This window comes from Pomacea canaliculata, linkage group LG8, assembly GCF_003073045.1.
Source record: "Pomacea canaliculata isolate SZHN2017 linkage group LG8, ASM307304v1, whole genome shotgun sequence".
NCBI lineage: Eukaryota > Metazoa > Mollusca > Gastropoda > Architaenioglossa > Ampullariidae > Pomacea > Pomacea canaliculata.
In genome coordinates, this window is record NC_037597.1 from 14245875 (window position 1) to 14370782 (window position 124908).

At 40.0% G+C, this 124908-nt stretch overlaps 9 protein-coding genes across 13 annotated transcripts; 4 read left to right on the plus strand and 5 right to left on the minus strand.

Moving 5' to 3' along the window:
• Nucleotides 1-11820: 11820 nt before the first annotated feature.
• On the minus strand, nt 11821-17970 carry LOC112571033 (putative leucine-rich repeat-containing protein DDB_G0290503). Its single transcript, XM_025249818.1, has 5 exons — nt 17682-17970; nt 14444-14608; nt 13499-13639; nt 12909-13076; nt 11821-12338 (listed from the first exon to the last, which is right to left on the minus strand). The coding sequence occupies exons 2-5, from the start codon at nt 14597-14599 to the stop codon at nt 11997-11999; spliced, it is 807 nt and encodes a 268-aa protein (XP_025105603.1). The 5' UTR covers nt 14600-14608; nt 17682-17970; the 3' UTR covers nt 11821-11996.
• Nucleotides 17971-21732: 3762 nt separating this feature from the next.
• On the minus strand, nt 21733-33903 carry LOC112571066 (HHIP-like protein 1). Of its 3 annotated transcripts, none has more exons than XM_025249867.1 (10): nt 33750-33903; nt 29957-30288; nt 29594-29802; nt 28852-28937; nt 28441-28643; nt 26733-26870; nt 26272-26407; nt 25212-25351; nt 24466-24547; nt 21733-24200 (listed from the first exon to the last, which is right to left on the minus strand). In XM_025249867.1, exons 2-10 carry the CDS (start codon nt 30267-30269, stop codon nt 24104-24106), a joined length of 1404 nt encoding a protein of 467 aa, XP_025105652.1. In that variant the 5' UTR covers nt 30270-30288; nt 33750-33903; the 3' UTR covers nt 21733-24103. The 3 variants fall into 3 exon arrangements, with proteins under 3 accessions (XP_025105652.1, XP_025105649.1, XP_025105651.1); XM_025249864.1 differs by lacking the exon at nt 33750-33903 and adding an exon at nt 32958-33039; XM_025249866.1 differs by lacking the exon at nt 33750-33903 and adding an exon at nt 32509-32722.
• Nucleotides 33904-40091: 6188 nt separating this feature from the next.
• LOC112571254 (HHIP-like protein 2) lies at nt 40092-45580 on the minus strand. The gene is made up of 8 exons (XM_025250128.1): nt 44372-45580; nt 43770-43855; nt 43167-43342; nt 42763-42906; nt 42518-42647; nt 41946-42085; nt 40536-40617; nt 40092-40160 (listed from the first exon to the last, which is right to left on the minus strand). Exons 1-8 carry the CDS (start codon nt 45377-45379, stop codon nt 40127-40129), a joined length of 1800 nt encoding a protein of 599 aa, XP_025105913.1. The 5' UTR covers nt 45380-45580; the 3' UTR covers nt 40092-40126.
• A 1857-nt stretch (nt 45581-47437) lies between these two features.
• LOC112571057 (serine/arginine repetitive matrix protein 1-like) lies at nt 47438-53051 on the minus strand. The gene is made up of 2 exons (XM_025249852.1): nt 52857-53051; nt 47438-51339 (listed from the first exon to the last, which is right to left on the minus strand). Exon 2 carries the CDS (start codon nt 51311-51313, stop codon nt 49085-49087), a length of 2229 nt encoding a protein of 742 aa, XP_025105637.1. The 5' UTR covers nt 51314-51339; nt 52857-53051; the 3' UTR covers nt 47438-49084.
• An 880-nt stretch (nt 53052-53931) lies between these two features.
• Nucleotides 53932-67745, plus strand: LOC112571174 (transmembrane protein 196-like). Its single transcript, XM_025249993.1, has 5 exons — nt 53932-54517; nt 60648-60734; nt 61092-61265; nt 64593-64649; nt 65621-67745. The coding sequence occupies exons 3-5, from the start codon at nt 61113-61115 to the stop codon at nt 65954-65956; spliced, it is 546 nt and encodes a 181-aa protein (XP_025105778.1). The 5' UTR covers nt 53932-54517; nt 60648-60734; nt 61092-61112; the 3' UTR covers nt 65957-67745.
• Nucleotides 67746-71956: 4211 nt separating this feature from the next.
• On the plus strand, nt 71957-78723 carry LOC112569889 (ras-related protein Rab-1A). Its single transcript, XM_025247943.1, has 7 exons — nt 71957-72114; nt 73384-73456; nt 73726-73773; nt 74048-74095; nt 75474-75569; nt 75966-76097; nt 76588-78723. The coding sequence occupies exons 1-7, from the start codon at nt 72092-72094 to the stop codon at nt 76783-76785; spliced, it is 618 nt and encodes a 205-aa protein (XP_025103728.1). The 5' UTR covers nt 71957-72091; the 3' UTR covers nt 76786-78723.
• LOC112569887 lies at nt 78027-97210 on the minus strand. 2 transcript variants are annotated; one of them, XM_025247941.1, is made up of 20 exons: nt 96953-97210; nt 95624-95828; nt 95220-95383; nt 94781-95078; nt 93726-93799; nt 93414-93467; nt 93067-93181; nt 92629-92807; nt 90979-91203; nt 90406-90614; nt 89187-89327; nt 88758-88898; nt 88241-88463; nt 87647-87845; nt 86871-87038; nt 84927-85000; nt 84373-84430; nt 81803-81999; nt 80433-80649; nt 78027-80192 (listed from the first exon to the last, which is right to left on the minus strand). In XM_025247941.1, exons 1-20 carry the CDS (start codon nt 97112-97114, stop codon nt 80053-80055), a joined length of 3243 nt encoding a protein of 1080 aa, XP_025103726.1. In that variant the 5' UTR covers nt 97115-97210; the 3' UTR covers nt 78027-80052. The 2 variants fall into 2 exon arrangements, with proteins under 2 accessions (XP_025103726.1, XP_025103725.1); XM_025247940.1 differs by having other exon boundaries at nt 84307-84430.
• A 35-nt stretch (nt 97211-97245) lies between these two features.
• LOC112569888 (DNA polymerase alpha subunit B-like) lies at nt 97246-109489 on the plus strand. The gene is made up of 18 exons (XM_025247942.1): nt 97246-97421; nt 99032-99156; nt 100258-100334; nt 101034-101100; nt 101319-101440; nt 101742-101935; nt 102629-102717; nt 103267-103422; nt 103747-103809; nt 104062-104107; nt 104563-104684; nt 105024-105062; nt 105362-105435; nt 106570-106669; nt 106876-106982; nt 107162-107224; nt 107695-107818; nt 108672-109489. The coding sequence occupies exons 1-18, from the start codon at nt 97256-97258 to the stop codon at nt 108819-108821; spliced, it is 1884 nt and encodes a 627-aa protein (XP_025103727.1). The 5' UTR covers nt 97246-97255; the 3' UTR covers nt 108822-109489.
• A 790-nt stretch (nt 109490-110279) lies between these two features.
• On the plus strand, nt 110280-115563 carry LOC112571188 (DNA repair protein RAD51 homolog 1). Of its 2 annotated transcripts, none has more exons than XM_025250020.1 (10): nt 110280-110321; nt 111271-111374; nt 111533-111670; nt 112227-112344; nt 112539-112630; nt 112887-112981; nt 113170-113283; nt 113636-113765; nt 114399-114520; nt 114801-115563. In XM_025250020.1, the coding sequence occupies exons 2-10, from the start codon at nt 111288-111290 to the stop codon at nt 114922-114924; spliced, it is 1020 nt and encodes a 339-aa protein (XP_025105805.1). In that variant the 5' UTR covers nt 110280-110321; nt 111271-111287; the 3' UTR covers nt 114925-115563. The 2 variants fall into 2 exon arrangements, with proteins under 2 accessions (XP_025105805.1, XP_025105804.1); XM_025250019.1 differs by lacking the exon at nt 110280-110321 and adding an exon at nt 110911-111014 and having other exon boundaries at nt 114801-115561.
• The last annotated feature ends 9345 nt before the right edge of the window (nt 115564-124908 follow it).

Genomic DNA, 124908 nt, shown 5'->3' on the forward strand with positions numbered 1-124908 from the left:
CTGTAATTTGGCACCATATTTCCCCCGTGAGTGCATGCATGTGTGAGCTTACCAGTTATGCCGGATTTATAAAGAAATTCAGTGCAGAGGCACACCTGTCTGACCTGTGACTGTACCCGACGCTCGCCAATCTTCTTCCACCACCATCCCACCCTCCAAAAAAAAAAAAAAAAAAAAAAATAAGACCCAACCCAGAGTAAATCATTTTATTTACGAACTTTAAAATTTTGCTAATGCATTTCTGTATTTTTTGTATCTTTTGGCAAAAGTGTTTGTGCGAGCATCCTTCGCACTGTATCTCTTTGCCGTTACTCACTAAAGTTCAGAATTTTTTTTTTATTGATGCCATTATATGATGCCAGACATATTAACTGGCTTTCACGTCTGATGACAGGAATGCAGACTTGATGCCTGCAACGACAAAGCACCTGGGGATTTTATTTTTGGAACTAAGCAGTTTATGTTGTTTTTATTTAGATAGTATGAGGAGTGTATATATGAGAGTGACAGAGATTTCTGTTTCAATTCAACACGCACACACTCGTGTACAAATCAGTGAAATCATAACAAAAAAGTAACATATAGTTGATTACATTGAAAGGATAGACAGTCCATATTATCTGAATGAAGATAAAACTACCAATAAAAATTTTTGTATAAATATACGAGTAATTTGTCATTGAAGCGAACCGCTATCTTTAAAAGCAAAAATAATTTTTTCCGAATCCAGAACGCAGTTCTCCCTCTTACGCGACACAACCAGCACAAGTGTACTTTGACCTATGTTGGGCAAGTCGTGGAATGATAAGCGAGTTTATATACATGTACGTGTTAGTGAAAGCAAAGAGAAACCCAATTCGTTTATTACGGGACTCGTTCATGGGGATCTTCTTCAGACTACACAGATGAGTGGTGGAGGGGGAGAGAAGGAATGAGGCGACTGGGTGTTACGCTCGAAACTGGACCAAATATATCCGGAAGACTGGCCCACAGGCTATCCGACGATTATAAATGCAAGCAAAATAATTAACTTTATCAAGCCTTGCATAAAAAAAAACCTGACCATCAGTTTGGCGGTTTGCCATTATGAAGGGGGCATGATCCATCCTCCTAGAAACAAAACGAAAAAACGCGCAAAACCCTTGGGTAAAATAGTGCATGACAGAGATGAAGGAAATGTATGAGGCAGTAGGGGGAGGAGTTGTTGGGGCTGGAGCTGTCATTATTTGCAAGCTCTCCCCATCCTACCCTACACAGACGATAGACCTCCTTACATCTTTCTCCGAAGAAATTAGTCATTCACCAGGCGAATTAAAATTCGCACCATCGCCGTCAACGTGGGCAAAGCCGTGGTTTGGGCAGAAGCAGCAGGTGAGCGCAGCGCGCAGTTTCACCTTCGCGCCCCCCTTCCCATGCTCCCCCATCCTACCCCACACACTCCCCTCCCAGCCAGCTGTCCCCCCTGTCACGTGATTTCCTGCATCTCCTCGAGAAGCTCTCCAGCCGCAGAGCAGACGCACTCTTGTTCCACCCCCCACTCCTCCTGTTCCACCCTCCAGTTTTCCTTCGTTAGGTTTGGTGATGCAGGAGGATAACGAGTAAAGGCGCTAATAACAACATTTTATACAGGCTACCTCCACAGAAATTCCTGCTTTACAAACCTTGCACACAAAGCCGGTCCTTGTATCCTGGTAAACACGCGGTGTTGACATTATTCTGTTTAAAGATCTCGGACATAAACACGGAAAAGGTGTTTAAAAAGCGTTGTTATTTGAGGAGGATGTTACACTTATCTAATGATCACGGCACGCCGATGGAACAAGAAGAAATGTGTGAAAAATATTTGAAGAAATGTGTTCAGAAATGTTTCCAGAACACGTTGCAGTGCTCGTGACATTGATGTGGAAAAGTCTTTGGCAAACCAAGATTTGAACTCTGAGCGTTGGTTTGAGAGGGGGGACTGGAAGGGTGCATACAAACGACCAGAATGAAGAAGAAGAATGAAGCCGGGTGACCCGAATGCCAGGTCAAAGTTAACCAGTTAAACAGAAATATTGATTGTACAAACAAGCGTGATAGTTTCAATATGCACGGTTTCCGCGACAAGATATGAGAGGATTTGCAGACTCCACTGGTGATGGATAATTAAGAGACACCTGTCCTCCAGGCAAATCGGAGTGTATCCCTCATCATTTCGCAAGAAAGAGATCAGGAAGAAGGTCTTGATGGCTGAACGGTGTCCACGGAAGAAGTTCACTACATCAAGGCGTTGTGATTACATCAGGTGTCACAGAATGGTTCAGTCAATATTTTAATTATCTTAAGCTATCATAATCGTATGATTCTTTTATAGGTTATACGATGTTAGTACAAAGACAGTTCGTACAAAGTACAAAGACAGCCTAAACATGCCACAGATATTTCTACCGAGTACCTGTCGATACAACGTCCTCCTCCTTAAAGTCTGCTACACCGATTCTTTTTTGTTTGTTTGTTTGTTTGTTTGTTTGTTTGTTTGTTTGTTTGTTTGTTTGTTTGTTTGTTTGTTTAATTCGTCCATAACTTATTCCATAACCATTTTAATAAATCAATTAATCATTTCACATGCTTTCGTATGCTATAATTCAGCAAAATTCTTTTAAGTGGAACAGTCAACCAAACCATCCGACCTTAAAAGATACATGTACCGATTTTTTTTTTTTTTTCAAAACGGTCATCGGGTCAAGAGCGCTTCTGTGCACAGAGGGGTCGGTATCAGGGATCAGTAAATAATCAACGCTTGTTGTCGTGGTCTTCAATGTTACGTCGATGCTGCAGACGTGTAAAGTGCCCGGATGTGGGAGGTATGGTCTGTCTCTGCCATATCGAATTTTCGGACGTCGTTTTGTTCCCTCGGCGTTGAAGAGTCGTCTTTGTCTCTGACCTTGCATCATAGAGATCGATGAAATTCACCTTTACCGGAGTAAGCCTGTCATAACTTTCCAATTAAACCTGCAGTGTTTCAGTTGCGCTGGCAAATTGCCATCGATCGCGTTACGGTTAGACTCCAGCAGACGTCGTCTGGACACAACAGCGCCAGGACCCGGCGCTTCATTTCCTATGCTTCCGATCCCGTGTTGAATGTAGAAACACTCATCTCTTAGAGTGGGTAGCGAGCATCCAGCTGTCTGGCTGTCTCTGTTCATCTGTATGTCGGTTAGTCCTTCAGGGGTCGGGTTGGTCAGTCAGGGTCGGGTTGGTCAGTCGTGGTCGAGTTGGTCAGCCGGTAGTGGGTTGCCTTCATTCCTCTCGCTCGTTCTCTGTTCTACTCATAAAGGACTTCACCTTTCTCTCCCCTTCTGGGATATTCCTGTTGACTGTCTGCAGAAAATTATATGGTAGTTTCCTTCTAATCATGCGCTGGTCTGTTTGGGTAGTAGACAATAAAATATTTCAGAAGTCGCGAGCAAGATTTAAGAAAAGACCATTCAACAGTAAACCACACTTTTACTTTCTTTGTTTTGGCCGAACGATAGCTCATTCGTCAAAAAAATATTACATGTTGAATTCACAGACCAGAAAAGCTTTTGAATTGTTATCTAAAAGAAAATTGTGGGATGTTTTTGGAAAAAATAGTATTTGAAGAGAGATGCTAGCTGCAATACAAAGTATGCATCCGCTAGTAAAAGCCGGGGTTAGGTGAGGCCAAGGTGGGACTGATTTTTGTTTCTATTCTTTCTCCCCTATATCTCTTTTTGTGTATATCCATCTCGTTATCTATCTATTCATCTATCTAGCTAGATAGCTGTATCTGCGCACGTATTTCTCTTTGTTATTTCCTGTATACTATCTTAAGAGGTCGTCTAAAGTCTAAAAGATTCTTTCTGTCCTTGCTCTTATCCATTCTCTCAATACCTGAGAGGATTAAAGAATTAAGTATCTTTTATCTCTTTTAAAATTTCTCCCATTCTCCCTTTCTCTACTCTTTTTCCCTCTTAGGATCGGTAGACAAAAGGTAGCTGCATCAAGCAACTTTTGAGCACTTGCACAACTTATGAATCGCATATTTGCAATTTTTTTTCTTCCATCCACCCATGCACCCACACACACACTCTTCCATAGAGGTATAAAGTTCCAACATGAAATTTTAAAAGGCGAAAGACATCAAAAGATGCATCAGAAAACACGTATTTAAGGCTTCCCTAATTACTGAATGTATTGGCAAGTCATCGTCTTGGCCACCCCATTATTCTCAATTCACAACAGTGTTCGTGACGTCACCTACGGACTGCCTGCTGGCGAGATAAGAATAGCTCGCTATTTCAGTCAGGCGACGGTAACCCAACACGTGAAGCAAGCTCTCTGCTGAAGTGTCCCGCCGGAAATGACGTCAGCCGCCATCAAAAGGCTAATCAAGTTCACTTAGCGTCAACCGCCATGGCTTAGCGTTATCGTCAGCGCACCCGAGAAGTTTGAACAAGGTGGATGAGGACATCGGGGTGGATGTGGTGGCGATGGTGATGGTGATGGCGGGGAGGAGGGAAAAGCAGGTTCTTACCCCGTTTACAGGTTTCTCCTTCTCGTCAGACAGGTGGTCCCTTCCAAGAGTTTGGCAGATTAGGCTAGCTGATTGCGTCGAGGATACTCTTTTGGAAAACAGGAAGACGGTTCATCTTTGAAGATTCTTAAAAAGGATGTGACCAATCTGGCTCTTGGGTGACGGCTGACAAACTTTCTTCTGGTAATCCAGTTTCACAGAGTTGGTCTACATCGATGCTACAATAAAACAAAAAGTTGGCCGGTTCAGAAGTAAGCTTTAAAACAAACTCTCAAGATCTTCATAATTTGTTCACAAGAATACATTTCTTACTTATTTTTTTTATTTTTATCTCCCTTCCCACACATGACAAACGTATCCATGCTTTTCCCGCCAAACTACTCCAGTCACTGTCATCTCAAATCAAGTCAGTCGGTGAACTACAATGGAGAAATTGAGCGCTTTTGTATTACGTAAGAAACTGTCTTTAAATATGTTCATTTATCTACGTCATATACGAGTCTGGTACAAGAAAAGAATTCAACTGCTGTATTCGAACACGTGACATTCTTATGTTATACAAAAGAGCTTGATGTAGATGATCACACTATTACCTACTTGCATCGTTCATTAATACATTTGTGTATACATAAATAAACAGATGTATACTATGAAAAAGCATAAATACGTACAGAACGGCGCTATGTTGTTGTCCGTTGCCCAAGACGTCATCAGGCATGTTCATGGGATGCGCTGACGTCAGCGACGGCGACTGACGTATGCATGTGGTCTTGGCATTGAGCTAGTGGGCTCGCCGCATTCTTGGCGAGAAACCCCCGAGAACCGGCGGTGGGTTCTTTTGCGCATCGATTAACACCGCGGCAGTCGTGGCGCCATGTCGAGGTACATGTAGTCTTCGAAACATCGGCGGCTGTGACATCAAGCGCCGGCATGTGCAGTCCAAAGGGCAGGGGCGTGGCGGTTGTGCTTCTGCATCTCGGATTCCAAACCGCCAGGCTTTAATCTTTCGCCTTCCATTCCTCACTGCCTGCACATCCGTATCAAGCAACGTCACACGGGCACTGCCTAACCTTTGGTCCCTTACCAGTTAACCCTACCTCCTGCTCTCTCTCTCTTCACCCCCTCTTCCTCCTATCTCTCTCTTTGTGCAGTCGGTTTAAATATTTCTAGACTCGAAACATAATGTGATGGCAAGGCTGGATGTTTAAAGTCTCACCCGAGGGCAAAGTTGTTTTCAGGGCACAAGGGACACTGCATGATACTTGCTATACCTCCCTTTTTACCTAGACTAAGAGAGAAAGGTAAGAATATCTTTTCCAAGTGATATACAACGATAGTCTTAGTAACTATGTTTAGTTCACAAAATAAGCAAAGAAGTATCCCAGAGAAAATCTCTGTGGGTGCAGAAGGGACAATATACACATTGCATTGTTCATCGTAAAGAAGTAATAATAACAACAACAACAACAACAACAACAAGAGGCTTTCGTCCATCGCGAGTTTCACCCGTGGCAAGAGGTCGCAGACTATAACGCATCGTCACAAGAGTACACTGGCTGTTATGGCAAAGCTTCATCCTCATGTTCTAGGCCTTCAGTGTTTGTCTTAAAGTTAATCCTAATAATAAAGTTTTCCCGCATTTGCTTTTTTTAAAAAAAAAAAGACCTGGATGTATTCATATGTTAAACTAGCAACAACTGCGTGGCTCAATAAAATCAAGCAACTTGGCGAGCACAGTCTTGTGTTTTCTTCCAGCTGGTCTTTAAAGAGGGATGGAGGAGTGGGGTGAGATGGGGTTGGAAAGACGGAAGAGAGATGGTTTCACCGCATCACACACACGCGCGCGCGCATGTAGATGGGTGAGTAAGTCGAGTGTCCATCGATCAGACGCTGTCCATGTATCATTCATGTCTTGCCCGCGGCCTCAACACAAGGTGCCCTGGCACCTGGGACCGTCTTGGGGACTGGGTGGTGGGGCTGTGGGGCAGAGTGGGGCCCTGGCTAATTCTTTACATAACGGGCTTGCAGTTCTGCAAGTGGCACAGAAATGCCACGACCCGGGGGACCGCTGTACACAACCACCGCTGTCCGATATGTCGGAGCTTGGTGCACTGTCACTTCTGTTTTTGAATTGGGTTACTTGTCAATGTAGCACTTTGTCCTCAGAGAATGATATGTTACAATATTGGTATTATTTTGTTATCTAGCTCTTTCACGTCCACGTCTTCTCTAGCCACCAGGAACTACTGGCGCCCTTCTCTTTCTATTGAGTTTGTCTTCACTGCATGGCGACCGTCAAGTTTCTTTATTTCTCTTCTTGTTCACTAAGACACAAAGACGAACATCCTGGTTAGTTTGATGTTTATGCTTCTTCTTTTCTGTTCCTCTTTGCCTGACGTTTACTCTCTTTCTTTTGCTGGTTACTTTTATTTCTCTCTCCTCCCTCTCTCTCACTCTTTCTCTCACACCCTGGATTCTCTCCCTTTTTGTATTTGTCTGCGGTGTGGAGGATGAATGGCGTGCATGCTCAGTGACAATGACAATGGTAATGCTTTATTCATCCTTGCGGAAATTAAACGCCATCAGAAATCGCCATTTCAACACAGTGTCAATCAAATCTCCACTCCACCCCGTGAGAGTGAGAGAGGGAGAGAAAGAAAAACAGAGATGCGCGCAATATTCTCTTCTCAATCTATAGGTACCCAACAACATAATTGGTGCACTTGTCTGAACTATGGATCGAATTCACTCATCTTCAAGACAGTACCGATACAGTCTGCTTGCACTGGCCTACTGAAATCGTTTGTTCACAACCCACTGATCATAAATTCACACACTGCTCATTACAATGTTTTTACTCGGGCTATCGAGCCGTCTTAACACATCGAATATGTGACGATGTTTGGCAAAGTCTCTGGCAAAGCTTCATGTAAACATTTAGTCAACATTGTCACATGTTCGACAAAGTAACAATTTCGACGATACTGCTGACGCGGGAAAAAGTAGCAGATTTTGAGGTATTTCTTTGGCCCACCAACAGCAGCAGCAGCAGCAGCAGCAGCAGCAACAACAACAACAACAACAACAACAACAAATTGTTTTCTATTTGATTCTTACAACACCGATTAACAATTAACAAGCCAAAATCTCTTCATCACTTTCTTCTTCGGCAATGTGTGCCATCAGAGGGGGTGGATGGGGTGGATGGGGCGGAAATGTCTGGGGGAAGAAAACAAGACCGTCTGTCGTACAGAATGGATTTAAAATTAAAAAGTTTTAAGCCTCTTGTCTAGGTTTCCGGATTTACTTTTTTTCCAGGACTCAGTCGAACAGACATGAGTGTGGCATTTTCCTTCTTAGTGGCGTTCCTTAAATATTGACTTTACTCTCACTTCGCCATTGTGCCCCCGTCGAGAGGCTGTAACTAAAAGTGGGTTCTTTGCTAATTCAGCAGCGTGCTGCCGAAAATAACTCGTCAAAACATGCTCCGTTAGTCAAGCGTCGCTATTTATGGCTCTTTCTCATGGCAGAAAGAAAAGAAAAAAAAAACGAACATGATAGACATATGTTAGTCTGTGTGTGTGCGCTCGCCCACGTGCATAAATAGGTATCCCATTACCAGTATCTACACACAGCTTTGTACATGCATGCCCGCAAGTCAAGCGGACAGACAGCTCACAAAGTATTCGCATCGAAGGAAAACACAATTTGGCGATGATTCAACGATGTAAGAAAGCATTGTGATTGTGAGGCTTCGCGGCCATGTGTCAGATTCTGGCAAAATGGTTCAACGGAGCCAGTGCACCCGACTGGGTGGAAGACGCAGTATGAGCATGGACGTGTACAGGTGGACTGCTGTCTGTCTGCCAAGACCAACGCTTAGCCTCTTGCGAAGTTCTCCGCTGTTAGTCTCGGCGAGCCGTAACAAAGAATGGGACTAAACCGGAAGCTTTGTCGTCTAATGCCTCGTTTTAGTAGTTAACTGGAAAAAAAATCGTCTGCCAGCAGTCCAGTTATACAAGTTCGTGTTATAAGGGAGGACAACAACGGCAGAGGGGGTTTGGAACTTCCTTCTCCTGGCCACCGAGGAGTGAAGGAGCGAACATGAGCTGGCAGCCCCACGTATCTGACAGATTTAGGAGAAGGCTTCAACCTGCTGGCTATCTAACCCTGACTGAATTGAAATATAGTTACAAATTCTGCTAACGATGTCGTAATCTCGCAGCCAGAAAGCTATCGGAGAGACACAACACTCGGCTGCAATGTTCCGGAGAGATTATTAGCTAGAAGGGAATTCTTTCTCAGCCTCGTGTGATGACGTGTCTTTTATTTTTTCTTATTGAGTTGTCTACCAGCGAGGACCTGTCACAGTTCCTCGATCTTTATAATTCATAGGAGAGAACGTGTAGTCAGGAAAGGTATTTTGAGCATTGTATTGTTTGACTGGAGCGCAGGTTAGGACTTGTAGGGTGTTCATGAACCCTGTTAAGGGTGTTTGAGAAACTGAACAATTGAGTCCACTGGTGAAGATTGAAATGTTTTATATTTTTAAGGCAAACTTACATAAAAAGAAAATAACACACACACACACACCACAAATTTATAATTTCAGATACACATGCAAACACACACATGCATGTACGCACACAAAATAATATTTCAATAAACGCGCGCGCGCATTCACACACATACACATACATATGCAAGGTTTATTGGCACGCACGCACACAAACGAACATATACACAAATCTATTCAAATTTTTCCTTGGCTTTGTCCATCACAACCGAAACAAAACCTCTCTAGAGACTGAATGAACGGCGAGTAGAAATGTGATACCGCTTTGCTCGGGACTTCTTGTCAGACAACAATTTACCAAAATCGCATTTTGAAATATTAGACAGTATGCAGGTTGTAAAGAGCGGACTTTCACAGTCTACTGACAGGAGAATTTAGAAACAAAATACTTTGAGCTTAGCACATATGTTCACTCCTGAATGTCAGAAAGCATGCTAAAATGCCAGTAAGATACAATCGAAATCAATAGAACAATGTACATCACAAAACAACTGTTCATCAAGTGATTTCTTAAAATGTCAGATGTCTACTCAACATGTCTGCGTGCACGAAAGCCGGAGACAAAGCACGTTTTAAAGTACTTTAAACAGTTAAATTGTAATCTTATCTGCAGCAGAAAATATTTCATGATATCATGCTCTACCTCTGGTTGGTATTTTTTTTCACTTTTGACAGACTTTACGACAGCAGACAAAACATGTGCCAGTCTCCCCCTCCCAGCTTCCCTCTCTCCACCACAACGGATTCCACCCCAACCCCATGACGGTAATTGTTCTAATCCTGGCTACAAATGCAAGAACAAGAAGGACAGAAAAAAGTCTGGTCATAAAATGCTTCGATTCGAATAAAATGGCTGATCCTGCTATTGATTTGCCGTGCGGTGGTGCACTCAAAAGGTGATTTCCACAAAGCTTAGAAGAGAACTAGAACAAGCTTGCGAGCAGACTAGGAGGGTCTTTGCACGAAAATCTTAAAAAAATTTTCAAGAGTTCTACTTATTTGCTCAGTCTTACAGTCTGTCTCAAATACTGCGTGCAGCCTGATGGTCGGATGTGTATTCTCCAGACTAGTTACCTAACGCAGGCAACGTTCTAATATACGCAGGCAACGTTCTAATATACGCAGGCAACGTTCTAACATACGCAGGCAACGTTCTAATATACGCAGGCAACGTTCTAACATACGCAGGCAACGTTCTAATATACGCAGGCAACGTTCTAACATACGCAGGCAACGTTCTAATATACGCAGGCAACATTCTAACATACGCAGGCAACGTTCTAACATACGCAGGCAACGTTCTAATATACGCAGGCAACGTTCTAATATACGCTCGGGAAACGAGGTTTTAAAGTCTGTCATCTTCCTTTCAACGGCGCTAAGACTTTTTATTTATTTGTCCACTGTAAGGTTAACTCTGGATCTTGATTCGATGAAATCATCGATCAACAAGCAGATATATATCTGAAACAGCAGACATTAACAGTGAAATCGCGAACACCATCTTGCGATAGGTCTTCAAACACAAGCACGGTGACCTGACCCTACCATTGCTTCCGGGGGTCGAGCGGCGGGATTGACAGAGCTGAGAAGTCAACTGCTGTAAATCTAATGGCACCGTCTATGAAGCCGACATTAAGGAAAGAAAATCATGATAATGTATCGACTGACACCATGTAGTGGAATCGATTCCCTCAAGCTGACATGTTAAATCAAGCCCTCAAACAGTAATTATGCTTTGTTCAAACCCCTTGTTCCAAGCCACGTGGATTTTTCTTCAGGTGTGCTGCTTTCTTGGAGTCCATAACCGATTTGTTTGAACTCATAGCTAGGACCAGCAAAATTCTAGTTTCGGGTTCAATGCTCTGATTCAGAGGCAGGCATTTAATGCTTTTGTCTGTCTACAGCTGTATAAATCTTCTCTTTTCCTTCTTCTCTAATTCATTTTCAAATTTATTAAAAATTCTCCCTGCAAAGCCATGTTTAGCGAGCAAATAGGCACGCGCCAAGAAAGATAAGGTTGCGCTGCAAACCTGCAGTGAGCTGAATATTTCTAATTAACCGGTGAATAGCTTTTGTTTGCTTGGTTTTTAAACCGGATCTGCTGATGGTTTTGACTGATTTATAGAAACCGTCCCAAAGCTTTCGGGCATACCACGTGTCACGGAAGATTAATACATGTAAAACTAATTAATGGTTCATTAATAGTTAGGAAATATAGATAACGATGCTGAAAGTGCCTTTGGAATAGAATTTGGCAAAAATTACAGAACACCACCCATTGGCTGGTTGTCTCTCTTTCCCCCATCCTAGTCTATACATGTAAGATAAATAGTGTGTATGTGAGAACCTTGTCCTTTGGAATGTAGCTTGATTGTGTATATTTAGATGCAGATGTGTATACATATATAAAAATATACATTTGTCTATAGATTGGTTTTCAACATTATGTTTTGTATTGCAAATATGATTGTCCCCATGTCATAATGACCATGAATCATTTGCATTAACTATGTCATGTCATGTCTCTCTCTCGTCTCATGTTTCTCTGACTCGATCCTCAACAATTACACCAACGCCATACCGCCGCCAGCTTGCTTGTCGCAGGAAGAAAGTCTTCGATGTTCACTCCAGTCTTTTAGTTCTTTATCTTAAAACACATCACACCAACCAGGAAAGCCTAAAAGAAAACTACATAATTTTTTTACGACTGGCATTACTGGCAATGCTCCACATTTGGAAGAAAAGACGAGCACATTTGCTTCACATCATCTTTCTTGTCAGAGGTAACATCATTATGCTCCTGTCTAGTAAGACAGCAAGAGAAAAAAATATATATAAACATAAAAGAAAAAAGAAACATCAAAAGCAGAACACAGGCTGTTATTTTGGTGGAAAATTCATTGCTTGCCCTCCTCTGTTGCTCTGATTCTGCATGGAAGCAGGAATAGCAATCGGTGGAAGTCCCAGAGAAGCTAATGGTTGGCGTGGACTGGGTTTTTCGGGGGTCGTGGACGAGGTCGGCAAGGTGCCGGCGACGAGTGCTGCAAAATTTTGCTGCAGCTGCTGCAGGCCGGTCTCCAGGCTGTTGACCCTGGTGTGCGTCTGGTTGAGTTCGCGCTGCACGTCGCTCAGTTGCCGCTCCAGCTTCCCGATCTTCTTGATGCGATCGTTCAGCTTGTTCTCCAGCTCCCCGACCAGCTGCTGCAGCTTCTTGTTCTCGTTCTGCAGAGGGAAAGAGAAGAGGGCCTGTCATTTCTAGGGATGGAGAGACAGAACACATATTTTATGGACTGAGAACAGAGATAACAATCGAGAGAGAAGTGATGGAGATAAGGAGCATCCTTCTGATGAGAAAGGGGGAGAGAATACAAGAACACGTCAGTTCTAGAGAACAGATGTCTGTTCTAGAGTAAAAGTGCATCAAAACATCAGAGGCAAGCACAACCGACCAAACATCAGCTGTTGGAATGAAACTATCTTTCTTGTGCCCCCATACAAAGGACTTTCTCAAACATGAAACATGAAACTCAGATTTTACCGCTCTTCCATAAATATGGTACCAGATCCATCGACGAAGCAAAAAATGTCTGTACATAATTTTTTTAATTCCCATTCGTGCATTTCCCCTTAATGTTTATGACTGTGTGTTTAGCAGCCTTACAACAACTTAATTAATGGTGGAGAGGATGTGTACAAAGTGTAAAGAAAGATAACTCCAGGGACTGTGGGTATGATTTCACGCAAAGAAGAGTGGTGGAGGCTGAAGACAAGAGACTAAACCGGAAGTGATACCTCTAGTCGGTCAATTTTATGTCTGTCTGCAGTGGACTGGTTGGTCAGTGTCTCCACTTTCTTCTGCGTGTCCTGCAACTCTTTGTTTCGCGTCTCCAGGGTAACCATGGCTTCCTGCAGCTGTTTGCGCAGCTCTGCAATCTCCTGTCGAGACTGTTCCAGCTCTTTCTGCAGGTGAAAAAAACAAACAAAAAAACAAGATAAAACAAGAAGAAAGAGATCCGTAGTGTAATGGATTTCCTTGCAACTAACGGGCAGCGCACATCTTAACGCTTTCATCTATCGGAGTCTCACCTTTCCTTACCGGATCTCACTCTGCCTCCCATCATACCCCATTATCTAATGTGGGAGGTTGGCAAGTTGGTTATGAACTATCCAGTTTTCTGATGTGCAGATTTTATTGTCTTTGTTTCTTGCGGACAAGGGGGTATTATAGAATCTGCTAATGAGTAATGAAGACAGGACTACATTGTATCACTCGTGTATGTGCCAATCCTACAGTCCATAGTTCCATCCCTAAGTTCGCATTTTCTTGAAGAATCTGAAGCTACTTCATTTATGCGCAGGCAGACATTCACACATTTGCATACCTTCTGCTGCTGTCGCTTTTCGGAGTCCATCCTCTGCAGTCCGATGAGGTTCTCGAGCTCCTCCAACCGCAGCTCCATGTCCTCCACCTTCCGCAACAGACCTTGCACGTCCGGTGCCCGCACTGCATGCTTCCACAGAGTCTGTGCACACACCACAACACAGCAACAAATACCCATGACAATCCTGAACAAATCATCTAGCAAGATTTCTGTCAGAATTCTTTGACATTTACTTTTCATATGTTGTTTATATCTGTCCTATGCTACTACCGCTGTAGTCCTAGTTCACAGTAGAATGCTTTGGCAATAAAGCTGATTTGATTTATTTAATTTAATTTCTTTCTTTCTTCTCCTCCTCACCTTTTTCTTCTTTTTATATCTTCTTCGCTGTTCTTTCTTCGAGTATTTTCTGTATCAATAAATCGCTTTTTTCATAGGTCACAATAATGCTCAGTAAATATTGCGGAGTTGCATGTTTTTCTGCATGACCAGCGGGGTAGAGAAGAAATGAAGGGAAACCATGGCTAATGGCGCTCAGACAGGAAAATCAATTTTAAAAGTCAAAGTAACATTATTCTCCCACGCTGTAAGCTGCGGCTGCCAGATATCTTAATGTCTCATGTGTCTTGCTGAACCATCTCACTCAAGCAATCTTTTTGAAAAAAAAAAGTTGAAAGGAAAGCACAGAAAAATTCCTTAATATTTACAATGTGACCACTGTTGTTTACAAACTTACAATCATACAACAATGTTGTCCAAAATAGCTTCTCCTCCCTCTCTCTCTCTCTCACTCTATCTTTCTCTCTTCTGTCTGCCTCCATAGCTAAGAAAGCACTTGTCTACTAAACTCTTGTGAATGTGAAATGTGTGTACAGAAAGGTGTGTCATCACGTGATTGATATGTACACAAGTACTAACTCCTCCACCCCCTCCAACAACCCCTACCTTTGCATCTGTGTCGTCGCTGTCGCTGTCCAACGCCCGCCGCTTGGGCTGCTGACCACGTGACTTGTTGGACATGGTGGGGTTATGGGTCATCGCTATGGGGCTAGCTCCGTCGGAGGAAGAGCGGCGGGTGATGTCAGGTAGTCCGTGCAGCATGGAAAAAACCTGTGTTCAGAAACAAAAATCAAGAGCATCAGACTCGAATATGAAATAATGGACACATTACTTTTATCTATGTAAACAGTGAAACAGAAATAAATTGGAGCTGTTACTGATGGCGAGAAAACAGGAAAGCATCTCTGTGGAAAGTGTAAACAATGGTCTTCTAGCTTTTGATAACAAGGCGATGGCACAATGTATGTGTTAGCCTGATGAGACTGCGAGTAGTCCTGTGGTCACTACATTCAATCTTGACAAGAAAGATCGTGTGACAGATTGATGGATAGATTAGAAGAAGGAAAAAAAAAAAAAAGAAAACTACACCAATAAACTTGGTGGGCGCAAGGGACAGTTTCCCATTTTCTCATTACACGAGATTCTAACCTTTAACATTTTCATTTAACTCCCAGAAATCGTTTTTGATAGGATTGATGATGTAGGATCCACTTCATCCACTTTCTCAAATGTATCCGGGAACAATGTCACTTAACATAGTCATGGCCTGTCACTCGTGTGTAAAATTAAATTAAAATATAAATGCATATCAAAGTAGTATTTCTGCTGGTGGCGGCAATTTTTTCCTAATACATCTAGCTAAGGCAGAATCATAAAATATTTATTACTTAGCTGTCCCTTTTTTATTTGTGTGTGTGTGAGAGCGAACGCTAATCAAAGTGAGTTCAGCTCACTCGCTCAGGTTCCACTTAGCTCCCCAGTGAACGCCAGTTGATTGCTGACAACCATGGACAACATTAACAGATCTTTGTTGCATCTGATTATTTTACATAATTAAATTAGTTGTTATTTTGGGGTCATTGTCCATTTAGCGGAGGTTATTCTATATCACTAGGGGAGAGGGGTATCCGTTGATATATGTTAATTGTTTGGCTTTGTCAGCGTGTGTGGTGTCTAGATACGTTTGCGCCTTTGTTGCATTATAATGTTTATAGATATATATAGATATATTGCATTGTGTTATAGGTAACATCATTTCAAGACAAGCTTTCAAAAAACACTAAAGACATCTATTTGAGTAATATCTTAACAAGATAATTTATTCCACTGCTTTCACTTGATGTGCTATCCTGATGGTGTTTATGTGTGTGTGTGTGCATGTTAGACGTATAAATTGTACAAATTAGCATTAGTTTAATTAAAATTAGCTTTTTGTGTACAATAGTTATTAATGAAAAGCTTATCATTTTATTTTTCTTGTCAAGTAAAATAACACACCGACCACATTAGGTGAGTCGGGTCTACCCTTGACAAGAACACAGCGCTCAAGAAATACTCCATTGCTACACCAGTCATAAGTGATTCACTGAACAGTGGTTGTTGGCATATCTTTATGTTAGGTTTGCAGAGTTTGCTATCCTCTATAATCCACTTGAAAAGACTTTTTACTTAGACGTCTCTCCCACCCGGTCTACCTTGAAAGCAATTATCTCTTTGTCCCTCAGCTACTGTGTCAGCACGTGACGTCAGCATAAGTTAAATCAACCCTCGGTTTACTCGAGCTCTAACCCCAACAACACAGCCCTCCGCTCCTCTTATCGCCGCTAGTCATAGAGGTCAAAGGTGAACAGTTTTGAATCCTTCACAAAAAAACCGTTAGTTTGACCGTTTAAAATCACCAGGATGTCAGATCAGTTGTTGCCTTTAATCCTAGCAGCTGTTGCGGGCTAGGGACTGTCACAACGACTTAAACCACTGCAACCTGTCGGGGGATGACGTCATGTCTTCGGTCGTTAGTTGAGAGGAAAATGTTGACAACGACCTAACTGTCGAGTGTGTCTGCAAGAGAGTACCTGGGGGGACTGGGGAAGGGAGGAGGGGGAGTTGAGAGCTACACTAATGCGGGGCATGAAGACTAAACTCCTCATACTTTATGCACACTGCTGCTGAGAGCTTTTCCCCCGAGACAGACGGGTACAGGTGTGCTGTGCGGGTAGGCTCGTGCACTGCGAATGTCACAGGTGTTTCTGCAAGGTCTGAGCGATGTCAGGTTGATTGATCTGCACCCGCTGACCACCTTTGACTTCGTGCCGTTTGCTTTTTGATAACCACGTGACCCAATCACCGTTCTGCTCGTACGCCATTTTGTCGTCTGCTTTCTATTTGGGAAAGCAGAGTTCGCTTCTTCTGTTACTAAGCTTTGTTTTTCTTTGTTGTTGCGACACAGTGCAAGACACGAACACTTATTTTTAGGACTAATTTGTTAGCACCGTATCTCCTTGTGGAGGAAAAGCGACATTTAGTTTGATCTAACGGTTATTAAAGTGCTGACAAAGAGAACCAAGTGATGTCAGATACAATTGTCTGTCCACCTGGTTATTGTCTGTAAAACATAATCTTTATTTGTCGGATAATCATTCTATCATTTAGCTGTTTATCTACAAAATATTGTGAAGCTGTTTTACTCTTTTTTTCCCCTGTAGGTCTGCTTTCCCCCCGGTCTGTCAGTTTGAACTTTGAAAGTGAATAACTTTGAAGCTATATCATGATTGTTGTTGAATCTGCAGGTAACTAGAACCGTATTCAGCTTCGGTAAACTTGATACTGAATTCCGCTTCATGAAACAGTGGGCCGGCATTATTTCCTGAAAACAACCGTCTAACCCTGTCGTTCTAATCAAAGTAATAGCAAACACTAAGGGTATCCTTTTTTAAAAAAAAAAAAAAAATCTGCGCCCTAAACACAATAAACTACGGTTTGCTGCGTGGGGTTAGGCAGAGAAGTTTATGGCTGCCAGTGTTATCAAAATCTGTCTCCTGTTGTGACAGATGGTGGAAAACGAGCACAGGACCCCGTAAATATTCGAAATACAGATAAATATTTTGAAACATGAAGTCTTCGGGTACATGGAGGATCCTGGAGAAGCTCAGAATTTTCTGTTTTATGGTCGAACAGTGGAGGTCACTTCCGGCTTCAGGTAAAAAGGATCTGGCAGTGCTAAGAAATGTTGGAAGATTCAAATACACACGTCCTTGATTTTACATTGGGTCAGATAATATTTTGTTCCTTTTGTTTGTTTGTTTGTCTGTCTGTCCGTCTCAGGTGAATGTCTAAGAATGCTTACCTGTCAACGAGTCGCGAGACCTTTCACCGAGGGCGGCATACGAGAGACTCTGCTGCTGTGAGTGAGCGCTTGGCTTGTGGTCTTGGGTCGAGTCTTCGTCCGTAATCTACTATTGTGCTAGGGGCCACCTCGTACAGCAACAAATTTCTATGTGGTACTTGCTTGCTCCCCCCTAGACCCGATATACCACAGTGCCCTACCAACAGTAGCCTGGTCACGTGTCACCCCGACTACCTGCCTACCCGCCTTCCCCCTCTCCCAACACCACCGTTTCTTTTTCTGGTTCTGCCTAACACTCGTGATCTCTCTTGACCTTAGTTCAAGACTTGCAGCGTTTTCTTTCTTTCTGTTTTTTTTTTTTTTTTTTGCTCCCAATTATTTAATAAGAATCGTGTGTTGGAAAGTCCGGTTTCGGGGATAATAACTTAGAAGTAGCAATGTTGTTTGTAATTTATAGACGGACGGGTGCCACACTGAAGGACAGTTTAACTGCGAACTCGGGCTAATCCTTTACAATGCTCCGCAACTGTACTATAGACTGTAAATATTATAATTAAGCAATCATAGGTGCGCTCATGAAAGAGAAGGGAACAGGCAGACAGACACACTGGCAGTCGTAAGGAAAACAAAGACAGGGGCAAAGATATCAAAGATACGGGTTGCTTGAACCAATCAAAGAGACTGAGAGATTGATGGAATATTTGAGACAGACTGAGAAACACAGAGGCTCTGGTCAGATTAAGACAACGCAAACTAAACATTTTGCAGGTGATCAAGGTAAGTTTATCCCAGTTATTGCCCGGGAATTTGACAAACGGGAACTAGTGACAGATAATGGACTATTAGGGTATTACCTGCACACCTTCCTGGAGGTCTTTGGCTCAAATTGTCTTCACGGACTTGCGCAAAGGCTGTAGTAATACACTATAAATATCCCGGGGCTGACACTAGTGTCACAAGGCTAAAACACGGAGATACGTCATGGAGACTAATGTAGATAGGAACACCCGGGGTGGATGACAGATATGCTCATCTCCTATCCTGCGTAGTGTTTCTCGTTATTTTACGGAAATTCCAGATCCAGAGAACACTTCAAAGCATGCAACGAAACCGGTCTCCCTTTGTCTTCCTCTATTGTTACATTATTTCTTCACCTGAGAAGTAACAGAACTAGTCTAGAAATTTTGACCTTTTCTCAGAAAATAAGAACAGTTTGAATAGTAGGTAGCGTCTGTTTTTGTTTTGTTTTGTTTTGTTTTTTTGTTGTTTTGTTTTTGTTTTTGTTTTTTCTTTGTTGTTGTTGTTTTTGTTTGTTTGTTTGTTTTTTATTTCTTTTTTTTTTTGTTTTGTTTGTTTTTACTTTTGTTTTTTTTTCTTCTTCTTCTTCTTCTTCTTTTTTTTGTATTAGTTTGACAATCTATAAACACTTCTCTTCGCACCCAAAACCACGAGACACAGAATAGCTATCACATTTCTTTTTCATCCTTGACTCCCACAAGGTTGCAGGTCATCCGTCATTGCAAAATCAATGTCATTCATCTCTCCTGTAAATAATCCAACAGTGTGTTATTTTACCTTGTTTGAAGTACCAACACACACACACACACACACACACACACACACACACACACACACACACACACACACACACACACACACACACACACACACACACACACTTTTTTGGTTGCAAATTTACCCAAATTAAAATTATTAAGTTCAGGGTGGTTTGACAAATGACATAGTCTAGCGCCGCCTTAGTTCTCAGGTGGTAAACAAATATTTCTCATTTCGCGGAACTAAACACGTGTTATTAGAATAGTTGAGCAAAATCGACAGGCAGGCTACCAGAGCAAATGAGTTTCAACAGCTGCTCGTTCAACAATCCCTCCCTACCCTATCACCACTCCTTTTTACTGCATTTCCTGGAGGGCATCAACTAAGGACAGGTCTGGTTTGTGTCTGGATATGTTTATTGCTGATTACAGGCTCCATTCCGTGGAACTAACTATACAATATTCGGTTCCTAAACAATCGGCACACAACACTTTCCTTTGAGGCCTAATTTATGGCTAAATTAAAGCCACAATATAAAAAGGATCATACAGAATGTAAACAGCCAATTTTCAGTGCAGGAGAGTAGGATTGCCTTAAGCCCCCTTCAGACGATGCGAGTCAGTGGACAAAAGATTCTCTGGTAGAAAAGAACTTAAACCTGTCACTTGTTAACAATAAGTTTGTCTAAACTTGTCATAGTCGGATGAAGTTCTAATCACAAATACAAGGAGATGTTATAGGACAAACCTCTGTGACAATAAAAAGCTAGATAGTCCGTTTCATCCGCTCATAAAGTCGGGGTGTGTGAGATGAGCCTCACAGAGGCAGGTTTAAGTGGAGAAGCTTTCTGTTTTTTAGGCTTACCTCTAGAGATCAATCAAATATTTGTCCATAGTTGCAAAGGCACAGTATGTGACAGTGGCATGACTCCAGACTGCAGTGGCATAACCGAATTAGCGACACACATGACACCACAGACTAAGTGCTGTACCCCATAGAGTTCTCAATATACATTAATCAGTAACAAATGCGTGTCATAAATGTGATAATTGCAGCTCGCAAACACTCACACTAACTTTATTGCAATCAGAAAAAATACACCGAAATAACAGCATTCCTGTGTTGGTATCGATTAGAAACTGTCATATAAAAATAAAATAACAGGACATAATTTAGTTACTTGTATAGCTGTCATGAGAAAATAATAAAGAATAATATGAAGGCAAAAGTTATATATAACTGTACAGGAATCAATAACAAAACAGGACTTAATATAAAAGTATACAGTATTTTAAGGCATCAAATGAACTAGAATTATTGTAGCTAATTATATCATTGCAGACAATTAATATTTATGCCTTGTGTGTGTCTGTTGATGACGAGGGTTTAGTTTCTACTCGCTTCAACGCGTTTCATTGTAAGCCCTCTTGCTACCAGGGTGGGAGGTGAGTGGAGAACTCAAGGGTATCCACTTACCCAGTTACCCCACAGGGATTTACGGCTAACAGACTATACTGTTTAAGAATTTCAGCAATTCCAGGTCCGCCCATCCTTCCTTCATGCAATGACAAGGCGATTATCTGCTGTCTTTCTTGTTTTACAGAAAACCTTCGCCCGTCTTTCTTTCTTTCTCCCTCTAATGCTCTTTAATCATCCAGTGCTTGTTACAACATTAGCAACATGTAGTTAACAATCACAATTATTAAAGTAAAGGAAATTACTATCTCTGCTTCTCTCTGTCTGTCTGTCTGTTTCTTTGTCTCTAGTTTTGTTTTTTGTTTTTGATATGCTGTCTCTATTTTTGTTACTTTGTTTCTATATCTCTCTCTCTTTCAGTTTTGTTGTCTGTATCTTACTCTATCTATATTTCCCAGTCTTTGTCTATTTCTTCTGTTTCTTTCTCTCTTCTTCTCTGTTGCTCTCATTTTTGGACAAAATGTCAACCCGTGGATGTGTATCACCCCGTGTCTGCTCGTGTGCACCGATGCGTATTCTTTGACATTATATTTGTAGCAGCTCGTTATTCTGTGTTTAGTAGGAACTTCTATTATGTAATTCATAGTACTTTTATTATAAAAGTTTTTTATTATGTTTATTATGTTTATTTATGTTTTAAGTTTTATTATGTTTAATAGTGCTTGCTATTCTGTATTTTATTATCATCGTCGTCGTCGTCATCATCATCATCATTTGATTAGCTTCATTATCGTAGAACAATTCTCTCTCTTCTCCTGCTGTTATGTCTTGCGAAATTTCTCTCTATCAACCCTATATCTTCCATTCCTCCCACATCCGCGATTCCATTAATACCTCTTAGCCAGTGTCTTATTAATTGTTTCAGTTCCTTTCAGTGATACTCTAGTACACTGAAATTTGAAAACAGAATCCAAAGCTCTGGAGTTTTGGTGAATAAGGGCGTGCTTGAAAGAGTCAAATAAAGCACAAGAGATAAGATAATTAAAATCAAATTCAAAGAAATACCGGTCATCACGGGGTAAAGTGATTTTATTTCCAATTTTCCATACAGAATAATATAATCAAATTTTCTCATCACAACAGGGGCGAGATCCTTAACATTGTTCTCAACAACACAATCTGCCAGTCTTCCCGTTCGATGTTTCCCGGACTATTTTAATCTGAACATCTATTTTTCTGTTAATTAACCTATACTATTTTGAAATATCAGAAGAATGTTCAAGAATGAAAGTCGCAGAGATTTTTTTATAGAATGTGCATTTGATTTTCTTTTTCAACAACACATAATGAAAGAATTCATATGGGCATTCGATGCCTTGATTTCTGAGAGAGTTAGTGTTTTTTAAATCCATCTTAACTCGCAAGCTGGGTGGATTAAATGTTAAAGCATTACAAGGCAATATCAGTCATGAACATGCAAGGACACAGCGGAAGTGACATCACGTGATGGTATGCGCCTGCCATACAACCGGACATACATTACAATGGACATTACCTGGCTAACCAAGGTTCCTGTATTTGCATGTCATGGCCTGTAGTTAGCCTCGTCAACATTTTGTTTTTAAATGACACTGGGGGATGGTCCAACACTCAGGGTTTAGGTTCGTTTTCCTCCTGCTCAATTTTTCATGACGGTTCAAATCAAGACTTTCAGGTAAGAAAGTTTTTCATTTTAAAAGGGTTAATTCAAAAAAAAAATACAGTTTGGTTCATAATAAAGCCTGGTGGCACTTGCTGCCCCACACCGACCCCACCCTGATGCACTCACCGACCTTCACTCCGTTCACAGAACACGTGTATTATTATTATTGAGGTTATCATGAAGCAGGAAGCCAGTGACGGCCCCGACCTGATCTTGACATTTGTCATGCACAGGTAATGTAGGTAGGTATAAACTGTACACTACACCTGTTCGCACTTCAGCTGCTGTCTCTGGGGATATCTACATACTCACCCCCTGGGTATTTGGGGTAGGGGAGAACATTATTTACAAACGGCTTATTCTATTTCACACGGTGTTTTTATTGCCAAAGATCGTCTTACCTTTCTTCCTGATCTCAGTTCTGCTAACTTTGCTGCTGACGTTTGCAGACGACACCGTTGTGAAAACGGCCGTTGCTTACGTCACCACCTGCTTGTGACTACCTTTCCGAAAATACAGGTAAGCGGGGATGTGGGGAGGGGGTGAGTGTTGAAACTAATTGATATTTTATCCGAACTAGCAACAAAGGATTTGTCTCTGAAAGCAGCCGGTCTTGATAATAACACCTGCAGAGAAAGAGTTTACCTGAGACGAGTTCTCCAAGACAGCCGATCCTGAGCTCGTGTGACGAGCATTTAAACATTGCATTATACAGCCGCGCGCCAAAAATGCCAGGTGTTATTTCGTTGAAAAAAATTCTATAATGTAAATGTTTTGTTAAGACTTTGCGTCACATATATAAACAGGGCGATGTGTGTTTTGGTGATACCTGCTGCAATGTCTTAGCGATTTTTGCCAGAGCTTGTCTCTGGTGTGTTTGGTGGTATTGTAACACGGACTTGATTAACCGAGTTTTATTTTCTAAAGTTACAGGATAATATAAGATTGTAAGTGACTAGCCATGTTCTGCAGCTCGCAGTTCACACCACCACCCTTCTCTCCTTCTCTCATTCGTTCTACCCCACTACCCCATTCCCCACCCCGAGTTTGTCGGTGTCTCTAGCGGCAACAAGCGGTATCCTGTCTCTTGAACTAATAAAGCCAGAGAGGGAGAGAGAGAGGGACGTGGTGTCCATTGATCACCCGATGAAAGCTCGCATTCCCGCGCAGTAATCATCGATCACGTGGCTTGTGCCGGAAAGTGAAGGTCGATGAAACATACATACCGTGGCCGCATGTCAGCAAAGTGTTCTAGAAAGCGGAGGATCAAAAGAACTGTTATTTATTTATTTTTTATTTTTTCATTTTTTGGACTTGGGAGAACAGAATGAGAGAGCTGCTTGATGTGGCGGCTACCTGTTCAAACAGGTGGGTTTTCTACAGGTGACTGAAGTAGTGTGATATCATTCTGATATCCGCCCTTACTGTCAGCTTCCGCTTCAAAGTTATAAAACGATTGATGTAGTAGAATGCAGGTCAGCATTGGTGGAATGGAGACAAAGGAAGGGTAAAGGTGAGAGAGGGGAAATGGTTGGAAAGGAGAGAGGTGAGGAAATGAGGATTGTCGTCCTTGTTTAACGAGGGAGAGAAGGAAATCCCAAAATGAAATCACGAAGTGAGCATTTTAGTTACAGTATTCCGTAGAGACCTAACTTTCATTAATTATTAAAAATAAAACTATATTTCTGGCTTTCTAAAGTTACATTCTCTAAAGTGTATTGCAAGGCAGTTATAGATGTTACAATAATCACCATTTAGATATTAACAGAACCAAACTTAATAGGAGCAACTTAACAGAAAGTGATGACTTGCAGCCTTTGCACGAGACCTGCTTCTGTGCGTTTCTGAAAACAATAAACAATCTATTGATCAATGATTGCTTCATTGTGAATCATATCATCATCATATTATTAACCCATCATTTAGCTAATAAATTAAGCTAATAGGATTGCAGACCTCCAAATGAGTATGATTCTCTGTGTGTGCACGTGCATACACACTGCTTGTATATATATATAAAATCATTAAGGATGTGCTGTTTCGACAGAATGAGCATTGTACCCTGTAGGATATTATTTTGGACAGAATAATTACAGAATGAGCATTTACCCTGTAGGTGCCACCACACGAAAAAGTCCACCTCTCGCCTGCAGCACGGAGAACTCTGATGTCGACATGACAAACAGTTCTCCTGAAAGCAGACAGTACAGAGACATGAGCCTCAGAAATATTATATAATAATCTTTCGAATACACTAACCGTGCAAAAAAAGACAGTCGGCAACATGCATTAACAGCGGCTTTGAGGAAACCAGACAATGACAATAACAGCCTGCAAGTCAAAGCTCCACTGGCTTCAGAGAAATGAGTGGGGAGGGAAGGGAAGGGGAAGGTACATTTTGAAAGAAGCTTACATTGAAACTTTCCAAGACACATAGAAACTTTTAAATCAAAACTTTCATAAAAACTTACACCGAAACAATCACACAAGCAATGTCATATTTCGTCTTATGATGATATTACAAACGTCCAATATCAAATGAAAATGAAAATTCCTGAAGTACAAGGACTAGTAATGTGCAGAATCAGTATACATGTTAGTATTGTCTTCTACTAGACACGTATTATAGAGAAATGGAAGCAAGTGAAGTGAAACAAGAGGAAAACTAATGCAATTATATAAAAAATATGTCTTTTGCTCATTAAAAAATATATCGTTTTAACAGCGATCACAAGGAAACTATGTGACTGGTTCTTTTGACACCGAGGACCTTTATGAGGTGAGTTATGAATTCTCTCCACTTGGCACCCATTTCTACCTCTTCCCCATCCCTCCTTCACCCTTCCCTCACTGACCGTGCGCGTCCTGCCCGAAGGACAGCAGGTAGGGAAGCTTGTCGTCACGAGCGTCGCACGGGCACCAGTCACGTGAGCACTGCGGCCAGTCTGTGCTGCTCCACGTGGTGTTGGGCAGCTGCACCAGGTACGCGATTTTCCTGCAATGTTATTATTAGAAACTGACAATAATATAGTATATCTCGCCACACACCTCATCCAAATCGTTCAATCAAACGTTTGACCAAGTTTAGTCCCTTTTTTTTATTACCTCGATGAACGAGGGTGTAAAAACAATTTATTATTATTATTATTGCCTACTTTCTTAAAAAAAGGAAGATCAAACGTTCGTCCATGTTTGTCACATCCAAAGAGCCTTGTGGTTGAAAGTGCCGACATGAGTAAGAGCGAGAGATGAGGACTCACGTTGTCCTTTGAACTGGGTCAGAGGGAAGGAATTAATTTTGTCTTTCTTCTTCCTTGTGTCCTGTCTTTTTTGTGACGGTTGGACTATCGCTAGAGAGGTGGACAAATTACGTCTGCTCACAGCCATTTTTTTTTTTTCTCTCTCCTCCACACTTCTGCTGTAGACACCAACATGGCCGGAGGATTTACTTCCCTTGAACTGGACCAAAGCGAAGTCATTCATCTTTGTTTTCTTTCTTGTTTATTTTTGTTGCTTCCAGTTGATTATTTTTGCGTTGTTTTTTTTTTCTAGAAGAGAGGGTGGTGTGGCATGGTTGTACCCAGCTCCCTCATTTTTTTCCCACTTGCTTCATTCTGTTTTTTCTCTCCGTGGAATGATGAATAATTTCTGGTCTGGTTTCGTTTCAGGACTTAAATTTTTTACCAGCTCAGAAAACGACAGCTGTGTTCGTCCGACTGCTTCTTTATTTTTTTTCCCCCACCTCTTATTTTTCTTTCCTTATCCTTTCGTATTGTTCTCCTTCCACACACTTACTTCATTTGTTCATTATTTATTTATTATTATTTATTTTTTATTATTATTAATTTGTAATAGATACAAAGAAAAAAACTCTAATTGTTCATATCAATCCTACAAAAGAAAGGCTATTTTTACCCTGTAACAGCATCTCCATACACATAAGCGCCATACAGTCCGGTGAAGTTGCCTCCTCTGTACACGTATCCTCCAACAACAGCGCTACCCCATTCAGACGAGTGCGGGTAGGTGTATATAGGCAAGCCTTCGTTTGCTGCAAATAAAGCGAACTCAATGAGAGAGAATAAGTGTAAATAGGCAGGGATTCTTTCTCTGCAAATTAACTCAAATCGATAAAATAAAAGTTAAAGATGATGTTCTAATAAGAAATCATCAATTCATTTTCGTAAAGCACGTCAGAGTTTAATAAGATGACAAACGATGCACTACTTGAAGAAATAGAAGACATTGGTTAGAGCAGTGGTGTTCAAAGCTGGAGGTGCAACACATATCGGTTCGAAACCCGTATGGCGCAAGGTACTTTCCCCATGGGAATGTTCGCTAGCATGACCCCGCACGTGACCTGGAATGCATCTTACCAATGGCGCTGCACTGCTGGCTGTGATGACAACGGCGGCCCTCTTTGATGTTCCAGCCATAGTTCTTGCCGCTCTCAATGATGTTAATCTCCTCAAACTGGTCGGTCCCAGTGTCCCCGCAGAATATCCTGCCTGTCCCTGCAAGTAATGTCCTGGTCAGTGTGTACAGCGAGACACAAAACATAATCTAGACATGGGGGTCGGTCCAGAGTTGTCAAATGTGTGCATCTGTCTCTAACCTGCTCTGATCCAGTGTCATGAAATCTTTATGTCTATTGCCTATTGTCCCTACTACCCTCCTATTCATAATGGTTGTACTTGACCTCCAGGTATAACGGCCGGAGACCTTTCCTTGATAAAGTTGGAGTTCTTTCCATTTATCTCTGTTTCTTCTCCTATCCACGACTGTTGGAATAACGTGTATCAGGGCTTCTGCTTACGCAGAAAATTGCGTACAGTACGCATTAAAAGTTCGGAGGACCCCTTCAATTGTCGTCAATGGGGTCCCCTTCAAAAATGGGCGAAGAACAGGGACCCCTTAAAAATCTGAAGAGGGGGTCCATGGGACCCCAAAGAATTTAGCCTTAGCAGAAGCCCTGGTGTATATATATATTACCTCACTCACTCTATTTAGGTTTCCTCCTCGACTACAGAGTCCCCTGATCAAATGTCCACTTAGAATGTTAGTGAGTAATAATTGCTTGATATTTTTTCTTTGCTTTCCAGAATCGCTGTTTTTACCGTTTTGTATCGCTAAGTAGTACTTTTTTTATAAACTTGTTTAAAATAAATTACAATAATTGCTGGAGAAATATATGGAACACTATGGCTATAGTACTGGTGTTCAAAGCCGGAGGTGCAAACAGGTCGGATCGCGATACCCGGGTGACCCCATCCATTCCTCACATACTTTCACAGTAGCAGTAGTGGTACTAGACGAGGGGAATTTTTGTGAAGAGGGGAGGGGTAGGCTGCGGGAGTTCTAACAATTTTTTGTGTAAAGTAATGTCATCTCCCATTTCTCTTATTTATTTATTTACTGGTGTTCTACCTCCCTCTACTCCCTTGAAACAGCCTAACAGCCCATATTGTAAGCAGCCGTTGTCACATTGGAGAAAGTCTATGTTCCTAAGGGAGGTAATGGAGTTGTTTCCCTTTGACCATCTTTGCCATGTGGAGTACGGTAATGGCGGCAGATATACAAAGATGACGAGCAGAGATGAACACAGAATTGTTCACCATGTTAGATATGTTGGACTTGTTTTACGAGACATAATCAGGTTAACAGACACTGATAATTCTAAACTGAAAGAAGAAACCTGTTCTGATGCTGTCAAGCTGCTGATGATGTCAAGAATAGAAAGTAAGATGAAGATTCTGAGTCTCTAAGAACCGATCATCCTGTCAAACATTTACTACTGTCAAAAATCCTACAGTCACTAAGAACTGTCGAACTTTTACTCCTAGTTCTTCAACCAAATATTTCGGAATTGTTCAGAAATGTCCAACGTTCACTGCCTGCACCTTATTCAAAGATCCGAGAGACGCGAAGAAGTTGCAAACAGTCACCGACAGTAAAGATTCCAGTCACTAAAACTATTAACACTTGATTTTTCTTACTTTGTCCAAAGATAACCACTAATAACTAGCCATCCTTTGCTACTTGGTTTTTATTCAAAGATTGCACAGTTGCTAGGAGCTGACCAACCTTCACGCAAGTTGAGTGTGTCCAAACTGCATCGCCAGGGGTTGCGGAGACCAAAAGCAAAAATCTCTTGCCTGGAGTCGTTGTCTCCGTGGAACGGGTTCTCCACTGGGCTTTTGTAGGGGAAAGCACTGGCCGAGTCTTCATCAAACTCGAAGCTTTGCTGATTGACGTTGATCCTCAGAACTTTGCCGTTGAAAGACAACCTGTGTAAACACAGACACGCATGGCACGGTGACTCTTGACCTCCTCTTGCCACTCGCTCGCGCGCATGTGCACACTTAGCGATTTGTGTCCATGCACACATTTATGTTTTGTTTTCTCATGCGAACATATGCCTATACAAACATTTCATGTGAGTCTTTGTGTGTCTGTGTGTCTGTCCGTGTGTCTGTCGGTCTGTCTGTCACTCACTTGTTCTGGGCGTTCCCCTCTAGATCGTCGTCTCCTGTACCATCACCTGTGAAGATATAGAGGAAGCTGTCGTTTCCAAACAACAACTGCAACACAAACAGAACACGCGACTGTTTGTTACCCTGTTGTCGAAAATACACACTTTTTTGGTCTTTGTGATTATTGTTCGTTCATAGGGCCGTGGGGTCGTTGTAAATCTGCAAAATGGGTTGTTTTTTTTTTTTTCAAAAGATGCGGTTCTGTTAAATGCATGGCAGCAATATGGTTTCCAGTTCTCTACTTCTTTTGCATCAACTGCAGTACTTGGGCTCTCTGCTTTATTTGTGTGTGCGCGCGTGCGTGTGTGTTTATGTCTGCGTGGGTTTGTCATTGTAAAGTGCGGTGAGCCTACTTCGGCCAGGGTACGGCACTCAACAAACTTCATCATCATCGTCGTCGTCGTTGTTGTCATCATCATCGTCGTCGTCATCATCAGGGGACAAAGCTGAAGATGTTGATCTGTCAAATAATTCTGTTCAGCCTAGCCATTGTTGCTGTCGTTGTTGCGATCCTACAGTTGTTGGCGCTGTTGACCTTTGTTGCTGTTGTTTAAGTATATCTTATGTACCACCGTTAACCTCTACCCTGGTTTTGATTTTGTCAGTGCTCGTCTCTACTGCATCGGCTCCTACTCCGTCTCTGTCAGTCTTCTATTAACTTTGAAAAGATAATAAAAATAGTTTTAGACTTAATGGCATCATACCTGGCCTCCATTTCCTTTACGAAAGGGCTGGCGTACGCGTAGGAGGAAGCGCTCGGAAGAGCTGTCCACCACATCATTGTAGGCGAGGAACTCGCTGACGTAAGCATAATCGTTGACATGGTAACCGGACATGTCACGGATATAGTAGGCAAAGACTCGCCCGACAGGACTTCTGGTGTAGCTGGGATGAAGGACCACACTTAGCAGTCCTGCGGACAAAATCAGAAAGCAGGACTGCATGGTCTACTTGGTCAGAACTGTTATGTTAGCAAACCCTAGGGCGCTCCATCCACCATTTTTTTATTGTTTTTTTTTTTTTCTTTGTTGTGAAAAATCACTATTGTGTCTTCCGGCTTTCCTTACCTCTTTCTTCGCCCACGTCTTCCGAGGTTTTCACGCGGTCACGAATGTCCATGAAGAGTTGTCCCTCCTGGTTCTCATCTTCTTCCATGAACAAACGAACGTGTCCTTTCTGCTCCACCACCAGGGTGCGTAGCGAGCCGTCCCGCTTGAACTGAATCATCTCGACAGGGTTAAAGAGACTGCCGATGACTTTCTTCAGACAGTAGCAGGACGAGGAACTCTCCTGTCCGGCCGCCAGAGGGAAACGAGAAAAAATCACCATCAGCATGACACCCACCGCCGAAGCGCCATTCAGTCGCCAGTTCCGTTCCATCGTGACCCCGCGACCGGTGCTGAGTGAAAATAATAATTGCACTGAGATCAGTGACTCAGAGTATTTTATATTCTAGTAAACAAACAAACAAGGCAGGTCAGCCAAAGAAGCACGCCCAGCAATATGTAACAGCTGACAATGTAGTCAGGATCGATTTGTGGAGAGGGAGGACGTATCAGGGCAGAGAAATCGTGTGGTCTGGTCCTGCCAAGGCAACCCCATTTTCGAAATTCAGTAAATCTTTCAGATTTTTACATAGCAACATAAATGTAAATCATTAAAATAAGGTAAATGTTGAGGAGCACGCAAAGATAGTCCATTACAGGATAGAGAGGACACAGACGAGGGACATGACAGTAAATATGCTTCTCGTCGCGTGTCCCGATGTCTGGCATACAATCATCTTGGCATAGTCTGCGCATGCGCATAAAGACAGAGTTCATTATCACGCTGTATGTCATCTGCACAACAAAACAAGCCGCGGACAGCAACTCATTTGTGCATGGCGATCAGGTTTCGCTGGTAATGGGAAAGGAATAGATGAGAGCAAACGAGACACAAACAGGTTTAAAAGGTATATCATGTGTACAATAAAAGAAGCTGTGGACACAAATTCACAAGCGGACTAGGTTTCTCTAGCAGTGAAGAGACTAGGTAAGGACATCAGGTCACGTGACACCTGCGGCCTGTCTGCCTGTATTCCTGTGACTCAGAGAACAGTCTGTTCCAGACAGCCTGGAAGTGTACACGTTGCAAAAGTTTTAGCACACTGTGAGTAAATTAAAGGTACTAAATATAGTAGTCTAATCTTTCAATTGATAATTGTGTACTACCCGATAATGATGTTGTAAGCATTTAAATGTCCCCTTGGCAGAGAAAAAGGTTCCCCGTCCCTGGTCGAGACTAAGGTCTCGTCTAGTTACCCGCCGAAATGTCAGCCTGACCTCTTGGGAGGGAGAATGTACAAGAACATGAATTCGCCAAGAAACCAGTTACTGCTACACCGGTCATGAAGCAAATTATTGTTATACCGGTCATCGACTAGTTCTGAAGAATGTTCCTTCACTGTGGGTCACAGGATTTATCAATCTATCACCTTCTTTGTCTGCGCTCTGCTGGTACCTGAGTCCACAGGGACATCCACACAGCGATGAGGTCAAGCCATCGTCATGACTACTAACCAAAAAAATGTATAATCAAAGAAAGTGGGGGTGGAAGAAGAAAGAGGTCAAATGGAAGAGGACGACAAGAAATTTTCTGTTCCAGAAGGTTCTTGAGAATGCTGGCTAATTCATCAGGCAGCCGCCTGAAGCCAACTCTCCAAGCTTGAAGAAGCGGAAGACGTTGTCGCGGGCAACTGTTGACATGCGCGTAAACCCAGGCTGGGGTCTGGTCGCCTAGGTGACAAGGCTTCGTGGGCGAGGGAAAGACAAGAGAGGTGCTAACGATTGCAGGAATGCATGAAGGATGGGTATTGGGGCTGAGATTTCCTCAACGGCGTGTGCGGGGAAGCTAAAGAGTGGTTGACGAGTTGGTAAAAATAAAGTTATGATAATCAGCATCAGTTTCTTTTAAAAGGTGTTTGTAAGATGGAAACATTTTTCGGAAGAAAAATTTCTTACCTGTTTTATAAATAAATGCAAATTCGTTCGTGGTTATTTAATTCCTGACCATTATCTGAAATTCTTTCTTTTTGTAATAATGTCAGCCAGTCAGGATTTGTTCATCTTAGTCTTCTTGTTGGGCAGTATTGATATCATATTTCCCAGCCAGCTATTAGTATACACCCCTGGTTTTTTACCATAATTTTGAGTAACATTATACACGTGTGTACGTGGGTGTAGGGGGCGGGAGAGAAATGAAACTGTTAATAACGAGGGGCTTTGTTCACACTTGATTAATAAGCTTGTGCATTGTGTCCAGGAACGGCCCCAGTGGTAACAGGTGTCATCAGAAAAGCCCAGATTATCTGAAGTAATAACGATCTGAGGGTTATGTTCAGGACGAGATTGTAAGTCATTACCAATGGGTAAAAGCGAAAATAAAAGAAATAGTCATTTTTTCCATAGCTACGACGCACTGTCCAGCCACTAACCCCCACCCAATATCATGTTACTTTACCCCAAGGGATCGTTGCCACTGATTTAAACTACTGGGGTAAGCAACTTCCGTGGAGCCTGGACGCCATAACTACAAAGAAAAGATGCTTGAAATTGATTTACCCTGGACAACGACTTACCTGCGCTTCATGAATACGGTCCCCACGTGACTTTTTACAATGCACAGTTATACACTGAAAAGGAATGGCTGCACATTGTTTAGGCCAGTCTTGTGGTGACGTGGCAATCAAAGGCGGCAATAGTGACACCACCAGATGCCCGAATCGCAAGAAGTCCTACCACTGGAGATAAACCTTTTAGTGAAACACTCGTATGAACGTATACATGCATTTGATTTCTGTCCTTGCAAATCTGTGATACTGTCCCACCGCCTGCCGCATAACTCACCGCGCCGCGTGCCGCGCCGCGTACCGCGCCGCTTACCGCACCTTCCTCCACACAGCCTGCCGCATAGCTACAAACTTAAAAATGTCTCTGACGATCATTTGTGCTTAATTATATTCCTGTTTCATTATTAACGGATGGCGGCTGTCTGGAGAATATTCTAGGAGAAATGTTAGCATCAGACCTTCGTGCAGCGGAGCCGCGTACGTGTGTCGCCGCGCGTGTGTCGCCGCCAAACGATGAAGCCACCTGCGGCAACATGTTCGTCCTCGTAGCAGTTACAGTAAATAACTGCGGCAACGCAATGGCAATCAAGAGATAAAATCAAAAGCTCCCAACATGGGTCGCAATTTAATAACTGGTTTCTCTCCCACACCTGACACCCACTCCTCCCTCTCCTCCCGCTCCGATACCAAAAACAAACCTGCAAACTGTAATAAAGCAGAACACTTTGAACTGCAAGCGGAATAACGAAGAGCTGCGTGCTGTCGCTCATAGAACTACTCAGACAACAGGTAATGAAGTGTTTCCAATAAACGAACAATGCTTCGGTACAATGTTATTTTTTGGTCGGAAGCAAGGCAATTATTTATAGTTTTGTTTCATCGATACTTTAACATTACTGAGAGTTTTAGATGCTGAAGTATCAAAACTAGATGATGATGATGAGGAGGAGGAGGAGAAGGAGGAGGTGGATGAAAAGGAGGAGGAGAAATGTTGACATCAATAAACAAAGTGGCATCAGGACTAAAGACCATGTCGACTGTGGTCCTCCATGATCACCTAAAGCTGACCTTAGCTCACTCTGCCATCACTGACACTTCAGCCTCGTGTTTTAAGCCTCTTAGAAAAATAATCCGAATATGTCACAAATAATCGTGAAAGAAGAAAAAGACTGTAAAAGTGTGGACGACTTATTTCTCTAATGTACACAATCAGCTTGTGAAGTAACAATTTAAATAAAAACTGTACTTACACAAACCCCGAGTATGTTCCTTAAAGTTCTGAAGACAGTCAAGCGAGCAAAAGATTTATGAAATGTGAATTCGGAGACGCAGGCAGACGGGTGAACAGCTTAGGTCTTCCAGGGTCTGGAATTCAATCGATGTCGAGCGACCCAAATTTTCGATATCGTGCGTGGGCAAAGTGAGCAGGTGTAACTATATAGTGCCTAATGAACAGCGCGGTCGAGAGACTGAACCCGATGCGCGGGTAAACAGCAACAACCGGAAGCCGCCAAGTGCAGGGCAGCTTGGGAAAAACTGCAACAGAACTAGAGAGAGAGTAATTGTCCTCATTTGGTTCCACGAAAGACTTGGAAAATCAAACACTTTGAACACTGGAAGAGAAATTTTGTGACCACTCATTACTCCCTTAGGATATTCATGTGTATCGTAGCTATATATTAAAAATTAAATGTCATACTACAGGAATTAGATATAAATAAGTCTGAACTTTAAATCTGGTTTTAGTATACGTTTAAGAAAGTATGTTTTATTTATACTGATGTAATTGAAACTGATTAGTAACTTTAGTTATTTTAATCGACTTATAATCAACTTTCTAGTATTCTTTGTTATGTTAAAATATGTGTTGTATATTGGTATATATTGTTTTAAAAGACTAATCTATGTAATTGGTGACAGTGGTATCAATTCACCTAACATCGAAACTTCCCTAATGGTAACTATTATGTTCAATATCAATATTTATGATCAATGACAGATGCATTGTGAACTAGACTCGTTAAATAAATAATAATTTTCATGTAGTCATAGAGTATGTTTTATATCTAATAGTATAACATTTGATTCTATACATATTCCGCAAAGTACGGATTTGTGATACTTTATATTTGCACCCTATAACATCGAAGAGACTGTCGAACGTGTTAAATGAGAGGAGGAGGAAAAAAAAACAATAAAATCCACGCAAACACATAATGAGATTTGTTCTGGAGGATGCATCTGTACATGTGTATATTATGTCTACAGATGTGCACGGCCCTGAAGCTTGATTGCGTGCCTGTGTGATTTTTTGTATTTTCAGGAAGGTGAGATGTCCCTGGTCTTTACAATAAATTAATTTCTCGAGTACATGATGTATTAAAAGTCGAGTAGATGGCGTACTAACCACCAGAAAGAAATTGTCTGTAAGCACGTTTATACCTTCGTATCACAGCCAGTCGCTGATGACATCCACAAAACATTGATGGATGATTTCTCATCTAAGTTTTTCTTACCTGTTTGTAAATTAATCACGTGCAAACGTTCTACCGGGTGTCCACGCAACAAACAGCAACCACATCTTCTGGCAAAGTGTGTTTTCAATGGTCAGAATCTCAAGACTGTGAGGAACAAATTAAAAGACACTCGACTGACATTTTTCGCAATACTCCAGCAGCGGACACCATCTGGCGCCTCGGAACCTTGTAATGGCTGTTCCTGAGATTCCATTACCTTCGTGCTTTATCTTTTTATACCTGAGTGTAGATCATGAGACGATTTGGAAAGTCAGAATCGGTTAGGTTTCGGGTTCAATTTACTGGTTCTAAGCCCTTCTAGGAAACCAGGCTTTTCATCCAGAGAAAGAGGTCAAAGAGTACAATGACAGAACTGAACTTGGATGAAAAGCTGGGCAGGGTGCTGGGTTCACAAACAACCTGACATTTTGATAGTGTCTACGATAAAATAAAATAGGGATATACTTAAAGTGTGGGATTTGCGCTTTGGCTTCCCTGGCAGATCGCTTCGACATAGTTTGAATCTGTCGTTGTTCTACTTGTCAAAGATAATCAGGTTTGTTCTTCACTTGATAAGTGTTCTCGAAGTTTATAAGCATTGTCCTTTTTCACCGCATATTCATCAGGTTTGTGTCAAGATGTAACTCGGTACCTACTCTCTCTCCTCCCTGCTCTTGGATGATGCTGGCGACGACGATGATGACGATGGTTATGATTATCATATAGCATCGAGCTAACTAAAAAGAATACAATGCAGAAATATAAAATGGGAGAATGATAATGTGATGGAAAAAACACTGGATGTGAACCTTGTACTGCATTTTTGCAGCCCAAGATTTCAGATTTATGGTTGGGTCTGCATTCCATAAAAACCGTGAAATCATCGGGTGACGACATTACAAACTTACGTAATTTTTAAAAATTCTTTGTGTGTGTGTATTTTTTTAATTTCTATTGCCCTTTAACCTTTTTTCATTTTCATCGTCTGTTGCTTCATTCGTCTAGGAGTGTCGCATTTTTTGTCTCATTTTGCCTCATCTGCTCTCGCTGTTTTCATCCTCTTTTATTCTTTCTCAATTTGTCTTTTTCGTCACGTCTGGCTCAGATCAACCCTTTTGTTTGATCAGCCTTCTGCAGGATGGCATCTTTTTTTTTCTTTTAGTCCTTGTGCTGTCTTCTTTCATTGATTGCACCTCTCTCTCTCTTGGTGAAAGGTCGCGATTTCATACTCCAAGAAAGGATATTTTTTTTACAAGAGAAAAAGTATCACTTCTATTTACTGTCAGTCACGTGATAAGTTTTCCCACGATCCTTGACCTCGTTTTATCTAATGATAAGTTCAAGCAGCTATTTTCAGTCAAATGTGAACCAACTGCTGTTCCCTGTGTAACTATTTTACATTTTATTTCAAAAATAATATGATTTAACACTCATAAAAGAGTGTTCTCTTAATCTCGCTTGAGACAAGAACGAGACATGGACAACAGACGAAAGACGGAAGGATAAACAACAGTACTGATGACTAATAAAAGACTCGAAAACGCAAAAGGAATCCGAGTAACACGAAGAGAGATTTTCACGAATTTGCAAAGGAAGACGAGTAGGGAAGTAGTCAACAAACAAAAAAATTGTGAGGATTTAAAAATGTTCACGACTTTTGTCTTTGAATAATTGTTGTCGAGTGCGTGGGCAACATCTCTGATGTCTTGCGTGCTGAAAGGTTTTTGCGTCCCGGTGTTGGGATTTGTCTTCCGACCTAAGCTGTTTTCCAGAACAGCCGCCAGTGTTAATGAAGACAGTGAAAAGCAGAAATAAGATGAGGGATAAGGTCTGATGGACGAACAGGAAGAGAAAGAGAAGGTCTGAGACGTTCTTTCTGGAAGCTATTCAGAAAAAACAGGAACAACATTGGTGAAAGTTTTCCTTCATGTGATGGTCTGGTTGAATGCTGTTAAAAAATTATTTCGTTGTTTGTTTGTTCATTGTTTGTTTGTTTGTTTGTTTGTTTGTTTGTTTGTTTGTTTGTGGACTATCAGAACATAACCAAAAGTAATTCTCAAAAGATAAAAGAAGAACAAAACCCAATGAGCAATTCTCTAAAAGTCGTTTTGATGTCTTCAAACCATGCGCACGTCCAGCAAAGATATGAAAGTTTTTACTTACAGCATCTCAGTGACTAACATAACCTCCCTTTTTTCTTTGTTATTTAGTCTGTAAGCTTTCTATTTGCGATTTTGCAAGACTGCAAAGCAATGTAATTAGTGAAGTCCTTTGCTGCTTCTGTAAGTGTGTGACTACTTTTAGAGTTTTGTCTTCTCGAATTTTTGTCGAAGCAGGGGCAACTATAATATAAAATCATTAAAAAATTTAAACACAGAGTGAAACAATTAGGATCACCATCTCATAAAAAGGCCTAATGTTGTCGTTGACTGTCATTGCCATGTGAACTTTTGCCCAAACCTTTACTTCGCTGATAATCTTAAAACACGCCCTGGATCGTTCAAGACATCTTTAGAGGAACTGGATACAAGTTCTTGTACTAAGAAAATTTACGGGGGACATTTTAAGTATAAGAATAATGTGTACTGCACATTCAAATATACCATACGGAAAATATAAACCAGCGCTGAAAAATATTAAAATATGTTCCCTTGTTTACAAAATTTATCAGCTTCGTATCACAAGAAAATAATAAAATCAGCCTTTCTCTTTCAAGAACAAACATTTCGAACCACTGCCTTGTTGTGTCCACACAGAATTTCATTAATTTCATCATTTTACCTGCAACATCTGGTCGATGTCAAGTCCATCCATGTTGTTCTGACCTGAAAGAATACAGATGGAAGCAGGGAATGTCTTTGGTCTGTCTGCGCGCGAGCGAGCGAACGTCAGAGGTTCATGAAGAGGACATTGCTGGCGCGCGCTGCAAGATACTTCTCCTGTCTACAGATTTGTGGTCCAAAATAATAATAATTGTCCCTTGAATAGCACAATATCCCAGCCAAACAGAAGCTGACTGAACTTTAGACATCATAGTAATTCACAGGTCATTGAAAGCAAGGACAATGTGAGCCGTGAAAGGGAGATCACCGGTGGAGACACAATTTGCAAAATCTTCAGAGACGAAGTCTAGTCCTTTATTTCTTTATACTCCATCTCCTTTTCTTTCGTTTTATTTTTTCTCTCTTTTGTTCCTTTGTGTCCTTCCCATTTTGCTTCTTTCTTGTTGCTTCTCTCCCTTGTCATGTTATTTTCTCCCCTAAAGTCCTTCTCGCTAAATATTATCTCCATATCATTAGACGCATGGATTGTATGTCTTTGGACGCTTGCTACATTCACCAGACACAGAAGACATTGTTCCACCAAGTGGTGTATTGGTCATGACAAGGAAAGGAATGAACAGACAGAGAGAAAGATCGAAGTTGATATCGATTCTGTTGAGCGCCAGCATCCCTAGACGCAGAAGCCATGTTTACCATAGTCTTGAGCATCCACAATCTGCCTCCAAGGTATTTAACTCGCTTGTGTCCATTTTCGTCTCAAGAATCACCAGCAATGTAGTGCCACGGGAGTTTAAAATTTGTTCTGCTTCAACTGCTTTGCATGACTTGCGTCAGAGTCAAAAGTGTTTTAAAAATTTGCTTTTTCTGTGTCTCACGCATTCTGTCTTTCATCTTGCTGATGAACGGATGAAAGTAGGTTCCATGTGTTGTATTGGTGTCTTTGGTGTAAACAGAGGCTCAAAGAAATGCTACAATTATTTTTTTCTATGCGCTGATGATGCATAAGGAATTGTCAGTTAAATGAAAAGGTCCAGATTCGATTTGATTTGGAGAAGCTGCAAGAAACAAACGGTGCAGAAGTCTTCAAAGCCACAGAGAAACTTGTTGACTGTGGTGTAGACAGCCTCTCTGGAAACTTCAAAGAGGTGCTATTGTTAACACCACAGGAAGTTTTAGGGCGACAAAGGAATACAAAACAGCCGCGACAGTAACGACATCCTAGATGTCTGTGACCAAAGAAGAACATTGAAGAGGGAAAAGAAAACTAAACCCGAAGCAGCTTCAAAATACAAAGAAGTGTACTGTTCCATCAGGAAAGGTATGAAAGCAGATAAGGACAACTGGACTGATACCCAATCAGGAGATAGAGGAGGTAATGACACGAGGTGACTGGACAGGTCGACCTGTACAGGACCTGCTATCGCCCACAATAGGCAAGAGTGGCGGGTATGTCCCCACCCGACAAGTCAAGGGACGACTGACTAAATTAGAAGTGGGAACATCAGCAATCCCTTGTAACATGACCTAATTTGGTTAAACCCACAGGCTTCACCTTCTACGTATTCTTTCTTTTGAATCATTCAAACTGACGAGTGATACAATGAACACTTGGACTAGGCGTGATGGCCGACGCATGCGCAGTGTGTATGTGTGTGTGTGTGCACGCGCGTGCCTCTCGTTTATTATTCAATAAACACCGCCGGTGTCGTATTGTGCCATGGTGAACCGTCTGGGATAATGAGTGTCCGGTGTTCATTACCACCCGTTCTGTTTGCTTTTTTCTGATTTGTGGAAGAACTACCCGGTACACATCGCCCCTGACACGGTGTTTATCAAGCGAAAGCCCTCCCTTAAAAAACGGTCGCTATCTCTCACGTGCGCGTGCGTTGTGGGACCAAACTGTTTGACTAGCTGTGTGGGGTCGTGCTTCTATCACGTGGTGCTGCGCGAGACATGATCATTTTTATCGTGAAACTGGTTTTTTTTTCAAACTTCACCTTCGCTTCATCTTGTCTTACGTCAGTCCCCTCCTGCCTTCCCCATCATTTATACTTGTCTCCTTCAGTCCTTCTGCATGCCTTAAATGCTCGTGTACAAACCAAACACAAAAAATCACTCCTTTTGCCTCTCATCTAAATCAGGTAGACACAATAAAAACTCATGATTTATTTGCACTATGTATTTTTAATCTGATTTCAGTTGTGTTTTGGATGTAGATATTCCTTCTTTCCAGTAATGGTCCACCCTCACTAAAAATAGCCCTCTCTCAAACCAGTCCATTATTTTTTTTTTTAATTACCAGTGTGACGATTGTAAGTCCCTTGTCCTCTAGTTTTTGTGGCAACTTCCTTCCGTCGACCCGCTGAAAAAAATACCATTTTGATTAATAATCCAATCAGCTGCTGAAAAAGTACGTAAAATTCTTTCACTCATAAATATTTTCTGACATTCATCGTCTTATAGATATATAAACATTACACTGTGTACCTTTATTGAATATATAAATATTTCTGCAGTTCTGGGAGAAAAAATGTATTAGAGAAGCAGTCATCTTAAAAAGTTTGTTTTGTCCCCTTGATTCCTTTTCTTAGAGATAAACCGTTGCCATAAATTCCATGTTAATTATTTTTTAAATTCGTCAGTTTCACGTTTATGTCAAGTGTCTATTATTTACATTTCAGTTATATCAACATCTATATGTAAGTCCCATAAAGTGGTATTCCTCGTTCTCACGTGCCTGAACGGGTCAACAAGTCTGTAGACTCCTCCATCACGAACCTTGTTTTTACTGCTGTTGCTGGTCAGCACCAGTACCTCCCCTGTGACAAAACCTTTAACGATAGTAGTGACATCACAGGTATACTCAGGTATGTTACAGGTAAACGTTCGCCACCTACTCTCACCTGTGCGTATCCCAGGTACTAAAGGTGTGACTGAATACAAGCTAATCAGTAGTCGAATCCTAAACTTTAAAACTAAAATATTAATCATTTTTGTATATTGTATGAAATGAAATGGTCTTCAAAGTGTGAGGATGTTCGAGTGGTCTGCTTCGTTAGCGATCTGCTCCTCGTTGTGGAGGTCCCTGACACAGGCGCCAGCTGTCGTGCTGTCAACTGCAGAGACAGAGATGTTTATCAGTTTATCAGCAGCAGGAAACACACCCAAGGCGTGTTTGTGCTTCCTGCGAGGGCATCGATTATTCCTCCTCCGCTACTTTTCGCCTGTCGTCACGCACGAGAGTTCACAACCTTTATGAGGACCTGTCCCGAAGCATGTTTCGAGTGATGGTCGCTGCACATCAGACCTGAGTAGGCGTGAGTTGTGTTCGTGCGTGAGAGTGCATGTGTGTCTGTGTGTGTGGTTACGCATGTTTATGACAGTTCGCGCGAGTTTATGTTTGTATCTATGTGTTGTGTGTGTGTGTGTGTGTGTGTGTGTGTGTGTGTGTGTGTGTGTGTGTGTGTGTGTGTGTGTGTGTGTGTGTGTGTGTGTCCGTCTGTCCGTGTGTTTGTGTGTGTCCGTGTGTTTGTGTGTGTGTGTGTGTGCCATGATGCTGAGCTGAGAGCAGCGTTTCGACACATCACACATCAACACCAGCTTTTCCCTTCTCATTTTATGTTAAAGTGATACATAACAAACTTGAATCGAGGAGATGTGTGGGAGGTGGAAGACTTGATGTATGTCAGATCGTTGAGAGCGGGTGGTGCATAATGTCACCGAAGGCGGATCAATGGACATTAAGCACAGAGGATTATGGGAAAGCTTTCGCGAGTGTTCTGCTCAGGAAAAATAGCCGATCCTCTGTTAAGCTTAGTCGTTGTTTTCCTCTGTCCTTTTTCTCCATCTTGTCAAAGCGCTTCTTGATTCGTCGTTTCTTGTAATGTTTAGTCTTCAAACGTATGTCGTCCTACTTTTGTCTACAAGTGCGACGCAATGAGGATAAATGTGTATTATTTTTTATTGCTGTCATCTCTGATCTTGTTGGACAAATAAAATAATAAGTATCAACTCGTTATCTCGCCAACCTAGCCTCTATCCACATAAGGGTCGAATGGTGACCCCCATAACGATTATTACCATTATAAGTAAGCGTTTACTTATCCACGAGACTACAGCAGCTTGTTGCATACATTGTGTGTCTTACCCTCTTCATCGAGCCCAAAGGACAGGATGTAACGATCGAGTTGTGACGTCAGCCCTCGTGCATTGCACGTGCTGCTTGCGCAAGGTTTCAAATCCTTGTTCTCCCATCTTCCGTCCTTTTCTTCCAAGGTGAACAAGCGACTGTCGAGAGACGAGTAATCGGGACTACATTACTGGACCTGACTGGCCAAGAGGTGCAAGGTCATATTTTATTTACTATTCAACATGGATTTCTGTGTCTCTCCTCGTGTCTCTCCCTCTTTTCTCTATCTCTATTACGCACACTCTCTGTCTCTCCTCTCTCTTCTCCTCTCAACAATTACTCGCTCTCACGTAGACAAACGCACGTGCTCACCTTTCCACATATTTTCCTTCGCTCAATTTTCTCCTAACACCAACCCACTAGGTAGTAATTTAAGAAGAGTTTCATTATTGACAATACCAGTCTAACCAACATCAGTAGACGAATGTCGACACAGGCATGTTTTGAGTGAAGAATGATTATTTGAACCTTGTCCAGAAGCAAGTTAAATAGGAGAAAAAAAAACACAAAGACTTTGTATTGTTACTTACCCTACCATGTAGTCACCGTACACATATTTTCCGTTGAGCGCTGGGCTTCGACACCCTCTGTAAAACTCACCTCCTGTCACCGACTGGCCAATCGAATGGTTATAGGCGTAAACTGGGAGTTCTTCTGGTCCTGAAAAAAAAAGCTCAGCCTGAAAGAACTGATGGGCAACGGTGATCTCATCCACAGAAAACTACGTTGATAATGAGTAAATATTAAAAAATATTATTCTGCCCACAAGACTAACCGATTTCACCACACATAGTCGGATCGTAGCAGCTGAAGCCCTCCCTGGCACGCCATCCGTAGTTCGCTCCTTTTTTCAGGAGGTTAAGCTCCTCATACTTAGACTGTCCGACATCACCGCAAAGTACTCTTCCCTTGCCCGCTCCTGTTGGCATAGAATATATATATATACTTAATACGGATACTCAGGACTAGCAATTTCGCAAATCATTTTTGAGCAATTTTTATTTTTTGTGTTAAAAGTGTGTAAAGATTATTATGTAGCACAATTAATCGTTTTTGTCATCATCGTCGTGTTCGTCGCTATCCTGTTATCATCATCATTGCTGACTTTATTATTATCATCGCCGTGTATCGACATTACTATTCAAAATCCGTGTTAGTAACCGTAGTAAGCAGCCTGACCTGTCTTTTCATCACCGGAGTCTACCCCACATCGCCATGTGTTTCTGACTCCGTATGTAAATATTTCAGCCCGGGCTCCAGCTTCCTGGACGAAAGGGTTGTCGTGAGGTATGCCGTAGGCACCCGGGGTGTCAGAATCCACGTCTATGCGCAGTATCTTGCCCAGAAGCCAAGACCTGCAAGATGAGCAGAGTTTTTCGTGGAAATACGGATGTGGCTAGACCAGGGAGTGTATTCATGAGTAAAATTTCTCTCTAACTTTTGTAGGAAATTAGTAGACCCCACATGGGCATAATTATTCTTGATGAAAAGGGAATAATCGGCAACGTCATCGTCATCATCATATTCATCTTTCTCTGTCTAATTTTCATCATGCTATTTTTTTTCTAAGTACGGAACACGTCTCAAAATGGAGAGGGCATTATATTAATGGTTTTCTTCGCTCCCATCGGGCTAGGTCACATTGACTTTATTTGGACCTTACTGGAAAGCCGACATCTAGCTTGATGTGGGCCAGACTGAAAGGTTATCTTCTAATCTGATGTGAATTAAACTGAAAACGCATTCTAACAGGATGTGGACTAAGGTGTCTGAGCGTCTTACTTGTTCTGGGCAAGGTTGTGCACGTCACCGGCGCCACCTCCGTCTCCAATGGTGATGTACAGGTAGCCATCGTCCAGGAAGAACATCTACTTGCAATTTTGTTTATATGTAAATGAAAACGCACATTGGAATAATTTTTTAGATTAAAACCGAGTAATCATTTTAAATGCCAGAAGTTTTTCGTTGGCTTTAGTCGGAAATTTGACTATTTTTCCCCAATCATACAAGGAGAACCCGTTTGCTCTGTTTTTTTCTTTTTGAAATCCTTAAGACTGAAAAACCTACAGGCTGTCTTTTTGTCGTTTCTAGATTTATCACACCAAAAATATTTACTAAATATAATTTTAAGTAAATACCTTAATCCCAGCATTTTTTAAATTATAAATCTCGATGTCTGCATTATTTTTTTTACTCGGTTAGAGTTTTACTCACTTTCTTCATTCACCTGCGCACCTACCTGCCGTCGATTTGGAATATTTTTTTCACATATTTTCCCCATCTTTCATTTGTGAACATAGTCATGCTAATGTTATTCTCGACGAACCTAAAACTAACAGATGACCGTTTCGCATGTCAGTCAACCAGCTGTCTGCCCTACTTACCTCCCCTCCATTGTGGTTAGCGAAAGGCTTAAAGACCTCCAAGAGGATTCTCTCCGACTCCGGATCCGCCTGCTCAGGGTCGCGTGACGACACGAAGAGTTCACTGACGCGCACTTTGTGGACGAACCGCGCGTTCAGCTCCTTTTCCTGCTCACGTAGAGAGTCCTCCGTGCCGTTTAGGGCCGTGCTATAGTAAATAAAAAATCGTCCATTGTGAGTGAAGTTGGGATGAAGCACCATGCCTACTAACCCTCTCTCGTCTCCAAACGACGGTGAGAGGAGGACCTTGTTTTCGATGTTCAGGAAGGTGGTTTTGAGATTCTTTCTTGTCGTGGAGTCCACCACATAGATCATCCCACTTTGTTCTCCCACGAACAGCCGGCCGGAGTGGTCACGTGGGGATCTGGCAAACACAGGGTTGGCCAGACGATCAGCAACTTTCTCTAAGCACACGCACACCTCATCAGCGTTTTTGTTGGAAAACTCATCTGCACTGAGCTTAGCCTGGGGTTGTTCGTCTGACTTTGAGGTGCAGTAGCCGAGGTCCAGGATCCTGTAACGCTCGCAGAAGGTCGTCGAGTTCATGGAGGCAACGAGTGGGGCAACGTCAGGGTACAAGAACCACAAGGTGTCGCGACAAGACGCGAAGAAACTTCGGCAAAATTCGGGGCACATTCCAGGCAACTCCCGTCGCTGTGCGTCGGAGCCGAGATCCGTGTCGAAGAGGTGCGCAGCGATGGGAGAGCAGTTTGAGCAGAGCAGGTCCCGGACGTAGCCCCGGCACCGCCTCCAGTCCTGCTCGGCCAGACGATGCCGTATAAGTTCGTACTCCTCCCCCAGGTTGACGTCCTGCGGGGTCATGCAGCAGCATTCCTGTCTGTACATGTCGCACATATCTAGCTCTGGGTTGGCGGCGGGAGGACTTCCATCTCGACATTGTGGGTGACAGTGCACCACGGCCCACAGAACCCAGAGGCTGCAAATCTCTCCCAGCAGCTTCACAGACATCTTAATGCTCTTTTGGTTAAGCTCGATGCAGTGAAGACCGAAGATAGTTTGTCTCTAAATACTGAGGGAACAATCAAAAAAGCAACACAAACTCATAGAAAAGAAATAAAAGAAATTGATTGAAAACAATGTCCTTCTACTGTCACCACTGACTGCATCCCTGTCTGTGTGAATTGGTTGACTGCCACCTGTGACATGGTGTTACATGTATATAAAATATCGCTACAATCTGATTGCCGAGCTGACTCACATCACAGCGCTTCTCCTACTCTCCTCCCTCTCTCTCTCTCTGTGAATCTATGTCCTGGTAACAGGTGCTATTATCGAGTCTTTTTAATCCCGTATAAGCCTATACTTGAACGCCAAATAATCTCAAGATGGTGTTTTTCAGATTACAACTTGATTACATAATACACATTGCTGTCACTTCAAGAACAAGATTTTGTATAAATCAAACGGAATTCAAACGAACTGGGGCGTGCTTAAAGCCAAAGTGCTCTTAAGTGACTTCTCACTATGGTACTATGCTCTTGCATGGATCAACAACCCGTCAAGGGAGGCTACAATGTCCTCATTGAGGAAGAGTAAGCTAGGCAGAGTTGTAGACCCTTGACCTGTATAGATACTATAATGCAATATTTATGTTGCGCATACTCACACTCGTAAGGAACATGAACAAGAACAAGACACTGGCTCGAGGGACAGAAGAACAAGCAAATAACATATGAACGACGGAATACAATAACAGTACTCATGACGAAAAAAAGATAAATATAAAAAACATAAAGAGGATCCAAATAACAAGGACAGAGTATCATAATTTTGTTAAAGGAAGTTGAGCAATACGCGAAACAAGGGAGGTTGCGTGTGTGTGTGTGTAAAAAAGAACTAATATTGTGTGGACTATTGTTAGGAGTAATGCTCAAAGACGAAGTGTGTTTTCAGTGCATGCTTAAAGTATTAAACAGAGGGTAGGTGGCGGATATTGAAAGGGAGAGAGTTCCCTTTTTTCACACGCAAAAATCTAAAAATAACGCAGCTAAATAACTAGCTAAAAATCCTGTGGCCATATGCTGTTGTTCTAGTGATATCAATAGTTAGGAAACGATCGTCAGACGAAGAGCGGAGTTGTTTAGCTAGGAGTAAGGGAAGAGAATTTCAGAGAAATAGTCAGGGCAGGAGCCAGCAAAGAAAGTAAAACACAGTTCAGACAGTTTGTACTGGATGTGAGAACGGATGGAATGACAGCTACGTGGTGCGTTCACCTTCATGACAAGATGTTCTGGCAGCTACGTTGTTCTCGGGAAACATTAAATGAATCCGTTCTTTCGTCTGTGAGTGCTGAGCAGACCTGGAAGGTAAGGGCGGTAACTGCGATGCAGTGCTTGCGTTCTAAAAGGTGCCAGTCTCCTCCCCTGAAAAAGAGGAGGTCTTTTAGTTTCTTTATTTGCTTTTAATTGTGGATGTCGTTGGAGTCTTTTTTTAAAGCTTCTTAGCTAGTTAAGAGTATGCGCTATGATTATTTCAAATCCTGGCGTCATGGTTTGGTCACGGATTAGAGAAGTGTTTGAGTGTATGTTTGGGTGAGAAGGATTTAGTTACGCAGACGATTCATAAAACCTTGCACTGGATATTACTAGCATTATTCAGACAGAATAAAAGACATTCTTCAGATGAGTTGCCAGAAAACTGTCGCTTGCAATAGCCATTTACTTACAACTGCAGTGAAGCGTCTTGGAGCACACACACTTCTGTCTGGATGGAACTGTCACGGAGGAGTTTCTGTAAGTCTTGCTTCCCCAACAATAAATGAAACGAAGGTAGAGGAGAAACAATTCTACGTGTATTTCAATTCGCCTATCTCCAACTAGTTTTATCTATTCTAGCCCTCCTTTTCATCGAATTGTCTAGTCGACCAGGATGTGGAGGTGTGAGGTGGGCTCCGAACATTTCCTCCCCTTTATTATCCCGTCCCACTTCCTCTACTGTGACATTGCCCCTAGCCTAAAAGCAACAATCCAGTCATCCCCTGTGAGATCAAGACTGCTAAAACATTAATTTGTTATTAATAATCTTTTGTTTATTTCTATTTTTACTTAAACATACATTGGGCGTAATAAAATGTTCACAAATCATTTGACAGGCTAAGCGCCCTGTAATATGAAACATGTAATTGTTTTCCAATGGGCTGGGTCAGACTACACAATCTATGAAAGAAAGAAGGAAATACTTGTAAAGGGAAAGAAAAAGAGAGCAATGTGTACGAGCAACTGTATAAACAAAATAGCAAAGGCATAAAAAGCCAAAATCTAAATTTACACTTCTATAAATCAGCCTTTCCTTTTTCTTCTTACAGTCTTGTAACATTATCTCGATATCAGCACTTAGGAGGCAGAAACCGATTAACCTTGCATCTGCTGACCTCACTCAAATATTTCTGTGCGCATTATTTCACATGTGCACGTCACTCTGCTTTGATAATCTATTCACGGTCACTTTGGTTGGCTCTTCTTCATATTCGTTATCTAATAATTCCCTGCAACCAAAGTCAGGTTTACCAAACTATGTTGTCAAAACTCAGAACCTTTGCCGTAAATATTGGTTTGATACCACAAACTCTACTTTTATGATTGAACCCGCATGTAACAAACGAGTTCATTTTCTTTTCTTGACGATTTGGGCGACTATTTCATCAACCTCATCACGATCAACGCCATCGTCGTTATTATCGCTAGATTTTCATCCGATATTATAAGTGTGGCTTCATGACTAAGTATGATACAATTTCGGTGCCAAAAATTCATGAACTTATTACGAGCTACTTTCTCGTGGAAAACGAGAAGGGCACATAAACATTGTCTAAATGTAATATTTATATAAAAGCAATTATTTCACGTATGGTATAACGTGTTAAAGTTGTCTTCCGCTTTGTTTAATTCTATCCAGCGATACGCATAAAAACTAGCTGCCACACTAAAGTTCTATTTCTACATTACAATCAAAAGTAAAATATTCTGCTTGGAAGGTTTGTCGAAGCTTTTAAAACAGTACTTAATATTTATTTAGTTTTAAATGGTTCTTCTTTAAAACTCGGCCTCAACTGTACTTTGAATGTGTCACACGTAGTCCGGACCAATCTCGTCTTAGGCGCTATCATCATCCTTACCAGCACCAGCAGCACTTCCTGTTCAGTCTGTGGAGCTACAGTCCAGGGAAATCTACCCAAATATTACATATTACAATATCTGGGTATCGTTCATTCCCAATAGTTTCCTTCACTACATCTGTCGACTTCTTCACGCTGTCAAAATTTGCATTTTTATCAGAAATGCACCATTAAAAACTGTTGCCCACCGATGTGACAACAGATTGTTGGAGTCCAGTGTACTAGACGATACTGCACTGTCTAGTTATTAAGTATAATTTGGATAGTCTCTTATTAATCGAATTACTGATCGAATGCCAACAGCTTGGAATCTCATGAACTGTTCTACCTTATAAAAGATCATTGTCGCAAAAGCAATAGCAAAAAAGGCGACAGCACAGAGAGGAAGTTTCCAGAACTGATCACATTTGATGAAGGTAGAGACTTGTTTAAGTAAAATTCAAGGTGACTAAAGGCAGCAGAAGACACCAAGGAAGCAGGATGAGATAGGGTAGGAGAAGATAGAACTTTTACACAATTAAAGGTCTTTGTTTAAGGGTCTATATGATTTGGCACCACCATCCTCCTTCGTCAGACATATCTCGTTCTTCCGGACCCCGGCTGCTCCTCCTGTGATGTCTGCGATCTTCTGGGGTTCCTTCCTTCTCTCCTCTCCGACGAGTGTCCCAGCTGTCGTATTCCCTGTTACCTAAGGTCTCTCTGCTGCTCGACCGCCTGTTATTGCTTCTCTCATGCGTTAGGTCTTCTGAGCTCTGAGAATACCGGTCTTTGATGTGTTTTCTGTCCCTGTTCTTCCTATTCTCGCGCAGGTCCCAACTTTCCTTTTCCTTGTTTCCCATTGACATCCACCCCCTCATCTTCTTTACTTTCGAATGAGCGTGCCGTTCTTGGTTGCTGCTGCTGTTGTTGCTGCTGTCGGATCGAGACCTTCTGGCCGTTCTAGTCGAGGTCCGGTTAGTCTTTGTTTTGTCTCCTGACGCTTTGCTTCTCTCTTGTTCTTCTATAGGCAACGACCGCTTTTGATTTTTATCTCCAGACGATCCCCTTTGACATGGAGTATGATTCACCAAGGTTTTGTTTTGACATCTACCAGAAGGAGATAATGTACGAGATGGCAATTCCTGAGACTCGCAGTCTTTGTAGCGTACGGTGCGCAGGTAGGTCGTGTACTTGTGCTTCACCGGTTGCCCCCGGGGAGTGGACTGTGCAGGGGAGGGGGAGTGCGAGTGCCTCCTATGGCTAATACTCGTCAGGCTATTCGACCGCCGCTCTTTTACGGCCATGCCAAATTCATCCGGCGCCCAGCTGGGCCCAGGCAATGGTTCATTCGTTTCGCACATATCATTCCCTTTTCCAACGATTCTGGAGGAGAAGCCTTGGGAACTGGGCGTATTCTCCCGCGAACGATGTGTCTTGATGGCAGGCGAATCTCCGACATTCGAACCATTGGACCGCTTCGCGGTTTTCGGACTCCCACTCTTCTCTGTGGAGACTGGGGCGCTGATTTTGGCTTTACATGGGCTGGGGAAACCGCTGCTTTGCCTTCTATGACAACGACAGCGAGGGTTGAGCGACTGAGAGGTATCCTGTCGCCCGACTGTGTTGGTAGGCCGTTTGCTGTTGCTACAACCACCTTCTTCTTTCTCTAACTGCCTAAGGTGTTTTTCGATCCAGCCTTTCGGGTTTAAACCGAACACATGCTGAGGTAGCAAGACCATCAGATGTCGACCAGACTCGGAGCTCATGGCCTTGACTTGCCGCAGCTCCACCTGGCTGTTGCGCGCGATTTTCGGGTTCTTATTGACCGGTGGGTCAATTCTTCTTTTCTTCCTGCTTTTCTTCCTGCTTTTCTTCCTGCTTTTCTTGTTTTTGTCCCATGCGTTCGTATTAATGTTGCTATCGCTACAGTCATCGGAGTCTGTGACGTCAGTGGCACGAACGTCCGTGTCTTTGACCTTCAGGACCGTTGAGGATTGTGAGCAATCTGTCACATCTATCCTGCTACTTAGCGCTGCACTCATTTCCTCGTGGCTGTCGCTGCTGCTGTCGCTGCTGCTGTCGCTGCTGCCGGTGGGGGTGAGTATCGGGATATCCCTTGCATCATCAAGGGAGACATCCTTCAAGCTCGAGGCCCGCAGCTTTCGCAACGTGGGGCTGTCCTTCTTTTTGCGCTTTAACCCCTGACCCAGGTCAGGCTGATTGGAGAGACATTCGCGCATGTCGTGTGCCTGATCAGTGGCGTTTACGATGTCGGAAGTGACTGATAACGACGAGCTTTGCGTCCTCGAAACATCGCTGGCTTGGGGACGTGCAGACTCTGCCTCTGGAACTTTCTGAGGAACGTCTGCCACAGGGAGGTGGCAATTTTCTTTTCTTTTCCCCGTGCTGTCTTTTCCTCCAGCTCTCTCTCCTTTCTCCCCATCACCAGTAAAGCCATTCCCATTTCCTCCAGGCGGCGCCACGCTTGGGAAATCTTTCTTCTTGACTTCGCTTTCGTCTCTTTCAGCGCGGCAGAGGCATTTTCGTGTGGGATATCTGTAGGAGGGTCTGGATTCGGAGGACCGTGTCCTCCGTCTTTGTCTGGCAGGAGACGAAGAGAGGTCATCGTCTGTAGCCTGTGTGTTGGCGTTGTTGCTCAAGTCGCTGTGAGGTTGTTGGCCACGGCTGCAGCTCGGGTCGAGTTTGTCTTTATTAATCACATCTGTCAGCAACAGGACTGGAATTCGCCTGGGAAGATAGTGACAGTGTTCATCTTGAGGGGCTGCCATCTAAACGAAGGTATTGCTGCTGAAACCTGAATAAAGCAGAAAAATAGAATGCAACTAAAGCAAGATTTTAGTTCATTGAACATGACTTTAACCTCAAATCTTTTTCATATACATTATTCTAGCGTATTTCTGTTAATATCCCGATTACTTCTTTATATAAGATTTCTAACAGTATTTTTTATTTTTAACAATATGAGACAATAAGAAAACTAGTTCTGAATCAAAGGGTAGGTCAGATGCAAATTTTACTTCTGACTGACTTTATAAAAGTGAAATTGATATGTAAGAGATCTTTGAGGAGGGGATCTTGTCAAATTGATAGCTGAATGTATATGATCGGATTCCTTGATGCGGAGTTCATTGAAGGGAGGCAGGAACCGCCCCATGAAAGAAATTTCATCTGCATTTGTTTTCTTGGTTAATGAGTATCACTCTGTCATGTCGGCATGACCAGTCCACGACTTTGAAATGCAACACATTTCAGCACACATTGCATCACATTACATCACATCACATAACGTTGCTTGCCACAATCGGTTACATATTCAGTATTCATCAAATAGCTTTATGCACGTTTATAAATCTGATAACTATTTTCTTACCGTACCTTACTCTTGTAAGTGCTCTTATAGGCGATAAATTAATTGTCAACTCATTTATACCTTTTCTCTTTTTCTTTCTTTGTGTTTATATTATTTCCAGCGACTATGCTAGGTAAATAAGATTTTCAGTCATTCCCAAAGCTCCTCTGGTCTCAACAAATAAAATTGTCTCTCTTTTCAATTCCCAGTCTTCAATATCCCATCTGCAATTCTATTCGATTCTGAACCACTTATCAGACAAGACGAGGTGTTGTAACAATCTTTTCCAGTTCAGAAAAAGCTGAAACTGTTTAAAAGGATGATGTAAAAATCATTCAGAACAATGCAGCGTCCTTACCCCTGAGTTTTTCAGTGCGAATGTAAGAAATTTGGATGGTCTGTTTCCGACATGCAGCACTCTCTGATGAAGGTGTGTAACAGGATCTAATAATAATAGGTCCTGAAGTCGTAAATGAATTAGGAGGTACATCCGGTTTGTTTTCCCTCAATACCCACAACCTTAAGAAGCTCTCTGTAACCGTCATATTTGTTGACCGAACGCAAGACTGGAATCTGCAGATTGTCAGCTGACTTTCTATAACTCCATAAGTCCATGTTTCATGATTATTGTTGCTGGTAACGAACTACATTCTGAGTAAGATATTTAAAAGTTCAAGATTAGAGCAATTAAGATAATTATAGAGAAATTCTTGAAGAAGCTATTCCTGGTCTTCATTTCAAAACAGAGGTGGTCTGATTCTTTTAGATTAATTTAAGAGCACATCTAATGCTGGCGGGTAGTTCCACGCTTCGGAAGAAGGGTTAAGTCTTAACATATTTATGCAAATAAAAGTAAAATAAAAAGTAAACATAATAGCTTCAATGTTATCAGTGCTCACACTTTCTTACGGTAAGGCTTTCTCCAACTTACTTAGCAAAACTATGTTTTCGTGCTTACTGACCATCTATTGAATTTCCTGGGTCTTCATTTCTTCTCTAATGTTCTTGGATGACACAAACTCCTTGGCGATGTTTGTTTTTCAAAACGCGCGGCTTGAAATCTGCCGCAGGTGCATTTACATCAAATAAATGCAAGCAACAAGTGAGCCGTTTCCTCTACTCACACGCATACCACAATGCACTTGGCGTGCTGACGTCTGCGGCGAAATTACGTCACACATTGTATGACGTAAAACAACGCTTTATGCTGGTGACATTATGGCGGGAGAATTACTTCCCTTTAGATTCTAGTTCATAGTTCGCTCAGAAAATTTTTCTTGGAATTAATTATTATAGATAACAATGTAAAGTAACTTTATGATTAAGGCATAAACAGTCAAATAATGTTTTTCTCGACGTTCTATGCAAGTATTTCAATGAATAAACAAAACAAAACAAATCATGTTGAGCCGATGACATCACGAAGGTGTGTTTTTTTATGAGATGCTCGCTACATCTATGCGAAAGCAGGTGGCAAGCTCATCTTGTTCTCAGAAAAATAGGTTGATATTTTAATTAGTTAAACATCTTAAATTTGATCTTTCCAATCAGATACTGAGCTATTCACATTAGCTGCATATCTATCAACAGAAGCCAAAATCAGGTTGCAGATGTATTTCTTTATCTACTTGTTGAACTCGACAAGATCCGATGCCGATGAGAACAAGAATTTACATCGATAACTTCGTTAGACTAGTCAATGAGGTTCGGTTCTCGCCTTAGTCAAGATTTGGATTCAAGTTGCTCTGCTCGTTAGATAGATACATTAGTTTTATTATTTTTTTTAATCCTTTCTTTTGCTGCTCTTCCCTTCTTTCTCTTACTGACATATAAACCAAATAAATAACTAATCTTTCTTTGTTACTCCATCTATTTAGTGATAGAATTTTTTTTTGGTTTTTAGAGATGCTGCAAATTACGATAAAAATTTAAGTTCCTTCAAATGCTTCAAAGCAGGGAACCGACACACGATTTTGTTTTCTAGACGTATATGCCTGAGATTGGAGATTTAAACGCCCGACCATCTCACTCGCCGTGTTTGATTGTGCACCGTTGCCATGCTGCAGAAATCGATCGAGCCATCTTGGCAGAACTGGCCTTTGCTTGTGCGCATGCGCCAGATCGGATCGATGGCCGCCTCTTTCGACTGAGCGCCGGGTCGAAGCCGGCGGGAGGCTGGTAAACACAGGAGCAGACGAGCCCAAGACATCGCGCCTGGCATCGTGCTAACCGCGCACACTGTGACGAGGACCGGAACGTCCACCCATCTCCTCCACCTCTCACATCCGACACCAGCCTTCCTGACGACGACGACGACGAGACGACGACGACAGCTTCGCCGAAGGGCCACGGTTCATCCTTTTTTTTTTTCTCCCTTCTTCCTCCCTGGTTGACATTGCGAGTTGGCAACCGTCTGAAAGAATGGGCTTTTAGGGCGAGCAGCGCCTGCGGAGGTGCCAGCCTTATAACCGAGCCTGCTGGTGGCGTCGGAGCGCAGACTTCCTGCAAAGTCGGTCACGAGTGTCAGTCAGTTGTCAGCTGGTGACATGGGTGCTGGTGGTGTGGCCTTCCTCGTGACCTGATGCTCTAACATACGGAGGCGGAAGACACTGCCTGGCTGGAGGTAATTGTATTCACACTTACGTAGTAATTTTCTTGTACAAGGTGTCTTTAAATTCACGGAGTTTAACAGTGAAGATTTTTACGTACGATACTAAATAGCATTCTCTTATCAGCATCCTCCAGTGTATCAAATATATCAAAGCATGTATTGCCTATTTAATCTTCTCTCTCGTGCGTGAGAGAGAGAGAGAAGGGTTGTAGAGTAGCTAAATAGTCAGTATGCTAGAAATGTATTAATTTATATTAATTATACTTTCAACAAAGTCCTCGTTGAATGTTGTTTTATTAACTGGTAAATGATGTAGTGTACAAACATAATTATTTATTGTACAAATGTGTTCTATATTTAACTTTTTAGGACTCATCAACCTGTAGATTCTCCTTTCTGTAAAAAGCGCCGAACAGTTAGGCATTAAATTCTTCAATATTAATTTAATTTAAATATTTTGTAATTAGATCTCACTGGAGGGTGTTATGCCATCTAGTAAATTATTTACTCTCTGTGTATATTTTTTATATTTATATATACATACATTAAATTGTTTGTATTTTATATATGCAGACCATGTTTTTTACTTCACATCAGCCTGTAAATCCTAAATTCTTTTAAACAAAAACACGCCAAAGAGCAAATTATTAAACTGCGCAGTTTTGAATGTTCGCAGTTTCTTCACAGACGTAGTACATAAGACCAGAAAATATCATGAACGTGACAAAGCCTGAACTGCTACGTGCATGTCTGCGATCACATCATAACCCCTTCAACGACAATAGATCATTCATCCGTTACTAATACAACGAAGATAAAAAAGATATGAATCGTCTAAACGAAGCAGATATTTCATGCGTCCCTCCATCAAGTCTTTACACCCCTTCAAGAGTCACGGGGCTTACCAGTAGACTTTCTATCTGTTTTATTGTTAAACTAATTAAATCTTCATTATCGCAAGAAACAAATATCGTCAAAGATATGTAAGACACAAGCATCGCTTGAAAGCCGTCTTCATCTTTTGTCAATTATACACAACAGAAGAAAGTTATCAAGCTCTGCAGAGATTGAAAAAATGTAATGAAGAATTTTAGCTGTTAAAAAAAACAAAATAAAAACCAGTTAATTTCTTTTTAATTATGATTTATTATATTGAAATATTTTTTGAGACACGCTACCTTGACACGGATTCATGTATAAATGTCTTTGCTTCATTCCATATTTGTTGTCAGCTCTTTGGATTAGTTTAATAGGATAAATAGAGCCAAAACGGTAAGTAGTTGACTTGGGCACTGTTTAAACTGCTGGGATTACATTTGAATAGAGATTTAAGTAGCCAGAAACACATATTTTATGTGTGTATTTTTTTTAAATTAAAGCTGTAAACCTTAATGTGACACGGATTTTTCTACTGAGCTGAAATAATAAGATCTTTCATTTATTTTTATTTAGTTTCAAAATTATTTGATTAAGGTTTCCATGATTTAATATTATAAGATTTCAAAATAAGATTTTATTAAACCTTCACACAAACCACAAAATGAGCATACACAATCTCCCAAAATTGTTGCTGAAAAGCAATGTATTCTAGCTTGTCTTCAAAAATTTAAAGGACAGATGAGTTGTAGTGTCGAGGTATTTATTCCCTCTGCTGGTCCATAAGTCTTATTTCTATTTCTTTTGGCCCAGGACTCTCCAAACAACAATAAAAAAACCTGTTGATGCCTGTTCGCTGTTTGATTCCCACGTATCGCACGATTGTCTAAATCTCTGATGTCTTCATAAAGTGTGCTTCTTCCAAACACTCATCACTCAGTGCGCGTGCAATGGCCTGCGAACGATGCCAAAATCGACGAATGCAAAACCTAACGACACCGAGGGTGTTATAACTTAAGATTGTTTTCCGGATGTGCGTGTCATGATTGTGGAAGAAGAAATAAAGCATGGCAGTGCACGTGGAATGAAAACACACACGCGAAAAATAATATTAGAGGATTTCTCTCCGCGGGGTAAAGACTTGGGCGCCATCGTGACCAGCGTCGTAGAAAAGAAGACCTTTCTTAATTTTACAAGCACTTCTCCTTCATGCAGCAGAAGTCTCAATCCTTCACGTTCCACGAAAAGCTTATCACGAGATCTTGCTCAATATTCTCTCTTACATCCCACATCCCTCTATTTCCCATCCACCCCGACACCAGCCTATCATTTCCTTAATTTAGAAGCTTCCTGATTATCCGGGCATCCAGCTCCACACCCCACCCACCCTCAACTACCCCCCTACTTACTTATTCTATCAAACAGTCTCGTGTTGTTGTTTTTTTTTCTCCTCTTTCCCTCCCTCTCTTAACGCCCCGTTGTTGACGCAGGACTGTCTTGTACTCTCTGTAAACTGACTGACAAGAAAATTGGCCATGATGAGAAAACCTGTTCGCGCCTACGCTTTCTAAGCTTAGAGTTCGATCCGCGGACCTCGGGTCTTGTGTCTTTTGTAGGAATCTGTTCTAGTAGATGTTTCACGAGGTGTCAGTAGGGATTGCGAGTTTTGTCTCACGGCTTTGCTCTCTTGAGGAGTCTCCCTGCCCCTAGTAACCACCGGAAGTGGACCCTGTGAGGTGACCACTAATCTCCTAGGTTTTGAAACCAAGTCATGTGCTTCTATAAAATAAGTAATTATGCAACGTTGACAGTGGTGGCAGGATACTAAAAATTCCGTGATGATTGCCTTACGAGTTTTAGTATGGCAGAGCAGAGCCAGCCAGGTTCTATTAGCTTCAAATAAATGATTGGGATCCTTTTGCCTGGACAGGGGTGGTGCTTTTTTATGACAGGTTGGATTGGGGTTGCTAGCTTATTTTTGCTCTCTACCCCCTTGTCTGAACGGCCTCATCAGAAGAAATAGCCCTAAAAGCTGGAGTAATCCAAAATCACAACACCACCACAGAGAAACTAGTAGCAGAAGAGCAGGCTGGCCTTAGACCAGAAGCACAGTTGCACATCTTCATCTGTCACATCTGATAGAAAAAACATCTATTGAAATACTTTGCTTCTTCTCGTTGTTGTCCTTAGTCTTCATTCCAAGGTACATGTCTGTCAGACCTAGTTTTAGGATTAAGTGGTGCTCCAGAGTTTCTCTGCCAACGCAGCTCCCTGATGCCAAAGTTATGTCCACGCCATTATTTGTAGTGTAGTGCATAATATGATCAGGGGTATGTGGACCTTCGATCTTGTGTGGGTATTTGACGGGGTGTGACAGCCCCAGTCGGTACATGTATGAGAGAAGTCGCCAGTATCCAGTAGGCCAAAAAAGATCAGTTGATGGAGTTTGAAGATGAACATCTGGTCATCAGGGAGGATGTTGTGTTGGTTTTCACCTCATTTTTCAATCATCGATATATTAATCAGAGTTTTGGCTTCGCTGTAAATGATTGACTGATTTGAAATAAATGTATTAAACCATTGGTTAGTTATCAGTAGAATAGTCATTTAAAAGATGTATTGCAAATTAACAGTTCATTACAGTAATATTTATTATAAAAAGGAAGTGGTGTAAACATTTAAACTTGGTTTTCGATCACGACCGAAATCAAAGTTATTTCTCAAGAACAATATTGTTGATGCTGGCATAAATTCTCTGCTAAAAGAAAGACCATCGCTTCTCAGAACCCCATCCCCGTACCACCATGATTAACGAATGAATGTTCGAGCTCTTGTCAAAGGGACAAAAAAAGATTTCTGTCTATCAATACTCAGATGTGGATTGGGAGGGGAGGTGTTTTGGCAGAGAGCTGAGAGATTCGCATGTTGCCTTGCAGCAGCTGATCCTACGTCTCCTTCTATTCATGAGAGTGATCGAACTTTTATTCCATCTGAAGTAGACCGTTCATCGCCTGTGAAAATCCTGCCTGCTTTGGCCGAAGCACGTTTCCAAAACAGCTTGATGTGTTTGGCGTGTTGATGAGTTCGCAGCTCCTGTGGAGTATGTGTGTGGGAGGGGGTGAAGAGGAGAAAGGGGAGAGGTGGTCCACACTGCAGAGAGAGTGTACACAGAAATGTGACAGACTTTTAGCCTCCCACCATACAGTAACTGGACTGTAAAGTTCACGAAGCAAAACTTCAAAATCATGGTTGTTTGTGTTTGCAATTAGAACGTGACTTTACTGCTTTATATGAGCTGGGGAATTAATGAAATATTTCAAACCTTTTAAGCAGGAGATTTCTGTTTATCTTTTGCCATTTTTTGCTTGTTTTTACCCTTAACTATAGTGTTCTTAATTAATGGTTCTTTTTTAATGGCTAACCTCCTGGGGACCGCAGTTGATAAGCTAGGGTAAGTTGCTACCCTGTGGCAACATGAGGAACTCAAAGACAAGCTTCTTGAATCCGAAGTTATAAAGCGATATCAAGACCCCGCAGATGTTGATTTTATCCCCTAAAGTAGTAGTTATAAAGATAAAGTAATGTTAAAGATGTACTGGGATAAAGAAACAGAAAGTAGTGACGTAACTAATTGACATTAATACCCGGTGTGCTTTATTTGTTCAATTTTTTCTATTCTGTCTTATACAAGAAGACTAAATATTTCTTTTTCTCTACTCTCCTTTGGCCTTTTCAATGTTTGCTGTCACATTTTTCTTGACTTTATGACCTTTTAGATATCTTTAAGGCAAATCTTTCACAAAAATTAATCAGATTAGAGAATGGAAATGGGGGACAACTCTTGCGTTGCTTCCCCTTAGGCATAAATCTTCGAAAGAAGTTCCCACAGACTTCACAGATCGTGAATTCAGCGCGAAGGCCTGTCGCCGCCATGACATAGAACTACTGACTTCCGGTACAGGCAGAAAGCGTCGCCTGACTTTTGTCTCAGTGATGTAAATCCTGGGCTCACGGTTTTCGCCAGCTTTTTAAAGAATAAAACGGCGCATCTTTGCCCCATAAAAATAAAAATTGTTTCTGCTCATCAGTGTATTAATAGCCCTCTCTCAAATAATTTTATTGGTATGTCTGCAAAATATATTGGCATAAATAAGTATTAGAGATTACAGAAGTCTGTGGAAGTTCCTGCTTGTGTGTGAAGGAGAGAAAAAAAGAGAGTTGTCAGCCCTGGAACTCTGTCAGCCACTCCGATTTCACCCTCTGGCATTCTAATCTTGTAATCTTCTTTCGAGACAGGCATTAGAGGTTAAGAAAAGAGAACATTCTTCACAACGAGGCTCTGTCGCCTGTTGGGCGAAAAGAGATGTTGGTTTTCGAATTTTTATAGTGATCTGTGTTTTAGTAGCACAGCTGCATTTTGGATGTGACCGGTAAGCAGGAGAGGGACATGACCACCAGCTGAAGCAGGGTGTTTTAAACGTGACGTAGTCGTCCCTGTTGTAGAGTTGTGTTGATGATGCTGTCAGCTGTACAGTTCCTGTTTCAACATCGGTGGGTGGGTGCACAGTTCTCCGTTGATTACTAGGATGGCTAACGTTTAGCCCTCAAGCTACAGTGCTAATATTTTTGCTGAAGCATTTTACCTGATACACGCACTAGCCATCTTGCCAGCCGCTAGCAGCATTTATCTGGTCCCATAGCAAAAAGTATCCGTGTCCCATCCCCTTTCTCGTCCAGATGTAAAAAATATCATGTCATCCGAGTATTATGGGAAGCTGCAGAGAGGAGAAATGATAAACGCTAAAATTAAAAAAAAAACAAAAAACATATCGGGTCGCGTGCAAAGCTGCACGCGGTCGGACTGTCGGTCAGTCCGTTCGTCTGTAGGAAGGAAATAAATAAAAAAAACTTACACACAACCAGGTAGCTGAAGACTGCTCACATTACTAAAAACAATTATCAGTGTACCCTTAGAATCATTTAGAATATTTATTTGTGTTTTATATGCTTAATGCAGGAATGGTTTTCACCTTGTTAAAGTAAATAAATGATAAATGTAGTTTCGTTGTAGCGTTAATGGACATTGCTTCAGATGAAGATGAAAAAATCATCTCTCACACTCTTTCTCTCTTACACACACGAGGCTTTTCTCTTGAACTTCAGACTTTATTTAGAGAGGTCGTCTGCATCAGATACTAAAGGAAAGGAGATCAACATTATTTGATAGTACTCTCTTCATAAGGGTGGGGATTCTTGGGTGTTGCAGGTTTGAAGGACGTGACGATTGTAGCCTCTGATAACTCCTTTAGTCGACTTACTGACCGAACACACAAGCCTCTTAACATCTTGTCAGGTAAGCAAGACTGCTGTGTCCACTGTCTCCTACGGAGATGTCCTCACTTAACATCAAAGTCGTCAAAGTAACATGACAGAGTAGTGATTATTGTGGGAGAGTATAAATAAGACTTCTTTTCACACATTTGTTTCAGCAACTTAAAATGTTTACTCACTTCTTGCTACTGTTATGTGGACGATCTTACTCCAGAGTTAGATCAGCTAAATGTAAATTTAAGGGAGAAAATTACGATTAAGTTTGAAAGGAAAGTCAACAGTTCGTCTTAATAACTGACAGGCCTGCTAGTCAGAACGTTGGTATAAATGCAAGTTTCATTTTTCTTCATTACCCTATCGCCTTTATCTGATTTGACAGGTGCTTGTTCTGATCGTCACCATGGTGATTAAGCCTGTCGTGACAGCTGTGTACGTGGTGTCCGGGATACACGCATTCCTGGGCTTGATGAACCTCATCGTCGGTGTCATCGCCAGCATCCGCGCAGAAGTTTGGAGGGCGCACAGCGTCTCCCCAATCTGGAGTGGAGGATTCGTGAGTAGCTTTCAATGAGCTGGTCTTAGGTGCATGTGGTTGGTGTAGAAACATTCTTTAGCTAAGACCCCTCTGAGACATTTAAGACGAGAGATTTAAAATATATTCAACAACAAAAACAAAATTTAACCCCGTTCTCAAATTGTTTTGTAGTTGTGTTCTAACATGTGTCTGCTGCATACAAAATTTCCTCCTTCTCCTCCTTCCCCTCCTCCTTCTCCTCCTCCTTGTAGTCAATATTATCATCAGCAGCAATAGAAGCAACAGAATTCATATGATGTCATTTAGCCATGTTTGGAGCACGGACATATATATCTGAGACTGTTTGCAGACTGTTTTCCCGCTTTTTTTTTTAGAATAAGACCAAAGCAGAAATTCATTTCCGGTTCAACTATCTACATCTAGAAAAAGAGAAGACGATGCGAACTCTCGTGTTGAGGACAGGTACAAAAGCTCAAGCTTTATGGTCTGCTGCGTTTTCAATTTATTGGCTCTACGTCGTGGGAAGTATTGGGTCGAGGAATTTAGCAAAAAGCAAGCAAAAGAACTTAAGTAATAAAATTATTCCAAGTCTATTGTTGAAGACTTGTTAAAGTCTTTAAGATTTATATCCCGGCGCCGGATATTAAGCTGCTAAATTGTTCGCCAAGACCTGGCAGCCTACATCTCCGCGAGAGGCTAAGATGGTCGCGGCAGACAGCCGGCAGTCCAGACATTCACGTCCGTGTTCTGTCGTGTTTATGATCTTTCCAAGTATTGAGAATAGGGACAGCGGTGCAGTTGTGGTGAAGTAAACAATAAAACAACATCGACACAGCGACAACTCTGTACCGTATAGTGTGTATAACTACCCTACCCGCGCCTCACTTACAAAAATCTTGTCTAGAGAAGCTGAGAATACTATTGAGAGACAGACTATTTCTTGTCTCCGCGCGGCTAGAGACTTTAGTTTTTAACGCGCTCGTCGCGATGTGAGCAGAGCTCAGTCAATATTAGGAAAGTGAGACAGGAGAAGCGGATCGACCACACAAACCCCCAACACACGAGCTGGAGGAAGTAGGGAGGAGGGAAATCAATTTAATTCATGGGCAGCGAAGCGAGGAGGACATAGACGAGGAATAAATCCAAAAAGATATCATTCATCGTCTCAGCAGGGCAATTTCTCCTTCCCTCTGTCTTTTTTTGAGCGATATAAAATAACATTCTCTGGTAAGCACGTGAATCTTGTCCCTCTAGTATAAATACATGTATATTTATATATAAACATAAATTATAAATCTTGTTTAAATCCCCCTTCTTTCCCTCTTTTGCGTGTAGGTGCGCGTGCGGACCAGAATGCACGCATTTGCACGTGCTTTTGAATATTCGTGTTTATAAATATTTTTTAATATTGTATATAGTTCGCTTTCATGATCATGTGCCTTGATACTTTACATTGAAAACGAAGCGTGGTTTCATCTTATCTTGCTGTTATTGTTCTGTTTTATTCAAGGATCTTTTATTTTCTCTCGCTCTTTTTCTCCCACTATCTTCTTTTCTTTCTCTCAAGTCTTCGATAATCTTTTATAGGTGCTCCTAGCTTTCCTTGGCTTGTCATGTCACTGTGTCTTGATTGTAGCGGGGATTGCCAGTTCTGTTCTCATAGGCTTGGAGAGAAAGATTTTGTTTTCTATTTCAGACTAGCTTCGCGCTGCGAGTTTAACTACAAACCAACGGCAATTTTTTACATCATTTATATGGATTCGTAGTAATACAGCTCTTTACAATTAATTCATAGACATTTTCAAAAATAGCGTTGGATTGCTTTATTTGAACCATTTTTACATTAGTTTGTTATCCTACATGAACTGGTGCCGTGCCAGTTTACAAATAAATTAAAGAACTTGATTCTTAACAGGAAATCTTTTAACTTGGAATTTTATCAGTCTGAGCCTTTGATTTAGAGTTGTTTGCATCATGTTGTTTTCTGGTTGTTGTTTTTTTTTTAACATCCCCTTGGGAACCGAGACCCTTATTAACAGAAGGCATGGTCAAAAAATGGCCACCGCTGCAGGATGTGTGTTTTCAGGCCAGGTAATTTTATGTCAAGGGTTAGGTTTACTGTCCTTTGGGAGGAGTGGTCTTTTTCTCTGTTCTGAGAGGTCTCGGATTTCTGAAAGTTTTTTTTTTTCTGTTCTTACGATCAAGGCCAATAACTCTCTTAAAGTATTTTTCCCACCAGTAGATTGTTTTCTGGCCCAGTGCAGCTCATATCTCCTCCTCTGTCGACTCCATTAATCCTCTATTTTGTCAACTTGCGATCGCCTTCAGCCCTGCATCTTCGATCTCTTTCCTTGCATCCGTACACAATTTTGTTTCATTCGTTCACTCAGTTCTACAGCTGTCCACCCGTCCTCCGTTCTCTTGTCCTTTACTCTTCATTTTCTTCCATCGGATCATCTTCTTTCTAAAGATATTCGTCTTCGACATAGAATATCTGTCATACCATATCACCAGACGGCCAGATGTCCAGTCGACCGTGTAGAATTATTTGGGGCGGGGTGGCTGGGTATAACATCGATTAAAAAAAAAAAAAGGAACTGAGACCTGGAACCCAGGAACGGAGGAACATGTCCAAAGATTTCCATGGCTCTTTCTCCTCCCTCTCGACTTCACTTACATCCAAGCCTTTTCTCCTTTTCCTATCTGTCCGCTTTCGCGGCCACCAAATGGATCAATGTCTGCTTCGCTCAGACTTCTTGAGATGCGGCATCTACGTTTTATGGCCGATTTCACCGCGAGGTATTCCTCTCTTATTAGGCAGACGAGGATGCTATATACGAGACCTCTTAGGAGATCGTGAGTGATGGGCTTGAAGAAATGGAGCGTGAGAAGTTAGACGAGTGAAGTTGTGACGTCATTGAACTGTCATGGTTTCCTGTGTTCTGACGTCATTAATTTTCCTGGATTTTGAAAGTTGTGACCTTACATATTCATGGTTTTTGCAAGTTACAGCGTCATTGACTTTCACGTGTTGTGGCGTTAAATTTTCAGAGTATTGCAAGTTGTGACGTCACTAAATTTTTCAGTTTTATAAGTTGTAACTTTTGAGCACGTGTACCTGTCCTTCGCTTGCCTCTGTTGATTGTTTGTTTACTTTGTAATGAACTCGTTGTGAACATAAAAACGTCAAATTGCAACTTTGTAATCTCGAAACTTGTAGCATGTTGAACAGTTCAACAAACCAGATTCACCCGTGTGTGTGTGTGTGAAAGAAATTGTGGGGAAAGGGTGTCTGTGTGAACTTAAAAATGAATTGAGATATGTTATTTCCATTATCTGCTGCAGTTCCTCTTCAGTGGCCTGCTGGGTGCTCTTTGTGCAAGGAGGATGTCTTCCTATGTGGTAATTATTTCTTTCCTTCTCCTATCTCTGTCCATCTTCCTCCATCTCTCTACATATATATATATTCATACGTGTTCATGCGAGTATATACGGTACACGGACTTTTCGCCGACGGACGTTTCGCCGCCGGACGTTTCGGAGCCGGACGTTTTGCCGACTGGACGTTTCGCCACCGGACGTTTCGGAGTCGGACGTTTTGTCGACCGGCGTTTCGCCGCCGGACGTTTCGGCGCGGGGCACTTCATTTCGGCATTTCACGCGGGACCTTTAGCCGAAGTCAAGTGTGTGACGCCCCTTAGCTCACACATTTCTCTCGCCATTGTATCAATGTTTCAGTGAACTCTCTCTCACTATCCCTCCTCATGTGAACCGTTAGCTCACACATTTCTCTCGCCATTGTATCAATGTATCTCAAAGCTGTTGCGCATAATCTGTGACAATCAAAGTGAACTGTCTGTGAAGTCTGTGTGTAAAATTTGTTTGAAATAAAGAATTATTGTGTAATCTAGTAGTTACTTTCATTCTTTGAGAAGTAAGTAAGCTCTCTCTCTCTCTCTCTGACATAATGCGGCGAAACGTCCGGCGGCGAAACGCCGGTCGGCAAAACGTCCGACTCCGAAACGTCCGGCGGCGAAACGTCCGGTCGGCAAAACGTCCGGCTCCGAAACGTCCGTCGGTGAAACGTCCGTCGGCAAAAAGTCCGCACACGAGTATATACAATTATATATTTGTGCGTGTCTGAACGCGAAGTAACAGGCAGGTCTACTTTTTATTTTGTCGATAATCTCCTATATATTTACATTACCTGTCTATAATCTCCTATATTTTACATCACCTTTCAGTTCTCTCCTTTTTTTATTGTATTTCCTTTTTTCCTTCTATATCTTTTATTCACAAGCCTCTAAGCATTACTGAGATAAACCAAGCTAGTAACCCATTACACGTTCTAGCCCTTGCCTAACTCTCCACAGATCATGTGCTTCACCGCATTCTCAGTCGTCTCCATGGTGTCGGCCGTAGTCTGCATTCAGCTGCTCCGTCTAGGCATGGTGAACCACACCACGGACGGCCAGACGTTCAAGAAAGAGAAGCAGGACCCTCTCATCTACGTCGCGCTGGCCGTTGCCGGAGTCGAGATCCTCGTCTGCCTCATATCCGTCCTCCTGTCCTGCCGCATCGCCAAGGTGGCGAAGGAGGAGATGTCCAAACAGCGGGACGGGATGTTCCACGTCAAGGTACTGGGGCAGAAGGACATTGTCGTGGTCACGCGACCCAACACAGGCCGGGAAGAGCTCACTGCTGTCTGAAGAAGATGACACTAAACGCGGTCGCAATTTCGTCTTCAAAATACTTGTCCAGCATTTTGTTTTCAGTCTGGTGAGAGAAGAGAGGCATGGTTCTTCTTGTTGTAGTTGTTCTTGTCACCAAGTAGAAAGGCAGGTTGAGGTAAAGGTAAAGATTCGTCCTCAGCAGTAGACAACTAGTGTTTGAATTACTTAACATTACTTCGACTTGATTGAAATCTCGAACAGTGTTTTAAATAAACGAGGCATCTTTTTTTAACATCCATTATCATCAGCCAGATGTTTGTTTCATCCATCTTGAGAATCCTTATTTGACTAGGGGAGGTAAATAATGGAGGCATTCGTTAAAACCCACCCGCAAGCTACCAATATGCTTTCCAAGATCGTAGTATATGTAAATGTTTTGCTTAGACAAGTGATCTACCAACAATTGTATTTTTAAGTTGCTGCAATTAAACATCTTGAATAAAATTGTCAACCAAGTTTTGACTCAAAACATATAAAATAGTCAGCTGGATTTAGCAACTCATCCGGTTGTGGATTAGAAAATCTCTCGCGCTCTAGCAAGCCCTTGATGTTGACTTGATTCGGTCCCCTGCGATAGGGTTTGGTATGGTTTCATCAACGACCTAATGATAGCTTTAGCATTGATAGGCCTAGCGGCACAGATAGCCAACCTCAGATTACCGCACGAAACAGGCCCCAAGGCAACATTTTTGTAGAACTCCTGGCATGGACTAAAAAGGTTTATTAGAACCTTTTATCAGTCCAGTCCCCCCGAGGCCCTACAAATAAAAATAGTCTGACTGTTGGAAGTCAATTCCAGCTATAGCATTGCGACAGAAATCCGTTCTTGGACATTTAGTGTTGTACCACTTTAGATTAGCTCAACGAGTTTAGATGTTTAGATTAGACCTAGAAAGGCTTTTAGGCGTGAGAGGGGTGGCAATGTCAACGGACAGCCAGACCCCTTTCTTCCTTTGAGCATCCAAACCACCCGCCCTACCAAGCTTGCTTCCGGTCGCTCTACATGAGCATCTCTTCCATGAATTCCGTTAGCGGCAGATGTTTTCCTATCATCGTACTTTAAAAAATTAGTTTGAGTTTGCTTGCGCCTCTTGTATATATATCTTATAGATGAAAATGTAACACAGACCGCTGTTACCGGAAACTAAAGACCACACCGTCTGTACACACCTTCTATAATGGACTAAGACTTTCTACGTCCACACTTTGTTTTCACAAAGAGAGGCCAGCTGTTGTTGCTAGAATTATTCTTCTACGAGCATGGTGTTTAAAAAAGAAAAAAAATGAAAATGTAAACGAAATTGTGAATGCGGTGACGATGTCTACAGGTGTGGTTACATAACACACAAGGACGTCACTGCGAGTCTCACTCTGTCAAACCTGTTACTTCTGTTAAGGTGCAGTTACAGATGCTCTACTGTCAGAAGACGACCGGTGATACATGAGTCTATGCCTATCTGGGGAAAAGTTCTTTACATAAAGGCTTTACTGAAACGAATTTCTGTGTATTTTCCATGTACGAATGCCAGTCAAAGAAAACTAGCACAGTATGCTTTTTTCAGTATTAACACACCAGCATTCGCTTGTGTGTGTGTGAGCACGTGAGCGTGTGTGGGTGAGAAAGAGAGAACAGAGACCGCTGAACATTGTGTATACACTTTCTGCATATTTCAGTCGGAAATGTATATGTAGTCTTCATGTTCTTGTTGCTTCTTATTTGGTTGCTAAAAATAGTCAACTGATGTAATAAAACTAGTCAAAATTACTATCCTTTGTTGTTTCTTTTTATAAAAATGTGTCACTTAAAGAAAGAGTCGTTTGTTTGTTCGTTCGTCCATAGGAACCTGATTTCACACAAAAACATTCGATAGACTATGCTGTCGACGATTAATTTTAACCTTATATTCATTTCTTGTCATTCTTTTAAAGACACTCCGTGTTTCCTATACAAAAAAAAAGAGAATATGGGAGTGCAGAGTCGATGAGGGAGGAGTACAGGATTTCACACTTTCCCCCTGAAGAATCCGTCAGCGCCTGCCAGACTTTTGAGATGTTCCCGCCGAACTCCAAGGTTTACTCTTCTCTTGATTCCACACTGACAAAGACGAACATGTTTGCGTCTAAAGCAGGGGTGGGCAATTAATTTTCCTAAGGGGCCGCATGAGAAATTGGGATGGTTTTAGAGGGCCGGTGTTGGACTAACAAAGTGCTTGGCATTATGGCGCTGTTCCTTAGTAACACAAGAAAGCGGCTAATGGACAAGTCATCGAACCTCATGTGTAAATATCATTTAATTGGTTTTTTTCTGTCTAATTAAGCGCCAAGCCATTGGTAACTGACGAGACAGTAAATTAACTGATTGAAGAGGGTGTGCTAAAACAAGAAATTAATTTTTTTCCATTTATAGCGCCCAAGAGGCTATAATATAATAATCCTGTATTCTGCTTCATTATTATATGACTTAATAGGATTGATAGTTATTTCGTTTTGATTGGATGGTAATGACCAGCTGTAGTACTCCCGATGGGCAATTGTAGTTTAGGAAATGTGCTCATGAGCACTGAAGTAACCAAAAACAAACAAAACAAGCGCTAGATCAAGAAAGATATGCATCATTGCAAAACACAATAATTTTAATTGTAATTTTACAATAATTGTAATTTTACAACTTTAGGCACACCTACAATATCACACACTGTGCACGCACAAAACCGACAATTTATTTGTGGTTAGGACTTAAGAGGCTGGACTGCTGAGTGTACAAACGACTTACTTTTGCATATATAGCATAGCATGTTTTCTTGAACTCGATAAAATAAATTCTCTTTCAATCTATGACATGCTCTGGTAGAGACAAAATCGTGGAAGCTTTTCTGACAATGCTGATCACAAAAAGATGTAAGTCTAAGTCTTCAGTACACTTGCGACATCTTTAAGAGACTGTCAGGAAGCTTTCTCACTCTCTCATTAGGTCTATCTCTGTTCCATGCCAATTATTATATCTTACACAAGATATTTACACACTAATTTGCACGCACATATACAAATTAAAATCTTTGTATCTAGAATATTTTTTTTAAGAAGGGGAAAAGTGGAATGTGTGTCTTATGGCTTTGGCAGGTGTTTATTGGTGTGTGGTTATGAGCGTGTCTTTGGTTTTCCAACTTAAGTCCTATATGTATATGCCCATCTCACAATCAAAAGCATTCATATAATCAGTTAAAATTAATCGATAGATAGGAACCAATGTATAACCACTACCTAACATAATATATGACAAGACAGGCTTGTTAAGAATCTTGACAATTAAGGTAAATATGCACTTTTTTTATTTTCCAGCTGGGAAGTAAAGACTGAACACATATTCTGGCACTGTTCATTGAATAAAAAAATTTGGGACCAACTATGGAATATGTTAAATAACCAGAACTATTCAGAGGAAATAAGGATTTGTACAGAAATTGTGTTATTTGGTATTGGTATTACTGAGGGGGTTGACAAACCTTTATCATTCTTCTAGCAAACTTTTTTATCTATAAATGCAGATTCCTGAAGGCAGTACCAACAGTGGATACGTTTAAGCCATTTGTAAAGTCATGATATATTGTGGAGCAATATGTCACATTTACTAATGGCTCACAGATATCCTTTTGGAAACAGTGGTTCCCATTTAGCCATGTGACTTCTTAAATAATGGCACTCACTATCTGTAATTGCCTACATTATATCAAATGGATTGCCGTATTTGTTAGTATGTCATTATGCAGAGTATATAGCTTGCATATATATATATTTTTCTAAGTATGATTGCATGTGTTGTTAAAAAAAGCTATCTCCGTTTGTGTGAGTTACAACCATAGGGTTAGGGACTAACATAGCCTATGCCTCTATGGCTAGCTACTTCTTTGTGCAAAGGGTGTGATAAGAGGCTGATGGAAGATTTTGTATACATTGCCACGGACGTGTTTCTTCCTGTGTCTATGTTGTTTTATATGGTAGTATTTTATGTTTTCTATGGATTGTAAAATAAACAAAAAAGAACATGGGTAAGCTTACTTCTTCAATAATATAAAAAGTAGGGCCACAAATGGATTAGGCATATTCTTGGACGTTCGTTAATGTAACCTATTGTCACCTACTGGCATTCAGGGGAAGGAGACAAACAACTGGCAAAAACTTACTATAAGCATCAAGAGAGAAATACCCGAGGCATCACTGTACTTAACTGGACAAAGGTTTGAGCTTGGAAAATTTTTTATATGACCGTATTGTCTAAATTTTTCTAAATATGGTCAAATGTTCGACCCTATTTGATCTTTCGACAAGATCTGAAGCCACAACTTTTTGAACATGTGGAAATCACCACCTGATGGGTTACATGTTTTAACATGTCTTTAGTTGGAAGATTCCCAGATTTTCTCTTCAAAACTAAAGAGACAGGCATCGTTAGATTTTTCAAAATCGAATGAAAATCCTTTTAATTTTAGTCATTTTGCTTTATTTTCAATCTCATCACAAGGGAGACAATGCCATTTTTATGTTCTTTATTGCATAATTTTCTCCCTTAAGCCATCTGGCTCAATGTATATCTTTCCGAGAAATACACGTTAATTAATATTCCTGCAGAAAATAATGTTATTTCTTTGATTTGTCAGCATACTTGAAGTAATACCAGGTGCGATCTAATGAAATAAAAATGTTCAGCATAAAGGTGTCATATTCGATCTGCCTTTTACAGTATATCTGGCATACAGCACGGTAAAGTTGCAAGTTAATAATAATAAAATAACCTTTGCAGAATATATGCTGCATCAACCTATCGACATGTTAAATTATGCCCTATATATGTGTGTGTGTACGCCGTTATTGTACGACCACAACTGTACGTAGAAAGGCGATCGAGGTGAGTCGCAAGAATTAAAATTTATTGAGATTTGCTTTCTTCAGTTTCCACATCAGATCGCTTTGTGGATGCATGTACGTTTCACCATTGGTGCTACACAGTTTACCTTGAAACTTTTAATGATAAGACAAAAGTAAATAAACATTGTTAAAAAATTTACTTTTTTATTTACCACGTAGAATCAATAGTAAAAATTATACGGGATAACAACATCTATTAAGTCGATCTGCTCCTGTACAGTGACGTCTCTTCTCCCTAACAAGACGTTTTGTGTGGCGTTTGGGTCACTGCTTACAACTGTGGAATGTGCTATGCTTTGTTCAGATACATGCTGTCACAGGCGTGGGCACTATAGTTATCACGATGTTGACATGCCCTCGTCAGCCGACATGACGTGATGCACCCTGGGATACTATCTGCTTTCATAAAGTGTTGAATGGATGTGATATGTTGGCAACCAAACTGCCTACAACTTCATATAAGGGCAGTACTCTTACAAAAATTATATCGTAGAAAAAAGGCTTCTTAAGATTTCATGTCTAAAGCCCTAACCCTAACCCTGACATGGTTTAAAACAAAAAGGTCTCAAGCGTACTTTGAGACGTACGTGGGTGCACAAAATAATTAAAATGTATGGATGGTATGTTTTATTCCCCCCATAAACAAGACAAATATATTGGTCTTAATATTGTGGTCATTTTATAAAAAAAATCACGTACAAGCTCCAAACATTTAATGCTTTTCGGGCCACACCATACAAGATTTATACTTACCGAGACAATCGCCTTCTCAACCATGCAGTTGTCCCCCCAGACCCCTAACGACGGCAGACCCACGTACAAAGTCATTCGTCAGATCACGAACTTATATTACCTATACACGTCCGTGGTCAGATTGTATCAATCAACGGATGGATGAAATGATGTTTCTCTGGGGTACGAGAAGACACGGGTATTTGTTGCAGTTGCTATAAAATCGAAAGTGAACGTAATCTCTTCTGAACCGGAAGTACACAGTCTTGTGATGCCACGTAGAGACATGACGTCACTCCCTATTCGGCCTATCCCTCTACCACCTATAACTAAATCGGAAGAAGGAAGCCATCTTTGATTGCAGCAATAGATGTCTGCCAACGTTGATTCTGTACAGTAGCAATTACAGTTACAGCTGTAGCAGATAAAATACAATTGGTGTGTGGTTAGTGAGTTATGTCAACAATGAATCCAGAGTAGTAAGTACATATTTAAAGTAGACATCTTAGAATTTGTTCTTGTTAGCTTTTAAAGAAGGACACTGTGATGTCAGCAGCTGACATTCACGCCCTCTTCAGTCTCCTGTGCGTTGTTATTCTGTGAATTTCTTTCCCGTATCTTCCCAGTTTTTGTTACTGTTAATTCAGTAGTTTGAGAGATTAAAATTATGTTCATTTGTTAAGGAAAATGTTTTAAATTTGCAATGTTTAGTTTATAAAGACGTCATAGGATTTTTTTATTTTTCGCTGACAGGGATCTACGTCACTCATTGTACATTTTCACACACCCCTCAAAAATATTTTCAATGTATAACTCATCTGCGTATGAAACTGTTTATGATCACATTTTATGGATCATTTTGCGTTAATATTTAACAATACTGATTGATACCGTTTTCAAAACTTTTGCGACTGCATGTTAATAGTTGTAGTGTGAAGAGTCTAAAGAGTAAAGTCTCAAGTCTCCTATTAAATTATTATTGTCTTATTATAAAATCTTACATAGAATTTTCAGCACTTGGCTTATAGGTTATGGCAGTTTATATTTTGATAACTCAGTCTTATGTTGTCATTTTATAGTTTATTTGGGAGGATTTGAATGATCTTAAAGTTTTTATTTTGATCTGTTTAAGTAGGTCACTGTAAATCAGAACTTAGTTTTAATGACTATGTTAGACTGGCTTAACACAGTTTAATATAATTTGGTTAATGTGTCCGTTGTTTATCCATCACTGTATACATTTGCTGTGGTGTACAGGAATTCATCAGTTTACCTTTATTTCTTCATATGCTTATCATTAGAGGCCTGTTTCAGATTCAGAGTTGTTTTTTTTTCCTGTCATTCAAGTCTGAAAGCAGTAATTGGTTATCCTTTACTTATGTGGAATTTTTCTTAAGGCTTTATGATAATTTTTTTTAATAATGGTTGCGTGATTGCATCAGTGAAAGTATAAAGAGGTTTTCTTCAAAAACTTACAGAGGACTGAGAAGTTGTTGAAAGAAAAATTTTATATATAAAGTACATTTTTGCCATCATTTATAAAACCATTAATTTTTGCCAACCATTGGACCTATTCAGCACATTCCTTGTAAAAATGATGTTATTAAATAAGTAATTATACAGAAGGCTTTTCATATGGTATTTGACCTACTGTAGCATTGATGCAGTATTAGCATTCAGCTTTAGTTCAATGTCAGCCAAACCATTACTATCACGTGTTCATAATTGTAAAAATTCTTTCTCTGCAGTGACTATCTCTTTAAACTGTTGCTCATTGGTGATTCTGGTGTTGGAAAGTCTTGCCTTCTTTTAAGGTTTGCAGTAAGTAGACCTTGTAATTTTCAAAGTAACTAATAGCCTTGTTTTAGAATTTTGTAGCCTTTATCCCGATCACATAACATCCTTCAGAATGATCCCATTTCATTTGTTCTTTGTACAGTCAAGAGTGACTAGTTATTGTGCCTGTATCCAAAGAGTAATAATAAAAGTAGCCTGGAAAGGAGCTTGTGACAGTGAAGGGGGTGATGTGTTTTGAGATCACAAAGACAGATTCACATTTTTTAAATGTTCATTATTTTCTAAATTTTCAGGATGATACATACACAGAAAGCTACATCAGCACAATTGGTGTAGACTTTGTAAGTATATTATTACAAGAATCATCAAGTATATATTATTTCCACAAAATATTTAGCTCTTACGCTAACATTATAACAGGAAAAACTGTCAACTTTCATTGCATAAAATGACTTCTTGTCTATTTTTATTTTCGATTTATAAATCGCTATCTATCTCGTTGATACTAAATGCATAATATTTGAAAGAGGGTAGCTGTAAGAGAATATTGTTTTGGGATAAACTTTTTAAAAAATTTTATAAACTTTAATTTACTGTATTGCTTCATTTTTGCAGAAAATCCGAACAATAGAACTAGACGGAAAGACGATAAAGCTACAGATTGTAAGTATCTTTTTTTTTTGTTGTTGTAACACAAAATCAAAAGTGGATGTGTCATGCAACAGTTGGTGCTTGGGGAGTCCTTGTGTGTCTGCTGTATTTTCAGCATCCTCAAAGCATCTTTATTAAAATCAGCTCATAGAATCGATACAGAAACTCTAAATTTTTTCAAAGTGCACTTATTTTATCCATATTTTGACAATCATTTCAGTTAAAAGCAAGTTGAAAGATGTACAGTTGGATATTGGGAGCCAGTGGAGAGGGCTAGAACCTAATGCCTGTATCTAATGTAATCATGAATGAATAATATTATAGACCATTTTACTGTGACCATATAGCTAATTGATTATAAGCATTTAAATACATTGGCTCTGGCAGTCATCATGTGACTTTTAGTTCTTAATTATTGTTGTGGAGTAATATACCTAATGCAATGTCTAAAAATAAGGTTTACAGTATCCAAGGACTTTTTAAGTACAAGCAACGTGTTTCTTCATCAAGATCTGCTAAGTAGCAGTAGCTTCTACAAATGGTTTTTAAAGCAACTATGTAGAAAGCGAAAGGTTTTATGTACTGGGGAAAAGGAACTGGCTATTTAGGATAGAGCTTATTTGTCCAGGTTTTGGATTACTTAAGAACATAATTTATGATACACAATCAAGGCTATGCCTGTTAGTATGTGGTGTTAAGGTCAATGCTTGGTAACGTGGTGTTAAGGTCAATGCTTGGTAACAACTGAGCTCACTTGGAGTTGGACATGTAATTTAAAAAAATTTCACAGCTCTGCTATCGAATCCTTTAAAAGTTAAAGCTAAAAACTGCTGTTCCACAACATTACTCCTTACACCAATTAACATAGTTGTGATTACAGTCAGTTGACTAGTTCATCTGCTCGTCTTCCTCTGCAGATTTATGGCACTCTCCATCCTTACTGTTTGTTTGCCTTTTAATTACTTGTCTACAAAGTTGTTTCTCCATTCCAAACCATGAATTTAACAGCAGGAAGCTACACCGAGTAGCCTTGGTAAATTCTTCCGTCATCCTTGGTTATTCGAATCGTCGTGCATATAAACCATAAATTGTCGTTTTCTTTTATGTGTTACATTTACAGTGTGTGGCAATGATAGTCTTAATATATTCCAATTAACTGAAATCTACTTCTGGTCAAAATGTATATTAGCATATTGACTCCAGACTAATCTATGTATATTTGATAGCTCTTTCTCATTTGGAGAGTGGCCCTATTCTCCTCGAGAAGTAACTTAATGAATTAAAACTAACTCATTTGGAGAATCAAGTACAAGGATTAAGAGGTAGCTTAAGATTCTTTAGATATGCCACTGGAGTAAATGTAATTTGGTGTGTGTGTGTAAACAAACAGTGGGACACTGCTGGACAGGAGAGATTCAGGACCATCACTTCAAGTTATTATCGTGGTGCTCATGGCATTATCGTTGTCTATGATGTTACAGACCAGGTTTGTGTTTATGTAGTAGATTCTTCTGTTATAGTTTGTCTCCAAAGTGTACAAAACCTGTTAATAGATGTAGGGTAGGCATGCCACAAGTGTTGATTTTGAATGAACTGTCAGCAGTGGGAAGCAGTTAAAAATATAAGGACAGTTGCTGTGATTCAAATTATGAAGGAATGTAGAGTTAGAAAATAACTTGCATTCATTTTGGTTTATTTAATGCGTTTAAGTAGATTTTGTGCTAGCTTCTTTTTTTTTTTTTTTTTTTTTTTTAAATTTTAAATGATTTTTGCAATCTTCTATACAGAGTTGCTTTTCATAAACAGTGAAATTTTTTAATTAGTCTTATCGTAATTAGAAGCTGTTATGCATAAAATGATCTTCTGCCCGTTTTTTGTGTAGGAATCCTTCAACAATGTGAAGCAGTGGCTTCAAGAAATTGACCGATATGCCAGCGAGAATGTCAATAAGCTCTTGGTAGGCAACAAATGTGACCTCACCACAAAGAAAGTGGTAGATTACACTACAGCAAAGGTAAGCATGAGGATGTCTTCCTTCCCTTTCTCTCTCCCATCTATTTCACTTCTAGGAGGTAAAAAAAAATCTTCTAAATAATATGCTTTGTTATATTTTTGTACGTGCTTTAAATAAAGGTGCTGCCTAAAGGGCACAAGTTAATGTTAATGCACAGTTTAGGGTTAAGTTGTTTTGTTTAGTTTTACCTGCATATTGGTGGATATGAGAATGTAGTTGAGAAAACCAGCTGGCGACAACAGGTAACCTATTAGCACAAGCTTCAGCAGAATTAGCTGTTAGCATTTTGCTCATTACTGTCTATTCTTGCTGCCTCTGGGTGCTTTATTGGCTTCCCGAGTTGTGTTATCCCCATGTCCTGTTATTTGGGGGAAATAGATTTTAGAGGATAACAGAGAAAGTATATTATGTTATGATCCTAAAATCTTGAATGTTAATAAATAACTATGAAAGAATGCATTTTACAAGTGGCTGTTTTGTTTCTTTGCAGGAGTATGCTGATCAGTTGGGCATACCCTTTCTGGAAACAAGTGCAAAGAATGCCACCAATGTAGAGCAGGCGTTCATGACAATGGCGGCTGAGATCAAGAACAGGATGGGCCCTGTCACTGCTGCCTCAGAAAACAAGCCCAGTGTCAAAATAAACTCCAGCACTCCTGTCAAGCAAGGAGGTGGTGGCTGCTGTTAAAAGCACGATGGTGTAGCTGTGTTAAGGCTGTGTTGAAACAGTGCCACTATGAGACCATGGGGTTATCGATGGAAAATTTCAAGCTGGAAACACTTCACAGACCTAATATTTAACATTCATTGCTGCAAGTAAGACAAGCATGTCCTTTTGATTTTAGAAGGAAATGCAGACATTTGCAATCTTCCTCACAGTCACCAACGTCGATACCAGAATTGGGGAGTTGTCTAGGGTGGTTCTTGTTTGGGGGTTGTAATCTTTTATTATTTTTTTTTTTTAACTGAATAAACATCTGTGAGCAGTTCTTTGTTTTCTTTGATTGGATTTGAAAATGTTAAAGTGAGGCTTTCTCGTGTGTCACTCACCGACATAAGTTCTGCTCACTGTAGACTTAAAGGTCATTTCTAAGCTGTATTTATACCATTTCATGTGTACATTGAAGTGTTCATCCATGGATGATAGCTCGTGATGCCAGAAGATAAAAGGAAGATGAGTAAGTACTTTTTTTAATGTTACAAGTTTAACAGATACTGTTATAAATTTCTCCATGGGAAGAGGTCACTTCCTGCAATGATAATCTCCTGACAAGAATCCTTACATTTTGGTTACACCAGCCATGGTTACCAACCTCTCCATGTTTCAGCTTGAACAATGTGTCTGGGGAGAAGGGAGACGGGAAAGTTAGCATGGTTGAGAGTTGTGTTGAGATGTCTGACCATTGCTTCATTCTGTAACAGGTCAAGTGAGTAGCATATGAAGACATTTACTGTTTTTCTCCATCCATGTATAAAGCCCACATTGATATTTTTCCTGTATTCATATTTGAACATGTCTGAAAAAATTCTTTGTGTATATTCATTGTGGAAATGCTTCTACCTGTGGGTTGGTATTGTGTAATTATTCTTGATAACGTAACCTTTTTTTTAAGTATCTATACATAGCACTTTATAGATATCAAAAAGCAAATTGACATAAAGAACATTCTGGCTTTAATATGCTGTGAGGATTTTTCTTTTCATTTTATTTTTACATCGTTTTGATTATGAAAGGCATTCCTATGTTGACATTTCATCAGTGATTAGAAAGTTTTATCACCAGTTGGATTAGAACACTGAATGTTGATGTCTGTTGCCTGCTCTTTCCCAAACATTACCTTTTTACCCACAATCTCTGTTTAATGACAAATCTGGACGCCACAGAGAAATAAGAATCATGAGCATACCTGAATTTTTTGTGGGCAAGTGTTTTTTTTTTTTTTTTTGGTTTTGTTTTTGTTTCCCCCACCCCCCTCATATTAGTCCCGCAGAATACTTTTCCACAACATTGGCATTTTTTCTTGCTGTGCTTGTTCACCTGAGGGATTTTAGGTGTTTGTGTCGGTGCTCTCTTTTTTTCAGCATGCGGGGACTGGTTAGCAGAGCGTGCTTTTTGTTCAGAGCTGCTGCTAGATTAGTACTTAACCAGTTTGGTGATTGATGATCTACTCTTTTTTTACCTTAAACAAATCAGAAAAGTGTCCAGCAGTTAGTCGTTTACTGCGGATTATTTGTAGTTGGCTTGACCTGGAAAATGGCGCCGTTATGAGCATCCTGCCACAGTCTCTTTGGTCTCTGACTTGATAGATTTCTTGACTTCCTCTGCATGGACCACAATGGTGCTAAAGTCTTTGTTAGGAAGCTGCCAGTTTTGCTGAAGATAAGAGAGGCAACTGCATGGGCCCCTAAAGTACTCCTTTTGTGTGTTGCTGGATGTCTTGTGCTAAGCTGAGGCATGTTGAGTGCAAGCGGTACGAAAGAACAAAAAGGACAAACAAAAGGAATATCTTGTTTCTTTGGTTTCTATGCTTATCTGTCTGCCCTGATCCAAGCTATTGGCTTCTCTACCGTTTTGGCCTGTATTCAGAGCAGCACTGGAGTATCAACAATAAAAATGTAAATAATGGCTTTGCCGTTGTGTTTTTTTGGGGATGTCATCTTGTGTGTTCTAATCATGGTTGTTGCTTACAGTTTAATTTAAGTCTTCGGTGCCAGAAATGTTCCCATTCTTGTGCTTTATGACTGGGTATGGAAGGATGGATTTCCGTTAAGATGGACTGGACATCACAAGTAACTGTAAATTATTTGTTGCTTGCTTCCAACTTAAAAGATGAGATCTGTTTTTTTACAAGATTGTTGTTAATATGTATTCAGTGGCCTCATGTTCACTTGTCGTACAGTCAAAAATAAGCAAAGCTGTGTCATCTATAATAGTACTTGAGCTTTGCATGTTATAAAGCAAACAGTAGTGCACAATCTACCATTGAGCTACATTCCCTACTTTCACTGTTACTATTTAAAAAAGACACAAAAAAATTTTTATTGACCAAACAGCTGTGCATGTGGGGAGTGGTACATGAGACATCACACATCCAGGAAAGAGAACCTTAAAATGTTAATCGTGGTGGTGGTTTCCAATTATGTGTTGCATTTCAAAGCATTGTCTTGATCTGCGCAAAAACACGCGAATGTGTACTTTCTAACAAATTATTTTGCAATGTGTTTGTGACTTGGATTAAAAATAAACCTTTGCATTTATACCATTGGCTGTAATTTAACTGCATTGCCTAGTCTAGATCTAACTAGCTGGCTTGCACATGCTGTCAAAGACTTGGCAAGAGAAAGATGCACTTTTTTTCTTTAATCCACAGTACTATAAGGTGTATGAAGCAACACACTTTTTAATTTAGGAAGTATTGATAAACAGGTAGTAAAATATATTGTACACTCAACACAAACATAAACGGTCTTTGTGGTCGTAGCATGAAGGAATTGGTTGCTTGTTGGCTGCGTAAGCAGAAGATAAGTTTTCTTCTATCTTTCCTACATGTTTAGGCGATTCTTCTACACTGTTCAATTCCTGTTCTACTTGAGAAAGCCACATTAGACAATAGTCATTAAAGAACAGTGTAGTGCCTGGTTCTTTATAGGGACCATGATGGGTGTCACTAGAGCAGTTTATGCTATTGAGCATATTGCATTCACATGAATAACATGACAAAACATCAATGTTAAAAATCAATACTAAATCACATTGTCACTCTTGCCACTGGAAGTACCCTAGAAAATTATGAAAAACATTTCTTACATTAAAAACCGTAAAATACTGTTTTCTTATGTACCATTATTTTAAAGCAAATCTATTCAACGTGCCACCTGAATGCATGAGCACTGTAGGATACAGTCTATCGACACCAGTAGTGTCAATCACAGCAAGCTACTAATGGTAGAAATTCTATGCCCAGCATTTAAACTTGAAAAAGTTCTGCATATCAGGATCATCCACAGACTTCCCATTCACTCCAGCATAAACCTTTTTCAGCAGATCATTTTTGAACTTCTCCTCCAAGATCTTGACATATTTTTCTAGGCTACCTGTTGACCAGATAATTAACGTCAGTGTGGCTAACTCATTCAATACAAACTGATGCAATTGAGCTGTAGCTGTGAAGGGTTAACAGTCGATGCATTTTTTTTTTAAACTGAGCAAAGCATTTTAACTGGACTTTCTATCAGAACAAATGGTATTTTTAGTAACAGCAATATTTTCTTTAGAAGGCCTATTTTTACAAGCATCAGTGAATAAATCTACTGCAAGAGGAAAGCTCGACGTACCCAGACCAAGGATCCTTCCATAAGAGATCATATTTTTTGCCAGTCTCTCATCATCGTACTTCTCATGCTTCATTAGTATTCGTACAATTTCGCCAAAGATGTATGCATCATCAAAGCTGAGCTGTTCAGACACTGGAAACTTAGCATAAACATCAACTGCAGCTAGTGGATCTGACGTCAGCAGCATTTCTGCACATTCAATGTAGGCATCGTGGACCTGCAGTAGATATCACTTATTCAGGTTGGCAAAACAGCATACAACAATAAAGTCAGCAAAATGTACATTTGCTAAGAAAAACATGAAAGAGATAAAGTGTGTCATCTTGCTACATTTTATTCTGCATGTATACAGTTGAAAAAAAACTAATCTGGCCAATGTTTGGCCTAAAAGTGTGCTGCGCTGACATTTACGGTGGTCTAGAACTTTGCAAGGGTCTTCCATGTTATATGGGTCAAACAGATCAGGTGTTCCATTTCCTAGAGGTCATAAGTTCATGTGGGTCACTGTCTCTAGGACACAAATGCAGATCCCAACCCTCTTCTACCACCATCTGTACTTTCCTTGATAGATCACATACCTATTTCTAGAAAGCTGCTGGGTTGGCAAAGATTGTTTTCTAGACAAATCCCTCAAACCAACATCTTTCTCCACAGATCAAGTGTACTAAACTCTATGCTCTGAAACCTTTACTGAGAAGAAAAAAATTCAAGGGGGCGAAAAATTTCAAACAGGCTGGATAGTGCAAGAATTTTAGCCACAATTGCTTCATTTTCTGCTTCTGCCACAAAGCCTTCAACAACTACATAAATTGCCCATAAAATAGTTTGGAAGGCAATCACACAATACTGCTTTTGATCTACAATCAAGAATTTTGCAGACAGCAATGGCATGCCAAGGATGTTAAAAGTGAGGTAGAAAACCTTTTTCCTGGGAAATCTATGATCTCAGTAATATTCTCAATGAAATGGTCTTCAAGGATCAGGTCACAGATTTTGTCATTTTCATCCATAGCTGTTGAAATAGCCTGTGAAAAGCATGGCTCATCCACATTCTTAGGTGCATTTGACATATTCTCAAAGTGTAAGACACAGAAATCTCTTGACATTAAATAATAGTACTCCCTTCATCCAAATCATGGACTTAACTAATCTGAATTCATCAGACTCAAAAATTAATTTTCTTTAATTTTTTTTTTTTGGAGGCAAAAAATTGTTTTGTTAACATTAAAGCTAAAAAGGGTCTTTAATCATTGCCCCAAATCCTATAGTATCCAAGTTATTTTTCATTACTTTTGTTACTATTATACAGATATCAAGTATTTTAAACATGTACCAAAAAAAAATAGATTTCAAGATACTTAAGGCCTTACATCTGGCGCCATCTTGATAACAATTTCAAAGTACTTTTGTGCTTCTTTAGGCTGATCTAGGGCACGAAGTACACGTGCTAGACCAAGGTAAGGGTTGAATGACTTGGGGTTGATGTGTGCCACCTTCTTCGGAGCTTCTGATTTAGCTGCAGGGGCAGCAGGTTCAGGATTTGGTGCTGCAGGCGGTGCAGGTGCTGCTAAAATACATTTCAATGGTATATTAGGATGAGATGCATGTAAATGACGAGGTAATAGATGTAAGGGTTTAAGCAATGTTCTATATGGTTTAAAAAAAATTTTTTAACTACAATGATTTGTAAGATCGGTATATTGAAAATGCTATTTAAAGTATTCATCCATCATGTATGTTTATGTAAAATTTCATTGGGCAGCATATGTGATCTTGTTAGAGCTCTGGAGCTGATGTACATGATTTTTCTGAACTTATTTTCAACATAGTTTGTTAACTCTTACAGTAGATTTAAGCTCATTCTTCAATCAAATATAAATAAAAGGAAGTGTCTTGCATGGAGAAGCATTCAGTTTGTGTACATAGTCATCAGTGAATGTTCACATCAAAAGATGCATATGGATACTGGTATCTGAGAGGATAGTTTTTTGTTTTTGTTTTTGTTTTTTTTTGGGGGAAGGGGGGGGGCGGTGAGGAGGACATTGTACTGCTAAAGACCTGATGAACATTTCTGTCGTATATGTCAGTCAAAAAGTTAAATGAAAAAGCTTGTTGGAAATGCTATCACATTCATATAAACAAAAACATATGGTCACATGATATTTAGTTATTGTGCAGCAAAACAATGAAATTCTCTTCTTTTCCATATCCCCCACCTACCCACAATGGAATTCCCTTAAATGTGCTCTGAAAATGTATGTCTTCCTTAATCATTACTCCTAACAACAGTCCATGCAATTGCTAGTCCTTCTCCCCACTTATTGTTGCGTCCCAACTCATCTTCCTTTGCGCAATCAGGATACTCTCAGTCCTTGTTACTTAGTTCCTCTTTGAGTTTTCTGTCTGTTATTCATTATCAGTACTCTTGTTTATCCTTCCATCATTCATATGTTCCCTCATATGTTATCCATGTCGTATACTTGTTCTTAAGCGCTAAGAGCATGTTTTTTATGAGTGTGAGTATGCACTATACAGATCTTGTGTTTGTTATTATATCAAAAGAAAGCAGTTTTGAATTAAATTTAAAATGTCACTTTTATTAATATATTCCTTTACCCCTTCTCCTATTTAAAAAAAGCCAAAACAACCATTAACAGTGGCAACATGCACTAGCTGATCGAAGAAAAGAGATAATAAACTCAAGAAACACCAAATAATGGAAAAAAAACAATAACAAAAAAAACACACACACAAACACTTGCACCCTTCTTATCTTTCAAAGCAACCTTCTCCAGAAACCAAAGCTCTGTTTAACACCTGTTTACAAGCAAGCATAACATGATGTAGTAAGGCTGCTAGACAAAATGCACAAATTTTACACTGGTTTAAATGACTGAACAGAAATTATACCATCATTTTAAAGACCAAATCAAATGCAAAGGCATGTTGTACACTAAAGACTCCATTATTAAAAGCAGTAATTAACACCTCAAAATCACAAAAGGAAGAATGGTTTGCAAGAAATTTTATGCACACCCAGTTCTCCTGTTCAGAAGTTGCAGGACTAATGCAAGCCTATTGCCAGCACTTCATGCTAGGTAAAGGTCAAGATCATTTCATAATCTTTTTTCAGGTATTTAAGACCTCACTTTTCTTTTTACGGTTTACATGAAGTAGATAAAGGATAATCAGAGAACAGCTTGTGACAAGTAGGATGAGACTATAGTCATTCATGTTTATGAAAGACTTGGCTCATTTATTTCTTGATTAACACAAGTTAACTATGAAATTTAACTGACAGTTTTTTAATGAACTTGTTTTGGGGATAGCACCATTTAATAATGATGATAAAGTCAACTTATATAGCTCTGTATCCCAGTCCTATGGGCAGGCTCATGGAACTTCACACTTTACATAGACACATATGCATGCAACAAACAGAGAATGGTATAAAAGATGAAAGATACATAGCTAGAAGTTGCTTCCAGTGTGTAAAATTCATGTGAAAAACTACAATCCAGGCTGCAAATGCTCCTTTTCACTCTACAGGTCTAGTCATAAAAAATGACCTCAGTTCTAACTCCAAATTTTACTAAAAGCCACAACCAAGGTGAGGCCTCCAAATACAGATTGATGAAATCTTAACACAACTTTTCCAAAGAAAGTTTTCACCTCTTCCAAGAATACTGGTAAGAAATTGTAATGTTCAAAAGGCTTGTCTCTCACAAACAGAAGAGTGATATTTTATTTTCATATTTCGTATCTTACGAAGAACTGATTTTTTTTTTAAATACCATTCCCCCACATTCATTTGTCTCAAGCACCAGGTTGCTCAGTATTGCTAATGAACCACCAAATTGTGAGTATGACTTACCAGGCTTGGGTTTCTGTGAATTTTTAGAGATGGGAGGGGCTGCATCATGTTTGTGGCCAGACTTACTGCCTGCAGCTGGCTTGCTAGCAGGTGGCGCTGGTGGTCCAGCTTTCCCTGGTGGAGGCTGAAAACAGAGCAGAAAGACAATGATGATGCTGTGACCTGCTTATCTAACCATGACTGTTGAAACTAAGCAAACCGTACACTTTTCACAGAGATTTGTGTTAAAAGTACAATCTTTCTGCATGTTTCTTATCCACAGTTTTTTGGGCATGCACATACAATGTCACCACCCAAATGTCTGTGAGGGTATAGCTAGAGAAAAGAGAAAACCACAGAAATAAAATGCAGAACACACTCCCTTGATCTCTATACTCACCATATGTGCACAATAACTATATAAATGATCATGGCCATGCTGAAAGCTGAAACTTTCAAAATTGTGTACACATGATGGAAATTGTAAAAGCCAGCAGACCTTGTAGTGCAATTTTAAATCCTTTCAGCAGTAACATATCATCAACACATGAGCAAACTCTAACAAAAATGCATCAGATAATACTATCAATAAGCAGAAAAACTAGCCTGGAGGCAAGATAAGCTTCACCATCATCCCTTACCTTTACAGGTCCTTTTCCAGCAGGTGCAGGTCCCCCTCCAACACTCTTTGGGGCTGGTGCTGCCTTGGTAGCAGCTGTGATGGCATGCAAGCATTCAGTTTCTTTTCAACTTGTAACCTTTGATTGTGATTTCTCTTATTGCCATATTATATCTATTTTACCTAATATCTTTTAACTCATTTGACTTTCACCAGTCTTTTTTATTTCAGTTAAACATTACACGCTGCATGTTTTTCACTCACTGAATTTCTTATTTATATATTTCCAAAAGCAGTAAGAGAAAACCTTGGCCACAGACAAAATCAAGAAGTCAGTCAGTTTGTTTTATCACCACCTTGCTTGAGCAGTTCACCTGGGACACTACCAGTTTCCTCGATCCTTCAGGCTGCATATTGCACTTTCGACCTTTTCCCATGGGTTTGGTTGTTCTGCAGGTTTGCTGGTTTTAATCTGGTTGCATTGGACTATGTTAGCATCTGTCTTTAGCTGAAAATTGTACAAGTTTTTGCAATATTGAGTCCATCAGTTGAGTACTGCAATGTTTTTTTTATGAGAAGATAGCCATTGTTGTCTTTGATGACTGAGGTCTTGTGTTGACCTGTCTTGGTAAAGATCCTTAGTAGTTGGTTGTCACCCCATTCTGTTCCCTCCTATATGGTCTGGCATTGGCCCTTGATTCAGTTCTCCCTAGCTGCTTTCATCGTTTTCCTGATGGCACAATCCTCTTCTTTGTATTTGGAAGCTGCTTCAGGTTTACTTTTACACCCAAACACTTACTGGGCTATTGACAGTAGCGCCACTTTAATGTTTCCAGCGAAGGTGTCGACATCACAGCCTAGCAGGTTCGGTGCAGTGTTACCCTCCAACTGTGAACTTGAGGACTTCTGCAACCTTTCAACTTCTCCAAATCAAAGCAAATTTGGGGAATGTTTGAGGGGTGCTTTATCTTCAGCTTAAACTTCAGGATTGTTAAGACAAGATCATGGTCATTGCCTATGTAGGCAGCCGGATACGTCCTCATCTTGGCCTTGTTGATGCTGGATTTGAAGTGTCTTGGCAGCAGGGGGGGGAGGGGGATTGATGTTTTACGCCATCTCAGCAACTGAGGCTATATTACGGCAAGGCAGCCAGCCCTGTAAACTGATGCCACGTGCAGAGAAAGAACAGCGTGCCCGAGACGAGAAATGAACTCTGGGCAGCCAACCTTCACTGTATTGGGGACAGACGCTAACCGTTGCACCACCAGACCGCTTCTTGGCAGCAGGATGAAATCGATTTGGTTATGGATTGGAGATCAGCCTGCTGGAAATGTGTACTCTGATGGCTCTGGCCACTTTCCTATGCACAAGGAAGTCTGCATCATGCTCATGTCTGGCATCTTCTTCACTGTATCAGAGTTTATGGCCTTCATCCATTAATTGTTGTCTCCCTAAATCCTGGCCATCTGACCTCCGCCAGTCCCACAATGTCAGCCAATATCAATCTTGCTCATGCTGCACTGGTGTAATGTGCAGACATTCTGTATACCAATAGATGTTCCTTTGGTTAACTTAATCTCTTCTTTGGTTCCACATTTTTGCTATTCCTACCATGGAGCCTGCTGGTAGGTTGCGTGATCACTTGTGATGTAGGCCTTGACTAATTCTGGCATGATCTTTCTTTTGCGGGAAATATCCATGGTCCAATTTCTGGATTTGTTTGATGGTGTCTTGAAGTGAACTACAGGCTTTTGGTCAACTTGGTCATGAACACGTATAGGCCCTGGGTCCTGGCCAGTACATTTGTCATAAAAAGTCTTCACCTGCTGATAACATTTTAGCATCCTGATTTTCTGTCTGGCCTTACTCCCTTTGCTTTTACCCACAAGATAGTGGGGCCATTTTCCCTTGTCTAGGGTGATGGTAGATAGGAGAAGTAGAGTTAAGAAGTAGAAGTGTTAATTACCTCCCTTTGGTGGTGCTGTGGCAACACTTCTACCGACTGCCCCTTGTCCCACAGCTGCCCCTCCTTTCCCTGGTGCTGGGGCAGCAATGGCTTTGGCCCCATCTTTCGGTGGCGCAGCTGTTTGCTCTTTTTCGTTAATCTTCATCCTTTCCTGATACCATTTCTGGCCTGAAAATTGTATGATCAAGTACTATGGATACATGACACCTTTCATTAAGCTTCACAAATCATCTACATGTATTACAGTCTTGATGTGTATAAAGCTATGATTCAAAGAGGAGGTAAAATATATTTTCTCACTGGCATAAAAAATTATCAAAAATTGATTAGGGAGGAGGGACAATTTCTTGTTAGCAAAAGATCAGGTCAAGATATCGATTGAGTACAGTCTATGCCAAGAAATCCAATATGTAAGGTGACCAGACGTTTCGGGGGCGAAAGCGGGACACGTGCCGAAGATGGTGTCGTCACCGTCAAAGAACGCCGAAAAAAGTGATTTTTAAAGACAACCGGGACATTTGATGGACTTCCCAGAAAGCCAGAAAGCGGAACATTGGGCGTCCACAAGAGGTCAAAAGCGGGACGTCTGGTCACCTTACAATATGCCTTGGAGAGAAAGACTAATTTTTTAAAAAATTAATCTTACAAACTATTTTCTTAGAATTTAATATGTTCTTTTAAACATGTACTGTCTTTCAAAATTCTATTTAAAACTGCTGAAAGAGTCTGAATTCATAAAAAAAAATAAAATAATGGGGGTGGATAAAAAATTTCACCTGAAATCAGCTCAAGTATTTCCCCTTCTGAGGGTTTTCCTTGCAAATTGATGCTTGCCTCAAAAGAAGCTTTAGCACCAGAAATCATTTCTTTGGCTTTCTCTCCACTACTGTTTTCATACTTGCTCATCTGTGCTGAGCCCAGCAGAAAGAGGGCATGACTATTGCAAGGCTGGATTCGAACCAGATTCTGACATGTCTGATAAAAAAAAAGAAGTGAACAATCTTAATTAACTCTTCACCTGTCTTCCATTTTTGGTTGTGCTTACAAAGTTCTATACATAGATGTGTGGGTGGTCTACAAAAACTTAAATATGAAACATTCAAAATACTGTATGTGCATAGATTAAAAAACTGACTCAACAAATAAGACAGATAGAAATGCATGTTTATAGCACTAGTCACTTGAAATAGCTGATTGCATAACTTCCTAAGTACTCATGAAAACCACATTTACATCAGCAATTATTGTGATGCTTAAAACAAAACACTCCATCCCCATGATTCTCACATAAAATCATTGCTTTTTCTACACTTTGTTGCTTGAAGGGAGTACATGGCTTAATGCATTTGTCTGCTAGATATTACACTCACTCTCTCTTGTAGATCTAACAGCTGCTGGTTCTGAGGAATAGTGGTCGTGTAAATAAGTGCTGACAGGCGGTGGCACCGCTGGGCAATCAGCTCCTCATTCTCTCCCTTTGCAGACAGAATCTCTAACAGCATGGCATGGGCCTCAAGCAACACCCACTCTAGCTGCTTATACACATCAGCCTTATACACAGTGGGCAATGCCTGGCTTGCAAGGAGAGCTGCACTGCATTGCACAGGGGAGAGACAGGTGTTCATTACAGTTAACAGTTTTAACAACATTAGAACAGTTAAAGGCTTAGAAAATTTATTTTTACAAGATTATTGTAAACTTTTAAAATGAACTAAAATTAAAGTTGCTTGATTTGTTAAAAAATAAGTACAAAAAACTTCAATTATTTGATCAGTTAAGTAATTATTAAATAATTGCATATGGACATGTTGCTATTTGCTTGTATACAAACGAGTATTGTTGAGCATATCAAATGACATGAATACACAAAGAACTATAATGGCTTACGTGTGAAACACGTCATGTGGGCTCATGGCCTCTTTGATCCCTTGATTAGACAAAAGAAGGCGACCTAGCTGAATGAGACCTCGCAATAAGTGGACATTAGTTGGATGCACAAGGTTTTCTGCATACAGGCTATTCTTCCTTCTGTAAAAATACAATTAGATTCTTCAATCTATGTCACCCATTGATTTTTTCCTACTTGGATGCTTCATTAATTTTTTAAAAAAAATGGTATGTATATGTTTGGCTAACATAAAGTTTGACAGATTCTTTGCTGTATATAATGTTTAAAGGCCCAGTTCTAAATAAAACACTTCAAGTATGAAAAACATTTTAAAAGTTCAGATAATTCTTCTACACAACAGTGTGTGTTTCTTAGCTTGAAAACTGACAAAAAGGAAATAATGTTACTGGCTAAGAAGCGTAACTGACAAGTTTTCTTGAGGTGTAGCAGCCTTTTTAGTCAGGTCAGTCAACAGGGTCTCCATACCCTCTTGCAAGTAACACACACACTCCTGTATTCTGTCACCTGGACCGCCCTTCTGAAGGCTGAGTGCAAGTCCTAGGTAGATTCTGCACACACACACACACATAATCTAAATTTTTGAATAATTTCTTCTAGTAGCATAATAATAATTAAGTTGCAAGAAAAATATAAAATCAAAAAAGTACTCTTTTAAATTAACCTAATAATAATAATAATAGGATATCTATAGCGCATTTCCCCACATGGAGGTGAGCTTGATGTGCTTTACAAGAGATCAGGGGCACTGAGGCTGTGTGATGGTGACATCACAATCGAGTACAAAGAAGCACAACATACATACACGAACACTCACTAGTTCACAATTGAAGAACACAAAGGAGACAAGAGTGTGGGGGAGAAAGGACAACAGGATGGACAAGTAATAGTGGGTGTTTCCGAAAGAGATATGTTTTAAGTCCAAATTGGAAGGCATGTACTGACTCCAATGCCTGGAGAGATGGAGGCAGACCATTCCAAATACTGAGGCTCGAGAAGGAGAAAGAGCAACAGCCAAACGTTTCCAGTCTGATACATGGAATAGAAGGAAAACTAGCTTGGGCTGAGCAAACTGACCTGCAAGGCAAAGAATGGCAAGACAAGCTCAGACAGACAGACTGGGGTAAGGCCATGAACAGCATGATAGCAAAGCATGGCAATTTTGAATACCATGCAAGCCTGAACTGGCAGCCAGGGGAGATTGCACAAAAGCAGTGGCATGGTCAGCCTTTCACTTACAGTAGAAAACAGTGTGGGCAGCATTATTCTGAGCTCTCTAGATCTTGTCAAGCAAGTGACCAGGAAGATCTATGAACAGAGAGTTACAGTAGTTAAGCCTGGACAACACATTTGCCAACATAAGCTGCTTGGTGGAGGCAACAGAGAGGAGATGTCTGATGTAGCTCATCCCGCAGAGTTGAAGATGGATTTGCAAACTGAGTTGACATGACTCTCAAAAGACAATGATGTGTCGAAAATAACTCTGAGATTTCAGATAGACAGGGAGAAAGTGATAGTGGATCCAGAGAAATCATAGGATTATATAACAGAATATGTAGCTGCCCACCAAAGAAAAAATGTTAAATGGTCAGTAACATATCTAATTGTCAAAGTTTCAGAAAAAGCTACCTGGCTAACTGGTACTTTTGATTCCAGCACAGTGCTGCCTCCAAGCGCTTGACAGCATCTTCATAGTTTCCCTGCATGACCAGCAAACGGCCAACATGAAAATTGTTTGTGGCCACCCCCTCTTCCAGTGACAGGGCATCCAGGTACTTGATGTAGGCTTGTCCCAAGGGGTTGCAAGAATCTTCTGCTTTGTGAGCTACGGCACCTTCCTGTAAAATCAAATAGTGATGATGATGATGACGATGATGATGACGATGATGATGGATAGATGATTGATTGATTGATTGACGACAACGAAGATGTAAAGTTTAACTTTCAAAGCTAGATGCTACATCCTCTCCACTTGACAAGAGGCTCTAATACTTCTGCTAACAATATTAAAATTATGCGAATTATTCAAAACCAAATTTTCAAATGTCAACAAGTTATTGTAATTAACAGGACCTACAGCAATTTCATGCACGGGGAAATAAATAAGACCTACTCCCACACATTTTCATAAATTCTGTGTTGTGCATATGAGTTACAATTAATTTACAAGTTTTTCATTACAGTTTAAAAAATACATCCTACCTGGGAAGCCTTCTTGGAATACCACACAAAGAGATTCTGAAGCTGGTCAGCCTTACTACTTTGACCTGTATCCAGAAGATGGTGGTATTCTTCATCTAGTGCTTTCAGCTGTAGACTGACAGGGGCACTTGCATCAACTCCTCGAAGTTTGCAGATTGCCAGCACTTCCTCTTCTTTGGAGCTTTCTTTGGCTTTGATGTTAAATGATGGTGTTTCGTCATGCGTCTGTGAGGTCAACACAATCATATGCATAGATAAGCAACTATAAAACAAACGACCAAGGCAATATGAATCCATACCTGTTATTTTTCCTACAGATAGATAGATATCTATGCACACAATATTACTCCTTAATGTTTACAGAGGTCAATGATAAAATTAAAGGAAAAACTGAATAATTTATTTATTTTATAACAACTTCACCAGGATATAAAGAACAATATTGTATCAGTGATGTAGGTGACAACTCTCTTAAAGGACTAGTGGCACACACTTTTTTCTCCCAGTGATCAGGTAAGCTGAGTGAAAATATTTCCCAAATCTGGATAAATTCATCCCTTCCTTTCTCACCATGCACAAAAAGAGGTCAACAACACAGATGTCAGCATTGTTTATAATGTGTAGGCTTTTGCCAGTGGGAGGGATGGGACAATAGGTTAATTAGGTGTAGCTGTGTACAAAGTATTAAAGGGTCTGGCAAGAGGGAGATGTGACGTGCAGTGAACATTCAACATCAAAAAAGGCCTCATTCAAATTATCAAAAAGCTCAATGATATTCAACAAGCCACTGAGACAGACAGCAACTGCAAGTGGGTGTCCCCCAAAGTTGCCTCTCAAAGCTGCAAGACCTTAACAACTGACTGCCAGAAAAAGTTAACAAACATAGGATTAAAACCAGCACTGACAAGAACAAAGTCATGCTTAATGGCAATGGTAAAGCAGAAATGTACGGAGGACAGGTCAAGGATGAGAATGGTTTTCAGTTATAATACAGACATTCACCACAGCGGCAATGGCCAGGCTGGAAAGGATTTGGTGAAGCAATACCACCAGGTACAGACTGTACAATTTCCTTACAGTTACCGTATGAATGTGAGACATATTTGTTGATATGGAGAGGAGAATCCAGACATTCAAGAACAAGTGCCTGATGAGGCTGCTCCAACACAAGGAATCTGGGAACCTCTTCTTGCAACAGTGAAGGACTGCAAGCTGGTCTGGTCAGGTCATGTAACCTGGTATGACCCTCTGTCAGCCCCTTTTTCAGAGTATACCTAGGAAGGGTACGTGTGGTGGACAAGAAAAACTGCCTAGCAAGCATGAAGGAGAGGACTGACCATGCTATGCTGAACCTGCTCACCACACCTCAAGACAGGCTTATTGGCAAGACCTGTCAGCTGCTGCACCTATCCAGTTATTCCCACTAATAAACCAGTTCCAACTAATCAGCATAGCCATTCATCAACTGGTATCAGTCAAAGGACGAATAAATGAATTATCAGCACATACTCTAAGGGGAAAATGCACCTTCTGATTATGTTTTCAGGTGCATTATTACCCAACCACTAAGATCACTGTTATTTTTTGTCTGAAAGTGAGTATACAAGCAAACATTTTGCACTACTCTTCAAAGCAAAACAATAAACACACCTCTTTTTTCAGACCAAACATGTCCTCAGCAAAGAATGCCTCTTCTAAGGTCATGCCTAGAAGAAGATGGAGACTAGGATCCTTGGGTTTGAATTTAAGGGCTGTAGCATAACCTTGAATTGCTTTGTTCAGGAAATCCATTGGAGATTCTCCATCTCTGTACTGTTTGTAGCCTTGTGCTGATCACACATCCATCAAAAATAAACAAATAAATTGCATAAGTTTGCAAACACACAACATGCATGTACATTGTGGAGGGAGTGGTTGGCCGAATGTGTGACTCAGGGCAGAAAGGAGAGAAGCGTTGAAGTAGTGCCTGGGTGAGCAGCCAAGGTTTGGGTAGGAGGAGGATTAGGCTTAAGAGTGTGTACACGTAATTGACACAACAAAATCTACACTAAAAAGCTATGAAAGGAATGCAAAGAAAACGTGACAAACCTGTATTAGGGAGATTTTCAAAGTACAGTCCTAACTGATTTTCAGCAAACCTGATCAGTTTGCTGGGATCAGTCTCATCAAACACCTGTTGTAACTGCTGTTCCCATTTCCATGACTTGGAGTTGGGAAGGGAATGTAGGAAACAAAACAATAGAAGAACATTATTTGGTACCAGTTGTATATGCAAAATAAGAAGATTACACAAAATACACAGTTACAGATTTGAAAGAACATATTTTATATGCTATACATATCAGTGACATGTTCATTGTATCGTCAGGAATATCAAAAGATAAATTCTGTCATATTTAGCTGATGAGTTCTTTCAGAACCAATTCAAGACATACCTCAACTTTGTGTTTCACGGAAAGTGCTGATTTCTGAAAGCGGTCTTTAGGATCCTGAAAGTAAAAATGGCCTTTACAAATATTCAAAAGTTGTGCTAAAACTGTGGAATTCTAGAAAACCTCTTCTGAGTACTTAAAATGAAAGTTACAAATCATAACAATTTGATTACAGAAATTAAAACACACTCCTAGCAATTTTGCAAAATTGACTGTTTGCAGATTTATTCTGGGGGACCACTGCCTTAAAAGGAGCATGTAGGGAATGAGAAATGTTTCCTACAGCCAGTGATTCATGAGTTCAAATGCCAATACCTCTACTTTAGGTTCTACAGTGTACTTGTCCAGCTGACTTGCTAGTTGGCCAAACTTGACAGGTTCTGTAGAGCCTGCAGACAAAATAAGTCATCAAATAGCTACTGTTTACAACTGATCTATTCTTTTACTGTGTACATGTGAATGTGAATGTGGAGATTTATCATTAATTATTATATGTTCATTTCCCTATGCTCTTGTTACTATATATAGCATGGGCATCTGAAATAACTTGAATATGTTGTCTGCTAGCTAATTTGTTGTTTTGTTTTTTGGACTTTAAAAGTGCAGCTCTTTAACCTTGATTTCTTTCTTTTCTGGAGTTTCTGTGACATTCACTTTCATGAGATCAAGGGTGCATTGTAAATTGTTTGTGCCTGAATTGATTTATCCTGCACACTCTTCCAAATGTGAATTTATTGTCGTTCCTTTCGTTCCACTTCATTTTAGTTAAGCTTATTCACTCCAGTCCATGTAATTGACATACATAGTGTCACTGTAGTGAAACAGTGAAATGATATAGCTCCGAAAGTATGCTGTACAAGTTATGAAGTACTGCTGTTTTTTCAACTCAGCCCACTCCCCATTTTCTCACATATTTTTTCAGTAAGTTTATATTTAGTATATAAGTATAGCTACAAAGAATTAAGAAAAACTATTCTATATTAAAGCACATTCTTTGTCACCTAATGTGTATTTTTCCTGTAATGTGTTGCATATCAATCCTTCTGAATGGACCCAAAGACCTACAAATAAACATTTCATAAAGATATTCATATTCACTCTCTTTCTCTCCCCTCTCTCTTTCTCTCTTAGGATACACTATGGAATTTTGTCAGTTTTAATGACATAAACATTTAAATAAAGATGGTCTGGAGCAAACATACTCTATGATCTGTCCATTAACAAAAGGAGTACCCATGCAAAATTTAAATAGGATCTGTGTGGATTTGCAAGCCCTCAACCACACATACAGATACATTTTGTCAGATTATGTTTTATTTATAAGATATCTTATCTTATAAATGGACAAATAAATATCAACATAATCTTACCACCATAAGTCAGTGGTACAACTGCAGGCTCTTCTGACATTTTTTTGTCAAGCTCTCTGTCCACAACTCTCCAGTCTAATGGCAGGGGCTGGCCATTCAAAGGATCATATTTTGATGTCCTAGTCAGCGAGTCAATGATTGGGGCTGAATACGTGTGTTTAGGGTTACTGTTCTTGATTGTAATGGGTGCATACAGAGGTCCCAGAGAGAAAGGACATTCAAACTCCAGTGCTTTCTTTGGATCAACAAATTTAACAAACCTTGGAATTGGCTTGCGGAGTATGTCCACTGTGTATGTCTAAAACAAGAAATAAATATGCCGGAAACAACAGTAAATATAGTAATCTACTAATATAATAACACACACATGCACACATACATATACCCACACACACACACACAGAGAAAAGAATAAACGAGAATGCCAAAACTTTTTTACCTGTTTGTTTGAACCATCAGCGGAAGTCACCTGTATTTCAGCTCTGGTCTCACCCGCGCACAATTCAAGCACACCATCATTAGCACCTTGGATAAGAATTTCACTTGCAGTATCAGCAACAGCTGCGACAACTTTTGCTGTTGCCATCTGACAAGGAAGATTACCTGAGATTATATAAAAAAAAAATCTTGCATCTGTACTTATTGTGTATGTGTGTCAGAATGAGATGTGGGTAGAGAGAATTTGTGTGCATATTATATATGCTTTGGAAATATTTTAAAATTAAAATTATAACTGTTTTATCACTGTAAAGGAAGTAATGTGTAAGTTATTCCTAAAGCTTTTATGTAAAGTGTGCTGGTGCATACAGCTCTCTCTCTTTCAAAATACTTTTTAATTCTCACATCTATATTCAAGTACTGCAGGATCAAAATCTGGCAGAAGTATTGCTTTTTCAATATTTAAATTCACGAGGTTTGCATCCTTTCCAGAGAGACGCTTTGCATGAATAAAGTAGAATTTGGTAGTTCCATCTTCTGCCGAAACCTCTATTTTGATGCTTGTCACTTGTCCCTCTGTAAGAGGTATTGATTTTGATCCTCCACTTCCCTGGAGGTAAGAAGGAAGGAAAACTTCATAAAAGCGACAGAAAAAGTGTTACATTCTAAACAATTTGCACAATACATAGATCAATCTTGAGAACATAAATAGATTCACAAATGCAAGTGTGCGCACGCACACACACACACCCCACCAAGAACACAATTATTTTGAGAGATTCAGAGACTACAACTACATTTCAGTTGAAAGGTTGGGAAGCTAGAGAGTGAAAAGACAGAGAGAATGTTGGCCAGGTAAACTGACTATATAAAACAGGTCTCTATAAGCCATTTACATGTTCTGATATCATTGAAAATTTAATTATATCAATCAAATAAAAACAGAAGAGGAGAATGTTCCATCTTAGTTTTAAACTGACGGATGTAAATGTGTTCACAAACACATTTTTTTGTAAGTTGTTCTCTAATGTTTTTTAGGGAATGAGATGTTAGAGACCACACTTAAGGGCCAACCTCAATGTTGCTCTTCTACCTCACTTCCTTATCTTTATGAACCCTATATGGTCAGGTACCCACGACACCAATTGTTTGCAATCTCTCTGTCCCTGATAGGAATAGTCTGAACAATATTGTCCACATAAATGTATTAACGAGAGAATTTGTATATTATTAAGCTCAGGTAAATGTTTTCCCATGCCAATATGTAAAAGTAGTAGACACCTGAAATCGTTTGTGCCAAAGTTTGTGTCCATGCAGATGCTCAATCTCAGATGAAGTGTCAGTGGTGTGTGTGTTGTAGGTATGCACATGATTATTCTTAAGGTGACCAGACGTTTCGGGGGCGAAAGCGGGACACATGCCGATGATGGTGTCGTCACCGTCAAAGAACGCCGAAAAAAGGGGGGGGGGGGAGACGCTGTGGGGCCTTTCCTCTGACTTTGCCGGATGCGAATCAGCGTACGGTATTTATTCAGATTTTTAAAGACAACCGGGACATTTGATGGACTTGCCAGAAAGCCAGAAAGCGGGACATTTGGCATCCCGCCCGATGAGCAGGCGGGACACGAGGTCAAAAGTGGGACTGTCCCGCCTAATGCAGGACGTCTGGTCACCTTATACAAAGATAAGTTTCGACAACTATAAAACAGTCATCTACTTCATATCAAATCATACCGCAATGGAATAAGAGGCACTTGTATCGTTGGTGACAGGGTCAACACTGAGTTTTTCAACTTTACTTGAAACTGTCATGTTATACTCTGTGATGTTTGCATTAAAATCAGGCGTAAGTTTTCCAGGTTTCACCGTAAGTTTTTTCAAGGTACAGTCGTCCATCTTGAAACTGGGGAAGCTTTGCTGCGGAGATTATTAGTTTGATAACCAAATAAACATTAAGCAAAAAATAGCTTTAAATATTATAAATAGTCAAATATAAATTTCAACTCATGAAATAAGTTACTTGAAATTATTTTTATTATGAGAATTATTAATCCGTACCTAACAAATGGTAAGGAAAATACGCGGGAGATCCAAGACGTCAAGATTTTCGGAGAGTGCAAAATGCCCACAATATCAAACGAGGCTCTACGTGAAGAGTTTGAACTATTTGAGAGTGATATAAATGAGGATTTTTTAACAAAATGTGAGTATTTCGAGCTCTAGATGCCTGCAGTTTTAAAACGTAATAGTTACAAATCGCCCACTCTTGAAACAGCAGATCGTGGTGCTTGCATACAAGCACTCCTGCACATACGTGCACACACGCAACCCCCCTTACCCTTAATCCCCCACACACAGAGTGAGAGACAAAAATAAATATATACAAAATAAAAAAAGAATCTACCCACTAGAAAATTAAGGTTTCAGAGAAATTTTATAAAGGGAAAATAAGGGACAGTTGCTCCTGGTAAGTTGACCAAAAGACTGCATAGGAACATCTACACCAAATCTACACAATATAAAGAATGGTATGCACATATCTGCTATTAATAAGACAAAGTATGTGTTAGAGAGAGATAGAGACAGAGAAAGCTGCTTTACCTTGGTAGCATTGCAAATCCATACCTTTTGTCTGATCCTGGCCAGAAATTGCAGAATTGCTCATTTGGTCCACAGGAAGGTTGTAGACTATTCCTGATTGATGTACTTGCTCTAGAGTATCAATATTCCCAAGTAGTTGAAACAAATGGCAATGTTTTTACAGCAGATAATGAATATTGAGCTGATATTGTGTAGTGCATGTTAAAAACAAACTTGTCTAGTGACATAGCAGACATCATACTGTTCATGGGTGAAGAAAAAATAAACATGATGCAGATAGGAGAATCTAGGCATTAGAGGACAAGGTCCTGAGGAGACTTCTCCTGATCTCATAGAGGGAACATAAAATCCATGAAACAGTCACCACACTGGGAGGACAACAGAAACCCCTACTTGCAACAGTCAAAAGGCATAAGCTGGTCTGGTTTGGCCTTGTGACGGCATGACACTCTGTTGAAGATTGTTCTCCAAGGTACCTTGGAACTGGGTTCATGCTCCCGTGGAAAAGGAAAAACAAAGGAAAAATATAAAAGAGTGGAGTGGTTTGCCTTTGCAGGACATGTTGTCTAAAGAAAAAGAAAAAAATTAGTATGGTAATGGTGGTGTTGGCGCAACGGTTAGCGCTGTTAGCGCCTGTCACCAATACAGTGAAGGTTGGCTGCCCTGAGTTCATTTCTCGTCTCGGGCATGCTGTTCTTTCTCTGCACGGGGCATCTGTTTACAGGGCTGGCCGCCCTCCGCCAAGGACGGTCCCAAGCCCGGCTGAAAAAGGAGGAGGGTTGGGCGTGGGGCCAGCACCCCCTCCCCGTAAAACAAATCCTTGCTACCAAAACAATCGACAACAGTTAAGACTGTAGTCGATGGCCTATGCCCCAGGAGGGGCGAAGGGCCTAAAAAAAAAAAAAATGATGGTGATGTTTAGAAGAAGAGTGATCTGGACAAGATCAAACAATGGGTGAGCGCAAGGCAAGAGGTAGTAAATATCTATTTGTTGAGTGCTGCTGTTGTCTGTACCATTATGGAGAACATCTCTGGTTTTGAGACATTTGACCTCAAGTGCTTGAAACTATGGACTGTATTTGTCTGTGATGTCTGTATTGATGTCATATTATTCTGTTGTGTCAGTGTCCTTGTTTATGATTTTTTTTAAAGGCCTTCAGCAAGATTAAGCAAGTTGTTTATGCTTAAGACACCAGTGGTTTGTTTTTACAGTGCGAGAAATGTGCCTTCAGTTTCACCAGACTGAAGCTGAAATTGCACAGGAATGGGTTGCATTCAAGTCCTCAAAACCTGGCATCCAGATGTCTTTCACAACATTGGAAAAGTTTGAAAAAGAGGTAGAGATCCATCTCTTTCAGAACTTTATTTTTATGCTAGTAGTCATTGGAAACATAGACTTGATAAAGAAACATTTTAAGCAACATTCTTTAGGGAAGAAGAATTACTGGCACATGCATATGGGCAATATTTCTCATGGTTTATTTGAAGTATAACCCAAGTGCAAAAATTTTTATTAATAACAAGTTTAGTTCATTAACATCCTAATTCTCAAAATATGAGCAAAAAAGTTTCATTTCTTTAAACATCACAGTTCTCACCAAGTTCTTTTCAAACAGGCCCATAGCTCATTCCCCATAATTTTATAAATGTCACCTCATTGATTGGACAAAGGTTCATTAGCATATTCTTGAAGCTCTCAGTGTAATTGTGACCCGCACTGCACTGTCAGAAGTACAAATTCAGGTCAATCAATCCACATGTTCTTTTCAAAAATAGAAATTATTCACAAATTTGTTTTGCACATTTGTAACAAACTATTAGCAACTTCTATTTAATAATAATATCATGCAGCATCATACATCAGGTCACATTCTCGGTGCAGACCAATGATAATACAGAAATTAAATTAAACTGGATAACAGTAACAAACAATAACATGCTATGATACAAGACACATTCGACCACTGAGCCACAGGTTCAAGAATACACAGGTAATGAAAGTGACATTAAGTGTGAAAGATCACATAGCTAATAAGATAATATGTAGAACTGAATTGTGTTAATCCATAATGATAACAAACGAGTACAACAGGTTAGGTATAATATTTTTAATAATATTTATGAGCAATATATAATATAGTCAAAACAACTGTGCTTTCAGTGAGTGTTTGAAAACTACATTTTAATTTGCTAGCAATTTTGAAGTTAATCTCTTAACTCAAGCTAGCCTTCTTCATTATTGCATAAGCAGATTTTTGTTTACATACTTTTTGTAATAAACATTGTCAAGGTATTGAAGGACTCTTGCATAGTACTAATAGACAAAATCATGTCCAGCATTTAAGGAGGTATGTCATTTTTTTAAAGATGCTTTTATTCAAGTACATGTTATGCATCTTCTGTCTGTTACACAACATGCATTTGGTTCACTATTTCAGTGGCTGCCAAGAAAAAAGCCTAGACCAGTAAAGCAGGAAGCAAAAAGTTCCACAGGAGTGGGTGCTTTTAGTAACAGGTGATCTTTTCTTTTCATTTCAAGAAGTGCTTCTCTTCCTTATTAATAATGAGAACTACAACATGACTTAGGAACACATGCCTGTATGTTACCATTTGTAAAAGCCACAGAGCTGCAACTTATGAAAACATGTTACCATAGTAAAGATCAGCTACTTAATTTCCACATGTTGAAGTATGAATCTACATACAAAAATTTTACGATGTACGTTATTTCCAGTTGGTTAGATGGCTGAATCTGGTATTCCAAAATGTCTTCTGTGTTAATGAAGCTAACAGGTGGTAGAAAAAATTTATACAACTTGTAATGTTTTGCTTTCTTTTTTTTTTTACCTGTTTCTTATCTAATTCGTTGGGGTCTTTAGACACTCAAGCAGCTACAACAGTCAACGTGCCGAACAGTAATGCTAAGATACATGTATACTATCCATGGTAATTGTTTCTATCTATAAAATGCAACTATTGACATCTACATTTATTTTTACAGTCATCTACAAACTTGTAGATTTGCACTAAAATATGTTTTCACTGAGGTGAAAAGTTTTATTGTAGCATTGTGAGGGGAAAAAAAAACTATAGAACAATATTATGCATAGTGAATATGTATGCCTCATAGGTATTTCCATTCACTGTTTACTCATTTTGATTCATTTTAGTTTATACATCCAGTTACTAAATAATTCAGTCCTTGTATCAACAGAATTGGAGATGAGGAGGTTGATTTACTAACCATGTACACTGGTACTCCAACATCAGATGGGAGCAAGGTAATGTAATTTTTTTTTTTTTTTCCTTTATCTATATAAATGTCTGTATAAGTATGGATCGTCATATTATATGTGTTCGTGAGCTAAAGAAAATTTTCTGTCGTGGAAACCCACGACAGACAATTAAAAAAAATATATACATAAAACAACCTCAGTGCTATCTATGCATTTCCAGCCCATAGCTACAGCCTTTGAGAGCCTATACATATTGTTTGCAGAGTGCTGGTAAAAGACAAATCACTCCAGAAGAAAAAAATCTTATACGGAAACGTTTAGCAGTTTCTGAGAAAAACCCAGCCATGATTTTCTCTCCAAACAGCTTTTCACCAGCTCCAAAAAGGTAAAATATTTACTGTGCATTATTATACAGCAATTCTTTTTTCCCATCATATTTATCAGTAAGACTACCATTTCGAGTTTTGTGTTTATATCCATATCAAGTAGTGGATAAAGAAGCTTTTGAATCTTCATTTCACCTGGATTATTAGATCATTTGGTTTTGTCTGAGTGGTGAAAAAGTTTGACTTTATAGTTATTTACACATTTTTACATTTTAGAATGCAGTGAGATTAAAATTATGACTTGACATTGTTTGCTATCTATGTGCTGTGTTCTGTTTTAACATATTTTTTTTTAAACAGGACCGTCACACCTTCCAGCAACAAATTTTTATCTCGCACATCAGCAGGAGAAGTGCTTGTAAACTTTGGTGCCACGAATGGTGTAGCATGGGGAGGAGCAGTGCAAGAATGCACATTAGCACCATACAGGCCCTCACAGGACAGTACCAAGCAGTACAGATACATGTTCCAGAAGCTGTCAGAAAAGGCACAAGGTTAAAAATCTGCATATCCTGTCTTGCAATGTATTTAGTACTTAATTTCTTACTGGCCTCAAACAGTTTGTGTATTTGACTTTTTTGAATTGCAGAGTATTTGGCTTAGTTGTAAGGTTTCATATGACTATATCTAGTTAACTGAGACAAAAGCGGTTCACCTGTAACTATATTTTTTGCAGTATCTTGACCTGAGAATGTGAAAAAAATTACTGAGACCCATATAGAATGGAGCAGAAAATTAAAACATACCATCTAAAATGATGTGAATATTTTTATTTACCATTTTCTCAAGATACCATTTAGTATCCAAGAATTTAAAAAAAAAAATCTTCACTTAAAAATACATCATGAAAATAAAGCTGATGAGATTTTGCAAAGGTGGGTGATTGGGTTTGCACATGCTGCCATACAAAAATTAAAGAGTAAATTTTTGTTCTGAGTGAGATTGCTTAATTAACTCCAGATTTTTATTGAAACCAAATTTTTTTCCCAGCCGAAAGGCATAAAAGCTGTTTTCCATATGCACTCATGTGTGCGTGCATGTGTACATTTGCCATGAAAGGCAGTACATGTCGAAAGAGTGTACAAGTTAAACAATTTAAGGCAAACTTAATGGGTTCATTAGTAAGCAAAGAGATGAAGTAATTCTGATAATGTTCTGTAGCATCATTTCACCTTTTTCCTTTTCAGTGCTTGATGATCAGATAGAAGAAATGACAAGCTTCCTTTGTGAAAAATATCACATTGAAGAATTTGTCAATTTTACACTTCCTGCTCAGGTAGTAATAAATAGGATGACAAAGCTAGTAATATTCTGACTGAAGGGTATTTTGGGTGGGTTGTTTTTTTTTTTTTTTTTTTTTTTTTTTTTTTTGAATTATTTTTAAGAGGGCTTATACTAGCATTGTTTTACATCTTAACTCAATCATATGATTTTATCATTTGAAATTGCTTGGTTACACACAAAATTTGTCTATTTTGATAATAGTTATTGATCATAAACTATAAATATATGAAGAACATCAGAGTTATTATTAAAATTTCAAAATTTGCAAGACTTACTTTTATGTTAGCTCTCCTTGATTTTGTTTATATTTTGTGGTTGTGCTTTGATTTGGATAAAAGTGTTGGACCTTCATGTTTCCATGTGCTTCTGCTGCATTTTTTTTCCTCTTCTGGTTTGCAACAGCACTGTATGTAGTGTAACATAGATCTGTTTGCTGGATGCTTTTAGGGGGAGAAGAGGGGTTGAATATAAGTTATGTTGAAATGTTTATTTTAGGATGTGCCTTAGAAGCAATTTTATTAATTGAGAAAAACTTTCTCAGGATGTTGTTCACATCAGTGGGCGTGTGGCATGTGACAGCATTGGAAAACTGAACAGCCAGTCTGTTGTTCTAGAAGGTTCAAGGCAGTTGTCACAGGGCAGGCAGATTGCTGTTGATCTCTCTGAACTGACAGAGTATGCACTTTTCCCTGGTCAGGTTGGTACCACGCTTTTTTTTTTTTTTTTTTTTTTTTTTTTTTTTTTTGTCTGTGCCAGATAAAGTTCTGCACAACTGACTTATAAAATGCTGCTGTGCTATTTTTATCATCACTTTTTTCGCCTTCACTCATTTTACATTTGTGTTCCATTAAAAAATAATTTTGATAGGAAGGTTAGTTTCTTTACTTTTACTTTTTCTCTCTTTAACACCATACATTTATGAACAAGGGAAAAAATATGATTAAGATGTAAATTAATAAAACTGAAAGCCATCGTGCCTGCTGCCCAATTATGAAAATCTGAAAATTTTCTTTCGTGATAGGTCATAGCTGCAGAAGGAGTGAATATCACAGGCAAAAAACTGCTTCTCAAAAAAGTTTTTCAGGTAAAATGTGTCCCTTTTGTTTCTTTTTGGTGAGATTAACAACAGCAATGTCAGAGACAGTTGTCTTAAAAATAAATGTTCCAAGAAATTTAATTTTTTTTGTTGCTTTTTATGTTATATACTAGCTCTGAACAACAGTCAACATGGCCATTGGTTACTTCCTGTTGACTAATTAATAGTATTATGCAATTAAAATACAGGCTATTCATATCTAAAATTTATTAATTATGGTTTTAAAATCTATTTTAACAGGGTGTTCCACTACCTCTTCCTCAGACCATCACAAAATCTGAACCGGGTAAGTTTTTATTTAATTTGCCTTAACAGAAGCGAGTCTGTCCAGGTTTTTGTGCTTTACTTCTGTACAAATCTGTTACAGTTACAGATTATAAAGAACCTGTTCAAACTATTATATCAACATATTTCTGTACTTTGCATCCAGAGGTATTCTTTCTCTTTCTTTTTTTTTTTTGTATTCCTGAGAGCAAGTATTTCAGAGTTCTGTGTTTTCCATGATTATGAAGAGGGCCATCCTCTCCATGTCCGCTTTGGTGCCCCAGAGTTTTTCTGCCAGTGTAGCTCCCTGAGGCTATAGCTCTATCTCTGGTCTTGTCTCGCATGGGTAGCTGTCAGTGTGACAGCAATGTGCCTGAGTTGATTGTGAATGGCTGTTTGCATGCACCTAGATCATGGGTTAGGTGCCATTTTATTGTTATTATTAATGATGATGATGTTGATGATGCCTTTGAACAGGAATTAACGTGAGAGTGCTGATTGCGGCTGGTCCTTATTCTGCAGTGGATGATCTTGAATACCAGCCCCTGGTAGAGCTTCTCGATATCATTGAGCGCGATACTCCTGATGTTTGTATTCTGGTAAGAAGTCATTTAAAACTCTTGAAATGTTCAGCCACGTAAAAATCAAATAATGATTTGGAAGAGTGAGGATAATTCATTTGTTTACTTTCTCATCTCTGGACAACTTGCGTTCTACACTTTTTACTGCTTATATACTTGTCTCCTTGCTATTTGGACATTCATTTGCACTTGTCTTTGGTAAATTGATTTGTGTGCACTGTAACTGTTCTATCTCAATATGACCGAGTTTTAATGTTCAAAACGTTAGCATACTACTGGAGATAATCCCTGTCTGTGACATTTTTAGCTTTAAATACTAGGGAGCACCTGGAATTCAGACTTTGTTAAATATTTCAGATGGGGCCATTTGTAGATAGCAAGAATACATTGATTGAGGTAAGTTGACTTGAGAGAGCATGTTTTGAAATTGATTTTAGGATTTTGATGACTGCAAATTCTTCAACCTTTTATACCTAATCTCTCATGTTTTCTGTCTCTGCTAGTCTTTGTTTTCTTTGATGTGTGCAGCTGTCATGATAAGTAATATGATTATCATTAATAATATCCTTTTGTCAAGTAAATCTTTAAAAAAAAAAAAAGTAAAAGGGATATATTCTTAAATATTGCATGTTGCTGTTTTGGCCACTTAAAGCTTTTGATTTTAAATGAATCAATTCTTGTGACTGGATCAACAGAACAGCAATACACAGAAAACTTACAAAGATCTTTTCAATGAGTGCATGGATACGATTGCTGACAGAACTAGCAGGTAAGTCTGTTAAAATAGCTGGAGACAAATGGTAGAAAAATCTTGAGCTAATTAGTATTTTTTATAAAGAGTTTAACATTAGCTTTATATTCTGGACCAATTCACATGGAGCTCACATGGCTAATGAAAGTATTCTAGATGGAGGCCTCCCACAAAATATTTTTGAGTGCAACATAGTTTAAAAGTCAGTACAACCATGTGCTCACCATATATTTCATTTGAACATGCACCACAGCAATTCAAAAATAACTTTTAGTATTCTTCATGCTGGCATAAAGTCATATAGAATTGATGCTAATCATAAAGACTGTTTTCAAGCTGACCAAGTTTAACCCACCTAACCAACTCCAAATTTCACTCTAGAAAGTAAATAGGTGAAGCTCACACTGCAGAGGTGATTTGAATTGATTGTTCCATGAGTATTGGAAGCAAGCCGAAAACAAAGTGAAGTTCATATTTTTCATTCGTGACTTCCCACCAAAAAGAAAAAAAAATCAGAGGTGCTTTAGACAGTCAAAGGCAATCTTTAATGTAAAGCATCCTGCTATCTTCCAAAAAGGCATCACATCACTGACCTCATAATTCACCATTTTCATGCTAAGGAACATCATCAAAGTCACAGCAATACCATCAATACTACCATGGATTCTAGATTGTTAACAGAAGACTAGAGTTCTTGAAATAATTTTTCATTGTGTCCAATGCCACAGGATGTGAACAAGACCTCAGGTACAAAAATCTGCCACTAGAGAGAACTGATCTTGCACTACCATTCACTAGTTGTGGTGTAGACTGTTTTGGTCCTTGAACTGTTAAGGAGATGCAGAAGTTAACGAAGAGATTTTTATAATTACGTCACACTTCGAGGTCGTTTTCTTTGTGTTGGAAGAATATAGTTTGGAATTCAAAGTCTTGGTGTGTTAGGTTTTCGTCAGACTATTGGGTTTTCATGAGTAAAAAAGAAAGGGAACTTTCCTCCTTCTTTTATATTGTTTCCATGGACCCCCATTTCAATTTAAGGTGCCTCTTTTTTCCCATTGAGTGAGCCACTCTTTTTGATATCCTAGAATAGGCTGTCTGTGAGATGCTTTCCCTTGCCATGCTATGACAATGTCTATTCTGATGGTTGCTCAGGTTGAACTGCAAGGTGATTTTGGTGCCATCATTACGGGATGTCCACCACCATCCTGTGTACCCACAAGGACCATACTCCTTGTCAAAAACAATACCACAGGTTTGTCTTCCTTTAGATAAAAGTGCAGTCCAGTGTTGAAATAGTTAACTGTTTGTCATCCATATAGTGATGATAAGCTTTTGTGGGCTCACATTTCATCTATCTAACACTTTAGTGATTATTATTCATTTCTAGTCCATGAGGGATCATTTTATGTCGTTCTTGTGACCTTGGAAAAGTCAAAACCAACATGTTCACTCTTTCAGAATTTTTACCTTGCTACAGATCCTTGCACAATGGTCATCAACAACATAGTCTTTGGTTTGACCTCCACAGATGTTCTCTTCCACATTGGTGCAGAAGAAGTGGCATTGTAAGTTAAGGGATCATTCTGTATTGGAAAATTCTGTATTCTTAGCATAATGCAATCAGTGATATACAAGAGCCATAAAGTCACATAAAGTTGGAAAGGTAACTTAAAAAGGAAAAATTAAAATTCATATTAAGTTCCTGTGTTTGCAAATGCATCTCATATCTAAGTTTTAATTACAGAATTAAGACTGGTAACACAGACAGGCTGGAAAGACTAGTACGCCACATGCTGCAGCAGCACAGGTCAGTTATCTTCGTATGTGTGTTGTTTTTATTTACCAGCATTACTTCCAGGAATGGTTCATTGGCTCAAGAGGACACCTGTAGCCAGATATACACTTAGAAGTTCATCTTTTAATACCAGTTTAATGTTGCTATGCACAGTTTTCTGTTATTTTTATTCATTTAATCTCAAATGCATATTAGCACTTAAAATAAGACCACATCGCAAAAATACAAAATATAGCTTTATTAATGCTAATAGATACTTCTGGTCTGTTAGCTGTTACATATGGTGTATGCAAATAATGTCTTATGTTGTCACATGGAAGGATTTTTTTTTTGTGAGAGTAGGGAAGCATGAGCCAAGGAAGATTAAAATATCTTGCATGCACATACATTTCTGTGGAAGGATTCATGTGCAAGTTCTTGTAGCCATCTGTTGCTGTCAAGAGATCTGTTTCTTATCCCCGACTTCTGCTTATTTGCCACAGCTACTACCCTTTGTATCCCCCAGCAGAGGATGTTAATGCAGACTATGAACATTTTGAGAGTGTTACCATGCCTGTCACACCCCATGTCCTTATCACTCCATCTGATCTTCGCTATTTTATCAAGGTAAGTCTTTGATGATTGTATTGTGTCTGGATATCTATGGTAGTATTTTGCTAGATTTGCAATGGTAAGTTGGCCATGTCAACACATGATGCATTGTACCGGAGATGTCTCAGTCCTTAGTTGGGGTAATTCTTTTTTCCTTAATTTCTTCTGAAAATCCGTTAAGATGCTAGAAATAAAAGATGATCTGCCCTAACATCAAAAATGAGTGTCAAAAATTGTCAGCATATGGATGAACATTTCTGTATCCTTTAATTCAATACTTTGCTAATTAAAATCATTTAATTTTCTGAGATTTTGGTGCAGTCTTTATTTTGATAGCTAATCAATATTTAACTCTTGGTTCAAACAAAAAAACAAAATTGAACGGCTAAAAACATTGAGATAGCATACTCATGATAGACTTTCAGTGGCTTGTGATTGTGAGGTATAATATTTTTTGCACGTGTTTATTTTAAACACACACACAAAGTCAATAGTAAAACAATATTATAACAATAAAAGCAAAAAACTAACAGTTTATCACAAAAGGTCAGTCTGTGGTAGAAAGGGGGTGTGGAAGAAAGGTATGGTGTCTGTATGTGCATATGTATAGGATAGGCCTGATTCCTTACTTCTAGAATTTGGCTATTTTAAGTGATTGTTTTTGAGACCAGCATCCATTATTATTATGTTTGTATGTTTTTCTTTTTAGTAAAGCGCTTTGAGCCTACCTGTAATGGTGGGGAAAAATTCTATATAAATAAACATATTATTTTGTTTTGTCTCTTCCATAATTAATCCATATTCCAAGTGCAGTGTCATTTTGGCAATAAACAAACTATTGTTGTTCTTATTCTTATACTTTCTGTAGGAGAGTCACGAGTGCTGCTGTATTAATCCAGGCCGACTTGCAAAAGGTCAAGTTGGTGGAACTTATGCTCGTCTTGTCCTGCAACCTCCAACCAGCACAGGAAATACATCTGTGGTATCAACCATAGCAGGGCAGATCCTTCGCATCTGATTAACTAATTTGCACAGTCTGTCACATCCTTGAGAATGTCCTAGAGGACCAATGCTGGAAAATGTAGGAGGAAAAAAACTATGTACATATTCTTTGTATGTACTTGTATATGCTTATGTATTCTTGGATGGAAGTGTCTGTACATAAGTGTTTTAGGTTGCATGGAGAGAATATAATTTTTTTTTTTTAGGATTATTTTACTGTTAAACTATCACAACACAGTTATGGTCATAAGGCTCTATGTAAAAGAATTAAAATGTCAACATTCCTGAGGTTTTTTCTCATATAGTGTGACTGGTTGAATGTGTGATCTGGTGGCTTACCAACAAAGGGCTATAAACTGAGTACCAACCATACCTTCAGCCCTGCTTACCACTCAGCACAAATTAAGTACTTGGTTTTTTTATTGGCTGTTATTGAAGACCATTTACCTATTTAATGTCCAGGAGTAAGAAGTCAACATTTACAGTAACAATGTACTAAACTGTCAAAAAATCATCTTAGTTCAATAACTGTTATCTGCATCTATAAAACATTAACCATTTTCTTGCAACTTCATATTCAAACATGAGTGAACGATCTCATGGTTTTTGTGTAAATCAGTGTTTTATGTCCTTTCAACCAGGTTAACAGTGATGGATGGATTGTATTTGTCCTATTTTCTGCTGAGCACTGCATCCATTCTCACTGAAAGTTGTAAGGCATTAATTTACAAGTGTGAACATTTTGTTCACCCTCGATCACTATGAGTAAAAGAATGTTCTTACATTGGAGCATGATGGACTGGTTTCCATTTATTGCATGATGGAGATTCTTGGCACTTTGAGTATGTTCAACGACATACAACTATTATATCTAACCTACCTAGTCTACTTAAACCTAACTCTTTGGGGTGGGGAAATAAGAGGGAGGTTGAGTGACGTGAGCTGCTTTCCAGAGGGACCAAAGCACCTTGCGGTCATTTGGTACTTCTATCGTACTCAGGACAGAACTAAAGCTGTACTTAGAAGGGTGGTTTGAATGACGCACGAGCTGCTTTCCATCTGGTAAATTTTGGTAAACTGGTGCAAGCACTGACTTGCCTGCTATTTATACTGGGCAGTTTAGTTGTACGTCACCCACTGTTGTCCCTCATGGGGTGGATTAGTATGTGGGGTGGAGGGAACAACCTAGCAAACACGCAAGATTCGGCCAAGATTGGGAAAATCTTGTTTCATCGGTTTGCCCATTGCCAATCATCCCCCAAGCAAGTGCCAACGTTCACAGTGCGTGCGCAACGCTAAGCACAGTCAAGCGCTCCCGCTACAATATATACTATTGGCCAGGGGTGGGCAATTAATTTTCCCAAGGGGCCGCATGAGAAACTGGGATGTTTTTAGAGGGCCGGACTAATATAGTTAACTCAGTTTTACCCAATACTGTATACATATAGTATATATACTGGCGGGCGGGCCGGTCAGAGACAGGAGGCCGGCGGCCCGCGGGCCGGCGTTTGCCCAGGTCTGCTATTGGCTATCTCGCCTGCTCTTTTTTTTCTGCGGATTTATGATACTCTCTCAATCCTTTCTGTTTGTTCCCTAATCACTCTTTCCGTATTCTGTCTTTGCACGGTTTTTGTTTCTCCTTTCGTATGCTGTCCATGTCTAATTCTTGTCTCAAGCACTGATCGAGAGCATCGTGACGGTGCTCATCCCCTTATATATATGATGCTTTACGCCTTTACCTATACGGTGTTGTACCTATAAATTGATGGTGAAATGCCCTGTGGTAAGGAAACAAAGTGTTTGGCGCGAGGTCACGGCATCGCATTGCAACTTCTAAGACAAGACCAAATTTCCTTGAGTTCTCAACAGTGCCCTGACAATTGCTCTTCCTGACTACGGTGTTCTCTTTAAATTGAAAGTGATCAGAATGAGTCAGTACATTTTCGAGTTTACGCACGTCACTTACACTGTCTACACGAACAATTAATAAGTGCGCATTTGCATTAAAATTGCGACTATTTCAGAAATACATTTTAACCTTTTATAATTATCATTATTTATTTTTTTTTTAAAAGTTCATCAGGGGGGATCACTCAGAGTTTCGACGACTACCCGTAGAGTTACGTAAACCTTGGCGGGACTTCGAATCCGAAGTAGCTCCCTGAAAGTGATGAAAACTGTCGTTTTTAATTAAATTGTCACACACAAAGTAAGCTGAAATGACCATCTTGTAAATCTTTTATTACCTGTTCTGTAGTTTGTGCTAGTTTGCCTTTTGATCTTTTGCTAAATCGTGAAAGTGCTAGTAACGGCTTGTCAGGCGTTGACATCGTCATCAGACAGCACGAACTTGTATTACACATCCATGGACTCAGTGAATGTAATGTCATGTACAATAGTACGTCGGTAACTTATGAGTTGCTGTGTGTACTTTTAGTATGCATATTATTGTTTTCTCCTTACAGAGAAAGGCAACTTGAAGATGGCAATGCAGCAAGCCAGACAAGTAGAACAAGAGTCAACCCTTGAGGATGAAACATTCGGTCCCATGCCTCTTGCAAAGTTGGAGGTCAGAGTGTTGAACCACAAACTTGTATCACTATACATATCCGTGGTTGAGCAGTTAGTTGATAACAATTGAATCTTTGCTCATAACAATTTTTCACTCACATGTATATTGCAGTAGTGAAAATATGAACTATCAAACTATAATATTTGTTTCAACAGGGTAATGGCATCAGCAGCTCTGACATAAAGAAGCTGGAAGAGGCAGGGTTCTTCACCGTTGAATCCGTAGCATTTGCTCCCAAAAAAACTCTGCTAGCAATCAAGGGAATCAGTGAAACCAAAGCAGATAAGATTGTTGTATGTTGCTTTGTAATTAAAAATTTAAGCATCAGTCTTCAGATTGATGTTGCTTTATTCATTAATATAGTAATTACTGAACACTTTATTTAAAACTGATGATGAATAATGTAAACTAAAAACAATTGATTCATCTTTCTCATCCTTTTGGTAGTTTTTCCCTTTTTAAAAAACCCACCCTTGACATAGGCCATTTATTCTGACTGCTGTTGCATTAAGATGGAGTGAACAAAGTTCACATGATGACAGCAGTTACAAGATGGGTCCAGAGTGTTAATACACACACACTATCCACCCACCCACCCAAGCATACAGCAACAGCAGCCACCATCATATATAGCCTATAGTTTGTGACCTTCCTATGGACAAAAAAGACTGCTGCAAAATTTTGCTAGAATTAGGCAACCTGTGGATTTGCATAGCACAATATAATCTGAGAAAAAAACCTATTCCAGATTTTTGGATTTAAAAAGTTATTACAGAAGAGGTTTAGAAGGAAAATGAACTTAAAAATGAGTATATGTATTTTGAAAGAATTCCGGTTCTTTTGCAAAAGCAAGAGGCTGCAAAACTGGTACCCATGGGATTCACAACAGCAACAGAGTTTCACCAGAAACGTTCCGAGATCATTCAGTTGACTACTGGCTCCAAAGAGCTAGATAAATTATTGCAAGGTATGCACTTAAATGTAAAATAATGAAATTTACTAAATGACTAATGCACTGTCATTAGTTTGTTTTTCATTTTCTAACCTCCATTGATCCTCTTGCTGTGTGTAAGCTTAACATTGCCTTCCTTTTTTTTTTAAAAAAACACATTTTTAGCCTTGTTTTTCACTTTTCACAACCATTTCCTTTGTTGTTTTCAGGGGGATTCGAAACAGGCTCCATTACAGAAATTTTTGGAGAGTTCCGCACAGGGAAGACACAGCTGTGTCATACAATTGCTGTTACATGCCAGGTTTATATTTAGCCAGTTATAGTTCTTTATGCATAATCTTAAATTCCAGTCTGATTGTTGGTAAAAATAGAAAATAATGTCACAATTGATATAGGAAAGTGTTTGCAGACTGTTTGAGCAACAAGTGGTCTTTTTGCACGTTACTTAAAAATGGCATGTTTACTGTGAAGAATAATTTGACATGCTGTGACCAAAAATGTTAGTAAATAGATTTCATAAAATAACCACAGTAATTTTTTTTTATATTGTTTGCCAGCTTCCTATTGATATGGGTGGGGGAGAAGGAAAAGCTATGTACATTGACACAGAAGGAACATTTCGTCCAGAGAGATTATTGGCGGTGGCAGAAAGGTTCGGAATTTTACATATTGCTGCTGTTACTGTAGATAGTAACATTTTTTAAATTTCATTTTTTACATCAATAACATTTTTCTCATCTTTTTCAGCAGACTAGATGAAAATGACAACAGAATTTGTAAAACAAATTTTGTCAAATGTATGCAGCTGGAAAAAAAACTGAAAGACTACTTAATTTGCAGATATGGATTATCAGGCAGTGATGTTTTGGATAATGTTGCTTATGCCCGGGCTTATAACAGTGACCATCAGTCTCAACTACTCATCCAAGCAGCTGCTATGATGTCAGAGTCCAGGTCAGTAGCAATATGCCCATTTCTTGTTCATATGCTGTAAGCATTCATGTGCACATGTGTACAGCATGTTGGTATTTGTGGGAGTTTGCATGAGAGAGCAAAATTTTTCTAAAAAAAAAATGTTTTTTTTTTTTTTTTTACCTTGATCGTATCTCAAGAATGTGCAGTTATATGAAAATAAACCTTAGAAGAGTTCAACTGCCTTGTGATATAGCATTGTTTGAATTAATTAGTACTTTTGTCCCAGGCAAGATTCCTGATGTGGGCAAGAACAGACCTTGTGAAAAGTGCATGTACATGAATTTAAAAAAAAAAAAACTTTGCTTGTGAATGATAATAAAACTTTGTGCAGGTATGCTGTGTTGATCGTCGATAGTGCTACGGCTCTGTACAGGACCGACTACTCTGGACGAGGAGAACTATCAGCTCGTCAGATGCATTTAGCAAGATTTCTGCGCATGTTGTTACGCCTGGCTGATGAAGTAAGTGTTATTGGATGCTGCATTACATTCTTTTTTCTTTTTCATGTGGGGAAAAAAGATATTTATAGGACTGATTTTTTATATCTGTGTGATATTTGTTATATCTCACATGTTCTCTTATAATAATATTCCTTTGCATTTTCATTTGATAGAAATATTTTGATCATTAGTCTAAAACTGGCATAAAGACTTTTTTCAAAGACTGATTTCCTTGAACATTGAATGATCTTAAGTCATGGTTTGAAATTGTTTAAATATCCAGTTCCTTGTCACAGTTACAAATTTGATTTATAAATAAGTTGGAGTAGCTGCGTTTCTAGGTAGTAATTAAGGCAGCAAAAGATATTTTTTTTAAGCAAAAGTTTTCTTGTACTGTTGAGATTTTTTTTTTTTTTTTTTTTGTTTGTTTGTTTTTTTTTTTGAAAAAAAAGTTCAAGCTGTTGACAAAAATAAAAAGTAACAAACCATCTAGTGCTTATTTACCCTTGTTTTCCTGTTTGATACCACCACCTTATACAGTTTCATTGAAATGTCAAACCTCATATTAATATAAAGAAGTGGTCAGAAATAGTTCTGAATAATTTGCTTCTAATCTTCATGTAATTTCTTAATATTTGAATTACAACTTGACAGTATGGAGTGGCCGTGGTAATAACTAACCAGGTTGTTGCACAAGTTGATGGCGCAGCAATGTTTTCTGCAGACCCTAAGAAGCCAATTGGGGGCAATATAATAGCACATGCATCAACAACAAGGTGAGGAAAAGTATGTGCGCATGAAGTTGGCGGTGCCCGCATGTGTTTGTGATGTTAATGACCTCCAGCTTGGTAATACTTTAAATAATACATTAAAGAGTGGAAGAAAGCTGTTGGATGTGTATGAACAAATGCAAAATTAGTGCCTTATTATGGAAGCCATAGGTACAGAGATGAAAGACTTGGCTTTAATAGGACAGCTGTAAGATTTAAAGTTTTGAAGAGATCATGATTTTGCAGAATCTAGCAAATGTACTTTGTGAATGTGCACTGTTTTCAGGTTGTATCTGAGAAAGGGACGAGGTGAGACAAGAATCTGTAAGATATATGACTCACCCTGTCTGCCGGAAGCAGAAGCTATGTTTGCAATAAATGCTGATGGAATTGGGGATGCAAAAGACTGAACAGAAGATGGAAATGTTGGTTTTCAATGTCTGAAGTCTTAGTTTTCAGAAAAAATTGTGCTCATGGAATTTAGTTTTGTTTACAATTTTGTTTGCTTACAAAAATTGTTTATGACCTCACTAGCATGTACAAAAGAAAGTGCTTCTTAACTCTTGTTTCTAACAAACTGTATATAAAAACAAAGTAAAAACCAGAAGATTCTGTTTCACAGTTTTGGGAGGTATGATTGACATTCTTAGATTTTCTTCACAACCTTGCTTCCTTAGTTAAGTTGACTTTAATACCTGCAGGAGTCATTCTTTCAAGGTTGAGGTGTACATGGGTCAGGAGCTAATTCACACATGTAATTCACACATCCAACGAAGAAAAACTAACAGTAAGCTTATTTATTATCAGCATCATAATAATGTCATTTTCTTCTTCTTCATCATCATCATCATTGTTGTTGTTCTTGGTGTTGCACTTGTCAGACTGAACATTCATCAATCACTCTCATCTTCATTATCATTGCTGACATTAAAGTGAAACTTTTTTCTCTATCCTACTCAAAGCATAGCTTTCACATGAACTGCATTTAACTGTAACATCCCCACAAATCTTAATATAATTTTCAAATTTTTTTCATTGCTTGTCTTTTCAACAATGTGAATATGTAAAATAAATGTTGTTACTGTTTATCATTTTTGCAGTTATTTTCTGGAAAAAAGACTGTCCAATATGCACACATGTGAGCGCACACACACATTTATACAAATTCACACCATAATAGTGATTTTCTACTATTTTGTTTACTGTTTGTTTTCACTTGAACATTTAATATGAATTTGAATAATGTTGAATAGTTAGTTGAAGTGTTATACTGATAAGCCCATAGGATGCTGTGAATGAGACTTTGTAGTTAAGGCCTGAAAGTGGGCATCTCAGATAACTCCTTTTCTTTTTTGTAATTGTTCTTGGTTGTGTACACTCCCAGGGAGTGTTAATTCATGTTAATTATTTTTCAACCTATATAATGGTTAGATTTTTTTTTATTTCTAGACTATTTACTTATGTTTAGATATCTGTAAGGCGGAGGGGATACATAACTGGCACAATATCACAATGAAACCATAAACATTTGAGGTAAGGCAACATCAAAACCCACTGAATATTCCAGCAATGTGTCCCTCATAGGCGTCGAGAAACAAAAACTCTCCTTGGCTGCTTCTCCGCAGCAGTTTGGGTCTCTGTGTTAATGTACGGGTACCATGCTCTTGGACTGGCGGTAACTGTATGTAGCAACTAACAACGTATTGTCATGCTCAAGTCAGCTGTCCATGCTACAGAACTGAAACATGAGATGCGGATGATTAACTTTATTGAACGCACGACGATAGCTTTAACGGGAACTCGTGTAAGCAAATAGGAAATTTTGCATGCAGCTAATTGAAGAAGAAATGTTTTAAAATCGATAAATGTGCATATAATGTTATTATACTTTTAATGCTGGAAAAAAAATCATTATCAGCAGTTAGTTTTAAGTATAAAATAAAATTGCAATGCTTGAATTAACCATCTAACGGAAAAATTACCGGAGTTTATCTTAAACAAAAATTTGAAATGTTTAAATTTTATTAACAATACACATGGGAAAAATTAATTCAAATGCACTCACTTAGAAACAGACAAGAATAATACAAAGCAGGCTGCAATATGTGATTGTTGCCCATTAAATTTTGATGTGGAGATTTACTTTCCACCAACCGCGTGCGCAACAAACAAGTCAGTGTACAATTCGTGTATCGAATCAGTAGGTAACTATCGCTAAGAAGCGATCGAATCGCATTGAAACCATAACATGAGAGCAGCGCGAAGAAACAACTTCGTTGGTTTCCAACAATTTATCCCTTCTTCTTCCATGTCAAAGCTGACAGGGTTGTTGACCATAACACGTCGCTGGATCGCCATTGGCTGTCGGCAGTGATAGAGGAGATTAAGTGGAAACTGAGCGTTTCATCTGACTGATTCGCGCTGACCACGCAGGTAACAAGCCATGCCAGCCCTGGGTGGTCCCAGGCCTGCAACGCAATTCATTGACCGCCGTCAGTCTCAGGGGGGGGCAGCCACGGGTCAGCAATGCACCAGTAGTCTGCAAGGCACCAAGATGTGCAAATGTGCTACGAGGAGAAAAACCACAGTTGCAGCTAAAGGCGGGGTTTGGCAAACACTGTTCATAAACACTTTCTGAAACAGCCTCGATCGTTTTCTCTGTGACATACACCGCAAACCGCTTGGGAAACTGTTTTTTCCCGGGTTTGAGATTTTTACTGTGGTAAAGCAGAAGCAATTATAATTTATCCCACCACCACCACCACACACGTGCTAGCAGGTACCCGTGGATGACTTTCCTTTACGACGACGTCACCTCTCACTTCCGATCGCTAGCCATGGCACGTGAGGAAGGCGCGAGAGGCGGCGAGCACGTGGAAGTGCGTGAGCACCCGCACGTGCACATGGCATGACGCGATGCAGGAAAAAAGGTCGCTGTACTCATTAGTCATGGAAATGATGCAGGCGACGGTCTTGCCATTCGATGCGTCAGCGGCCAGACTTCCAGGTGCGAAGTGACCACTCATTGCTCATTGCTCGTCCCACGAGTGATCACCACCCTACCATCGCTCTTCCCAACATCGCTCCATTCTCTGATAAACCAACCCCAGGAGGTTGCATCATGCATGATTGGCGATGATGGAGAGAGCTGATGTTGTAATTGTGGAAACATGGTTTTGTCATCATGAAGCGCTTCACGTCTTTCACCTTTCACCTATGCCCTCGCCCTCCCGTACATGCACCCACGCGCATGTCCTGTGTGAGAGATTGAAGAAGTTTATCTGTGCGTTTAACTGTCTTTTCAACCGAACAGACGTTTGACCCAGTAAGAAATAGGTTTTCTGTAATTGTCATGTAAAAACTTGGTCAAACTTTTTGTCCGGTGAAGAATGGTCTTCAGTGAAATAATATACGTGAGCGTATATGATTGTATTTGTGGGTGTGCGCATGCTGTGACGCGTAGGTGTGTAATTGAACCTGCAGCTGTCCGTTGCCATTATGTCATTAAATCACTCCCTGTCATTAAATCACTTTATTCCATAAAGGACACGAAAAAGTGATCAGAGCTCAACTAACCCATTTCCCGCAAGCCAACCATCACGACCGATTCACTCGTATGGTATGTTGAACTTTGCACGTGCACGCAAATGAGGGGTATGGTAGCCATGCTGCCGTTGGCAATGATGGTATTATATCCTTGGATTAGCAAACTGGCGCTGCCAAGAAAGACCATAACATACACAGAATTTTTCTCCCATTACCGTGAGTCTCTATAAAACAGAGAGTAGACTGTTTTGTCAGTGCCATCGTTTCTACCTGTCCTCCTAATGTGTTTCAGATTTTTGGTTCTGAAGTGGACAGCACATTAGTGACACAACCCCTAACGTGATTGCCACAAAACAAAGGACACGATAAAATATTTAAACTGTCAAGAGAAATGATTGTTAGTGCGAACCTCAACGCTACAGCACAGAAAGTTTTAAACGTTCTGTATATGCTTACAGTATTATCTCAAATTTTATCAGCGATGACTAGAAACAAAATAGTGGGTGTTGATGCTTACACTACCTACTGGCAAAACCATGAAGTTGCCACAAGACACGAGCGTCCACATTTTCCCCTGCATATTAAAACATAGTCTACAGCCTTGGCTCATTTATTCTTTTCATTTCTTCAAGTAGCTATGTGGTCACGGGGATGAAGTGTGAGTGGTGTCCTTAATGAACTGTATAGTTTTGTTAAGTTCATTCGTTGTACCTCAGATCTGCTGCATCAGGCCTGGCTGCGGAAGCTGGTACCTTGCAGCCATTGTACAGACCGCATTGTGTAGTCTGTATGGGCATCTGCGTGCGTGGATGGGCAAACGCAGATGTTGAACATTGGGCCGTTTGTTTACTTGAGTGATAGAAGTAGCTTTTAAAAGTTTGTTAATGCGCATTACTCATGTTCCTTACGGACCTCAAAAGAAAAAAGATTTTAGCCGATACCAAAACACTGCTTGGAGAAGGGAAGAGTTTTACCTACAAGTGTTATCGACCTACAACAGGACTCTATACAGGCATTTTATTCACAAAGTGTGTATATATATAGAAGGGTATATAAACAATAACATCATCTTATCAGATCACGGATTTTTTTTTTTTTTTTTTTTTTGTGTCCTGTGGTGACAGCTGGTGGCTAAAATGCTTTGGCTGACTGTAGATATAAACAGCAGTGAGCACCATCAACAGGTTTGTACAAACAGATGACGGGCATCAAGAGAAGGAAGCATATTATCGAATTTTATGTTGTGAGACAAAACACATCACGCACTACATATATGTACTGAGATGGATAGGACTGCTCCCGAGAGGTAACAAACCCCGCTGTAGAGTGTGAACACGAGTTTGCCTAGCACTTACCAAAATACAGAGGAAAGTTGGAGAAGCTTTTTGCAATAATAGCTTTCGCAGAAAATAATTTGTATTGAAAGAGAGTACGGGTCGACCTGAAGGTTTCAGTTCAGAATCATTATTGTAACTCAAATAGCATTGCCAGTCTGATGCAATGGCCAAATTCCGCTTGATTGTAATCGCTGGCCCCATCAGACTTGCAGGAAAGTGGTTTTTTAATTTCATCGTCTTGTTGGAATCGTTTCTATTTCACGAGTACCTAGACAGTGGAAGAAACACCAACATCCGCGCAAATCATAAAAAAAGAGCAGTCACTGGAGACCTTTGAGAGTTTTTTTTATAACAGTCGAAACGAATGTTTCAAGAGCTTAATTAGAAGTCAGAAAAAAATAATTACAGCAAAGAATAGTCTCAGATAATGAACATGCGCCTTTCATCCAAACAAGGAAGTCCCACGAGATTTTTTAACGAAATAAACTATGCAATAAGAAGACAGATGAAAAGAAAGTGAGTTGGGTGGAATCAGAACCCTTGACATTCTAAACCTTCGCCGTCGGACCTTGTAGCCTGTGGGCCTACTATCTGGCAGTCTCCGTCAAGGGTATCACAACCTTTGGCCCCAAGTCTCCTGGACGGTTATCGGATATCGAGACGCGGCAGAAAGTAAAACTGATCAATACTGTCTGGCCTGGTCGCCGCAGCGACACCAAGCGGAGATCATGCTCGTCAGGAGGCTTTCCCTACATTAGCTGATCAGCAGCAGCTGCAGCAGCCCGCTAGGAGGCGCGACTGAGAGTGCCGCTACTTGAGTTACGTGCTCGCAGCTAGTCACGTGACCTTGTTTAGTCACGGCACAGGCAGAGCATGTCGCCCCGTGTGAACTGAAAAGGAGTGGTTTCAGTGTGTAGAAATAATCAGGGAGAAAGATGACTGGTGGGAAAATTATGACTGAGTCGAATATTTAATTAGAGTCAGCATCCTGATGTAGACGTAAACCATTAGACGTGTCACTATTTTATAAAAGTTTCTTTCCCCGAGGCGAGAAAATTAACTACTGTCAATACAGTTTAAATGAACTAGAAATCTCCATTGAGCCCCTATCTTTCAAACCAGACTCTTCTCCCTCCCTCTCTATCCCATAATTATTCCTGATCCCTCCTCATTTCACCGGTACTCTCTCTCTTTCGCTCTCACTCACGCACACGAGCACACACACACCGCGCTCTCGTGTACACACGACCATTCTTTCCCAAATAGTTCCCCTCTTTCCCTCCTCAACTGTCACCGACAAAGTGGTAATTCTTTTAATCACTTGTTTTGCAGTTTCGTTCAATCTCTGTTAACTCGACCATGACATATTTCTCCAGTTCCTGTCTGAGACTTTCAGTCTTTCATACCGTTTTGAACTGCTTCCGGTCCTATGAGTGATCTCATCCCGTCCATGGTGGTGTACGCCTGTGACTTGGACCAGTCAAGCACAACGCGTGGTCATGGGCTCACCCCTCTCCCCCTTGATAGAAGAATGTGTTGCCTCAGGGCTCATTTGTTCATCCATCCACCTGGTCACGCTATTCGCTAGCGAAGTCCACAGTATAGGATGTATATTGATGATAACTCTGTCATGATGATCTATCTGTCTGTGCTTGTGTCGCCCCAACGGTCTTGCAAATCAGTTCGCTCGCCGGTTTTCTCATTGTCCCACGTATCCGATTGGAGAGGTTCGTTATTTTTTCGCTGGCCCCAGTATTTGGAGTGCCCTCCTGTCTCCCAGTGTAGCATGTTCGTTATTTCCGGTCTGGACTTGAACTCTATCTCCTTCGGAAATACCTATGGGTGTCCCCTGATTGTGACTGTCTCCAAAACAATGGAACTCTCTCCCCCTTCCACATCCGACTACCATCTACCACCGAATTCTTGAAATGTGCATGAAGAACACCTATTTCATGAACATTATTCCTAGCAGCAATCTACATACTGTGGATTCACCTAACCATTTCTTTTACTTCTTCCGTCTATTGACCAGCCCACCTGCTCGTCTTCCTTTTCTGATACACGAAACTCTCAATCCTTTTTTTTTTTCTCTGAATCCTCTTTGCGTCTCCTTTCTTTGTCTTTTATTACATGTCAGCACGGTTGTTTATCCTTCCGTCCTTAAAAGCTAGCCCGAGTGCACCATTTTATGATCGGGTGAAGTTCATTTTAAAATAATAATTACCAAAACATGAATGCATCGTTATGCTTAATTTTCAAGATATAAGCCTTCAAACATTGGCATTCTCACCTGCCACTGCTTCTAAGTAGTATTTGTAACAGCACGTGTGGTTCAGTTCAGGAAATTTATGTATGTCTTCAAGTCGCATGGCCGTCACTCAGGTCGTCGTGTTCAAGAAGCGATTGTTTGCCCAGAAAATGAAACGGCTGATTTTGGAATACAGCCTTACCCATTTCAACTTTATTTACAAGTCGAAGATGATTAAATCTACACTTCGACTTAAAAAATAAAAAGGTCCAAAATGAATTCATTCAACAGGCTGGTAAGCAAATCTCCAGATCAACATTTAATGGGCAGCAACCGCGGTCATTGCAGTCTACATTGTATTAGGATTAGTCTGTTCCTAAGTGGATCCATCTGAGTTAATTTTTCCGCGTGTATTATTGTTAATAAAATATAAAAACATTTCTAATTTTTGTTTGTCTAAAATAATTCCAACTTTGCTGCAGACGGCAGGACCAACCCCTGAGTAACTCCTTTTTAAAAAAAAGTGCCTGGAAGGAGGGTATTTTTTGTAGGGGATGGGGCGGGACTTCGGTCACGGTGTCCCCGACATCTTTGTCTCACTGTCGTCACCACCAGAGGCTCCAGACAGGCCGTGCGCAAATGAGCCTGTCGAGAGACTGCTAGGAAAACACGGTGAAATCTCGTTAAAACACGTCCGGCGCGTAGACACGGCGACATAGACGTAACGGCCAAACATCATTCATTACAGCTAAATGCGTTAGGTACTTTCACATCCCTGCTTTTTTTTCAGAAGACGTGAGAGTTAACCGAATTGCCTCCAAGTGAGGCTGTAAAAGGGTGTTTGGGTGGGTGGATGAGTAGAGGAGGGAGGGTACTGGGGACGGGGAGAAGGTAAAGATGTCTTCGATTATGTATGTCAGTTTTTATGTTGTGATCTGTGCAGATCGCCAATAAAAAGATAATGTGGGCAATACATGGACAGGTGAACACGGAATTTTGATTCATCATAAAAATTAAAAATAAAAAATGGGAGCGGGTGGTAGTCGTTGGAGTAGTGTAACCGACTCAGAAGACTAAGTGTGGGTACTGAAGGGCAACGAGTGAACGAGTGATGTGAGCTGTGAACACTCGTCGACCTGTTTAGCCTCATGGCATTATTTCCACCAACAGTTCATCGCTCTTCAGTCAGGTTCGAGTGTAAGGAAGCAGAGGACAGGTTTGTATGCGATGTTTGTATTGATTTTCCTTGGGGGACACTGGGTGCACGTGCGGACACACATACAGACAAACACTCTTGTCTCGTGGATGTACGCGCGTGCACAAAAAACCTTGTGATTTTCAAGTAATTTTAATTAATATCTTAGCAAAAAAGATGCATAGTACTAAGAAGAAGAGCTGTGGGTGTGTGTGTGTGTGTGTGTGTGTGTGTGTGTGTGTGTGTGTGTGTGTGTGTGTGTGTGTGTTGTCTGTTTGTGTGTGTGAGAGAGAGAAGTACGAGGGAAGAAAACTTTGTTATCGTTGTTAATTATTGATGGTGACGCGCTCAGTCTGGAACCGATATTTTCACGAAGAGCAAGACCAGGATTTCTGAGACCTCTGTTCGCCGCCTTATACACTGAGAAAGCTTCCTTGTCATGTGCTGTTATATTTTGCAAATTTAATCTAGGAGTTGGAGTCTTGCTTCCTTTAAAACTTTCACTTCCACACAGACACACACACACATGCGTTTTACATAGCAAACATTGCACTGAAGTAAAGCTTTTATTACTCTATCATCAACTGTTGAAGAAGGATTTCTCTTCGTAATGTTGCCACCTGGAAGAAAGTCAGGTAAAAAAATTATATTTAGGTTTTGCGAAGGTCGGTGCAGGATGGCGTGGGGTGGACACTCGACAATTTAGGGCGTTGGAAGGTTTATAAAGCTGATGCGTGCGCTCACGAATACCTGGCGCACACAGTCTGTAGTGCAGATTAGCATCAGTAACTGCGAGCAACAAAAAAAAAAAAAAAAAAAAAAACTGGTTTCAGAACAGGTAGGAGTACAGTTGAGCAGATCTTTAACTCATTCATCTTCAGAATCAGCGGGACCCCTTTAAAAAGGCTTTTAATAGAGTCTGGGTTATGGCGTATGATGGGAAAATTCAAAATTAAAAGGGTCTCGTTCAAATCATCGAAGGGCTGTGTAATAACTGTGTAATAACTCAAAGAGTGTAGTGCTATTGGATAACCAAATAGTAGCTTTTTACTTTCATACCACCGTAGGCGTATGTCAAGGATGCCCCCTATCACTGGTGCTATTCAACATCTTCTTGGAGAACACCATGTGCAAAACTCTCCACGACCATCATACTTCCATTTCCACGGATGGGAAGGAGATTGGAAGCATACTCTTTGCAGACGACATCGATCTAATGGCAGGCACCAACCGAAAACTGCAATAAATTACCAACAGACTGACAGACCGAAAGCAATGGAATTGAGACCAACACTGACAAAGTCGTGTTCACAGGCAACGGCAAAGCAGAGATATAAATAAACGGAGAGGTAAACAGCTTTAAGTACCTGGGAGCCTGTCTCCAGGCCAGATCATGGCAGCAATGGCTCGACTGGACAGGGTCCTTCGCAGTCGTAGTATCAGTCTTACTACAAGTCCCTGTTAGTACCGAATCTGCTTTACAGACGTGAAAGGTGGACCCTCGGATACAGAGAGAATACAACCATTCGAGAACAAGTAGTTGGGTAGGCTGCTCCGTATCTTGCACAGAGAACATCAAATCAGAGACTTCAGATCGCCACTCTCGTCAAACACCAGGAACACTTACAACAGGGAAGCGGCGTATACTAATCTAGTTTGATCATGTGACTCGATACAACACTTCGTCAAAGGCTGTCCTTCAAGATACCTTGGCAGAGGCTATAGTAGCCAGAGGAAGAACTGGCTTACAGACATGAAGGAGTAGAGTGGTCGACTTGTGCAGGACCTGCTCACCATAGCTCAAGACAGGCGTGAGTGGAGGACCTCGCCAGCTTCCGCATCTATTCATCGACCGACATCAGATAAAGGACGAATGGCTGGCCACACACAATCCCTGCTTTACCCTAATCTTGGGGAAGTGATACACCCATTATTACGAATACACGCCTCGCTTAATCTGCTTTACCCTAGTCTTGTGGGGTTTGTATATTCACTTTTATGAATAAATGCTTTGCATAATCTAGTTTTGTGGTATTTGTATATCCGATATTAGAAATAAACTTAAATA

Coding starts and splice junctions, on each gene's coding strand:
- LOC112571057 (XM_025249852.1), bottom strand. CDS start 51,313: ATGGCAGCCCCTCAAGATGAACACTGTCACTATCTTCCCAGGCGAATT.
- LOC112571174 (XM_025249993.1), top strand. CDS start 61,113: ATGGTGATTAAGCCTGTCGTGACAGCTGTGTACGTGGTGTCCGGGATA. Junction 61,266..64,592: donor CAATCTGGAGTGGAGGATTC/GTGAGTAGCTTT, acceptor TATCTGCTGCAG/TTCCTCTTCAGTGGCCTGCT. Junction 64,650..65,620: donor GGAGGATGTCTTCCTATGTG/GTAATTATTTCT, acceptor AACTCTCCACAG/ATCATGTGCTTCACCGCATT.
- LOC112571033 (XM_025249818.1), bottom strand. CDS start 14,599: ATGCTGCACGGACTACCTGACATCACCCGCCGCTCTTCCTCCGACGGA. Junction 13,640..14,443: donor GCGACGACACAGATGCAAAG/GTAGGGGTTGTT, acceptor GTGTGTGCACAG/ACTCTGTGGAAGCATGCAGT. Junction 12,339..12,908: donor ATAAAATTGACCGACTAGAG/GTATCACTTCCG, acceptor TTCCCTCTGCAG/AACGAGAACAAGAAGCTGCA.
- LOC112569889 (XM_025247943.1), top strand. CDS start 72,092: ATGTCAACAATGAATCCAGAGTA. Junction 72,115..73,383: donor TCAACAATGAATCCAGAGTA/GTAAGTACATAT, acceptor CTTTCTCTGCAG/TGACTATCTCTTTAAACTGT. Junction 73,457..73,725: donor GCCTTCTTTTAAGGTTTGCA/GTAAGTAGACCT, acceptor CTAAATTTTCAG/GATGATACATACACAGAAAG.
- LOC112569888 (XM_025247942.1), top strand. CDS start 97,256: ATGAGAATTATTAATCCGTACCTAACAAATGGTAAGGAAAATACGCGG. Junction 97,422..99,031: donor TGAGGATTTTTTAACAAAAT/GTGAGTATTTCG, acceptor TTGTTTTTACAG/TGCGAGAAATGTGCCTTCAG. Junction 107,819..108,671: donor ATCTTCGCTATTTTATCAAG/GTAAGTCTTTGA, acceptor TACTTTCTGTAG/GAGAGTCACGAGTGCTGCTG.
- LOC112571254 (XM_025250128.1), bottom strand. CDS start 45,379: ATGTCTGTGAAGCTGCTGGGAGAGATTTGCAGCCTCTGGGTTCTGTGG. Junction 42,648..42,762: donor GACTATGTGTGGTGAAATCG/GTTAGTCTTGTG, acceptor TTTTTTTTTCAG/GACCAGAAGAACTCCCAGTT. Junction 42,086..42,517: donor TACGGTGACTACATGGTAGG/GTAAGTAACAAT, acceptor GTCTCTCGACAG/TCGCTTGTTCACCTTGGAAG.
- LOC112571188 (XM_025250020.1), top strand. CDS start 111,288: ATGGCAATGCAGCAAGCCAGACAAGTAGAACAAGAGTCAACCCTTGAG. Junction 111,671..112,226: donor CCAAAGCAGATAAGATTGTT/GTATGTTGCTTT, acceptor CTTTTGCAAAAG/CAAGAGGCTGCAAAACTGGT. Junction 114,521..114,800: donor GCACATGCATCAACAACAAG/GTGAGGAAAAGT, acceptor CACTGTTTTCAG/GTTGTATCTGAGAAAGGGAC.
- LOC112569887 (XM_025247940.1), bottom strand. CDS start 97,114: ATGGACGACTGTACCTTGAAAAAACTTACGGTGAAACCTGGAAAACTT. Junction 93,182..93,413: donor CCGTGAAACACAAAGTTGAG/GTATGTCTTGAA, acceptor CCCAACTCCAAG/TCATGGAAATGGGAACAGCA. Junction 89,328..90,405: donor CAAAAGTACCAGTTAGCCAG/GTAGCTTTTTCT, acceptor GTGTGTGTGCAG/AATCTACCTAGGACTTGCAC.
- LOC112571066 (XM_025249864.1), bottom strand. CDS start 33,034: ATGTTGCCGCAGGTGGCTTCATCGTTTGGCGGCGACACACGCGCGGCG. Junction 26,871..28,440: donor CACACTCAACTTGCGTGAAG/GTTGGTCAGCTC, acceptor CATTACTTGCAG/GGACAGGCAGGATATTCTGC. Junction 24,548..25,211: donor CTTCGGGCAGGACGCGCACG/GTCAGTGAGGGA, acceptor GTCTGCTTTCAG/GAGAACTGTTTGTCATGTCG.